Below are 138,722 nucleotides of genomic sequence, written 5' to 3' on the forward strand. Positions count from 1 at the left end.
GACGTGCAGAGAAATGAAGTTCCTTAAAAGTTGTGCTGCTTTTTAAAACATGACGTGTAAATGAGGACGTCACTAAAGCCTCATGGGTAGGAGGATGAAATTAACTTAAAAACTCACACAGTCCCAAATGTGTTGTGGTCAAAGCTATATCTTTAATCTCACACATCTTTAAGTCGTTTGGCCTCAATGAAACTAAATGTTTGCATTTCCAACTTGGTAAAGTTATTTTTTAGAAACAATAAAAACACAAAATTTTTTTATACTGAAATCTCTCTGATTAAAAAGATTAGTTGTTTAAAATATATAAACTGAGCAATAAATCTGGATTAAGAAGATAATGACATGGATTCAGTTAACTTTCCTGTGATAATTAACATAAGCAAAAAACAGTAAAAAGAAGATGCAAATGTGTGCATTTTTTTGGTTTTAAGTCATAAATCGATTTATAATGTGGAACAGTCCAACTCAACAGCTCTACGTATGACTTTCAGAAGCTGAGAGAAGATTTCACTCAGTTCATTCATCTGCTATGTTGATGACATACATGGTTCCTACGTACTGTACCTTTAAGAGACAGAACACACCTGTAAATACAATGCAGCACCATCCAAAAGCAGCCAAACCACCAAAAACTACAAAAAAACAAACAATGTCAACTCTAAAGTCACCACAAAGTAAACTGAATACCTCTTTGATCCAGTTTCAGTAGTAATTTAACAATATAGTCCCAAAGAGGAGGTGTGTTTTGTAAAAGTTGGGTATTTTGACATTAATTTGTGTATCTGCTCATTTTACTCTGCTCACCTTAAAAAATATTTAAAGGATATTATATAGTTTACAAACGCCCGTAACTCTTATATCACTAATCACACCTTTGACTCAATATAAGAACAACAAAGACTCATGATGTTATTTGTTGGTCATTAAGATCAGTGGAAGTTGAGTCATCTTGAAGTTTGAGCAATGACGTCATACTCTGGAGATATGTCTCTGTGGTCCAATGAAATGTAGGTTTGGTCCACTTCTTCTGGCTTCACATTCCTTCTGGATCTCCTTGGAGCGCAACAGAGAAAAAGACCCAAATGTAAATACTGAATGTTTTCCACCAACAGAGCTTTCATTACAGAAAGTAGAATCCAGTGGAATAACGTACCAAAGGAACACGATGCAGACTGAGAAAAGCAGGTTCACACCGAGAGAAACACCAGCAACAGCCAAGAGAAGATCAGATGATCCACAAACCACACCTGTCATCAGAAATGAAACAATACTCCACATAATCCCTCTTCAAGTATTATCTTCACGCTACAGTGGCTGCGTATTAGCCTCAAATCCTCATTAATAGCAGTGTGCAGGTTTAAATACTTCTGTCAGTACACTTGTCAAAGTGTTAAATCCCCATTTGTTTGGATAGAAAGAAACCACCATTTCTATTATTGCAGTCATTTTATCTGTTGGGTGCATGATACAAACCATGAACATCTATGTGTGTGATGTTGGATCGTCCAACTCCAACATCATTATGAGCCTTGCAGAGCAAAGGACTGACTTCTCTAGAGGCTTTAATGGTGAGAACATGTCCGGTACCAATAAGAGTCTCATTTGCTCCATCATCTCTGTACCAGGTGTAGTTCTTCACTGCTGGGTTAGCAGTACTACTGCATGTCAGAGTCACATTACTGCCCTCAGGTACTGGACCAGAGGGACGCACTGACACTGTGGTGACTTTGGGCGAATCTGAAAATCCAGTAATGAAACACAACCAATTAATACCTAAAATATACCTATTTAATCAGTGCTTTAGGGTCCAGAGGATCTACTATATGATTTAAACGTGATCCTCACATTGAACTTATATGTTTTGTTGGATCGTCCAACTCCAACATTATTTTCTGTTTTGCCGAATCGAAAACTGTTCAATCAAGACGCTTTAATGGTGAGAAAATGTCCACTTGCAATAAAAGGCATTGAGGTGTCATGCTCAGATCTATTAGTTTTTTTTCATCATGGTTTATCTTTCATAATCCCCTCAATAATGATTTACTAAAATCCAGACTAAATGTTCTTAGGGTGGAAGAGGCGTCTTTAAACAGCCTCGACAGGCTGTGGGTTTGTGTTATTTTGTAGTTTCCTGCCTCTTGTGTCCCTGGGTCAGCTTCACTTCCTGCCATCCCCTGTGATGGTCTGCTGTGTCCTTGATGGTTTCCACCTGTGTCCAATCACCTGCACCTGCCCTGTGTATTTAAGCCATGTGTCTCTTGTCCTTGCTCCAGTCATTAGGTTGAATGTGTTCTGTTTGCTCCTTTCCTGATCCCCGGTTTGCCCACAGGCTTTTTGGTTTGTGGAAATAATGTCATTAATATTTGAATTAATTTGATTAATGAACTGATTATTTTAGCCCTGACTTTGACGCAAGTTGAGAAAGCTCATCACTGCGATCATTTAAAATGAAATATCTATAAATACATTGATTGACGATAAACAAACTCACATGAAACATCAGCCTTTAAACTAACAGCTGACTCAGCGCTTCCATTCTGTTTGTGGTAGGAGGCCTTACAGGAGATCGTCTCTCCATGATGCTTGTGAGAGGCAGTGAAGGTCACTACAGAGGTCAGGACTTTGGTTCTGTCCCTATTCTCCTGCAGTGTCTCCACAATGTCCCCCAGGCCTTTGGTCCATGTCACATTTGGAGGATGAGACAGACATGGAGCTGGAGCAGAGCACCTCAAACTCACTGAGGCTCCCTCCTCCACCTTCAGAGCTGACGGAGTCAGAGTCGGTCTGGGAGGATCATCTGGTGAGAAGGTCCATTTGAACCGGTCACTAAAGCATCATTTCTACATTTTGTTCACTATTTGACAAAGTAAATGAATGTTAAACAAGTTAAAGGCATTTGTGTAAGATAAATGAATGAGTGAAATGTTAATAAACAGACTTTAATACCTTTGACTGAAAGAAGTGTTGTTTGTGCATCAAAAATATATTTTAGATCGTTGTTACATTCCAGCTTGAAGAAGTATCTATTGCTGCCAGCAGGTTGAATGTTGTTCAGGGTTGTGGTGCATTCTTTTTTTGTCAAGTTTCCTGTCAGTTCTCCATTATTTGAAGGTGTTTGTGGATCTTTGCTGTTAAACACAAGAGTCTTATCTCTGAACCATTTTGCTCCACATGTGTCATCTAGATCTGATTCATATTTATCTTCTATCTCAAAGGAGCAGGGGATGGTCACACAGGATCCTGTAAGAACCTCTATAGTCTGCGGCATAAATACCGCAAACTCTTTACTCTGAGAACCTGAAACACAAGAAACAAATGGTTAATAACAACAGTTGAATAAAACTGTAAAGGTATGAGCATTGTTTACTGCTTGGTTGCCTTACTAAAATCTTACCAATATATGTCATTCTTAAAATCGCCCAAAATGACAACTCTAGAAATTTGTTGTTAATTTTTAAATATTTATTTAAAGAATATCAATTAAAAGGCAGAAGAACACGTTAGTAGCTGACTATACACTTCCTTCTATTGCTGCAGCATATATTACACACACTGTTGTACTGTGGTGTGAATTCTTAACTCACATTGTGTACATGATGCTTTTTGATCACTTTTATTACTCAATGATCCAGATGTGAATGCAGTGCAGCTCACCTTGCAGCAGAGAACCAATGAGAAGAAGAGTCAGAGCTGCAGCCATCTTTGTGAGTCAGGAGAGGCAGAAACTCTGGAGGTTACACATGAAACAAGTCAGATGTTTAGAGTATTTACAGGTTATTTAAGATATTTAAAGTACGGTTTATTCATGAGGCTCTAATCAATGCAACAGATGCACAGGCTGTTGGAGATATGTTTAGCTGTAGCTATATTTATTAATAATGTAGGAGCCATATTCATTTGGTATTATTTAATTTAATTTTTCTCTGTGCCACTAGGGGGCTGTATGTGCTTTGTGGCTCAGCTGACCTCGGATCAGCCCAGGTAGGGCATTTAACCTGCAGGAATCCCAGACACAGGTGTTGCTAATTTGGGAAGCAAACAGTTTTTGACTGTGCCAATGTGCGTGTGTGCCTTTGTGGTGAGCAATGCGGTTTGTTATTTTGGGGGTAAATGTATTATGAACAAAAGTTTGCCGCTGTATGATATTTGCATGTAAAATAAACATGCAAAATAATTGTAACCATCAAAGAACTCTCCGTTTTTGCTGTGTTCGAGCGCACCGGGCGCACGTCTAAACCTATCGGCCGTATTAGCAACCAGTACTAGACTACGTATAGGACTTCGTCAGTACAAATAATATTATCAAAATAAAGGTTCAGCAAAGTGTTTCTAGGGTTCTGACCCACTGAATGTCATTACATTACTTTACATTACATGTCATGTAGCTTTTGCTTTTATCCGAACCGATATAATGAATAATTTACCGAATAAGTAAATTTCAACAATACAACTCAGTTGTTAGATTATTTTAGGTGGGTCTGTATCTCACACAACTGAACAATTAAGTTAAACATTATGGATAAACATTTATGTATGATTCATTTAAATGTTTTTGAAATTTGAAATAAGGAAACGTAAATGATTCAGTGGTTACATTTATTATTATCATGCTTCTTAATATTCAATGTGTCACTCAAACCACACGCTGCTTTTTTAACACGCCCTGGAAAGTGAAATGACGAAATGGTGAAATGCTAAAAGCCCCACAGTGTCCTTAATTTGTCTTCCAAAAAATTGAACATGATATTGTTTTAGGCAAATCTACTCAAGAGGAACGATCAAATAACGGCTTAAAGGTTCCAAAGTTTCACCCATTTACACAACGTTCATTGTTTTGAAGTTGATTAAAGTTCTAGCTATATTGTATTTAAAATCAGTTTGAATGATTTTAAAATCGTTATGATAAGATCGGATGACTTACATTTGTTTTGGTCCTTTGAGCAGATCGATGGAAGAAGTGCAGAAAAAATGAAGTTCCTTAAAAGTTGTGCTGCTTTTTAAAACAATGAAATGACGTGTAAATGAGGAAGTCACTAAAGCCTCATGGGTGGGAGGGTTAGAATGAACTTCATGAAATTAATTTATTTGAAGAAAGAAAATTCAGTCTCACATGTGTCTTTATTGTAAAGCAATATGCAAAGTTGTCACGTATGATGGACAAACAGTCATAAATCATTTCATAATGTGGAACAGTTCAACTCAACAGCTCTACGTATTAACTTCAGAAGGTGAGAGAAGAGTTCACCCAGTTCATTCATCTGCTGTGTGGATGACATACATGGTTCCTACGTACTGTACCTTTAAGAGACAGAATACACCTCTGAATACAACGCAGCACCACACAAAAGCAGCCAAACCACCAAGAACTACAAAAAACACAAAGTAAACTGAATACTTCTTTGATCGAGTTTCAGTGTTAATTCAACGATAACGTCCCACAGAGGAGGTGTGTTTAGTTTATTATTCTGCTATTTTTTTCTTTGCCCACTTAAAAGAAATCTTCAAATGACATTGTATAGTTTACAAACGCTTGTAGAATACTGATTTAATGAACACTCATTTTTCACATTTGTTTCAGGGTAAGAACACATTTTAATAAACTTTGTGATGGAGATATTCAATGAAACACAAATGAGGAGCTGCTGGCCCCCCCCGTACTCCGGTCTTCACCTCTCAGGCCGCCAGTAGAGTCCCATGTCCCATGTCTAAGTGTCCCTGAACATAACCCCTTACTGCTACCCAGGCGTCTTTACTGCAGCCCACTGCCCCCACTGTGTGGGATTGGTTAAAGGCAGGCAACAGTTTTCCTCTATGTGCAATATACACTGCCTGCCCAAAAAAAAGAGGTCACACACTCTAATATTTTGTCGGACGGCCTTAAGCTTTGATCAAGGCGCGCATTCGCTGTGGCATTGTTTCCACAAGCTTCTACAATGTCACAAGATTCATTTCCATCCCGTGTTGACATGTTCTAACCAAGATCTTGTGTTGATGATGGAGACAAAATGATGTCTCATGCTCCCTGAACCACTCTTTCACATTTTGAGCCCTATGAATCCTGGCATCATCATTTTGGAATATGCATGTGCCATCCGGGAAGAAAAAATCCATTGATGGAATAACCTGGTCATTCAGTATATTCAGTTAGTCAGCTGACCTCATTCTTTGAGCACATGCTGTTGCTGAACCTCGACCTGCAGCCACTGCAGCAAGCCCAGATAACAGCACAGCCCCCACAGGCTTGTACAGTAGGCACTAGGCGTGATGGGTGCATCACTTCTCGATGGGTCCCCACTATCCTTCTAGTTTTTGATAATGCTTTTAACAGTCCTTAACCGGATTTTTGTAGTTTCTGCAATCTCCTTAGATAGGAGGCTCGTACCTATTGGCTTCGTTAAATCCAGTTGTCAACTTTGTTTTTGGCCAGGCAGTGTAATACTTGGCAATAAAAATGGGCTTTTGGGTGCGTTTGAATGTCATTCTCTTGTCCTTCAGTGTCTCCTCCTGGTTCATCCTCTTCACATCCAGGTGTGAATCTGCTGCAGTAACCTGAAACCTCTCTGTCTCATCTCTCCCTCACATTCCAATGCACTCTATGTAGAAACATTTGGCTTTATGCCTCAATGAGTGAATATAACATAGTATACATAGTTTGTCTTCATCTTATAACTAGTACACTTCAAATACAACACAACATATAATAAGTATATAATATATATAAGACAGTTCTTTATGGTTTATCACAGTTTATGTGGTGCAATACTCTTTCTCACTCGGCTGTCTTGCATCCAGTTGCTCATCTTAATACCTGACAGGAGAAAAAACTCACAAAAAACCCTCTTTGTGGAGAAAGTTGGGAGAAATCCATAAAGGACGACAATTAGCTTCCGTCCCCGGGTATTAACATCGTGACAGGATGTTAATGTGTACAGTATTTATATGATTTACATGACTATAAATTGTTATTTATATTGTTATTGATTATAATGCTATCTAACATCACACAAAATACAATTCTACACTAAACATTACTACATGTAACATACTTTCCACCGCTAGGTGTGCACTTCTACTTATACCCCTAACAGATCCCACTGAGCAAAGCTGTTCCCACTGAGTCCACCATTAAGTCTCCAGTAGAGACCTGGCTAAATGCACCGGCTCCCCGTCCCTCCTTTTTACCACATAATGTGAGGTTGTTGCCCAACAAAGCTGATTGAGGAATAAATAACAATCAACTATCACCAGGGGGCAGCGTGTTCATTTGCTGTGACGTGGAGCAGGAGACAACTAAACTGTTGTTTCAGTTTAATAACTGCATGGATTCCTTCAGTGAAATTCATCCCAGTAACTGACCTTTAGGGGTAGTATTTAACAGACAAAAAAATCAAGGAAAAGTTTAAATGGAATCACACAACTATGTGACCAATATATTAAAGTATAGTAAAAGTAAGTAAGTAAATTCAACATTTCACCGTAATGAGCATCAGCACAGTAGAAAATGTGAAAACGGTTCATCATTGACTTTAACTTGATCTACTTATCTCTTTTCTTTGAATTTAACCTGAGCATATTCACTTTGCTCCTCTCTCTTTACCTTCCTGGGCTCCACGTTGCCATAGAGACCTTCCATCTCCAGCGCGTTGCTCACAAAGCCTCTGAGCATTCCTCCCGCCACGCACATCTCCTCCTCCAGATACGATCCACCGGGTTGGGGACTCTCCTCCAAGGCCTCGGCCCTCTTCTTCCTGCTGCTGGTTCTCCAGTTCACAGTTGAGTAAAGCACATCTTTGCCCTCCTCACTGGTTTCCTCTGGGCCTCCGCTGGCTCCTTCTGCTGTGTTTGGTAACTATACAATTACAGAGAAAACATCAGTGCCAAACGTCCTCTGCTAATCCGGTGTGACTGAAGTAGAACAGCGTACTCTGAGGGTACCTCCTGTCCCTCTCCATGGTCATGGTGGGTCTTCTGAGCCCTGCAAAGTACAGTCCAACGTTTAACTATCACATGTGTGTATGAGAGTCATCTCTGTTTTCCTGTTCCTTAATCAACTGTTCTGTTTATTACAGAGAAAGCTGCAATAAAATAGTCTCACAGAAGTGAATGTTAACTTTAGTTTTAACTTTGATCCGAACAAACGCTCCTTAGAGTGTTAGTTAAACAATGTTAGTTAAACAGTAACTGTTATGTGTTACATTTTGTTGTCACCTTACCTGATCACAAACAGCAGAGCACATACTAGTAGAAGTAGAGCGACAACCACGCTGATGGAAACTGTCAACGTCACTTTGTCTGAAACGTGAGGACAATGAAACATCATCATTTGTTCTGGTGAAACCTCAGAGATGTCGTCAAGAAATTGAGAATAAACACCCTTCTAAAATAAAACAAATAATGTACAGATTTGTAGATATTATCTGGAAAAAATGCTTAATTTTAAAAGTTTTCTAAAGATTGTTTTAACATCTCAACAGTCGTTGACCTCACAAATGTAAAATGTGGAAAAGTTGTTATATAACAACCACCTGCACCTTCCCAGTGTATTTTAACCATGTGTCACTTGTCTCTTGTCTGTTACTTGAGTTTTCCATGTCGATGTTGGAGAGTTGTGTTGAGAGTCTGGTACACGTGTTTCTGCATAAAGTTTACTTTTGTTACTAAGAATTGCGTTTGAGTCCTACTTCCACCTCAAACTGACAGTCTCTCTCTCTCTCTCTTTGTGGTCCAGGCCCATTTTTAATAAATAGGGCCTTTATTACGTGTTTCTCTGTCCCACTAGCTGCTGTGTTTTGTCATCACATATCTATCCAAGCTTCCAACTGTCACAGGGTGAGGTCAAGTTGGGTTTTTGTCGGCATGTTTTGGTCTTGTCATTTCCGTTTTATTTTGAAAGTAGTAACCTTCCTCTCGTTTCAGGTCACTTGCCCTTCCTCATGTCACCAGTCCAATCGTCTCCCCTGATTCCTGGTTGTGTCCACCTGTTTCCCATTACCCTCATGTGTCTTATAGTCTGCGTCTCCCTTTGTCTTGTGCCTGAGTGTACCACCGTGCGTTCACCCAAGCCTCGCCACAGCCACAGGATTTGTTTATACCATTGCCTTGTCTCGGAATGATTACCCCTTTTGTTTTTTCCTCTGAGTAAGAGTGACCTTTTGTTTGAGCTTCTTAGATTTAGTTTTAGCGCGCTTTCGAAGCCGTTCGTTTTCCTCGTTTAAGAGAGATTTTAGTTTGTTAACTTTCGTCGGAAACGCTGATAGCTCATAGCCGTTTGTTTGTTTTTTCACGACGCGAATAAAGACGCCAAACCCTCTGCATCTGAGTCCTCATTTTAATCTGGTCCTGACAGAACACTCAGGCCAGTATGGACTCAGCAGAGGCAGAACAGATGGCGGCAGCCCTGGGTGCCCAAGATGCCCGTCTTTCCCGTCAGGAGGAATTCCAGACGTCACTGGCTTCCCACATAAGCCTACTCTCATCCCAAATTCAGGGTCTGCGTGACCTTTTCGTCCAGGACACCACAGCCCCCAGGGCCTTGACAGTAGACGCTGCTCCTCCCCCAACAGCGGTTGTCCATGGGTCTGGAGGAAGGTTAGCCCCCCCTGAGAAATTTGCGGGGGAGCAGGGACTATGCAAAACCTTTCTCATTGACTGTTCCATTCATTTTGAACTGACTCCTCATGCTTTCCCCACCGAAAGATCCAAGGTAGCATTTATGATGACACACCTGACCGGCAGGGCCAAAGCATGGGCCTCGGCAGAGTGGGCTCGTGACTCCCCACTCTGCTTTTCCCTCACCGACTTTAAAGCAGCCTTACAGAGGGTTTTTGACCCAGTGTCGACCGACCGCGAAAAGGCTCAGGAGCTGAGCAGGTTGAGGCAAGGCGACAGCTCTGTTTGTGACTACGTCATAAACTTCCGCACCTTGGCTGCAGAGAGCGGGTGGAACTCCACCGCCTTGTACGATGTGTTCCTGAAGGGGCTGGCTGCCCCTGTTCAAGACCTCCTGGTGCCTTTGGATCTACCCCCAGATTTAGACTCTCTAATCGCACTTGCCATCCGGACGGATAACCGGCTCCGCCAACTCAGACGAGAGCGGAGCAACAGCTCTGCTACGGCTGAGGGATACCCACGCACCCGTGCACCAGGCGGGCCAGACCCCCAACGCGCTCCGCCCGACCAACCGGGGCCTTTCACCACAGAAGAAGGGGGGGAACCTATGCAGCTGGGGAGGGCCCGGCTGACCACGGGAGAGCGACTGCGACGACAGCAAGAAGGGCGGTGCTTTTATTGCGGGGATTTGGGCCATCTTGTTGCGGGCTGTCCAGCCAGGAGACCCACAGTGGTGAGACAACTCGCTGCTCCAGGCTCTGCTTCCCGAACCCTCACAGCAGTCAAGGTAATGCACCACACCACCACAGAACTTGAGGCGCTATTAGACTCGGGAGCTGACGCGAGCTTGTTGGACTGGGGACTAGCGGAGAGACTCGGTATCAAGTCCGAACTCTTGGTAAAGCCTATCCAAGCCAAGGCCCTCAACGGAGCAGAACTGTTCACCATCACCCACACCTCCGAACCTCTCGAAATGCACATAAAGAACCATAAAGAGATCATTCGTTTTTATTTATTTCAATCCCCTTCTCAGGCACTGGTCTTGGGACAGCCATGGCTGTTTCGCCACAACCCCCATGTGAACTGGAGAACGGGAGAAATTATAGGGTGGGGGGAGGACTGTGTTGGGAACTGCCTCGACGTTTTTAGTCCGGCAGAGGATATTCCAGTGCTTAACCTTGCTTCCGTTAAATCTACCACAGACTCAGAGTACCCGGACCTGAACACTGTGCCCTCCTGCTATCGCCACCTTCGTGAGGTTTTTAACAAGACTAAAGCCATGTCTCTTCCCCCACATCGGACATATGACTGCGCTATAGATCTGCTTCCGGGCTCTGTCGTTCCCAAGGGCCGCCTGTACTCTGTTTCGGGGCCGGAGAAGGAGGCCATGCGGGAGTACATCCAGACTTCACTCAAAGCGGGGTTGATCCGCCCCTCGTCATCCCCAGCAGGCGCCGGCTTCTTCTTTGTGGCAAAGAAGGACGGGTCCCTGAGGCCCTGTATAGACTACAGCCCTCTAAACGACATCACAATAAAGAACCGTTACCCTCTACCCCTCATGTCCTCTGTGTTCGATCAGCTTCAGCAGGCTAAAGTCTTTACTAAGCTAGACCTTCGCAGTGCCTACCATCTAATCAGAATAAGAGAGGGTGACGAGTGGAAGACAGGGTTTAATACCCCAAGGGGACATTACGAATACCTGGTCATGCCGTTTGGGCTAACAAACGCGCCCGCAGTGTTCCAAGCCATGATTAATGATGTCCTAAGGGACTTTATAGACCATTTCGTGTATGTGTACCTGGATGATATCCTCATTTACTCACCTGACCTTGACACCCATAGAGAGCACGTAACCAGAGTACTTCAAAGACTGTTGGAGAACAGACTCTACGTCAAAGCAGAAAAAAGTGTATTTCATGCCGACACCATCTCCTTCCTGGGCTTCATTGTAGCCCCTGGAAGGGTGCAGATGGATCCGGCAAAAATTAGCGCTGTGGCAGAATGGCCCACACCTGATAGCCGTAAAAGGGTTCAGCAATTCCTCGGCTTTGCTAACTTTTACAGACGGTTCATCAGAGGCTTTAGCGCAATAGCTGCCCCTCTCCATGCTCTTACCTCCTCAAAGGTGCAGTTCCAATGGTCTCCACAGGCGGAGACAGCCTTCCAGAACCTCAAGCGTCTTTTCACCTCGGCCCCCATTCTCACCATGCCAGACCCCCGGCGACAGTTTGTGGTCGAGGTAGACGCCTCCAATGAAGGGATCGGGGCAGTCCTCTCACAGCGGTCGGAGCAGGATGGTAAAATGCATCCCTGCGCCTTCCTGTCACAGCGGCTGTCCAAAGCAGAACGCAATTATGATGTTGGTAACCGGGAACTGCTGGCGGTCAAGGTGGCCCTGGAGGAGTGGCGACACTGGCTTGAGGGGGCTAACCACCCATTCATTGTCTGGACTGATCACAAGAACCTTGAATACATTAAAAAAGCCAAAAGACTGAATTCTCGCCAGGCCAGGTGGGCGCTTTTCTTTAACCGGTTTTCTTTTTCCCTTTCCTACAGGCCGGGGTCCCGCAACGTCAAGCCCGACGCCTTGTCTCGACTCTTCGACCCCGAGCCTGTTGCCAAAGAACCAGAAACCATCCTTCCACTAACCTGTGTGGTTGGAGCAGTGACTTGGCAGATAGAAAATGAGGTAAAGCAGGCTAATGGTGAGACCCCACCACCTAGTGGGTGCCCCGCAACTCGGTTGTTTGTTCCGGTTGAGTTACGCCCACAGGTGATCCACTGGGCCCACACCTCACTGCTTTCTTGCCATCCGGGAGTTCGGAGGACGATGTTCGTCATCTCCCGGAGATTCTGGTGGCCAGCCATGGAGCCGGAGGTCCGGGAGTACGTTGAGGCATGTTCGGTCTGCGCCCGAAACAAGACTTCTTCTACGTCACGCATGGGACTCTTACAGCCACTACCCATCCCCTCCAGACCGTGGTCAGACATCTCTATGGACTTTGTCACGGGGCTCCCGGTTTCACAAGGTAACACCACTGTCCTCACAGTTGTGGATAGATTTTCTAAGATGGCTAGATTCATTGCTCTGCCAAAACTACCCTCCGCCAAGAAAACGGCGGAGGTAATGATGAACAATGTTTTTAAGATCCACGGCTTCCCCAAGGACATAGTTTCGGACCGGGGGCCCCAATTTGTTTCCCGGTTCTGGAGGGCCTTTTGTCGGCTCATCGGAGCGAAGGCCAGCCTGACCTCGGGATATCACCCAGAGGCCAACGGCCAGACCGAACGCCTCAACCAGCAACTGGAAACCAGCCTCCGGTGTCTGGTGGCCCAGGATCCCTCAACATGGAGCAAGAACCTGGTCTGGGCCGAGTATGCCCACAATTCATTGCCTACCTCAGCCACTAATTTCCCACCATTTCAATGTGTGTTTGGTTACCTGCCCCCCGTGTTTGCAGACAATGAACCGGAGGTGTCTGTGCCCTCCGCCCTTGCAATGATTCGTCGCTGCCGTCGCATCTGGGCAGCCGCCCGGCAGGTGCTGATTCGCCAAAGGGACAGAGTAAAGAAGGCTGCAGACCGCAAGAGACGACCCGCCCCTGCCTACCAGCAAGGTCAGAAAGTGTGGTTGTCAGCTAAGAACCTCAACCTCAAGGTGCCTTCAAGGAAGCTGGCGCCACGGTTCGTGGGCCCGTTCCCCATCACTAAGACCATTGGACCTGTGGCGGTCCGTCTTCGCCTGCCTCAATCCCTTCGTGCTCACCCCACCTTCCACGTCAGCCAGGTCAAGCCTGCGAAAGAGAGCCCGATGGTCCCTGCTGCTGCACCCCCGCCACAACCAGAAGTTATAGACGGCGGTCCGGTGTATAAGGTCAAGCAGTTGTTGGCGGTACGCACTCGGGGCCGGGGTAGACAGTACCTAGTAGACTGGGAAGGATATGGACCGGAGGCGAGACAGTGGATCCCATCGCGTTTCATTATAGACCCTAACCTCATAAAGGATTTTCATAGGGACCACCCTGAACAGCCTGGGCCGTCAGGAGTCGGCCCTAGAAGGGGGGGTACTGTCACAGGGTGAGGTCAAGTTGGGTTTTTGTCGGCATGTTTTGGTCTTGTCATTTCCGTTTTATTTTGAAAGTAGTAACCTTCCTCTCGTTTCAGGTCACTTGCCCTTCCTCATGTCACCAGTCCAATCGTCTCCCCTGATTCCTGATTGTGTCCACCTGTTTCCCATTACCCTCATGTGTCTTATAGTCTGCGTCTCCCTTTGTCTTGTGCCTGAGTGTACCACCGTGCGTTCACCCAAGCCTCGCCACAGCCACAGGATTTGTTTATACCATTGCCTTGTCTCGGAATGATTACCCCTTTTGTTTTTTCCTCTGAGTAAGAGTGACCTTTTGTTTGAGCTTCTTAGATTTAGTTTTAGCGCGCTTTCGAAGCCGTTCGTTTTGCTCGTTTAAGAGAGATTTTAGTTTGTTAACTTTCGTCGGAAACGCTGATAGCTCATAGCCGTTTGTTTGTTTTTTCACGACGCGAATAAAGACGCCAAACCCTCTGCATCTGAGTCCTCATTTTAATCTGGTCCTGACACCAACACTGATAATAAAGGGAAGAAACTGATGTTTAGGGAAGTCTACATGGGCCACTGATGGTGAAGTTAAGCAGAAAAGAGAAGTATGACCAGCATTAATGTTTTTCTATAACACATTGACGGCCTCACCTCCTAACCGAAGCCCTAAAGTGTTAAGACCTGTACATAATATACCTAATAAGCTCCCAGTCAGTGCACATGATACACACCTGGACTCTTGCTGTTGACACTAAACTGCTGAGTAGCAGATCCCACAGAGTTCATGCTGCAGCAGAGCAGGGAGGAAAGACCCGCCTCCTGCTGTTTATTCAGTGTGATGATGCTCCACCTGGTTGTGTCATTTAGACGCTCGCTGCTTATCAAAAGCTCGTCGGAGTGATTGACAGGTGACTCGTTCACATGCCAGCGTACAGTGGGAGGAGGATTTCCCAGAGTGACACAGGAGCAGTTGAGCTGGTCTCCAGCTCTGATGCAGTCGGATGAGGGAAGGATCTGTGGTGCATCTGTACAATATATAGAATACAATTAGACTAAATAAGTAGATAAATGAACTACGTCCTGTGGATTTACCTAACGTTGATTTCAATTAATATACTGAAATATAACTTTACATCATGTAGAATAAATAAAATGTCATTTCATGTGTGTTTAAAATCCATATGATGTTAGCAAATATTTAAATTCTAAGGTAACATTTAACATGATTGCTGCATTAAGGGGTGATATTCAAAAATATTTCTCCCAGAATGTTTTCACAATCTAGTTTTGATTCTGGAAATCATTTAAATCGAGGGGACTGTTTTGTAAAATGACAAGTTTCCCCTTAAACTGGCAGCTTCATCTAAGAAAAAATTGCATAAATATTTTATTTACTTTCATAGTCAACTTATTAATGGTTTACTAAAATCCAGCAATGCCGAAAAATGCCAAACAGAATGTTTTTAGAAGCGGAAGAGGCGTCTTCTGCCTGCTGTCCTCCCAACAGATGAAATACTAAAGACATTCAATTCATAGTTGTGAAAAAAAGAGACAAAAGCAGGAAATCCCTAAGTGTGAGACGAACCCATTTTATTACCATTAATCCCATTTAATTATTAATACTTTCAAAAAATAGTTTACTACTATTCTTTCACATAACTAATGGATTAATAATCTAATTATTTCAGCCCTGACTTTGAATCAAGTTAAGAAAGCTAATCAACGCGATAATTTCAATTAAAATATCTATAAATTCAATGAATGAGGTTAAATGAACTCACATGAAACATCAGCCTTTAAACTAACAGCTGACTCAGCGCTTCCATTCTGTTTGTGGTAGGAGGCCTTACAGAAGATGGTCTCTCCATGATGCTTGTGAGAGGCAGTGAAGGTCACTACAGAGGTCAGGACTTTGTTTTTGTCACTATTATTCTGCAGTGTCTCCACAATGTCCCCCAGGCCTTTGGTCCATGTCACATTTGGAGGATGAGACAGACATGGAGCTGGAGCAGAGCACCTCAAACTCACTGAGGCTCCCTCCTCCACCTTCAGAGCTGACGGAGTCAGAGTCGGTCTGGGAGGATCATCTGGTGAGAAGGTCCATTTGAACCGGTCACTAAAGCATAATTTCTACATTTTGTTCACTATTTGACAAAGTAAATGAATGCAAAACAAGTTAAAGGCATCTGTGTAAGATAAATGAATGAGTGAAATGTTAATAAACAGACTTTAATACCTTTGACTGAAAGAAGTGCTGCTTGTACAGCAAAACTCCATTTTAGACCGTTGTTACATTCCACTCTGAAGATAAATGTATAGTTGCCAGCAGGTTGAATGTTGTTCAGGGTTGTGGTGCAGTCTTTTTTTCTCAAGTTTCCTGTCAGTTCTCCATTATTTGAAGGTGTTTGTGGATCTTTGCTGTTAAACACAAGATTATTATCTTTTGTCCATTTTGCTCCACATGTGTCATCTAAATCTGATTCATATTCATCTTTTATCTCAAAGGAGCAGGGGATGGTCACACAGGATCCTGTAAGAACCTCTATAGTCTGCGGCATAAATGCCTGAAACTCTTTACTCTGAGAACCTGAAACACAAGAAACAAATTGTTAACAAGAACAGTTGAATAAGTTTAAAGTCATGAGAATTTTTACTACTTGGTTGGCTTACTAAAATCGTATATACCATTGTACCTCATTCTTAAAATAACAATCCAAAACGACAACTCTAAATATTCTGTCTTAATCTCTAATGTTTAAAGATTTATTTAAAGCAGGGGGTCTTAAAATAGCAGGCCAATTGTGGCCCTCGGGACGATATTTTTTGGCCACCACCTTAACATGAAATTTCAATGTTAGTGCGGCCCGCGAGTTTTACATATATTGCAACTTGGCTGTTAGCTACTGTTTGGGACAATGTTATTATGTTCTGGTTTCCTAAGGTGCGCCTGTCCAGTGAATGCGGCATGCATGTGAGTGTCATGGGGGGCGGGGTCGTATGTGTGTGTGTGAGAGTGATTGAGAGAGAGAGAGAGCCGGTGTTACACCCCTACTGGTTTTTACACCTACTGGTTTCCCTACTACTGGTTTCCCTGGGAGTGCGTGTTTGTATTTACCCGACAGCAGCAGATGTGTCTGCGTCTGTTCCCTGATTCGCCACACATTCACAAACATATTGCTGAAAATCTACTCATTAATCAATCCATCAATCCATTGCAGCGTTTACGATTGTATAAGTGAGCACTACATCACGACCACATATGAAAACATTTATTTTTTTAAAAGATCGGAACAACCAGGATTCGAACCCCGTGGGTCAAAACATCAAACAACTGGTTACATTTGGCGTGTCGCAGAACACTTACAAACATTTATAACGCTACTTCTTCACGAGGCTGCAGCCTTGCGCCGTCACGTTTGGATAAAAACGGATATTGCTTTCTTATGGCCAAAGCGTGACGTACACCACAAAATCTAGTTTTAAAATATTAAAAGATTGAACCGACCAGGATTCGAATCGATGGAGAAAAATCTTGCTCACACTATCAGCATACGCTGGAAGCATTGTGCCACGAGGGAACATGTCTAATGCATAGAAGTTGGTGTTATTTATTTAATAATGTGATACATTAGTATGGAGGAAACATTTTGGTGTGTGGCAACAACAGGTAACTAAAAAAAAAGTTAATTTGAGTTTGAGACCCCTGATTTAAAGAACATCTAATGAAAAGCAGCAGAACATTTTAGCAGCTCACTGCGTCCTTCGATTGCTGAAGGATATATTACACATACTGTTAGCAGTAGAGCACACCTAGTGGTGGAAAGTAGTAATGTTTAGTGATAGAATTATAGGTTGTGTGATGTTAGATATGTTAGGAACTTGGTGTCTCAGAATCTGCTCCCTTCTCTCGTCTTACCTTGATGGCCGCATGTACCTGGTAACTTGGAGAGGATCTGTATTGGAACCTTCCACTTTTACTACTGGAGTTCGTCAGGGTTCCATCCTGGGTCCCCTCCTCTTCTCTATCTACACCAACTCTCTCGGCTGTATCATTCGCTCACATGGTTTCTCCTACAAGAGCTACGCCAATAACACAACTAATTCTCTCCTTCCCTCATTCAGACACTCAGGTGGCGGCAAGGATCTCTGCATGTCTGAACGACACCTCTCAGTGGATGTCGGCTGACCACCTGAAGATCAACACGGACAAGAATGAACGACTTCTCTTTACGGGAAAAGACTCTCCCACCCAGGACCTGATTGTCAACTCCGTGGTAACGCCAACTCTGACTGCTAGGAACATCAGTGTGACACTTGACAACCAACTCTCCCTGACTCCCAACATCACAGCGACAACACGATCCTGTAGGTAAAACATCAGGAGAATACGACGCCTTCTCACTCAGATGGCTCCTGGCAGGTCTCCCTGCTGCCGCCATTCGACCTCTGCAGCTCATCCAGAATGCAGCAGCTCGACTGGTCTTCAACCTTCCGAAATTCTCCCACACACCTCCACTCCTCCACTCTCTTCACTGGTTACCAGTGGCTGCCCGCATACAGTTCAAAACATTGGTGCTCACGTCCCATGCTGTGAATGGATCGGGTCCAGTCTACATCCAGAACATGGTGAAATCCTACATCCCAACCCGCACATTCTGCTCTGCATCTGCCAAGCTGCTTGTTCCTCCCTCTCTGAGAGAAAAACACTCAACAAGATCTCAACTCTTTGCTGTCCTTGCTCCCAAATGGTGGAACGAGCTCTCTGATGACATCAGGACCGCAGAGAGCCTTCACATCTTCAAATTAAAGACACATCTCTTCAGACTACACCTTGTAAATTGTACTTACAATGACACGTATCTATAACAAGTTGTGAAGCGGCTTATTTGACGAAATTGCACTTTCTTGTTTGTTATTCTTCTGAGTTTGTATCTCTACGGTTGAAATGCAGTCGCTTTGGAAAAAAGTGTCAGCTAGAGGACATTTGATGTAGTGTAATATTAGTTATTACATTAATATGTTAGATAAAATATTTGCGATATGAATCAGAACTCCACACCAACATTGTGTACTTAATGCTTTTTGATCACTTTTAATACTTAATGATCCAGATGTGAATGCAGAGCAGCTCACCTGGCAGCAGAGAAGCAATGAGAAGGAGAGTCAGAGCTGCAGCCATCTTTGTGAGTCAGGAGATGCAGAAACTCTGGAGGTTACACATGAAACAAGTCACATGTTTAGAGCATTGTTGGAAAAACTGCAATCATGTTCTACCTTAGTACGACAGAGAGTCTGTGCTTGGTTTTCTGGGTCATCTGAAAATCAAGATGTTTTGTGCGTCGATGTTCATCATTTTGAGGTGCCAAAGATGATTGTCTACATCCGAGGTCGACTACCAGCACTTCGGTTTTTCCCAGAGCCCCCACTGTTTTAGCATGTTTATCTTCCAACTGTTGCAGAAATGTTTTGCTGAGTCTTTATTTATTCATGATATTATCAATATAAAGCTTCAGAAGGAGTGTTTTTAGGGTGAAAAACAAACAATTAAATTATTGAATAAATCAACATCTCACACAAATCAACTATTAACAATTACGTTTAAAAAAACTTTATATATATATATTTTTTACTTTTATGAAACTTTGTGATAAAGATTTTCAATAAAACATAAATGATTCAGTTGCTATATTTTTTGTCTGAATTGTTTGTCATGTTTCATAATATTCAGTTTGTCACTGAAACCACACGCTGCTTTTTTAACACGCCACGAAAGCTGAAATGATGAAATGGTGAAACAGGAAGATAAATGCTGAAAGCCACACAGACAAAGACACAGTGTCCTTTTATTTTTCTTCAAATATATTTAACATGATATTGTTTTAGGCAAATCTACTTAAGAGTAACAATGTCCAAAACCACAATCAAATAACGGCTTAAAGCTTTCAAAGTTTTACCTGTTTACACAATTTTATTTGTATTCCTTTTAAATTGTTCATTGTTCTAAAGTTGATTAAAGTCTGAGTTATAGTTATTATAGTTGTATTGCATTTTAGATAAGTTGTGATGATTTTATTGTTATAAAAAGATTAGATGACTTACATTTGTTTTGGTCCTTTGAGCAGATCGATGGAAGAAGTGCAGATAAATGAAGTTCCTTAAAAGTTGTGCTGCTTGTTAAAACAACGACATGACGTGTAACTGAGGAAGTCACTAAAGCCTCATGGGTTGGAGGAGGAAATTACCTTATTTTAAAAAACAATATTCACACAGTCCCACATGTGTCTTGTTTGAAGCTGTTGCTTTAACGTCACACATCTTTAACCCAAATATTCAGTCGTTTGGCCTCAAAGAAACTAAATGTTTGTGTAGCGCCCTGAAAATGTCTTTTTTAAGTGCGCGTTATACTTTCAGATTAAGTCTGTAAGTTCCTACCCTCTACCGAGTCTTTGAACGTTTCGTGACCGATTGCTCGCACAGGTGTTGACACCGAGCGAGCGAATCAGGACAGAGGAAGCGCTCTTTTTAAAGCACCGGGGGCTGCGGGGACCACGAGGTGGATTCAGCGGATACCGACGCGGCTGATAGACGGTCCTCCTCGGGCTACCAGCAAAGGGACCATCGCGACAAGGGACTGGACATGGTTGGAAACAAACGTATGGACACCCCGAACAACTGAGTACTAAACTCCTCTTTCCTGGGAGGTGCAGTGCCCGGAGCTCCGACAAGCGCGCCGACGTACACCATCTGACAGACAACCAAATCCCGCGCATTGGGGTGTCCGTTTACTCCGAGTATGTAGTGTGCGTGTGATCATGAATGTTCACGATTTTTGGTATCTGGGATGTTTCTATCCACTGACCGTATAGCAACAAATAGAAGAAGACCCTGTTCGATACCTCGCCCATGTAACAGAGGGGTGGTATAAGGCATACTGGCCAACCTTGAGACCTCAGAATTAGGGAGGTACTAGCGGTTTTCTTTGCAGCGCCAGTCTCATCTTTTTCGTCATTTGTCATGAGACAAATGATAGACACAATGAAAACTTTTAAGTAGCCTTTATTGATTAAGCAATATACAGAATTACTATAGAACATTGGCACATTTAAGATGTCTCACTAATTAAAAAGATTAGACAATGTTTGAATCATACAGAATTAACAATATATTTGCATTGAGAAGACTCACATGGATTCAGTTAACTTTCCTTTAATAATTAACACAACCATAAACGGTAAAAAATATCATGCAACTATGTAAATTGTTAAATGGTTTAAAAAAAGATCAAAGCTCATTCTTTCTCATTCAAATCAATTCATCACTGAAGTCTCATTGTTTTCATGCAACACGTATCAGATGCATGTAAAGGAAGTAAAGCTTCATCCATGTAAACATCAGTGGCACAAAATGAAAAATAATACAGCACTGTTGGTTATTGTGACGTATGATGGACTAACAGTCATAAATCATTTCATAATGTGGAACAGTCCAACTCAACAGCTCTACTGCTGTGTTGATGACATAAATGGTTCTTACGTACTGTACCTTTAAGAGACAGAATACACCTGTAAATACAACGCAGCACCCTAAAAAAACAGCCAAACCACCAAAAACTACAAAAAATAAACAGAAACACTGCCGACTCTAAAGTGACCACAAAGAAAACTTAATACCTCTTTGATCCAGTTTCAGTAGTAATTTAACAATTTAGTCCCAAAGAGGAGGTGTGTTTAGTAACAGTTGGGTATTTTCACATTAATTTGTGTATCTGCTCATTTTACTCTGCTCACTTTTAAAAATATTTAAAGGATATTATATAGTTTACAAACTCCCGTAACTCTTATATCACTAATCACACCTTTGACTCAATATAAGAACAACAAAGACTCATGATGTTATTTGTTGATCATCAAGATCAGTGGAAGTTGAGTCATCTTGAAGTTTGAGCAATGACGTCATACTCTGGAGATATTTCTCTGTGATCCAATGACATGTAGGTTTGGTCCACTTGTTCTGGCTTCACATTCCTTCTGGATCTCCTTTGAGCACAACAGAGAAAAAGACCCAAATGTAAATACTCATATATGTATACTGGATGTTTTCCACCAACAGAGCTTTCATTACAGAAAGTAGAATCCAGTGGAATAACGTACCAAAGGAACACGATGCAGACTGAGAAAAGGAGGTTCACACCGAGAGAAACACCAGCAACAGCCAAGAGAAGATCAGATGATCCACAAACCACACCTGTCATTAGAAATGAAACAATACTCCACATAATCCCACTTCAAGTGTTATCTTCACGCTACAGTGGTCCAGTGGCTGCGTATCAGCCTCAAAATCACCAGCAATAGTGTAAAGTGTTGAATTTAGAGAGCCTAAACCAGTAAAGCATTTTTAATGCCGTCAGATGAGAAAAGGATCTGTGGTGCATCTGTACATAAAATACATTTAGACTCAAGTAATTCAGTTTAGTTTTTACTTGACTTTCTTAAATAATTAATGAGCAAATTATGAGGTCCTACAGATTTATCAAAAATTGATTTCTATCATTATTAAAGCAATACGGTACGAGAGGCTGTACATTCGTCCAATAATGTAACAGTTCGAGGGTGTAGTTGAACCCTCGAGGCCACCCTCGAACAGTTAGATTCTTGAAGACAAGAAGAAGTACTGCCTCGTGTACCTTATTGCTTTTATAACAGGGTTACCAGCGAAATGATAAATGTTAAGTAAATAGCTGACTTTCAGCACAACATAGATGTAGCCACCAAACGGTTTGTATGACATTTCATCATTCTAGAGGAAAAATAGTCCCCGTACGTACATGTAAACAGCATTGGGTCCCGCACCATCTCATTCATTCGCATCGCTCATGACGTCCACCTTAATTGTCCGGTTAGGAAAGCTCGCATTGCCTCGAAAGATCATTTGTGGGGTTTCCGGGGGGGTTTCCGGCGATCGCCACCGAGCTAAAAGCTAAAATGTCAGCTAACGGTCGCGCAAAATCTAACGTGTTACTTTGAGTAAATCATGTGTGACTCACTCTCAACCAATCAGAACGCTCGATTTCATCTACATGTTATATACTGAAATAATAGCTTTACAGCATGTAAAACTTTGACGTGTGAACCTCACATTGAACGTCTATGCTCAGAAATATTAGTTCACCACACTTTAGTAGGAATTATTGGGTGAATTTTTCGGAATCCAGTTTTGATTCTGGAAATCATTTAAAACAAGGAAACTGTTTCCTCAAATAAAAATGTTAAACTTTTAACCTTCAGCTTCAACCAAAAACTATTTTCATCATGGTTTATCTTTCATAATCCCCTCAATAATGATTTAGTAAATCCAGACTAAATGTTCTTAAGGTGGAGGAGGCGTCTTTAAACAGCCTCGACAGGCTGTGGGTTTGTGTTTTATTTTGTAGTTTCCTGCCTCTTGTGTCCCTGGGTCAGCTTCACTTCCTGCCATCCCCTGTGATGGTCTGCTGTGTCCCTGATGGTTTCCACCTGTGTCCAATCACCTGCACCTGCCCTGTGTATTTAAGCCATGTGTCTCTTGTCCTTGCTCCAGTCATTAGGTTGAATGTGTTCTGTTTGCTCCTTTCCTGATCCCCGGTTTGCCCACAAGCTTTTTGGTTTGTGGTAAAAATGTCATTAATATTTGAATTAATTTGATTAATGAACTGATTATTTTAGCCCTGACTTTGACTCAAGTTAAGAGAGCTAATCAATGAAATCATTCAAAATGAAAAATCTATGAACTATAAATGAGGATAAACAAACTCACATGAAACATCAGCCTTTAAACTAACAGCTGACTCAGCGCTTCCATTCTGTTTGTGGTAGGAGGCCTTACAGGAGATCGTCTCTCCATGATGCTTGTGAGAGGCAGTGAAGGTCACATTAGAGGTCAGGACTTTGGTTCTGTCCTCATTCTCCTGCAGTGTCTCCACAATGTCCCCCAGGCCTTTGGTCCATGTCACATTTGGAGGATGAGACAGACATGGAGCTGGAGCAGAGCACCTCAAACTCACTGAGGCTCCCTCCTCCACCTTCAGAGCTGACGGAGTCAGAGTCGGTCTGGGAGGATCATCTGGTGAGAAGGTCCATTTGAACCGGTCACTAAAGCATCATTTCTACATTTTGTTCACTATTTGACAAGTTAAATGAATGCAAAACAAGTTAAAGGCATCTGTGTAAGATAAATGAATGAGTGAAATGTTAATAAACAGACTTTAATACCTTTGACTGAAAGAAGTGCTGTTTTTGCATCAAAACTATATTTTAGAATGTTGTTACATTCCAGCCTGAAAAAGTATCTATTTCTGCCAGCAGGTTGAATGTTGTTCAGGGTTGTGGTGCAGTCTTTTTTTCTCAAGTTTCCTGTCAGTTCTCCATTATTTGAAGGTGTTTGTGGATCTTTGCTGTTAAACACAAGAGTCCTATCTCTGAACCATTTTGCTCCACATGTGTCATCTAGATCTGATTCATATTTATCTTCTATCTCAAAGGAGCAGGGGATGGTCACACAGGATCCTGTAAGAACCTCTATAGTCTGCGGCAAAAATGCCTGAAACTCTTTACTCTGACCACCTGAAACACAAGAAACAAATTGTTAATAAGAACAGTTGAATAAAACTGTAAAGTCAAGAGCATTTTTACTGCTTGGTTGCCTTACTAAAATCTTACCAATGTACATCATTCTTTAAAAAAATGTGTTCATTTCTAAAGAATATCTATTGAAAAGCAGAACACTATGGTAGCCCACTGCGTCCTTCTATTGCTGCAGCATATTACACATACTGTTGTACTGTGGTGTGAATACTTTACTAACTTGCAGTGCAGCTCACCTTGCAGCAGAGAACCAATGAGAAGGAGAGTCAGAGCTGCAGCCATCTTTGTGAGTCAGGAGAGGCAGAAACTCTGGAGGTTACACATGAAACAAGTCACATGTTTAGAGGATTTAAAGGTTATTAAAGATATTTAAAATAGGGTTTGATCACGAGGCTCTAATGAATGCATCAGATACACAAACTGTTTTGCTAAGTATATTTTTTTACATTATCAAAATAAAGGTTAAATGTGTTTCTAGGGTTCTAAATCACTCAAACTCATTACTTCACATTACATGTCATTTAGCTGTCACTTTTATCCAAACCGACTTGCAATAAGTGCATTTGAACAATCCAATTCAGTTTTTAGCTTATTTTATGTGGGTCTGTATCTCATACAATTGAACAATTAAGTTAAACAATAATGATCAAAAACATATTAAGTTTGAATGTTTTCGAAATTTGAATTAATCAATAAAACGTAAATGATTCGGTAGTTATATTTATTGTTGTCATGATTTGTCACATTCAGTTTGTCACTGAAACCACACGCTGCTTTTTTAACCCGCCCTGGAAGGTGAAATGATGAAATGGTGAAACAGGAAGATAAATGCTGAAAGCCACTCAGACAAAGACAAAGTGTCCTCAATTTGTCTTCAAATATATTTAACATTATATTGGTTTAGGCAAATCTACTCAAGAATAACAATGTCCAAAACCACAATCAAATAACGGCTTAAAGGTTTCAAAGTTTTACCAATTTACACAATTCTCTTTTTACTCCTTTTAAATTGTTCATTGTTTTAAAGTTGATTAAAGTCTAAATTCTAGCTATATTGTATTGTATTTAAAATCAGTTTGAATGATTTTAGAATCGTTATGAAAAGATCTGATGACTTACATTTGTTTTGGTCCTTTGAGCAGATCGATGGAAGAAGATCAGAGAAATGAAGTTCCTTAAAAATTGTGCTGCTTTTGAAAACATGACGTGTAAATGAGGAAGTCACTAAAGCCTCATGGGTTGGAGGGTTAGAATAAACTTCATGAAATGAACTTATTTGAAAAACAATATTCATATAGCCCCACATGTGTCTTTATTTACCTATTATTAAAAAGCAATATGCAAATTTATCACGTATGGTAGACAAACAGTCATGAATAATTTTTATGATGTGGAACAGTCCAACTCAACAGCTCTTCTGCTGTGTTGATGACATACATGGTTCTTACCTACTGTACCTTTAAGAGACAGAACACACCTGTAAATACAACGCAGCACCATCCAAAAGCAGCCAAACCACCAAAAATTACCAAAAAACAAACAATGTCGACTCTAAAGTCACCACAACGTAAACTGAATACCTCTTTGATCCAGTTTCAGTAGTAATTTGACAATATAGTCCCAAAGAGGAGGTGTGTTTATTAACATTTGGGTATTTGCTCATTTTACTCTGATCTGCTCATTTTACTCTGCTCACTTTAAAATAAAATTCAAATGACATTGTGTAGTTTACAAATGCTCGTAGAATACTGCTTTAACAACACTCACATCACTAATCACACCTTTGACTCAATTTAAGAATCATCATGACGTTATTTGGTGATCATTAAGATCAGTGGAAGTTGAGTCATCTTGAAGTTTGAGCAATGACGTCATACTCTGGAGATATGTCTCTGTGATCCAATGAAATGTAGGTTTGGTCCACTTCTTCTGGCTTCACATTCCTTCTGGATCTCCTTTGAGCACAACAGAGAAAAAGACCCAAATGTAAATACTCATATATGTATACTGAATGTTTTCCACCAACAGAGCTTTCATTACAGAAAGTAGAATCCAGTGGAATAACGTACCAAAGGAACACGATGCAGACTGAGAAAAGGAGGTTCACACCGAGGGAAACACCACCAACAGCCAAGAGAAGATCAGATGATCCACAAACCACACCTGTCATCAGAAATGAAACAATACTCCACATAATCCCTCTTCAAGTGTTATCTTCACGCTACAGTGGCTGCGTATCAGCCTCAAATCCTCATTAATAGCAGTGTGCAGGTTTAAATACTTCTGTCAGGACACTTGTCAAAGTGTTAAATCCCCATTTGTTTGGATAGAAAGAAACCACCATTTCTATTATTGCAGTCATTTTATCTGTTGGGTGCATGATACAAACCATGAACATCTATGTGTGTGATGTTGGATCGTCCAACTCCAACATCATTATGAGCCTTGCAGAGCAAAGGACTGACTTCTCTAGAGGCTTTAATGGTGAGAACATGTCCGGTCCCAATAAAAGTCTCATTTGCTCCATCATCTCTGTACCAGGTGTAGTTCTTCACTGCTGGGTTAGCAGTACTACTGCATGTCAGACTCACATTACTGCCCTCAGGTACTGGACCAGAGGAGCAGACTAACAAGGTGGTGACTTTGGGGGAATCTGAAAATCCAGTAATGAAACACAACCAATCAATATCTAAAAAAATACCTATTCAATCAGTGTTTAGGGTCCAGAGGATCAACTATACGACTCAAACGTGATCCTCAAATTGAACGTCTATGTTGTGTTGGATTGTCCAACTCCCACATTATTTTCTGTTTTACCGAATCGAAAACTGTTCAATCAAGACGCTTTAATGGTGAGAAAATGTCCAGTTGCAATTAAAGGCATTAAGGTGTCATGCTCAGATCTATTAGTTCACTACACTTTAGTAGGTATTATTGGGTGAATTATTCAAAATCTAGTTTTGATTCGGTAAATCATTTAAAACCAGGGAACTGTTTCCAAAATTTTAAATCTGACCTTTGACCTGCAGCTTCAACCAAGAAGTATTTTCATCATGGTTTATCTTTCATAATCCCCTCAATAATGGTTTACTAAAATCCAGACTAAATGTTCTTGAGGTGGAGGAGGCGTCTTTAAACAGCCTCGACAGGCTGTGGGTTTGTGTTTTATTTTGTAGTTTCCTGCCTCTTGTGTCCCTGGGTCAGCTTCACTTCCTGCCATCCCCTGTGATGGTCTGCTGTGTCCTTGATGGTTTCCACCTGTGTCCAATCACCTGCACCTGCCCTGTGTATTTAAGCCATGTGTCTCTTGTCCTTGCTCCAGTCATTAGGTTGAATGTGTTCTGTTTGCTCCTTTCCTGATCCCCGGTTTGCCCACAGGCTTTTTGGTTTGTGGTAAAAATGTCATTAATATTTGAATTAATTTGATTAATGAACTGATTATTTTAGCCCTGACTTTGACGCAAGTTGAGAAAGCTCATCACTGCGATCATTTAAAATGAAATATCTATAAATACATTGATTGACGATAAACAAACTCACATGAAACATCAGCTGTTAAACTAACAGCTGACTCAGCGCTTCCATTCTGTTTGTGGTAGGAGGCCTTACAGGAGATCGTCTCTCCATGATGCTTGTGAGAGGCAGTGAAGGTCACATTAGAGGTCAGGACTTTGCTTCTGTCCTCATTCTCCTGCAGTGTCTCCACAATGTCCCCCAGGCCTTTGGTCCATGTCACATTTGGAGGATGAGACAGACATGGAGCTGGAGCAGAGCACCTCAAACTCACTGAGGCTCCCTCCTCCACCTTCAGAGCTGACGGAGTCAGAGTCGGTCTGGGAGGATCATCTGGTGAGAAGGTCCATTTGAACTGGTCACTAAAGCATCATTTCTACATTTTGTTCACTATTTGACAAATTAAATGAATGCAAAACAAGTTAAAGGCATCTGTGTAAGATAAATGAATGAGTGAAATGTTAATAAACAGACTTTAATACCTTTGACTGAAAGAAGGGTTGTTTGTGCAGCAAAATTATACTTTAGCAGGTTGAATGTTGTTCAGGGTTGTGGTGCAGTCTTTTTTTCTCAAGTTTCCTGTCAGTTCTCCATTATTTGAAGGTGTTTGTGGATCTTTGCTGTTAAACACAAGAGTCCCATCTCTGAACCATTTTGCTCCACATGTGTCATCTAGATTGGATTTATGTTTATCTTCTATTTTAAAGGAGCAGGGGATGGTCACACAGGATCCTGTAGGAACCTCTATAGTCTGCGGCAAAACTGCCTTAAAATCTTTACTCTGAGAACCTGAAACACAAGAAACAAATTATTAATAAGAACAATTGAATAAAACTGTAAAGTCATAATTATTTTTTACTTCCTGGTTACCTCACTAAAATCTTACCAATTAATTTCATTCTTAGAAAAACGACAACTCTAAAAATTATATGTTATAGATTGGTTCAAAGAATATTTATTTAAAAGACATCAGAACATTTTAGTAGCTCACTGTGTCCTTGTATTGCTTCAGCATATATTACACATACTGTTGTACTGTGGTGTGAATTCTTAACTCACATTGTGTACATGATGCTTTTTGATCACTTTTATTACTCAATGATCCAGATGTGAATGCAGAGCAGCTCACCTTGTAGCAGAGAACCAATGAGAAGAAGAGTCAGAGCTGCAGCCATCTTTGTGAGTCAGGAGAGGCAGAAACTCTGGAGGTTACACATGAAACAAGTCACATGTTTAGAGGATTTACAGGTTATTAAAGATATTTAAAGTACGGTTTATTCATGAGGCTCTAATGAATGCAACAGATGCACAGGCTGTTGGAGAAATGTTTAGCTGTAGCTATATTTATTAATAATATTATCAAAATAAAGGTTCAGAAAAGTGTTTCTACGGTTCTGAACCACTGAATGTCATCACATTACTTTACATTACATGTTTTTTAGCTGTCACTTTTATCCAAAGTGACTTACAATAACCATTTCAAATTTGACGATAACTAAGTTGATTCTCCCAAAAGGTTCGATTATTTTAGGTGGGTCTGTATCTCAAGTGAACATTTAAGTTAACCATTACTGATAAAAAAAAATATTTGTATAAATAATTTAAACTTGAAACCTAATGATTGAAATATTCAATGAAAAATAACTATTCAGTAGTTATATTTATTGTTTGAGAAAAACAATTAACTGTCTTTCATGCTTTGTCATATTCAGTCTGTCACTTGAACCACACGCTGCTTTTTTAACACGCCCTGGAAGGGGAAATGATGAAATGGTAAAACAGGAAGATAAATGCTGAAAGCCATACAGACACAGTGTCCTTAATTATTCTTCAAATATATTTAACATGATATTGTTTTACGCAAATCTACTCAAGAATAACACTGTCCAAAACCACAATCAAATAACGGCCTAAAGGTTTTAAAGTTTTACCCATCTACACATTTTTCTTTTTATTCATTTTAAATTGTTAATTAAGGCATTTGTTGTAGTTTTTTGTATTGTATTTTAATTCAGTTTTGATTAATTTTAATTGTCATAAAAAGATCTGATGACTTACATTTGTTTTGGTCCTTTGAGCAGATCGATGGACGATGTGCAGAGAAATGGAGTTCCTTAAAAGTTGTGCTGCTTTTTAAAATAATTGTGAGAAAATGAGGAAGTCACTAAAGCTACATGCGTGGGAGGATGAAATGAACTTATTTTAAAGAACAATATGCGCACAGTTGCACATGCGTGTTGGTCAAAGCTACATCTTCACCCTCACACATCTTTGTTTCAAATATTTAGCCGTTTGGCCTCAGTGGAACTAAATGTTTGCATTTCCAATAAGACAAATGACCCCTAACTGCTACCCAGGCGTCTTTACGGCAGCCCACTGCTCCCACTGTGTGGGATAGGTTAAAGGCAGACAAGTTTTTCTCTATGTGCAATATAAAAATGGCTTTTTCTTCTTTTTCTTCCAGCACAGACTGTGTGGTCCGTCTGATCCCACTGAGCAAATACGTTACCCCTGAGTCCACCATTGAGTCTCCAGTAGAGACCTGGCTAAATGTTCACCGGCTCCCCGTCCCTCCTTTTAACCACACAATGTGAGGTTGTCGCCCAACTAAGCTGATGGAGGAACATATAACCATCAACTAACACCAGGGGGCAGTGTGTTCATTTGTTGTGGTTTTATTTGTACAATGCTGCCTGTGTCCTGTGTTCCTCTCTCTGGTGGCAATGAGGCCTTAAAGGAGTCTCAGGGGCGGTCACTTGAGTTCCTAAACTGTTGTTTCAGTTTAATAACTGCGTGGATTCCTTCAGTGAAATTCATCCCAGTAACAGACCTTTAGGCGTAGTATTTAACAGGCAAAACAATAAAGAAAAGGTTGAATAGAATCACACATCTCTGTCAAGTGTGATAAGAACAAATGGACACGATCAGACATTTAATACCTGTTATTAGACTACCTAAAAAAATATACGTCATATAACTATGAATAAAATAAAATATCTAAGATTTATTAATTAATTAATCTTTAATCCCCATTTAGACAAGAGTTAGACATTTGTCTTAATACTTTAAATGAATGTCTTTTAAACTGGCAAAGAGATCTGTATGAAAGAGATAATAAATTTGCATGAGTTATGCTGCCTCAAAAAAAAAAACCAACCCCTGACTCCACCCCCCCTTCAAGGACCGACATGTAGTGACACCACACAACACAAGAGACGCAGAGGGCTTAAATACACAAGGGAGGTGCAGGTGATTGGACACAGCTGGAAACAATCAGGCACGGCAGACAATCACAGGGGATGACAGGACAAGGCAGGAAGTGAAGTTACCCAGGAACACAAGAGACATGATATTAAAAAATTAAACAAGACCCCAAATTGTGACACTCTATTGGTTATACTGAAAATAAATGAGGACATCTGATGGAGAAACGTACAAAATTGCAAAAAACTGCCGGGAAAAGCATGGAAACTGAATAAGTGTGATAAGACGTTACATTTTATTATGTCATGGGATTATTTTAGAGGTGCAGTCGATAACTGAAATGATAATGATGGCCTGGGACAAGTTAGTTGTTAGTGTAACAGAGTTAGAAATACACTTTTCTTATTTTTACATCTTATCTTATTATTATTCAATGATCCTGATGAGTGTGTGTGGATTATATTTTGATGAGTTAAATCTGTTTCCTGCGTTTTCTTCACAGAACTTTTAGACCGTTGAATAAAGCTGATGTGCAAAGAGATATCAGAAGGCAACGTCTATGTTTTATACTGCAGAAACAAATAAATGCTGAAAAGATCATTATCTGTGTCAACGTCTTCCATGCCCTAAACACATCTGTTACAATAGCAAGCTAATGTTAGCAAGCTCCTGTAGTTAGTTAAGGCACTTGCAAACTGCAAAGCTTTCGGGTGTATAAACATTCCACTAAAACAAAGCGTTGGCGCAACTTACACAAATACAGTTTGTCTAAAATTGACTTTTGATTAATTTGCTAAAAATGTTTCAGGATCCAGTTTTCTCTTTTTCATTGTTGTTTTTGTTGTTGTAAAACATTGTTATGGGTTCTGTAATTTAGACATTATGGGTTCTGTAATTTAGACATTTAAAATAACAATGGGTTGTTGGAGGAAGGTCTCAAATTTGCAAAGTAACTTATTTTACATACATCATAAACACGTAAGGGACAAAACACTGACGATACAACGTGATCTTATTCATAATCCTTAACAAAAATACTGGAATTTTTAGCAAAAATGTTGTTGCATAATATTTGTCCCTCTACAAATGAACCTGAGCATATTCGGTGTTGATTTTCTTCGTGTCAACTTTCCCAATCCCGATTGTGTCATATAGGCCCGTCAATTCCCACGCGTTGACCACGTAATCTGTGGCCGTGCCTCCCTCCCTGCACCGCTCCTCCTCCAGATAGGAGCAGGAAGACGGATTCTGGCCCCCAGAGCTCTCGCCCTTCTCCATCTTGCTGTGGCTCTTGAAAGTGACGCTCGAGTAGAGCACATCGCTGCCGTCCTCATTCGGCTTCTCCTCTGGGCTTCTACACGCAACCTGTTGATGTCCAGCACCAGTATTTGGCACGTGTGGCGTCATGTTGGTGTTGGCATAGATAGCCTCCTCCGCTGTTACAGATGTAACCTGTTGTATATATATATATATATATTAAACTGTCAGTAATACAGGTATTCTCTTTGATTATTATCATCCCAAATAAAGAAACAGTTCGTACCTCAATGAGCTTTTCACCTGCGAGGCCTTGGCTCGTCACAGCTGTGCTGGTGTCACCTGTGTACTCACTCCTTCCAGAGTTGGGGCACCTGGTCCTGTGAGCTCTAGAAAATAGTATAAAAAATATTCATTTTGACTACGGTTGACCTGCTCGTTTATTAGTTGATGGAGATCAGTCAGACAAACTCAGGCCCATCTGGAATCTCTTAAATGATTACATTTGCTAAACGGGTGGTTGAATAAGGAGAAAATGTAGCAGTGACCACATACAGCTGCTGATTATGATCTACGAAGACTTTTCCGAAACACGAGACTGCAATGTATGTAGTCTGAAACATCTTTCTAACAACCTCTTAAAACAGACAATGTGCATCAGTAAAGAGCCATACTAGACATGCTTATACATCCTCAATACACCATTATGAGATTAAAATATTAAATTAAATTAAAACAGGTAGACACTAAACAGTCAATATGAATGACCAAAGTTTGATGGCGTCCCCAAGCTGCTACTGACCTGATAGCAAACAGTAGAGCACATAAGAGCGCTGCCGTTAGGGCCACAACTGTGGCGATGAATGGCAGCGTGAATCGACCTGTACAATCCGCTTGAGAGAAAAGCGAAGAGCTCAAAGGTTAAAATATCACCTTCGATGAGGTAACATTTGGATTCTCATGAAGATGAATGTGCTGTTTTCGGGGGTGTGTGAAATGCAAAATGTCAGTTATAATGACTCTGTTCAGATGAATCACATCATGTATGATGACAAGGACAGACCTTGACTTTCCGCGTTAGTTGGAGCCTTAGGCCTGCTGACACAAAACCGCTGAGTAGCAGATCCCACAGAGTTCATGCTGCGGCAGAGCAAGGAGGAAAGACCCGCCTCCTGCTGTTTATTCAGTGTGATGATGCTCCGCCTGGTGGTGCTGCTGATCAAAAGCTCTTTGGAGTGATTGACAGGTGACTCGTTCACATACCAGAGTACAGTGGGAGGAGGATTTCCCAGAGTGACACAGGAGCAGTTGAGCTGGTCTCCAGCTCTGATGCAGTCGGATGAGGGAAGGATCTGTGGTGCATCTGTAATGAATGAAGACGTAAGTTAAGTAGAAGTCAAGTAAGGATTTGTTTTAAGTAATAAGTGAATATGTTTTTGCTAACAATTGTATGTGAAAAATGTCATCCATTTTTTTTAAATGTCTTAAATTTTTAAAGCAATAGTTGGCGAGAAGGTGGTTTGATCTTAAAAAGTGACATGTTTGCATTTTTTTTTTAGTGTCTAAATTTTACCGATGAAAAATAAAAAACCTGCGTTTCCGGCTTTCAGTCCTGAATTAGAAAGCTAAGCGACCATATTGTATTGAAACAGAGGCAGATTATGTAGAGAGAGAAAAAAAGAGAACACACTTTTCTTCACATTCTTTTAAAAAACCTCAGTTTAAAGCTAGTTGGCTGATTCTGGAGAATGTTTAAAAGGAGGTGGCTGTTTACCACAGTGAGAAATGTGACCTTTGACCCGGAGCTGCTATCAATGAATGTTTTACTTTAATTTGCCTGTCCATCACTTTTACGATAAATCAATAAATGGTTTAGTAAAATGGGGGATCACTGATAAATGACCATCAGAACAGGCTTAATATAAAATAATTTAAAATAATGTAAAAGAGACCAAAGCAGCAAATCCTTAACTATGAGACCAAGGAACACTTTTACCACCAATAGCATTAAAACCATTAATACCTTCTAAAAGTAGTTTACATCTATTATTCTTTCACATGGCTAATATATTAATAAACTAATTATTACTTTGACTTTGACTAAAGTCAAGAAATCTAAGCGATGAGATGATTTTAAATTAAATATTTTTAAATGTATGAGGTTAAATGAACTCACATGAAACATCAGCCTTTAAACTAACAGTTGACTCAGCGCTTCCATTCTGTTTGTGGTAGGAGGCCTTACAGGAGATCGTCTCTCCATGATGCTTGTGAGAGGCAGTGAAGGTCACTACAGAGGTCAGGACTTTGGTTCTGTCCTCATTCTCCTGCAGTGTCTCCACAATGTCCCCCAGGCCTTTGGTCCATGTCACATTTGGAGGATGAGACAGACATGGAGCTGGAGCAGAGCACCTCAAACTCACTGAGGCTCCCTCCTCCACCTTCAGAGCTGACGGAGTCAGAGTCGGTCTGGGAGGATCATCTGGTGAGAAGGTCCATTTGAACCGGTCACTAAAGCATAATTTCTACACTTTGTTTACTATTTGACAAATTAAATGAATGCAAAACAAGTTAAAGGCATCTGTGTAAGATAAATGAATGAGTGAAATGTTAATAAACAGACTTTAATACCTTTGATTGAAAGAAGTGCTGCTTGTACAGCAAAACTCCATTTTAGACCGTTGTTACATTCCAACCTGAAGTTAAATCTATAGTTGCCAGCAGGTTGGATGTTGTTCAGGGTTGTGGTGCAGTCTTTTTTTGTCAAGTTTCCTGTCAGTTCTCCATTATTTAAAAGTGTTTGTGGATATTTGCTGTTAAACACAAGAGTCTTATCGTTGAACCATTGCGCTCCACATGTGTCATCTAGATTTGATTTATGTTTATCTTCTATCTCAAAGGAGCAGGGGATGGTCACACAGGATCCTGTAGGAACCTCTATAGTCTTCGGCATAAATGCCTTAAACTCTTTACTCTGAGCACCTGAAACACAAGAAACAAATGGTTAATAAGAACAATTGTGTAAAAGTTTACAGTTTTTACTCTTTCGTTACCTCGCTGTAATCTAATCAAAATGAATTTTCTTCTTTGTTCGCACAATGTTAACGTGCCTCAACTTTGAGATAAAAAAATGATTCAGCCATTAGATTATATTTTTGAGAAAAAGGCAGCATGCAGAGCAGCTCACCTTGCAGCAGAGAAGCAATGAGAAGGAGAGTCAGAGCTGCAGCCATCTTTGTGAGTCAGGAGAGGCAGAAACTCTGGAGGTTACACATGAAACAAGTGACATGTTCACTACATTTCATTCCTAATTAATTATTCAAGATCTTCAGAGTAGGGTGCATTAAAAAGGCCACCACACCGAATTTTTACATGAATAAAGAATAATTTGTTTTCATTTTGAACCCTAGTTGCAGATTGCATAAACAAGTTCAATGCAGTTCCCCAAAGGAAATGATTGAGTGTAACAAGACACACTTGGAGCATTTGGATGAGGTATCCATTCATGGACAAAAAAACTATTTCAGGAGATCTTCACATTCTACTCTAAATAAATGTAAAGTAATAATGCTGATTTATCAAAATAAAGAGAATAAGTGATGGATTACTACTTTAAAAGCTATGATTAGTAAAACCCCCCAAAACTTTTTTTGTTTTGGAAATGGTGAAGAAATGCTAAATTACAAAACATGCATTTCACAACATGGTAAGGGAAAGGCATGACAATCATCCAAAAGAAAAAGGGAAGTTAGATGCCTAAAACATGAAGTGATATATATTTAAATTGTATTTAAATATATATTTTTTATTTACTAGTAGGCACCTTCAAACAATATAAAAAAGGTTGATCAAATTCCCTAAAAGTGTCAATTATCATCCCTGAATATTATTTTATTCTCTTTTTAAAAATAAGCAAATTCATGATCTTGGAATTAAAGCAGAATGAACCAAACTTACACCCATCAAAAATCCTGCTATCTTGTGCTCATGCTTTGACTGTTACGTCTTTTTCTTACTGAAGTTATGAGTACTCACGTTTTTTCCAGACCGGCTTTACAGGCAGATGAGAGATGTCACGTTGAGGTCGAGTCCTCTAGAAGTGATGTTGCTATTCAGAGAGTTGGAAGTCTTTTTAAAATGAGGAAGTTGCAACTGTACTACTGCAGCAACATTAGTGTGCTTAAGTAATCAAGAAAACTTTGAGTTCAAAAGTCTTCATTTCATTGCTAATGAAAAATTAGGGTCATGTTTAATACACGGTTTGTACACTGCTTGTACTGTTTGTACAACACATTTCAAATTCAACATTTTCTATTTCCTTCAAAATATATGTTTTTATTTTTATCCGACCTATTACATTAAAAAAGCCTTTGGAAGAGGTGACCCTTCACAAACTGGGTTTGCACATTTGATAAGGTTGAAAACACAAATGATCAAAATAATCTTTATTACAGTAATTAGGGAACTATTTCACATGAAACATATTGACCTTTGCGTGAACTAAACCCCAAACTGGTTCTTTCTTCCTTAATGGCCTCTAAAGGAACAAACTTTGAAAGATCTGGGAGATGAATGATGATACGGATTCACAAACACACGTTTTTATCTTCAGTCCTTAGCAGTCCTCAGCTACAAAAAACGCGTTTGACAAGAATCATCAGTCACGATAAGCTATTAATTGTGACTCCGAGACCACAAAAAATTAAAATTCTGAAAAATGTCATTGGTTCCAAATCATTATTTGTAAGCAACTCTCAGAAAAGTTATGAAAACACAAGCAGATAATTTTATCGTTTTATATGACTCATGATGGAGGATATGAAAGCTTCTGCCCCTCCACCCTGACCCTCAATCTGCTACTTGACCCGTCCTCCTTTAATCACATTCCCGGAAGACCTCAGCAACGCTTCAATATTTGCCCGGAGCTCCTTTGCTTTCTCCGCGTTCTGCCTGTTCTCCACGTCTTCTCCCGCCACCTGGAGCCCCTTCAGTACTGACTGCAGGGCATCTGCGTTCTTCACCGAGTCCATCTGGTCGCTGTCGGCCCTGATCTCCTCCACCCAGTCCAGGTACGCCTGAAGCAACCCCAGGTCGTCCACAAAGTTTGCAATGATTCGTAGGCCCGGTCGTCGTTGCTCCAGCTCCCTCAGCCTCCTCCTCCCCACCTCGCCGATGTCATTACCGACGACTCTGAATTAAGAAGAACCAAGAAGGTAAGGATTTCTGTCGTTGTGTAGTAATGCGTGTTCCTGCACTGAGAACTACACTTTGGCCTTACGTCAGGATCTTCAGAGAGGTGTTCCCGCCGAGGCAGGTGACGATGTTTTCCGTTCCCCGCTCTGTGATGCCGGTGATGTCCAGATAGAGTTCCTCCACGGTGGAGTTGTGCACCAGAGCGTTCCACAACTCCAAGACGCCCTCTGGACCCAGGCTGTTTCCGCACATACTGCACACACGGGAGAGAAACATTGTGTTGCCCGTTAAATGCGTACGTAGTAAAGTGTGTCAGGTCCTGGGAGGCATGTATCAACGGTCTTGAGTTTCATCTCCTGCTAACAGGAACATCAGTGAAAACCTTTTCTCATGTGAGCAGACATGAAACATCTCTGGATGGTTGATTAAATAACTTAAATAAGTTATAGTTAGATGCAGTTGAAATACTGACTAAATACTAATTAACTAATACTTATTAACATAATTATAATATTTATTGTTCTCACTGGTTTTCCATACATTTTTTTAAAGATAATTACTGCATTATTTAAACGTTCCCAAATCATGTTTTTCTTTGTCAAAGTGGTATTATGACAGTTATAACTTACAACAGCTTCTTAACTTGGCACTCGCTCGACTTCAGAATCGCTGCTTCTAAAATAGCCGCTCGCTTGTCCAGGCAGTTATATCTCAAACTGAAAGAGAACAGAAACACACGCATTCAGCACTGCTCTAGGCAGTCCATTCATCCCTTTTCCACCAGCATGTTATGGGGTCACGCATGCTGCTCTAGCACAGGATTCCACACACAAAGGACCCGGTCAGCCAGAAGATTTATGCTCAGACCACTTCAGTTTGATTCGTATTTCTCATCTATTTGACATGTTGGTAAAAGTCAGGTGAGCTACTCACTAGAGAGATTCACATCGGTGTAGGATCGGCCCCAGTCTGTTTAGTCCCCTGTTACCGATGTTGGAGTAGCCCAAGTTGAGCTCCCGCAGCTTGTGGGGCGAGAACTGCAGCACGTAGTGCACGGCGGCGCAGTCCACAGCACTCAGCTTCATTTTAAACAGGTTGATGTTCCTGATCTCCGGCGCCGCCAAGCTGGTGGCTTCCTTCGTCTGGAACTCCATCAGGCAGTGGAAGAGGTTGAGGGCTGCCCGGTTCGTGAGCTCTCCTCCCTTAAACTGGTCTCGGAACCACAAACCCAACCCGGCGGGGATGTGACTCTCTCGCTCCATGGGGCGATCCACCAGGCCGTCCAACTGACCGGCCAGCCGAGCTCGGATCAGGCCCATGAAGAAGCGCGTGAACATCTGGAGGCTCTGCAGCTTGTCCTTGTGGAGTTCTGTGTTTTGAAGCGGTGCGGCCGTGGAGGAGGGCGCCGGTAGCCCAAAGCACCAGAGGTCCAGAGCTTGGATTATGTCCTCCTGGCTGAAGAGATTAACAGCGCAGTAGAGCGCAGCCAGATGTTCTTGAACTGTCAGGTGGAAGAAAGAAAACATGTCCACCGACTCCTCTCTGAGAGGCAGGAGGATGTGGCAGAGGAAGGTGCTCTGGAGATCAGCAGCCGTAACACCGAAACTCTCCAGATCTGCTCTGCTGAACATGATCTTCTTCTGGAGAAGGTTTTCGTAAGCCAGTTTCCCCAGGGCAGTCAGACGCTGCTTCGCCAGTGAGAGAACCCCAGATCTCGGGGTGCACCTCTCCGCAGATCCTCTCAGCGCGTGGTGCTTCACCGCCGTGAACAGGTAGCAGAAATACACCTCGCTGACGGTTTTGGGCGGGTTTAATTCCAGGGACTTTGCGTCCCCGACATCTCGATGCCCCGGAGAGAAGTACTCAGCCATGGCGGTACAGATGATGTAGCAATAAAGGGGGATGAAGGACAGCACAAAAAGGTTGTCATTGTTCAAGATGTAATTGTAGACTTTTTCGGCAACTCCTCCGTCTTTGTAGAACTTGAGGGTGTATTCCTTCACCTGGTCCTCCTCGAAGCCCAGCACCACACAACACCTCTGGAAGAAACGCTTGGGAGCTTCAGTGGTCGGTCTCGTGGTCAGAATGACCGATGCCTCTGGCAGGAGGCTTCCTTTGATCAAAGCCACCATCAACTCGGACACCTGCGCCTTCGAACCGACGTCGATGTCTCTGTCGGGACCGCCCCAGTCCAAAGGGGATTTGAACTCATCCAATCCATCTAAGATGAAGAGCAAAGAGCTCGGCGTCGTGAAAAGGTCCGGCAGGACTGCTTTTAGGTACCGGAACCGTTCTCCCAGCAGCTCCAATAAGCTCAGCGGTGCTTCGATCAGATTGAGCTCTCTGAAGCGCAGGTCAAATACGCAGGTGAATTCTCGCATATTCTTCCCGACTGCCCACTCGTAGACGAGTCTCTGCACCGCCGCGCTCTTTCCGATGCCGGCGATGCCCTTCACTTTTACCCGTTTGGGGGGGCGACCCGATGTCCCTCGGGGGCTCAGCAGATGGCACGGCCGGATGCGCTGGCAAGCCTGGTGGACATAGATGCGGGCTCGCCTGCTCGCCAGGTCGAAGTACTCGTGCTGGCTGCTGTCGACCGACTCGTCATCTTCCGTCACGAAGAGGTCAGTGTAGCGGATCTCGATGTGAGAAGCCGAGTTTGAAGCCACGGCGTCGCCCTCCGAGTAGCACTTTAACTGCTCTGTGCGCGTCAAGAGGGTTTTTTTATGGGCAGCAATGGGAACTGCAGGGACGAACGGGGAGAAGAGATATGTTGTCGACAAAACATTGGTTTTGTTTTAGGTAAATATTTTTCTTCATCGCGTTGGGTTTGCCCAACATATTGACGTACCTCGGATGCTGGTCAGCTTCACACTCCTCCGAGGTTTTGGTTCTTCTTCAGCTGCACAATGAAGCACATTTAACTTCAATGCATCTGTTTTACTTTTACCACTAGAAAGACAATATGTTAATATGTATAATGTTCTAATATCCTGTTTTTGGCAAGATAATAAATCCATACCTTGAACCTCAGTAGTCACGTTGAATCCCTTCCTCTTGCTTTTGAACAGTTTAGCAATGGGGCCTTTAGACTTCTTCACTGTGGATATCACAGGATTCATGTGGTAAACAGTGCATTCCATATTTATGATACTACAAAGTCAAGAGTCTAGTTCATCCTCTGGGGTCAGGGTATGTTTATTCATCCACAGTTGTTGAGATATTGAATTCTGAACCCTCGCGGGAGACAAACCATGCTCAGTAATTATAACTGAGTTAAATATTTACAATAACCCTGATTTCTGGCCAAAAGTCAATGGAAATAAGTTGGCATCACAGGTGATTGTCCCCTCATATCTCTGTTTCAAAGTCCATGGGCTTTCCTTCAAATCGGTGTACAGCAAAACATTGCAAATAGTACTATTCACACTTGCTTTAACTTTTAACCCCACATTTTAATATAAATTCAAGCAGACTTAGAAGAATATTAGAGCAACCTCACCTTCGGCTTCCGCAGGTGCGAGTGGCTTGCTCGTGTGATTGTCCGTGCAGTGTCTCTCCACCCAGACCTGCAGATCGCTGCAGTAATAATCCTGCACCTCCCTCAGCACCTGCAGAAACTTAAGGCAGCTCTCCTCGGCGGCACACACCATCTCCAGAGCCATGGCCACGGCGTTGGAAGGCGTCCTCTCCAGCAGGGACAGGTAGTCGGCCGAGGACAGCACCTCGGCATCACGCAGCCAACGCAGCAAGGGCGCCGGGTGGTCCACAGTCCACTTCAGCAGCAAGTCCCTCTGCGACCGGAGCAACTGCTGAGCCGAGTCCATGGCTTCGGCAAATACGTCTCAAACACACTTCAAGTAGGCAAAGTAAAGTTCAGACAAGAAGTCTATGCCAATACTCCCATGGGCAGCGTAGAAAGCGAGAAATATTTCATTTATATCTCACGTTCACTATGCCTCTTGTGTGGTTTTACCATTACGGGCGGGAATGTTAGCATGAGAGCTTTTGTGCTCCTTTACAAGGTGCAAGGAGGCGGAGTGGTACGACTCGCTGGAGGCAGAGATACAGCCTTTCAAAGGGTCCATAGTTCAAAGCGTCCTGATTAGTCGCTCTTGTTTGATCTCGCAGGAACGTGCCAATCCCCTTCGAGAGGTAGCACACGAGGTGGAGAAAACGATCAAACTGCATGCCTTTTCATTACATGGTGTGACTTCAAAATCTGAAATGTGGAGAAATAACTGACTATGGCTTAATAATATATAAATAATATATCAGATTTTGCTTATAGGCATGGACCAGCAGTCTAAATAGTCTCTTGCTGAAGTACAAAAAGTTGTAGCTTGACACTTTTCACCTTGGATTCCATCCTCTTATGTAACTGCAATGACTTACTCTCCACTAGCATTTATTGTCAAACGAACAGCGATACATAAGTGTCATACAGACAAGTTCATCATTAACCATCTGTTTTCGACTCGCAATTGAACTTTTATGGCTTTCCATTCTATCACACTGTCAGTATGAAGGGAATTAGAAACGAAGGCGTTATGTTGTTGGAGACTTTGAGGAAATGGCCCACAGCGTGAGGGTGACTCAGCCGCCGTCATGTGCCGCCCCAAAGACACTTGCTGAGGTCTTTGTTTCCGAACTGTTCTTCCAGGAGCACGTAAAGGGCTAGTTTGAGCGATAATCATTCAATACATTTATAAAAGTATGTTTAGGTAATCATGAAAACATTATTTTACATGCATTTCAGTGTTTTTCACCAATTACCAAGCCAAATTCCTTGAGTGTTTAATGATGTTCATGGTGAGCTCAGAGCTGTCTAATGAATGGATGCAAACAAGATAGAAGAGAATGGGCTTTTTGGTAGAATTGAAGAGGTAAATGGAGGCATCCAAATGAAGTCATAGGGCCAGCAGCACATGATGCAACACTTCCAACTTCCCCTCTCCGCTCCCTCGTCCATCCTGTCCTCTATCTGTGCTGAAAGAGCTCGGCTGCAATCATGCATGTGGACACTGTCTTTTTAGTGTGGACTCTGATATTTGGTAAGTAATTTAATACATGTAACCACTTTTTTTGTAGATGTCTTCAGATTTATGTGAAGATATTGTTCATTATTTCAGTAAAGTGTTCTGTTGTCTCTGTTATTACCATAAGTATTAATGTAAAATATGTATGTCTCCTGCAGAAAATTCTGAAGTGGATGGTTGCATTATATTATATATTTTTTTCTCCCCAAAGTTGATGAAAAACGTTTGCATATGTTTCCTAAAATAATCAACTTAATGTATTTTTTTAAAGAATGAACTGCATGGTAGACTGCCTCGAGCCAGACGTGCAGTTGCCCTCTTCCCTTTTCTAATTATAAATCTGTTACAGAACAGATTGTGGGTCATTTTATGCATTGTCAGTGCAGGAGAAAACAGCACAACCTCACGTTAGCTCAAATGTATCATTTGTGCCGAGCTTTCCATAAGATATCAAGGGAATTTATTCAGTGAGACCTGTGAGAGCTTCGTAGCTTCGAACGCACATGTTTTGATCAACCATGCACTCTTTGGTGGCCAAGCTGAAACTGAAAAAGACGTAAACATCAAGCTCACGGGGCATAATTGGAGAGCTGGATTTCTCGCTAACAAACCAAGCGGTCTCTGATAATTTATGGCATGGGTTACTTTAGATCCTGCGCATTGATCATTCCCGTCCTTTCTCTACCGCAGCAGCACGCCTGTGGAGGACGGCTCACGGCGTCTCTCCTGTGCCCTCAGTCCCCGACCGTGTCCAAGCCCTGGTGGGCTCCTGCGTGGTGATTCCCTGCTCGTTCCCTCCTCCGGCACCCGTCAGGGGGAGGGCGGAGAGGGTGGACGTCCGGTTGAGGTTCCGAGGCGGTGGTCCCTTCTTCCCTCTCCGCAGCACCGCCTTCAACAGCGAAGACAGAGATCAAGTGAGTCGGGATTTCCAAGGCCGGACGTCCCTCTTTGGGAGAATCCAGGATGGAGACTGCTCAGTGAAGGTGGAGAGGATCAGCCAGGATGACTCGCGGGTCTTTGAGATCGCTCTAAAGAAAGGGGATGACTTACTCTGGGGGAGGCCAAAGAGCTTCAAGCTGGATGTTTTGGGTGAGTGGGGGGGGGAGACTCACTGTGCTGCCCTCTGGTACACCCAGTTGTTCTTTATCAGATAGAACGTGGATGGATGTAAAATACAGTATTTGGATATTTACATTGGAGAACACGTGACTAACTGCACACAAACTCCCCAAATGTTCTTGTCAAACATTTGTATTGAGCACAGAAGTGTGTGTCAGTGGATATTTTGTTTAGGTGAGGTCACAGCAATACAAATGTTCAAAAATTACAAAGGAATTAGATGGATTGGATGGATAAGGATGGTGGAAATAGCAATTGGCTGATTGAGTAGTATTCCCTATACATCCTGCACAAAGCCTATCTAGACACCCCGGTGAATGACAGAGATTTCCCCCCCCCCCTGTCAGACACCCCCGAGGCGCCCGTCATCAGCGGCGTGTCGTCGGCCACGGAGGGCCAGCTGGTCAGCCTGAACTGCTCCGTCAGCTACCACTGCCCCCCGACACCACCTGTGCTGCAGTGGAGCTGGGAGAGAGGAGCCCGGACGAACAGCACCGAGCCCGGGGAGGCGCGGACCCTCTACCCGGAGCCCTACAGGCCCGTGCTGCTGGCCCCTCTGTCCTTCACCGTGTCCCACCAGGTGAAACCCAGGCTCAGGTGCGAAGTCCGCTTCCCGGGAGCAAACGCCGTGTCCGTTTCCAGGGACCTGCATGTGACATGTGAGCAGCTGGGACAAGGACATTTGTTTTGTTTTTCGCTGGGTATACAATTTTTTCTTTAAGCGTCTTCCTTTTCCCTGTAGTTCCACCGAGAGACGTGGTGGTCCGAGTCGAGTCCTTGATGGTGAGGGAGGGGGCGAGCGCCCTGTTGGTCTGCTCCTGTAAAGCTGACCCCCCGGCGACTGAGTACCGCTGGTCCTACAGCCAACAGGGCCACACCGTGCACCTCCACCAGCGCACGCACACGGTCCGCCTGTTCAACGTGACCCGGGACACGAGGGTCCGCTGCGCTGCCCAGAACGCGATCGGCCGAGCAGAGTCTCGGCCCACTGCGCTGAACGTACAATGTAATCCTTCCTCTGTTAGGCCCCGCCTCCGATGACCATGCACATATGCGTTATTCGCCCGCACTGAGAAGCAGGCTAGAAATGAACCATTGTCCTTTTGTTGTCCCTCTGTTTTGTTCTTTTGTTTGTTTCACCTCTGGCTGGTCGCGTGTGGTCAGTCTGTTGCGCCTGTACAGTAATGTCACATGACCACACCGAATACTTTTTCTTAGGTGTTGCATTTTCCAGGTTGCCTTTTCATCTACAGTGTGGCCCAAACGCAGACAGAGAAGGACTTTTAAGGGCAAAATGTTGACATTTGGGGAATGACAGTTATTAGATTTTCTAAATGACAAATCGATACTGGTGGCCTGTCTGTATGGTAAATGGGAAGTTAACATCAACTTCAAAGGGGGGTTCCGGGCCAAGAAGTTGTCTTGTACATAACTTCCAAATGGTTTTTGACAATCTCCATTATGTACAGACCAAACAAACAGGGTGTACCATGTGACCTTGTGAGCTTCAGAGGGGCATTTTTTGGTCAAGCGCTTGGCTTCAGATTCAACTTGTAGACACAGAACACGTATTTGTTCTAATCAAACGTACTTCCTGAAATGTTCGCAACCTCAGATGAATACAAAAAGCACACACATGAAAGAACATTAAGCTTAAAAGAGTTTGAACGGGCTCTTTCTCTTTGCACAGATGAACCAGCCATCCTCCGGCTCTCCGCCTGCGTGCTGGAGGATCTGGAGGTGCTTTGTCGCTGCTCAGTCGAATCCAACCCCGAAGCGGCGGTGACCTGGAGCGTGAACGGCACTGTTCCCCCTCGCGGCTACAACGTGTCGGTGACGTCTGAACCCGGCGCGCTGACCGCCACTCTGAGAGGCCGCATGGACCGACCTGAGGTCGTTGTCTGCTACGCGTTCAACGCCCTAGGGAACGACTCCATGGTGCTGCTGCGGGGAGGAGGAGGTGTGTTCGAAGCCCAGCTTCCCCCGTGCTGACACAACGACGGCAGCTCTGACTCTTGTTTACTCGCTCCGACAAAGTGACGGTTCGACGCGCCTGCAGCTTGCATGCACACGTAACAAGATGAAGACAAGGCCTAGTTTGTTACGTTAAAGTTTTTAAAGTAAATCCATTGCGTCACGTTTCAATGACCATGTCTGAAAAGGCATGCCATGGTCCGTGTGGTTTCACACAGGGCGGGAAGGGAAAATAATGCTGTATCGTTCGTTCCCGTCATCCATCGCTGCTCTCTTTGTCCAATAACAGAGATGTCGCCATTGGTGTGGTCGGTGATACCCGCTGTGGCCATTTGCCTGGTCATTTTCCTTCTGTCTCTTCTTTTCTACTGCGGCCGAAAGAGGGCGGTAAAGTACGTGAGAAACATCAGCCCTTTGAAGGCTCACATGTGTTGGTCGCAATTGCTTGTTGTGAGGCTCTAAGTACTTGTTGTGCTACTCTCAGACATGGCCTGAGCAGACGTCCAGCCGTGTACCCTGAGGGAATGGGGATTTATCAGGACCAGATGCCGCTCTACATTAACTGCACAGAAGTGACTCATATCTACACCAACGGCAGCTACCAACTCGTATACCAGAACTGCACACCTCATTTTGTCCACACTAAGCAGGTGGGTGGCATGGCATTTGCATAAATCACTAAATGTACTTAAATTGTAATGTCACAAATTCTGGATTAGCAACATCTGTGCATTTCTTCCTCAGATCCGTCCAATGGGCAGAAGAGGTGGGGAAAGGCGGAGAGGAGGAGAGGACAGAGGAATAGACGGACGGGTGGGGTCAGGAGACAGGGGCACGAGGGAGGTGCAGAGTACCTCTGGGGCCGAAGCAGAGACCGCAATCTACCTGGAAGTCCTCTAAGCTCACTGTGAAGAAGACCCACGATTCAATAGATACATTAAACTCCCATTGGACCTCAGATTAATGCTCACACTGGTGGTAATGCATCACCCATCTATCTAGTGGCAGTCTTTCCCTCTCTTAATCTCCATATTGAACAATGTATGCCTCTTTGAATGTTTTCTTGCCTATGTGCTCTTTTTATAAAAGATTAAAAGGTTGTTTCTTTTTGTGTCCATATTCTTCAATCCACTTAGGCGCTATGATTTGGTCTCACTATTCTATTGCTGGAGTCAATCCAATTAATTATTGGGAGTAGTTAAAATAGTTCGTTTTTTTGGGTCACTGTGACTTTTGACCTCCAAATTCCGATGCAGTTTTCGATTCTAGTTTTGTTCCTGCCAAATCGACAGAAACTGGGTCGTGAACTCACAGTGACATTTGACCTTTGACCTGGAGTCAGAGTGATGTTCATGGGATTTACCTCCTAAATAAAGCATACCCTGCTTTATGGCTTTATGGTTATGGTATCTGTCAATCAGGGTGTAGTCTTGCCCCAAACAATTCACTGTTTTATGGTCTGTTTGACTCTAAATTGACCATAGTTTGCTAAATTAACATCCTGATGTATTCATAAAGACTTGAAACTTGGGATTAAGAAAATAAATAAATAAATAAAATAAACTCAAAGAATCAAGAGAGAGAAGAGTCGCCCTCTAGTGGTCAGTAGAGAGAATGCAGAACAACTTTAAATGTGAGTAATTCGTTCTCTCTTTCGCCTCCATCGTCTGCAGAAAAAGATATAACTCCTCGTCACCCACCATAGGTCCATTTAAACAAGCATTCAATTAATCTATCTAGTGTTGTGTTTACTGACTCGTTGTAAGCCGCTTTGGAAAAAGCAGCCTTCTCCTGAAATAACCCAGCACAGGTGAAGCTTTTGAGCGTATGGAGCATCGTTGGGTCCATTGTGCATTTCGTACACAAGGTGGAGGAGAAGGAGAACAGCTGCATTTGGATCATTGGCTGGGATTTTATCCACTACCGGCTTGAGGTTAACAGTTAACTTTGGCATCTCTATGTTTACGCCCACTTTGACTACTAGGAGCCTTGGTGTGACACTTGACAGCCAACTCTCCCTGAATCCCAACATTGAAGCGACAACACAATCCTGTAGGTACACGCTCCACAACATCAGGAGAATACGACCCCTTCTCACTCAGAAGGCAGCGCAGGTACTGATTCAGGCTCTTGTCATCTCCCGCCTTGACTCTCTCCTGGCAGGTCTCCCTGCTACTGCCATTCGACCTCTGCAGCTCATCCAGAATGCAGCAGCTCGACTGGTCTCCAACCTTCCTAAATTCTCCCAGACTATTCCACTCCTCCGCTGTCTTGACTGGTTACCAGTGGCTGCCTGCATCCAGTTGAATACATTGGAGCTCACGTACCATGAAGGAGTGGGAGCTGACCCCATGAAATGCACTTATTGTAAGTCGCTGTGGATAGAAGCATCGCTAAATGACATGTAATGTAATGGCAGGGGTGAGGATGTGCTATTTCTGGTGTGGAGATTTAGTAAAAAATCTTCTTTTACATTGTTCATTCTGTACACATTCCAGGAAAGGGATCCTCGTCTCTTTCTTTCCAACAAATATTTTATTATTTTTTGGGGGAGTTTGGCTGGTACTATATTTATGTATTTATATATAGACATTTAAGAGTGATATACGCACTCTGAACCTTTGGTGGCGATATAACTGTGACTCCGCTGCAATGAAACTGCAGAAGAAGAGCGAAAAGCTTTCTCATTGGTTGGAAACAAGAAATGCGTCATAGCACGACACAGGCTTTTGGTGGGAATATGAGTTCGCTTCCATTCACGTTTGACTTAAAATTAAAACCATTAATATATGTCTTTCTATATTAAACGTAATGCCAAAGTAAGTGTCTTTTCTTCATACACGTAATAATTACACCAGTTTGCGCGTAACAGCTGTTGAGGTGTGTTAAAATCCTCAAGCCATTCAGGGAAAGTTCACTCTGCCTATTGTTTGCTAGCATGCTAACACGTTATCCGACGTGGTAGTAAAGTCAATTTACGTTAGTTTTGTCAGACTACCTTTACAGCCACTAAAGGACACTTTATGTGTAATATGTTTAATTAGTTGCCGACTAAATCGGTTAGTGTTACGACAGACTCCCGATTCAGCCGGCTAGTTGATCTGCAAGCTGCTCAGGAGCAACAACAACATGCCAGAAATCCGACTCAAACACGTCGTGTCTTGCAGCACTGAGGACACTGTAAGTTCTCTTCTCACTTGCATTGGCTTCTGTAAAAAAAAAGCCCACCCATGTCTTGATAGCAAGCTTTGTAGATGCATGATGTGAGCTTACCTCCACTCACTTCTTGTCGTAATGCACAACAGACCCACAAAGCGGACAACCTGCTGAGCTCTGACACCTACAGAAAGTGGAAAGCAGCGAGACCCGGGGAGAAGCAGATATCGGTCATCCTGCAGGTAACCTCAGGTCTTTTTACCCAAATCAAACACTAGTGCTTCAATCTATTTTACTGGGAACCAAAGAATTCTCCGTGTGCATCCAATCTTCCCCACGTTGTTTTTGTCATGCTATGAAGTCGAGTGTGTAAAGTGTGAGTACATTTGCAATAATTGAAAATGTTGACTTCTCCTTTTGTTGACGTATTTCAGTCCTTTTGGGGATACTGCATGTCCTTCAAGTTAAAATCTTCTGCAACTTGCCATGAACATTCCCATACAAATCCATCCAGTTTATTTTTAATCACAGAATATCTCCATAATGTCTTCATTATTATTTCAGGATTAGGCAGAAGTAGATTGCGTCTTTATTGAATCTTATTAAAAATGCTGCAACTACAAAGCTTTTAACCAAGGCTGATGGACAGTGTCCTAACACATTCCGCCTGGCTTTGTCTCTTTCTCCTCCTGCCTGAGGCTTTAAGCATCAATCATTCAGTTACACACAATATGCTAAAAGCAAATTATTGGATCAGTAAGGAGCAGTGGGTCTATTCCAACATCTGGATGGGTGTATTTCCTTGACATGATCGTGTTATAAAGCAGGGACTGGATGCTTTAAGTCTTTTGTTTACTCTCATAGCCGCGTTGTTAACTTGCTTCGTTCGTCCCACAGTTGGAGAAGGAGGAGCAGGTGCACAGCATCGATATTGGAAATGAAGGGTCAGCTTTCATCGAGGTGCTGGTGGGGAATTCTTCAGCTGTCAGAGACCAGGACTATGAGGTACGTTCTTGCAAACTAAACCAAGTTCAACGTGTATCAGCTTCTGACTATTGTCATTTCTCTGCTCCTGTGTTTCGATCTTTTCACTTTGATGCCGCTGTGGCGCAGGTTCTGTTGGTCACGTCTTCCTTCATGTCCCCCACGGAGAGCCGCAACGGCACCAACATGAACCGGGTGCGTTTCTTCGGGCCGACGCAGCTGCAGAAGAGCTCCGCACAGGAAAAGTGGGACCGAGTGAAAATTGTGTGTAGCCAGCCGTACACCAAGGTGAGGCCGCGCCACTGGAATTACAAATACAGGGCAAACTGACACATCCATCTAGCTTCTAGAGTTATCAAACCTTTCAGTTATACTCCCACAGCACCTCTTTCATACAGAGGTACGGCTGAATGGTACTGACAGGTGCCACCACATCTAGATTTAGATGTTGCATTTAGTACTTAAGATGAGAACCAAAATAAAGCTTATTTCCCGACGAGACAGGTAATCAGAGCCGATGTGTGTCTTTGAGATTAAGTAAACTCGTCTTTCCAACCTCCCCATATGAACTAAAGGGGGAGTAACTGACGTGTATTAGGCAAAAGGTAGAAACTAGCTTCTCTTCAATCAGGAATTTGTCTTACTGGGACCCTTTTTTGTGATATTTTGAAACAAATAGTATCAAAATTGTATTAGTTCTAAATAATAATACATTTATTTTGTTTAAAGATGGATGTCCTTCCTATTATTCAGTTTTCGTCTGCTAATGAGCATTGTTTATTGAGAGATTAGGACTGGGATGAATGTGTCTGTGTCCTTTACAGAACATAGCATACGGACTGGCCTTTGTCAAGTTCCATTCACCGCCTGACAAAAACGATCCTCCTACAACAGCCTCCCCGGTGAGTCCTGCAAAACTCCAGGTTTTTTGCTCTTTGTCAATCGAGACGATGATGATATTATAAACACCGTAAAACAACAACATTCTAATGAAATTACAAAATACTTCACAAAACATTATTTTAAGGCGTTGCTTCTATGATGAATCATGGGAAAACCTTTTATTTGTGCATGTTTTTGTAAGATCAACTGCACTGCTTTACTTCCACTTGGACACGTAATATTTATATTTACACCATAGAACAGTGTGTGCAGCACCTTTATAACATATGAAATAATTGGTCAGATCAAAGTTTTTTACCGTATTAGAGATCAAGGGGAAAATTGACCCAAATGAGTCCCTGCGCCCACTCGTTGGTATTAACGGCCTCCTCCTCCCTTTGTGGCAGAAACTCACCAAGTTGGGACAGTTCCGGGTGAAGGAGGAGTCTCCCTCAGTCAGTCCCAGCCTTCAGCCGGGCAGTCTCTTCTTCAGTCGCGACAGTGCAACAAAGTCCAGTACTCCACCCAAAGGTAAATCCATCCATTCGAACTTAACTGCTGCTGAAGACCAATAAAACACTTTGATGGCCTCGTAACAATTAATTGCTAATCACAATGATTAGAAAGAAGAGAGCACTCCTTTAGTTCATTTAAAGCTTTTTGAGTGTGCCAGGAGCGGTGTGTGAGGAGTTCCTTCTTGTCGAGCTACTTCGTTCCTTCAGCAGCACCTTTCTGCCTTCAGTGTCTCCACAGAGCGAGAAGCTGAGCTACGCTGCTGCCGCGCTGCAGGCGGGGGGCAGCTCCCACTCCTCGGCCCAAGCTCCCTCCTCCAGCTCCTCCAGCTCCGCCTCGCCCCAGGTATGGACAACACCGTCGTCATTCTCTGAAAGACTTAGACGACACAAAACTTTTTTGACTAGAGGTTTTAAATAATAGCCTTTCTGTAAAGAAAGTTTCAGGATGAAGAAAAATTCAGCTCAGCATTTTGACCTTCAATAAGAATTAATGGGAGGTTTCAGAAACCCAAGGAGGTGTATGAAAAATGTATTTCCACATTACAGTGTAAAAATCGACTCTGTTCTTGATTTTTACAGCAGGTGTCTCGCCTAATGTGTTTTTCAAAAGCTTACTTTGTAAAATCCAATTGATAGAGCGAAATGTGTTCTTCAACAAAGAAAAGCGCTCTGAAATTGCCTGGTTTGGATATAAATGCATGAGTATAATTCTGCCTAAGCCCACTCACTCCTGCCAAATAAATCCATATCAACTTCAACGTCACTCTGACCTTGGAACAGGGAAAAAAAAAGACTGAGAGCAAACGTTCTTTTTGCATCCGCAAGTAGCATAAAAAATACCCCAGTAATTGCATTTCTGTTTCCAGTTTTCATAAAAACGTTTTAAAAATGTAATAAAATGTTCAGATCTGTAGGATCATTGTTTTCGCACGGCTGAAGGGACTTTTAGTGTCAGATGGCTCACCAGCGGTTGACCTTTAAATGGTCTCCATTCAGTCTCTTTTGAAGCCCCTTTCAGACACACAGGTGCTTTTCTTCCTCTGTGAAAAGACTCATGATTGTTTCCTCGTAGCCACCAGCGAAAAGGAAATTTGAGTTTGGCAAAGAGCGGCAGTCCGCCTCCGGCCTCCCGCCCCCGAAGAAAACGAGTCCGGCCGGGTCGCCCGAGGTCAAAGCCGCGACCCCCAAACACAAGCCGAGCCCCGGCGCCGCCAAAGGTGACACACCCGCGCCCAGATCTCATCAGGCTGCAATTTCCTCCTCCTCCTCCTTTTTGACTTTTGTGCTTTCTCCCCCACAGCTTCGCCGGCACCGAAGTCTGCCGACAAGAAGCGGGAGAGCCGAGCCAAACCCGAACCGCAGAAAGCCAGCGGGCCGCAGGTCCCGTTCAAGAGGATAATGGAGGGTGTGGTGTTTGTCCTCAGCGGCTTCCAGAACCCCTTCCGGGGGGAGCTGAGGGAAAAGGCTCTGGACATGGGGGGTAAATATCGACCCGACTGGACCCCCGACGCCACGCACCTCATGTGAGTGTCCTCGCCTCCCCGTCTACGAATCCACGACTCAGCTGTTCTCCTCCGGCCAGCGCTTGGTATTGTGACACTTTGCACCGCGCCGTTCATACAGAGAATCCACAAGCCCCCTGTCGTTGTCGTTTACAAATAGTTCAAAGAAAATGGCAGCAGTACAGTACGCTGTCATCACAAAGATGGTGCAATTAAACGTCTCTGCCAGTTATCGGATGAAAATATGTCACAAAATGAGATTCCTATATTACCAAGACATCAAAAAAAGTTGTTGCTGCAGGCAACACAAAACTGGGAAGGACTGAGCCTCCTGGGAGGCGAAGTATAGACAAAAAATGAGGAGCTACAGCCACAGTGCACGCTGTGAAACTGCGTGATGTTGGCAAATGGTAAGCGCATAATGAAAAGAATAAATTCTTCAGTACATTCAGTGAGATGTTTCTTTGCAGAATATCTGAGGAAACCGGATCGCCAACAACCACATTTTCTTTATTGACATTATTTATTGTGAGGTTCAATAATAATTGGTCGCTTAATAGCTGCAGAGATGTTCTCTCAGGAGGTTTTTTATCAGCAGTTGGTTATTTATCGTTGCACAGATTGCCTGATAAAAAGCCCTGTTAGTGCTCTGAGTAATTCACTTTGATTGCTCCTTGTATGTCTGCTGTCAGATTCTCTCCAGTGCCGTAACCGTGTTTGTTTATTTGTGTGTGTTTGTGTTTTGGCCCACTAATCTGCAGCTGTGCCTTCGCTAACACCCCCAAGTACAGCCAGGTGAAATCCGCCGGGGGCACCATCGTACGGAAGGAATGGGTAATGGACTGCCATAAGAGGAGACAGAAGCTCCCCTGCAAACAGTAAGCGGGGAGGATTTTATTTGGTGATTTATTTTAATAAAGCCGCTGAACGAGCGCACTGGAGCCCGTATCGGACCACCAAACAGCCGGAAACAGCTGGCTGGGATTCCCGTTCTTCTCCACGCGGTGACAGTTTGTCCACAGCAACTCGCGCTGATTTGAGCAGCCCAAACCGCCCCTGCGGCGAGGAGCGGCGTGACCTTGAGCAGCTGACGCCCGCTGCGAGCGCGGATCCCAGCAGGCCGCGTCCAGCAGCTCGCTAATTAGGGGCCTCGTTACACGGGGAGCTGCAGCAGCACATTCCGTGCTGAATAATGTAGACCCGAGTACTCATCTCGCGCTGGTCTGGATGTGTCGGAGTCGCCGCGCTGCATGCAACCACGCGCCGAGCTGCAGCTTTTCTCTCAGTCTCGTACGGCGATTAATTGAATGCTTTTGCATTGTGGGTTTTCTGTTTTGTTTCATTCACAAAACAAATCAAATAAGTAATTGACTGATGAATCACTGACAAATTCGTCGTCCCTCGCCTTTCTCAGTCAATTCATGACGGTGTTGAACATCCACCCCCCCCCCCTCCATGGTCGTTGCTGGAATAATCCATTCCCCTGCCCAGCAGCGCTATTGTGCAGCGTGTGTGTGGAGTGTGCAGCTTTGATGATGTATCCTTTATTTAAAGGCTGCATCTGCTATGGGTAATTAAAGGGACCACTTACTTTGATGAAGACGAGTGGCCAAACAAATGCGAGCACTCTCAAACTGTCGCTCCATCATGCACGGAAGGGGGGGGGGGGGGGGGGGGGGGGAATACGGCTCACTGAGGGCAAATGCACTTCAGCTCCAGCCACACACACACAATTATATATTTATTAAAAGAAACTATTGAATCAGCCAAGAACCCCGTGGATCCTTCTCTATTATCCAATCAGTGAGAATCCAGATAAAGAGAAAGAAGAGCAGAAAGCACTCGAGTAGCTTTACAACATCCCGTGACAATTGGGCTGAATAATTCAACCCATTTCTCATTAAAACTTGGGCTTTGTTGGAACATGCCAAGTGGAATTGGGGAAAATAGATAGCTTGTGTGATCACTCTGCATTAGATCTAGGTGAATAAAAACCTAATTGCCCTCTAAAAAAACATGTATTGTGTGAAAGTGTCGGGCTGCAACTAACAAGGCTTTCCCGTCATCGATCGGATAGTGTCTCATCATTTTTGGGTTTTAGGACTTTTTGCTGAGCCCAGTGTGGCGCCTTCAGAGGTCTTCTTTAAACATAAATATATTCAACTTACAGCACTTTAAAACAAAGAATGTTTGCCGCTTGAACCGGTTCCACTGATTCCCCGCCGCTCCCACAGTGTCCCTCTTCATTTTCCAATTTGCTGGCTCTTGAGTGTTATGAAGCGAGTGAGCCGCGGGTCAGTCTAATGTCAGCTGCGTGGGTTGATTTAATTCCACTCCTACGGTGGTGTTTGGACTCTCTGCTCTTAACACTTAGGAACTGATGATGCAGGAGAACTCATTGTGGATCAAGATCATTGAACCAGATCTTTAGAGACGCCTCCATCATCTGCTAACAGCAGACCCCCTTCATCTTTCTGTGACATTGTTCCATTTTACCGCGTTTTACTTGATCTCTCACTTATGTTTTTGGTTCTCGACCCAATAAATGTGTCCATTGCAAATAGAAACACAGGCACATGATTCCATGGTTTTCTGCCTCCAAAAAACAACAACAAAGCCTTTTTAGATTGTCTTCATCACACCCCCAGTGCTAATGCACATCTACTTAACAATATATGCAAATGAAAAACAATTAGCTCTGATGAAATCTGTCTCATAACCAAAATCATTCATCGCCCGCAATTTATTCAAAACATTTTCATTGTTTTTCCGTTGCCACATTCTTACAAGTTTGTGTGCAAGACATTAAAAAAATGCACGTGTGCTACCGACTAATTTATACACAGATTGATTTAGCTGATTTTTGAAATGCTCAAAAATCTACATATTTCCATTGCTGCATAAGAATGTTAAAGTCGATGTGGTGCAATGATCACGGAAGTTCACTGGATCACGTTTTCAACAGCAGAAAAGGAAAAGTAGTTTCTTCTAACTGAGAGGGACTGAGAAAAGGGGCTTTGGGGGGTCACTGGGGGGCTAATTTATCACTGCTTCCCCCCCCCCCCCCCCCCCCCCTCTTCTTGCTGCAGTAGATTAGAGTTGTGTCCCGAGAAAGTGTTTGGAATACAAACATTGTTGCTGTTAAAATTGCTTTCCCTTTGAAGCTTTTGGTTCCTCTCGCCTCCGGCTTTTTATCGTCCTGACACGTTTTTTCCGCCTCGCTCCTTGTCTTCCTTCAAGGTATCTGATGGACGGAGCCGAGTCGAGCTCCGAGAGCGAAATGGAAGTGGACGAGCAGAGTGACGAGGAAGTCAACACAAAGGTGGAATTCCTTTTTTTTTTCTTACTTTTAACTGAGCCTAAACGAGATGATCTAACGAGTAATCTTTGTTCCAGTCCGCTTGTCTAACGCTGTGCCCGGGATGTTCTTGCAGATGCCGCAGAGACAGGTGACCCCCAAGAAGGCCCCGGAGAAGAGGAGCGAAGACGACGAGTACGCCGGCTCCACGGATGTGGAGGAAACAGGTTTGAGTCCAAAGTATTTTAAAAGAAACTTTCACTCTACAGTCTTTTTGCGTATTGCAGAAACTATTTGGATGAAAAGGGAAGCTCAATAGTGGAGACGTGTCTTCATGCCTTACAAAGACCTTTCGATTGATTTGTAGCTGAATTTAATCTGCAGAGGCAGACAGATGGGTGTAAGGACAGGGGAGGAAGGTCTATTGTGAAGCTGAAGTGGAGGAAAATGAAAAATGACAGGCAAGATCAAAGAGGGCACTTAGAGTCTAGATGGAGTTTGAGAATAAATTAACTAAAAAGAACAAGTTCAGATTGGCTTCATCTGATACCAAAAACAAAGACTGACTGTACCTTCTTTTGTTTGATTAATTCCCATTCATTCATTCGCATTTTTAAATCGCTGTCCGCGTATATATGAAAATGTGTATATATTTATAAAGTGGTTTCGCTTTAAGCCATAAAAATGTAATTGATGATCAAAAGTCTAAAACTAGCAATAGTCCTAGTTTGAGAAGGGAAGTGAAATAGTTTCCTGAAGATCCAAGAGGTGAATGTTTTGCGGCTGTGACTCGCGGGAAGTGTTTCTAACTAAAGAGGCGGAGACCGGGGGGGGGACGACATCACGGTCCCTTTGCGTTGAACAGAACCAGAGCTTCGCTGTGAAGCAACCAAGGAGGGATGAGTTTACACCGAGCCCCGTCTAAAAAGTGGGGGGGGGGGGGTGGAGGGGGGCAGGGCAGGCAGGAATGAAGGCGACATGCAATCACCGTGAAGGGACTTGTACATGATTCTCATTTCTATGTTAATGCAGACCCCCCCAAGTGCCGGTGTGCATCAATGTGGCTACGAACACATAACGGGCAGACGGTGTCTTAATTAGAGCCCGCCCCCACACACCCCCCCTCCTCCCGTCCCAGCAGCACGTCGTCTTTTTTATCTGCTAATGAGTGTGGGTGTGGGTCAGAGATATGTGGATTCATCCGGCATTTTAACACTGAACATTTTTCAGTTGTAATATCAGCGACACTGAGCTGCTTCAAAAACATTGCAGAGGAATAAATGAAGCGCGTTTAATGATTTGCGTCGTAGTTCATTTGATTTAAGTTTAGGGCCAGCTGTCGGTAGTTTACCATACAAGGACACGTGTTTGGCAGGGAGCCGATGAGGTCACCGATAAGCATCTTAAACTCCATCTTAAACTACCCACTTCTCAACCACATTGACCCATAACTGCTCTCTGTCCCAGGAGCCGGTGATGACGAGTCGGCCGTGGACACGGAGGACGAGCTGCAGAGGTAAACGAGACAAACCGCTTTACTTCCCACGATATATTCTTTTACCCGGTCTGTTCCTCCTCTGCTCTCTTGTTGCCACGCTGCAAAAAAAAAAAAACTAGATGACCCACCAAACCGGACAATCTGGAGTTCCACGTTCCCTCGAGTGAACTTGTGATTCATAATGACACAAGTGTTCGGATCAAAGAGGCGAGTTCAAAGCTCGGGGGGGGGGCTCAGGGGTCACAGCGGCCTGTCCTTCAATCAGATCCTGTCTGCGTCTCGAAGGGTCCCGGACCCCCCCCCCCCCCCCCCCCCCCCCCGGCTTGCTCACTGCAGGCCGGCTGGCACCCTGCATGGCGCGTGTGTGTGTGTGTCTAGACGTAAAAACACAGCGAGGTCGCTTCTTGTGTGAGGCAAACATTGAACGATGGACCCCCCCCCCCCCACCCCCCCCTGCGACAGGGTGGAGAACAAGAGCAGGCAGAAGAAAGCAGCAGCGGGGAAGCAGGACGACCCGTACGGGGGGTCGACGGATGAAAACACCGACGCGGAGGCTGAGGAGGATCATCCCATCCCCGAGCTACCAGGTCCGTCTCCCCCTTTGCCCTCCTGTCCTTTGTCTGCCCCCCCCCCCCCCCCCCCCCCGGGCGGAAGGCCTCCTGCCTCTCAGTGTTGGGCTGTTTTCTTTGGCGCTTTGCGGCCCCTGTTTTTAACCTGTGATTACTCTTTTTGTTTTGGTCGCCTCTTGCATTCCAGACTTCCTGAGCGGAAAGCACTTCTTCCTCTACGGCAAATTCCCCAACAACGAGCGGCGGCTGCTGCTGCGATACATCGTCGCCTTTAACGGGTGAGGAAGCAACGCGCGTCACGTCTTTGGTTGGTGCGGAGACGTCTGGGTTCTGACGTCTTTGTCTTTTCCGCAGGCTGATCGAGGACTACATGACGGAGAAGGTGCAGTTCGTGGTGACCAGCGAAGGGTGGCACGACTCCTTCGAAGACGTCAGTTGGGTCTTTGCTTCTTTTTCTGCGTAGCGGCAAAGTGAAAATCTCTTTTTAGGAAGCCACAACATTGCGGGGGAGCAGGGGGTGAATTCTTAGCAGATTTAGGCAGTTGGTTATGCGAGGTACAATAATTTATTGCATAGAAGCAAATTAAAGTTTTGTTTTTTTCTGCCTTCCAGGTGAAAATATTCTTTTTGTAAAAAGTCTTTGATATTGTGGGTCAGATAAGGACTAAAACAAGATAACCCTTTGTAGTCCCACAAAACCTTTATACGCTTTCCTATCGTTGCATTTGTAATTCAACGAGATAACTTCGTGGCCTCTCTGCTCCCTCCCCCCCCCGCCCCCCTCCCCTCAGGCGCTGATGGAGAACGGCAATCTGAACTTCGTTAAGCCAGCATGGATTTATTCAATCAACGAACGGCAAAAGATTCTGCCGTATCAACCCTACTCGGTGGTGCCCTGAACTCGGCGCTTCGTGTCCCGACCAATCAGGGGACGTCGTGGAGATTTGTTTTTTCCCGGATTCTCCGCTTCACACTTAACAAAAAGCAATAAAATGTTCTCTAATGCCTTTCGGGCGGACTTTAAAACCGGCCATTCGAAAAATGTTTTCAGTGCTCAGGGCTTTTTCAAACACACGGGGAAAACGTCTTTTTTAAACAGCGTCTGCTGAGTTTAAATGTTAGCATGTGGTTAGCGTTAATTATTATTGTTAGCTCTAGTGATAAAGCCCACTCTCCCTGGTTTCCTGTGCTGCAGTTTGCTCCCTCGGCGTCCTCGGGCTGCGGGTGAGATGAGATATCAGCTGCCGCCGGCTGATAAGACTCTGACTGCTGTGAGCAGGCAGACCATTAGGAGGCCAGGGGGAAAGGGACATTTTCATTTTTATAAGCCGGGATAGCTGAGTCCTCCCAATGAAAATGAATGGATTCTGTTCTGTTTTTCTCATTTTACTTTTTTTTTATTATATTTCACTAGTTGGGAAAGCAATGGCTTTCTGTGCGTTCGAAATTTCCGTGAGTCTGAGTTTGGCTTTTATTCATGTTTGACTAATTAATAATAAAAGAAATGGACTGGCTGGACAGATGTCAGCGTTTTGTGCCACGCGGCCTCTGAAGACGGCTCATTCATCTTCAACGTCTTTTTGTTCTTGTGCGACTTAATTATTTTGTCTGGGGGGGAAAGAAAAGAAAAAAGCCTACATTTTTCAATTAAAGGTTGTCATTTTTATCCATCAAACTGTTTCATCCTCTTCCTCTGTTTACAGCGGGGAGACAGGGGCTCTCTTGCCTTTCATTCCGGCTCCCAGTCCTTCTCTCCAGTTTACTTCTCGTCTCGTCGGGAGCCACCGGGGCTTCTGCTCTTCAGTCAAGGGGGGATTAGAAAACTGGGATGTGGACACGAGGAGAGATGGAAAGGGTTGGAATCAGGGCCGTTAGCCCAAAGGGGAGCCGCATGTTTGCATATATATATATCTATATATATATATATAGATATATATATATATACACACATGTAGCATGTTCATTATAAATAACTTCCATATGCAGTATAGTTTATTTTCATATCATAAAAATGATATTTCAAAGCCATTAATGCCAAATGATTTGGGTGGGGATGAAGAACATTTAAAATAGGCCTGATGATGTTTTTAAAGGAGCGTAGCGTCACTTCACACAGATTCCACCAAGTGTAAAGCGCGTTGGTGCCGCTTCCCTGCGATCCCAGACCTGCCGCTGATTGGCGTGTGGCAGGAAGGGGAGTGCGAGGTCAAAGCCCTCTGGGTGTGGAAGCGGCAGGATTTACGGCAGCTTGAGGCCGTCGTCCCGATGCCGAAGCGTATTTCATCTAAATGCACATCTGTCGCCATGGCGGCGGAGAGGCTGCTGCTGTGCCGCTTTCAAATCGTCCCATTTGACAAGTCGACTTTGTGCAAACTGCAGACTTTTCAGTCTAATTCGTGTCACCGTGATCTCTACTCAGATTTATCCTTTCCTCTTTGCATTTTTATGGCCCCCATGAATGGTGGCGATGACCTTGGGTATGACTGCCGAGCCAAACATTGCTTGACTCCCGATGTTGGAATCCTCGGGGTCTCTGGCTCCCGGCGTGTTCAACGCTGTTTTTCTTTTAGAAAGGTACAAAGTGCAGCATGGGACAGCAACAGTCTTTATTCACGTAGTAGCTGCTAACCCTCCGTCTCTGCTGCGCATGCAGAGGCTCACCTTCTCTCCGTGATGTTAGAGCTGGAGACAGGGAAGAGACGGAACCATTTCTTTTTCTGACTTGAAAAGGGATGAATAATGCAAGAAAAGGTCCCTTTTCTTCCTCCGGGCCGGTGGGTTTGTCCTCCTCAACGATGAGCCGATTAAATGGTGATGGTCCAAGGACGCGGTGACCTCGCTGAACAGGCACTCGTGCACCAACATCTGGAGTAGAAGAAGTGATGCGAGGACCTTAGAGACATCAATGTACACCAAAAGATGTGGAAATATATATTTCTTTTTACTGTAAATGCAGTTTCTCAGTTGGTCATTTAATCTACTGCTATATTTCTACGCTTCTGCTTCGAAAGTGAAAGGTCATTTGCTTTCAATATTGTAGCACTGATGAACAGACTGATCTCGAGCCTAACTGGGATTGTTGCTTTTGTCCTAATGAGAAGATTAGTGGCCCCTGGAGCTGTGACATTTTCCACTTGTTCAGATGCTCCTACAAATTTAAGCGAGAGACCCGTGATCTGCTAACAGGGCGTGCAAGGTCAAATTCTGAAAACCGGGTTGGGTGAGTCTGCCGCTTAAGTTAAGATGAGTTAGTCTGATTCAAATGAGCCAAAGTGGAGAATCAACTGTTTATGTTGATGGGTTTGGAAAATATACCCAACTTGAAACAAAATCGTGCACATGAAATATCTTTTATATACCATGTGAGACGCGTGTTTATTTTAGGGTAGTTTTCCTCCTGATGGTCATTTGTTGGAGGTCAGAGACTGGGCTTTATTTACCAGAGTAGCCGTGGATTGAAAAAGTACACAAGCATTGGCATCAAAGGTCACACGACTCCTTACGTGTATTTATATTAACTATTGAGGCAATAATATTTGTAGCTCTCAAGTGTTGCAGCAGGTAAAGGGGGACGTTCACTTTCAGTTATCTAATAGGGGGCATCGCAGCTCAAAGGACGGAGCCTCTGCCTGAGATTCCTTATCATGATTTATTGTGCGTTTCGAGCGGTGTGTCGGTTTTCCTTTGAGGTTTCTTGAAATCAGCTTTGCTGTATCGACGGATTTACTCGCGATGAATTCCAAATGGCCAAAAAACATCTGTGGAGATTCTTTCTGTCTGATTTAGTTATTAAAGGTAATCCATCAATCAGAGTACACCTAAATCTGACATCACGTGTGCCAAAATTGCATCAGAGCTTTCAGCAACGGGCTGAGGATGTTCTGCTTATTGTTTCACATTAAAGTCAACATGATGAAGTGCAATCATTTTCATTTGAATGAAACCGAAGGAAGTTACCATGGCGATTCATCTTCTCCCCAAAAGGATTTTTTTTTTCAGTTTTTTGTTTTATGAAGTAGCTTTATTCTGGTAGATTTAATGAAGAGAAGATTGTTCCCAGAGGTTGACTGGTGGAATCCCAGTATGATTCAATGCAACAAAAAAACATGCATTGTTAATTTGCAGTAAAAATATTTAACATTTATTCCAACAGCCATATAATAAGGACATCTTATTTGTACTATTCAGTTTGTTACTATACATGTATATAACATTATACATAAACTTTCCCTAACAGGGCGAGCTTGACAGAGTTACCCGCCGCGTGTGTCCTGATCTCTTCCCGTTGATTTGAAAAGTGAGCATGGGAAGCTAAACACGCCGTTCGCACGTAGCTCAGCATCCCGCTGCCTCCACAGGAGCTTCGTATGTGCGGCTTTACCTTTCACGCCAGCCCCTTGTCTGATTGCGAGGTCGGGCTGGTCTGGGTCCACTCGTTTTACCTCTGGTTTTGAGAGTGCTGCCTGGGGCCAGCCCTACTACGGCCCAAGGCTCAATCTAGGACAGCCACTCGTTTGTCATTGATCTGTAATTGGCTCTACTGTAATTGGCTTTAATGCTTCTTAGACCCGCCTCTTTTGGGCCTGGCCCGATCCCAGCTGAGACAGGCAGAGAATGACCCCCCGGACCTCTATGGGCCAGCCGCCATTGTTATGTTCACAGCCATCGTGTTAAAAGCAGTTTACGCCGTTGTACCTTTCATCTTCTCTCTGGTCAGATAAAATTAAGTCTTAATATAATAATACAGTATTTGTGTGTGGTGTTTTGTTTGTTTGTTTGTTTGTTTTTGCAGCAGCACAACCGCATATATACAGGAGCAGCTGTGCATCTTCTAGTTACTTCTTCTAGAGGGCTTAAAAAGAGCCGAAACTGTGCGTGAAACCTCCTTCCCTCCCTCCCTCCCGACATCCTCCCCCTCGTTCCTGCGCGGCTCCGGACCCCCCGCGGTGGGAGAGCGGGGAGCTGCGTGACTGAAGAGCGTGGACTTCCCGCGCGCGTCTGTGTGCGCGTGTATGTGTACGTGTGTGTGTGTGTGTGTGTGTGTGTGTGTGTGCGTGCGTGCGTGCGTGCGCGTGTGCGCGCACTGCCTCCCTGCCTGACTCGGGTGACGGTGGGAGGTTCGGCCGTGGAGGGTCGCACGGGACGCTGCAGCCCGACGGAGCCTCTTGGTCAGCCGCTCCGCCCGGAGACGGTAAGCGAATCGAGCGCTCTTTACGGGGTGGGGAAAAAACGATGCGGGGTGTTTTATTGCAACGTGGGGGTCTGATTGTTCTGAGGCGGAAGCCGCGGCGCATTTATTGGCACAAAGTGTCGCTGTGACTTTTGTACGCGTTTGTTTGGGCTTTTTATATTTCTCTGTGGGGGGGACTAACAAGTTTCTGCAGGAGTGGCATTTTGTGTGTTTAAATGATATATTGGTGATTATGATATCGCCTGGTTTGACTAAATGCGACAACAGTTGTGTATCGTTTTGCAGAGACTGAGCAGAGGAATGTAGAGCGACAACAGACAATGTCACTGACACATTGTAAAGAACATAAAATACGTGACATAGACAGACTATAGTCAAGGTTACAACCAACACGAATTGGACTTTAAAATGAAACCATAAATAAACCTAATAAAACTGTTCAAAGGGATTGGTACTTAATAGAGAAATACAATTAAAATGTTGTCATTGACCTGATACAGAGTTATAGTGATCACGTGGTTATGTATCTTATTTTTTTTAATCTTAAATCAGTGCAGATGTGTACAGCTGAGTGAAAATGGTCAAATAGACCCATTAAAGCAAACTTCTATGGATCATTTATTTAATCTTCCTCCATTAAATTCCTTGAATGTTTAATGTCATTAGTCGCCCTTACTGGACAATGTCCCCCTAGAGATGCAGCAGTCGTTTCAGGCTGGCTCTCTTTTTTACAGAAACATCTCTAATTTTCCACATTATGTTTTTATTCCAAGCATAGTCTACCAAGTTATCCACTGAGGCTGGCTATGGGCGATATATAAATATAGTACGGACACGGAAGAATAGTCATAGGGTTTTGGATATGCCGATATTTCAAAAGTGTTGTCTTTTACTGGTTTTAAAGGTTGCATTAAAGTGTAGTGATTAACTTTTTTTTAACTTACCAAACTGTTTTAGCTGTTAAATTATTTGCATTTAACCATTTAGTCTTTGCATCCACATGTCTGATGATTATTTATCAGAATTGTTGAAGGCATCAATAGCCCTACGATGTTGTTTCAAATTCACAGTATCACTAGTGAAGTGTGTCGCCAAAATGTGTTTTTATCTATGCCTCTATTTAATTTGCAGAAACTGATAATGAAATTGAAATTTTCCCCATGATGATCTCATTTGTGTAACCCTCTGGTGGTCAAAAAGCTGCTCACAGTCTGTTGTTTCAAGAGAGAGAGAGAGAGAGAGAGATAATGAAGCCCAGTTAATAGAAAGCTATAATGTGAAGTCCCCTCGCCAGATGCAATGTGGGATTTAAAGCGGCAGGACAAACGTATTTGGCTGTGTGACAAGTACGTAAATGGTCAACCCTAACGACACAGACGTCTCCTTTGAAACGTCGCCACCATCTGTGTCTGTGGGACAAATGGTGACACCGAAGCACTTTTTTCCTCGCCAGTCGGTGTGTGTTTGATTGCGTGGTGCTTTTGCATTGAACTCCGTGCACATTGGGGCGGATCACTTGGAATTGACTTCCAAAAGCTGCGGCCTCTCGTGCAAAATATAAGATGGAAACGATGCAAAAAAAAACACGAATAAAATATGTGTGTGGTGGGTTGGCAGCGTTGCCCCCCTGGTGGAGGTCTTCCTCCCGTGACTCTGCGTTGAAAGGAATCCTTCTTTTATTCTGTTCATCCAGAAACATTTGATCATCTCAGCGGTATGCGCTCCAACCCCATCCCTCTGATCATTCCTCTGGTAGATCACTTTTTTACTGCAGCTCGGATGGAGATGATTTAATATTGATTATCGTCGGTCTCCGTATCTCGACGGAATGCAATAAGCAGGAGGTACCACAGGTCGTTTCATCCTAAACGGTGCGCCGTCTGTGTGCAGGCTGCTGATTGGCTGTGTGTGTGTGTGTGTGTCACACCATATGTGCGCTCCAGATATCGTCGCATTGGGGGAAAGAAAACCACCCAATTAAGCAGCTGTGCACCTGCCCTTCAATCCAAACCTGTCTCGAAAAAGAAAAAGAAAAAATGGATCCACCGAGGAGACGTTCCTGTCCTTGGACGCCCGATTGATTGCTCCAAACCCAACGGTGAAAACAAAACAAAACACGTTCCAGTAGGAAAAGGGGGGGGGGGGGGGGGGTTGAGATGTGTTGGCCAAGAGTGAATAATTCCAAGCCCCAAACCCAGCAGAGAGCTGATTATACTGTACAGCCCAACAACAAACCCGCTCCCAGCCGCAGCCACTCACGAAAGAGATGAAAGATTTACGGCCGGGCAGCTCGTCGTCGTCTCATCCCTTTTCACAGTGGTGTTTCGGGCGGGCGAGGCCCGAGGATGTAATAGACCTGTCAAATGTCTCCAGGGAGGATCAACAAGAGGAAGAGGAGGAGATAAGAGGGAAAGCAACGCTGGACGTTATTGAGGCGGAGAGGTTTAGTGGAGGACAGGGCGCACGGGAGTGAGGGAATGTGGAGCCGGTTGTTAATAATAAAGTAATGAGCTGTGGGTCTAATTGAAAAGCGAGTTGTTGAATAATATCCCACTCATGACATCATTGGTGGAGCGGCTGCTTCACGCCTTCCCCCCCTCCCCTTGTTTCATTCTGAAGATACAAGTCTCTTCCCTCCCCTCCATCCACACCGTCTCCCTCCTGAGTGACTCCGTGGCGCTTTGTCGGGGGGGAGAAGGAGTAGTTGGGGGAGTTTCTGGCTCTGCCGCCATCTTCTGACTCTCCCCCGTGTGACCTCCCTGGCAAGGTTTCTACTCTTCTACTTTTGCGTTTTGCTCATCCCACAGAAATGTGCACCGCTCGGGAGCATCTCATTTCTCCAGAAAAATGTTCCTCTGCTTTATTGTGCGTGTACGCAAACAAGTGATATTCATGATCATTTGTAGTAAGAAAAGCAATCAAATAAACAACTACACTGCACAGAAAAAAAAATCTCAGCTTTTCAAAGGAGAACATTGAGAACTTTGAGACACCAAAAGGCATCGTATCCCAAAAACATCGGTAACTCCTGGCGCTCTCAGGCCGAGCGTGTCTCCTCAGGGGGGCGTGATCCTGTGAAGCATGAGTCCCATCCGGAAATAAAACCCCCCCCACTGAATCGCTTGGAAGCCCCTGCGCTCAGGGACAGTTTAGGACGTGTGCACTTTGGTGGCCACGTGTGAAATTAAATGGACACCTCGAAGCAGGGATCATTGCTTTCGGGTCTGTGAAAGGAGACGATGGCGTCGACGTTAGCGGCGGCCTTCTCCTCTTACAATCTATGGCAACGCCTGTGATGTCACTGTTTGTCGTGTAGCAACGCAGCGACTCAAACTCAAACCCCTTTGTGGTTTTACTCTCCATTCTGACGGCATATTGCTCTTCGGTTGCTTTCATCCGGGGGCAAAGAGAAGTGTTGTGATTCTTGAAGTGAGCCTTCAGTGATCATTGTGATCCTTTAAGAAGTGTAGAAAGCCGTTGTTTTGTTTCCGGTGAAGGATGCTTTTATTGAGCCTAATAGAAGGAAGACAACCATAGAGTCTTTATTCACTTACTTCAAAATAGGTCTTTCTATAAAAGGACCGTGTATCTTCCTATAGAAACAGTTCATGGTTAGCATCGTTACGTTCAGTAAACTCAAGGTTTCCTCCATGTTTGAAGACTACGGAATATTTTAGCCGTTGAATGTGGTGTCCAATTTCTGTGCACATGCATCCTTCTGCAGAGCCAAGGCCGAACATCCAGGTAAAACTAAGATAGAGTTGCATGAGTGAAGGGGAGTTAGAAAAGGTGTCATTTAAAAGCACTTTAGAAAATTCCGTATGAGATATGAGATGCTGATTGTCCTTCAGTTTACAGATGTGATCTGATTTTAACCAAATCCAATTGATAGGAGAATGTCACTGCACTTGATCCTCGACAATAAGCTTTGTCCTTTAGCTGAGGTTATGCATTTTAGAGGACTTCTGCCACGGACATCTGAACAGGTTTCCACAATCGCTGCTTTCTCACATGCGAGAAAAGATGAAGGGAATGAGCTCCCCCAGGGCGTATTAGAGGGATTCATAGGGAGAGGTCATTGAATGATGCATATCACACACCTGAAAGACCATTTGGAGTTCCTCACTTTGGAAGACCTGACCTTTGTTCAAAGGTTCTGGAGTCAGGAGTTTAACATTGAGTTATTATTCGTTACTGCATATCATTGAACCCTTTTACAAAACAATCCCTTCATGCAAAGTAACATTTGTCTTTCTACTCTAAAAGCACAAAAGGAAAGAGTCCTTTTCTCAGCCACCTGACTAACTAATCAAGTGATTTCTGCAGATCATTCAGAACTTCTGAGGAACTTTTATTTTAAAATCGATTCATGTTCAATGGGGAATATAATTGATGCTCTGGGCAAAGCATGGCCTGTTAGAAGACTTCATCTTCTACGTCTTCTCTGCTGATTACTTTGACCCTGAGCTTACGTGAAGCACAACGCTGCAGTCTGTTATTGGCAGACAGCTTTTTCCTGGTCTGGAGTTCTGCCTTCGGGGCACGACTTTCTTTAACTGCAACAGTGGGGGATTAAGTTTTATTTTTCTTCTCTGTTGGAAAACGTTGTGCATACATTGTGTGACGCATTGAAGTCTTTAGTTTAGATTCATGCGTTCATTTTCTTTAAATGTTATTTAGCCAATAAAATGATCATCCAAAATGATTCCCTTTGTCTAATGTACAGTACATCACCCAAAGTTACGTTAACTATCATGTGACACAAGAAACCAGCTATAAATTGGACTAAAAGATCAAATAATTGTGAAATTGGAGCAGATTTATACTTATGCGGATCGATCGACCAACAGTTTCAGCTCTAATTCAGAATTCTTGTCCAGTATCTTGAACATTGCAACCTTTAGGTTATTTACTCATAAACTACCGTCTTGTTGATGCAAGTTCCGCTAACGGCGCTAACTATGTATCTTGTAATTGTTTGCAGTTTTATGCCGATCCAGATCCAAGTAATGTCATTAGTAGTTGTTATTTAAAAATGTCTTCAAGCAGCTTACATTATAAGCACTCACCTGGCAACAAGCTTCTCCAGAGTAAAGGTTGGCCTCGGACTGACCTCTGAATAATAATAATAATAATATCTGTAAGCTCTTCTTCTGAACCAAACCAAAATCTCTTAAAATTGGGAGAGACAGGAGAGATACAGCAGGCCAGTGGTCCGAATCAACCTCCTGCTGCTGATGAATATTAATGCGTTAAAAAATTATTATGCGGCAGAGAAGAAGGATGGAGAGATACGGGGGGAGAAAAGTTCCTCATCATGTCTCCTCTCTGCCGGAGCACATTCAGTAGCGGGGTACCAACGGTGAGTGTGAAGCAGAGGTTTTCTGTTTAAATAAATTAGACTCTTGGATGAAGCCGTTTCTCTGTGTGTGTCCTCCGTGTCCTACAATTACGAAACGACACCAGGAAGTTGGGACGAGAGAGAGTTGTGCGACTGATGCTGTCGTCATGGAGATTTAGTTTTATGTTTTATATGCCTCTGTACCAGCTGCATACTTCTGTATCTGAATAAATATTTCATAATACTTTTAGGGCACCATGATTCAGGGGGGTTTATTAGGAGCGATGAATTAGAGTATTCATAACTTTAGAGAACAACAACAACCCTTTCTTCCGCCTTCCTGCCGCACTCAGCAGCCGAGGGTTGTTGGGTCCATCGTGGGATCCATTGTGGGAATGAAGGCACCCGGGGGCCTCATTTCTCTCCCCCTCTGTTTGTGTCGTCCATCTCCAGCCTGACCGTGTCCACCTGGAGCGAGATCATGACTCCGCTCAACGAGTCAGGCGAGACCTCCCCTCCCTCCTTCCCCTTCTCCTCCGTCGAGCACAACTCCTCCCTCTTCATCACGCGCGACCCTTCGTCCTTCATCTCCTCCCCCTCCCCCTCCACCTGGCTGACGTCCTCTAACTGCACCGGCTCTCCGTCGGCCTCCTCTCCCCCGTACAACTTCTACGCGGTGCTGCTGGTGCTGCTGATCTTCTGCGTGGTGTTCGGGAACGTGCTGGTGTGCGTGGCGGTGTCGCGGGAGCGCGCTCTGCAGACCACCACCAACTACCTCATCGTCTCGCTGGCCGTGTCCGACCTGCTGCTGGCGACGCTGGTCATGCCCTGGGGCGTCTACCTGGAGGTGTGTGTGTGTGTGTGTGTGTGTGTGTGTGTGTGTGCTCAATTGACATTCAACATTTTTCAGCTTGATGCACAGGGAACTAAATGTGGTTTAAAAATGTTGTGGATGGTGGACTTGTTTCTCAAAAAGTTTAGTTTCCAATGCAACACTTGCAGAACATTTGCTCAGCGGATTGTAGTGCAGAAATATTCATTTTTATATATGGCAATTTAATGATGTATTCATGCAACCAAATAGGGCTGCCGTATGTAATTATTTTCATTTAGCAATTATTTCCTTCATTATAGATAGTCTAAAAAAAAATTCTTAAGAATTGATTAATCCTTTTAGAGAAAAAATGCACACTGTCTGGTTGCAGCTTTTATTTATTTTATATGAAACTGGATACTAAGCAAACTGAAACAAATTACTTCTATTTCAGAACATTACCAATCAATAACGGAGAAAATAATCAGCGGATTCATTGATAATAAGAGGTATTTACTAGTTGTAGGTAAAGAGTCTGTAAAACCTAAGATAATTCCTTTCATATCACATTCAAGGGTCAAAAGGCCAAAGGTAATAATCATTCTGTCTGCAGATGAGTTTGCTGCTGATTGACTCGCGGCTCTGTAACAAACATCCGAATGCAGAGAGCAGAAGGGAGACATTTGACACCATATTTGAAGGCATCTGGCTACAGGAAGAAAACACATTTACATGCAACCGTGAAGTCGATTGGATAGCGGCAGTCACATTTTCATACGCTTTCTGGCGGCATTATTCATGAGTCTTCCCCGTGCCGGCAACATTTATGTCAAGTCATTCATTAATCCAATCCGCTTTCAATCTCTACATTTTTAACCCTGCCGCATTTTCCCAGAGCCCGAGGGGACATGTTCAGTTTGCTCATTTCCACGACAAACAGACCGAAACCAAAACTAAATTGAAAAGTAGTTTGTAAGTCAATCATCTGTTTTTAGAACATGGATCAGCAAACGAATGGTGTGATTGCACAAGAAATGAATGAACAGGTTAATCAGTTTCCTATAATGTTGCAGGTTTATTTCTTGTTGATTAACTTATTATAAAGTGCACTTTCAACAAGTAATTACAACTATAAATGATCTCATTTCCAGGCTGTTCTTGGCCAATAATCACTAAAGCAGTTTCAGCTAACTTACTTCATATAATAAAAAAAGAGTATTCAGATGATTTGAAACAATGTCTCAAGGGGTATATACTTAAGATCAGAGTATCCATTATATTTAGCGTAACCCTTTTATTGGAATTGAACTAAAAACATTTGAGCGTTGAGATGATGGAAGTTACAGAAAATAGTGTCTCCGAGTGATCCAGCCAGGTCCATGTTGACGTTTTGAAGGTGGTGGGGGAGTGGCGCTTCAGTCTCATCCACTGCGACATCCTGCTCACGCTGGACGTCATGATGTGCACCGCCAGCATCCTCAACCTCTGCGCCATCAGCATCGACAGGTGGGTCCTCCCTCGGCTCTACTTTCCATCACCCATCCGTCTCTCAGCAGGAAAACCACCGTGGCTCTGCCGTTGTCATGTGTGCTTTATTCCTCGTGGATGCAACACTCTGTTTGGTGCCTTGGCGTTGCACCTGATGCCCTCGCCATCGGTCTCGGACACCAGTCGCCCCGTGGGGCACGGCCGTCAGCAGCTGCACCCTAATGAATAAGAATAACGATCTACAGTCTAATGGCTTTGTCAGGGATACGCACATCACTTAGAAAGTTGTCCTGGCTTCACGGCCCCTCGTCCTTTCACATGAAACCGTGAGGACGAGGTTAGAGTGCTGACCACTCTATGAATAGTGTGACATTCGGAGCTATTTTTATTCTGCGCGGTTGATGGATATTAAATGAATGAACAGGTCACCACATGAAGTGTTTTCATATAGCCGGGTAGATTGAGTCCTTATTATCATGACTATTTAAGTGTTATTTTTTTCTCAAAGTGAGAAGTGAGTGATTTGATGATCACTTCAGTTCCACATTATGGGATGAAGCTAGTTGGATTTTTTTTTTCGTTTTGAAAAAAAAAGCAGCAGCATCTCAGTTTTCCATCGGGACCATTTGCCAACCAAAGCACCGCTTTGTTGTCCTCACAGAGCCCATCAGCCTGATGTAATATTATGACATAAAATGCCATAGAATCCTTTTGTCCTGTAGCTGTGTGCAGCTACAAAACAGAATAGAATTGCACACCTTTTTCTTCTTAGTCCTAGATCACCGCCATTGTTCTGCAGCAGAACTGGAACGGATACAGGACTCCTTCACGGCTCATAGAATCCTGAGCTTTAAAAATGATAATGCTTCCTGTCTAACAAAAGACTGCATGTTGCAGATTGTGAGTGCTGCAGAGTCTCTGCGTTTGGGTCCATGGCCCCTTCAGCCGTTAGCTTCCCCACCTGCCTATCCAACTTGTTTTGACATTCTGACAGGTGTGTGTATGTGTGTGTGTGGCAGCGAACGTTCATGCCTGAGTTTGGCTTGGCTTGATAGATGAGTCGGAAGACGCATTAATATTTGTGTTTACTCCGTATTGACCACTGCGTTCTAATGCGGGCGCCGCAGGTCAGTGTGTGTGACGCATGCTAAAGTGTTTTCTTTATGCCTTGTGCATTAATATGTGCGTGTGTGTGTGTCTGTGTACTATTGCAGATACACAGCGGTGGCCATGCCGATGCTCTACAACACCAGATACAGCTCCAGGAGGAGGGTGGCAGTGATGATTTCTGTGGTGTGGTTTCTCTCTTTCGCAATCTCCTGCCCTTTGCTGTTTGGACTCAACAACACCGGTGAGACCCGCCTCCCCCAATAACTGCCACGACAGAACTAGGGCTTCCATTTCACTCCTGCTAAAGGCGCCTTGTTGCAGGTTTAGCATCTACTATAAGCCACCTTCGGCGTCAGGATGTTTCCGTCCTGGTTATTGCTTGAATGTGGAATTTGTTCCATTTCACACAAGTGCAATTTCAAATGAAAGTTTCCTCTTTATGTTAATGGTAATTTGAAAGATTGGGTCATTCATGGTTAGTTTAATCCACACCTGTTAAGGAATGTTTTCTCATTTCAGCTCATTTTGAGGTGTAATTTAAACCAGAACAGCGTTCACGTTTTTGTTCATCTGCACAAATGTTCCCCATATCGTCACCCAGCTGTCGCTGAATTAGCTTATCAGTCCTTGATCACACATCGTGAACACGTCCTCCCGTACGGCTGCAGCGAGTCAGCAGACGTCACGCCGCGACATTCATTCGCACAGATCAACCCCTCCATTCAGGGACCCTCCCACACGGGGCTTTCATCAAGCGGACGACAGGTGACATTGGCCTTTGCGAACAAGCGGGTCCACATCACCCTCCATTTGTTCGTTGGCTCACAAAAGGAGCAGCAGCGGAGCGGCTGGGCTGCTCACCTCCGCCTTTAATGGAGGCGGCTACGAGGAAGGACTGTGAATCGGCTCCCCTTGAGCTGAAAGGCCTCTTGAGAACACGCGGTAAACAAGTTGTTCTGTGGGAGACGAGAGCTTCGGGCCGTGGGTCCAAACACAGAGAGATAGCAGGATGATTCCACCCACAGTAACAGGCACAGATAATAGCATGCGGTCAGAAGGGTACTTCTAGTGTCAATTTCTATTCACTTCCTGTTTGCATTTAAAGAGTTACTAAACTCCAGAGTCTTTGTTGAAAAGACCTTAACCAGGCTAGTTGTTATCAATGTGCTTTCCTCTCCTGTAATATGAGCCTATGGATGAAGCATTAAGTTGTTGAGTTTATATCCAGTCAGTATGAAGCCACAGCCATGCTACTGTCAGCTTAGCCTATTAGGGTGTAGACTGAAGCACCTGGACTGGCTCTGTTGAGAGTTTAAATCCGACCCCTCTATGCTCACTAATCACATGATGGATTAAATCCGTACCACAACCGAAGTGTAAAAAACAGCACTCGAGTGCCGAGATATTTCTTGTCTGATCTCTGATTTATTTAATGCTAAGCTCAGCTCACCCTCCCCTGGCTCAATATATAGCGGACGGACATGAGAGTGATCTTCATCTAACACTCGGTCCAAGAGAGAATGAGTTCATTCCACAGAAACTGGAAGAAAAGCATACGTTGGCAAAACCGAGCAATAACGTCTCTTGTTTGTGAGCAATCGTTTTCCTGACGTTTTCCTCTTCTTCATTTTTTTTTTTTTCCTGCGTCGCAGCCAGCCGCGACGGCACCACGTGCAGCTTCGCCGATCCGGCCTTCGTGGTGTACTCGTCTGTGGCGTCCTTCTACGTCCCCTTCATCGTCACTTTGCTAGTGTACGCGCAGATCTGCGTGGTGCTGCGCAAGCGGGGCAGGCGCACCGCCCCCCCGCGAGGACACGGCCTGCACGCGCAGGGCGCCGCCGAGGCGCCAGAAGGTCACCGGCACAGGAAGGTAGAGAAGGGGGGGGGGGGTCACCCGCTCAGCGGTGGACTACACCAACATTGATCATGACACCAGAAAAGATGAGATACCACTTAAAAGTTTTTCCAAATAGGCTTTTTAGTGGAGTGTTTTCTATCCCCGTCATCCATATTTGAAAACCTCTGAGACATGAAAGGTTCGCTATCAGCTTACTCCAAGTCTTTGTTTCATGCAAGATGTGCACGATGTCGAGGCTCAGCTATAATCAATCTTGACTTGTGTATAATGTGTCTGTGTTTCTCCAAAATCCAGTTTGACATAATTGGTCATTTTAAAAACAACGGTGCCTCCACTGGAATTGATAATAGAGTGCTGTTGTTGAACCATTTCAGCGCAAAACTTGTTTATAATGATTGGTGCAGCAAAAGTAGGGTGATTCTCCAGAGACCTTGATTAATAAAACAGCTTGTACACACCACCAAGGCTACACAGCCATTTGATATAATAGCAAAATATGCATTTTGATTTGACTGTGGCTTGTAACCTAAACATATTTAAGGGACCCTTATCTGCAATATTTGTTTACATGTTTATTCCTTTAAAAAAAAGAACATTTGCAAATGCGTTTTCTTCACTTTTTCCATTTCGCTTTTTCCCAAGAATCCTTTTCATGTGCCACTTCCCACTTCTCTTTCAGAGCAAGTGTACGCAGCCAGAGGATGTGAAGTTGTGCACCCTCTACCTGAGGCCCACCACCGCTGGCCCGCAGCGCAAGAAAGTGGTGAGTGTCTCAGCGCCATTAAGCTGTCCTCCTCATACCACCTGCAGGGCGCTTCCCGTTGCCTTTGTTTCATCGCTCCCCCCCGTTGGTCCCCCAACACTCACCTCCTCCCCCCACCCTCCATTCCTCTCTCTTGGTGTGTCAGACCCTGGTGAAGGAGGCGGTGGTCCACCCCCTCGAAGTGGAGCCGGGCCGCTTCCTGCCGCGGTCCGAGCAGAGCCTGGCTCCTCCCCCTGCCCCCCAGGCCGCCTCCCACTCGGGGCTGGCCCGGATCTCCCTGGCCATCTCGGTTGGACCCGCCCCGGTTCATCCAGCCACCGTGACGCGATCTGCCCTCATGCCCCGGCCCCCGACCCTGGAGGACGGCATGAGGGGCCGCGAGGGGTGGAGGGAGCGCAGCGGCGGGAGAGACAAATGGGGGGTCAGCAAGGAGAGGGTCAGAGGGAGGCTGTCGCAGCAGAAGGAGCGGAAGGCGACACAGATGCTCGCTATTGTGCTCGGTGAGTGGAGGACGGCCAAGACTAATGTTGAGGCCTTCATCTTTAGACGTGTGTGTGTGTGTGTGTTATTTATTGCATATAATAAGACACGAGTTGTCAAATATAACAAATCATCTCTAACGCCAATTTCCATGTCCTCCATTATTTACGGCTTTTCACTCAAATTGCAGTTTGGTTCTCGAAAGCCCTCCTTTGTTTTTGTGATTGATGTGACAGCGCCCCATCGTGACTGATGGACAATGTCATTGTTTGTATCCATGCAGAACGTGTGGCACATGCATGTAGTGCATTAACCCATCTCCTCATCCGCTTCCTGTCTCCGGTTCCAAGGCGTGTTCATCATCTGCTGGCTGCCGTTCTTCCTCACCCACGTGCTGAAGGCCCACTGCAGCAGCTGCTGCATCACGCCCTCACTGTACAGCGCTGTCACCTGGCTGGGGTACCTCAACAGCGCCGTCAACCCCGTCATCTACACCACCTTCAACATCGAGTTTCGCAAAGCCTTCATCAAGATCCTGCACTGCTGAGGGGGCGCCGGGGGGCGGGACTTTGAGAGGAGCGTGACGTTTGATTCGAGATCAGAGGTGAGAGTAAAAACAAGTAGTCTTTAGTTTTGACATGCAGGAGGAGGGGGGGGGGGGGTACATTGGCAAATAATATTTAGTGGTACAAACTTCATGGAAAATAAAAGACGAGGGGGGGGATGTTACCAGGAGCTCAGAGAACAGACAGAACATGGACTTCAGACGGAAGGGAAAACCAGACAATAAACAATGCTAAAAATAGCGTGAGGAGTAAAGGACAGAAAGACATCTACAAGGACACCAACAAGGCTGGAAGTGTTTCACGGAGAAGAAGATGTGCACCGTGATGTGTAAATACGGGCTGTGAGTGGAACATGTGAGGGGGGGTGGAGGGGGGGGCTCCTGTCTCCACAGCATCCAGACTCCTTAAAATCATCGGTGTCAGACTTCAGCTGTTGTATTTTCTTTTAACCCCGAACGAAACGAAACGGCGTCTCGTTATGTGTTCGCATGCGCTCCTCGTTCTCAGGGGGGCTGAAGCAACCACGAGTAAACTTCTCTGTTTTTATAACTCTCTCAATCACTATTCGCACTCTTTGAGAACCTACTGAAGAATATCAATGTGGTGACCGAGACGGTGAAGAAAATAAATAAATGTGTATTTAAAAATGTAAAAATGTGTGTTGTAAATTAAATGTTTTTTTTTTTCGTTTAGAAAGGCATGCATTGTACAAACCATTTTAATAAACATCTTCTTTCATTGCTTAGTTTTTGATATTTATTTGTAAGAACTATGCTGGGATATTTCTTGGTGTATCTTCCTTTCAGAGCGGTAGCGAGCCCCATTCAGTGATTGGGAGAAGATATCCAGATAAGGATTGGTATTCAGATAGAGCTCTCAGGCACACTGAGGATTTTGGATGATTCTTGTTTTATTCAAAGCCTCCATCCCTGCTATCAATATTATGAACAATCCTGCCATCAGCTTTCCCCCCGGATCTGGAAAAGCATCTCCATCTTGATTGATTCAAAACTAATACCTGTAAAGGAATAGTTTTACAGTTGGGAAAATAAGAGTAAAAACAAGAGTGAAATGAGAAAATTGTTACCACGGTTACAATATATGTGAAGCTGCGGCCAAATACCAATTTAAAAAAGAGCAAACTCCTTCATTTAGAGAATCAAACACTCATTTTACTTTAATTAAGTTTATGCTGCTGATGAACAGAGCCAATGGCAATAACACTTTGTGTCTTGTGAAACTACACACTTTCAATGTGGTTTTGTGTAAACGCGTCTTTTCGAGGTGAACTCAGCAGCGTAACCTGGAATATGCTGAGTAACAGCGTGACTGCTGCTAATTTGATAGGACCAACAAAATACCGCCACACACACACACACACACACACACAGCATGCCTATACAAACATGCCTCTACACATTCATAGTTGCAGTGTGATTATTGGATCGTTTTCTTTCAGCCTGGAGAAACTCGACTCTGTGTGAATGTGTGTGTCTGTCCGAGCTGCCGTTGTGTTTCTCCGTGCTCGTGTGTGGGAGCGACTCATCGGTTCGGTGTACATTACCCTCTGTTGTTAAACTCTGACCCGAGCTCAAAATAATCCCCATGCATATTTCACAGAGTGCACGTATCCGTTACCGACCGGAGGAGAAACGTTAGGTCATAGAGGGAGGACAATGAGGAAGGGTGGAGGGTGGAGGGAGGAGGGAGGAGGAGGAAGAGGAAGAGGAGGAGGAGGAGGGGGAGAGTGGTAGAAGAGGTGGCAAGCAGCAGACACCTGTGCCAGGTGAGGACGACGGATCCCCCGGTTACAGATGACCCGCCTCTGGATTAACGAGGCTCCACAGAGGGCCAGCGCCTTCGTCGCGTAGTCACTGACCGGCGCGGCTGTGATGCATTTACTCCCCCCGGCGTGCTACACAGGTGCTTCGATGAAGAGGGTGGAGGAGAGGCGCGCTCCGATGAACAAGCCCACGCGTACAGACAAAGCGGAAATACCTACGGCTGACATTCAGGTGAGAGCTTTCGGAGTTTAGAGGCCACTGGTTTAATGGGACAGAGCAGCGTAGTGAACAAACAATGTAAGCCAACAAAGACGTCCGTCCACGCAGCAAAACCATCAATGGAGGACATGCTTTAATGTCATAACTCTTTATTCTTTCCAGTGTACATTTTTTGGCCTTTGCCAAAAAAAAAGCGAAATGTTCATTTGGATCTAAAAGCAATGTGATAAAAGCAACATTTTGAAAGTAATTTCCATCTTTAAAATTTTGAAAACAATAGTTAATACATATATCTATATATATATATATATAGGTGAAACTCAAAAAATTAGAATATCGTGCAAAAGCTCATTACTTTCAGTAATTCAACTTAAAAGGTGAAACTAACGCTATGTTTTGTTGTGCTCTTATTATCATTTATTTTGCAGGACTTGGCTGAGGTTTCAGGGTGTCCCTCCACACAGCCATGTCTCACATATGCTGCTAGCTGGACCTCAGGAGCCATAAACTATCAAACCAAAGAACATGAACCCTAACGTTGAACAGTTTTCACACGTCATGGCAGCTACCGCTGAGGATTCTCAGGTCCAGGCCGGCAGCACCAGGGCCTCCGTTGTTGCTAGTTCCGTCCGTCCGTCCCTTGAGTTCTGGACAACGTCAACATCTTTTCAGACTCTGGCCAGTCACCAAGTATTGAGTGTCTCGTCTCTGGTCCCTTCCACGGTCATCACACTCATTCCTCAATACAAACACTCAGGAAATGGACACGTGCATCCACAGCCTCCATCTTTGGAGCCTCGACTTTCAGAAACGTCCTCTCCTCCCTGTGGTACCGGAGAGGGAGAAGATCAAGACGCGCTGCCTGCGCCACTTCGCCGGGACGACCATCCCCAGGAAGTTCAGCAGAAGGAAACGTCAGATGGAGGCGCCGTGGAGGAGGGATCGGTCGTCTGCATCGTACCCAAAACGGATGAAGAGCAAGGTAGTGATTCGGGTTGTGGATCCAATTTCTAGATGTTAGATGTTGAAACCCCGGCTGATTTGAAATGATGTGCACATTTCTCCACATGCTTTTGGTTGGGTCCCTTAAGGCACACTGATTAAACAGGACAAAGCATCAAAGAGGTGGCGGAACTTTGACCTTTAGTCTTATCATTTTTACATCGAAAAAATGATCCTATACATCGCCGCAATTTACTGGAGGAACCTTTGATACAGGTTCGCATAATTCAAGGGACTTCACATAAAAGAAAAAAAGATCAAAATAACACAAGTCTTGGTCACAGAAACAAAAGTTTCCTCCTCTTATCCGGGGTCCAGTCACAGGGGCAGAAGGCCCAACGGGCTGATCTGCCACGTCTTGCATCTGAACATCTGATGAGGGCACGTGGGTACTTGATCCCTGTGGATGAATGATTTAATGTGTCTTAATCTTTAAACAAAAATACACAGCCAAGAGCCTAAATAATAAAAAGATCCGAACTTAGAAGCGGTAATAACCGCACTCTGAGGTTCTCCATCGGCAAAGACTAGTCTGAATACTCTTTCTACAAGTGATCACACAGGAGGTGCAAAATCTTTCAAATTCACAATATTGAACAGCAAAGACTTGGCTCAAGGTTTCATCATCTTCTGAGCCTTGTCGGCCCTTCAAATGTGTTGCAGACACTGCTGCTTCATCTCCGCTCAAGATGCCATTGATACAGCATCCAAGCACCTCGCCTGTATATTTGTCCTCAAAGATGAATCATGGCAGATGTCTCTATGGGGTTGTTTCCATTGTGTACTGTCTTCTCACGTCTGGAATTGCCTCTATGATTTTCTTGATGTAAGCCATTTTTCAGCCGCCCCTTTAGAAAGCAGCTTTGGCCCATTGTTGTCACAGAACAACAGAGCCATCCACATGCTCCTGACGGCTCTGCCTCTCCCTCCCCCGTGTGGTTTCTTATCAGCTCTTGGACAAGACGGATGCAACATCAGTTCACGCAGAGTGCCGAGGAAGTTGTTTTATAGCCCCGGTAATAACCTCAGCAATGTGACAGAGGGCCGGTGTGCATCCTCTTTTATCCAATGACCTCTGAGATTATTGAACGGTATTTCTTTAAAGGACTCACGGCAGTGGATTTCTGGCGCCACGCTCCATCGGCTTAAATTACAAGATGATCATCTCCCACAGGTTTCTCCTTCAGCCCACGATATTGCATGTCTCCCTCAGGTGTGTCATAAGTCTTATTAAATGGTTTCAACCAAGGCCGTGTCCACCATGTTGACAGTTAGGGCTACCTAATGATAAGTAATGATCAACGCGGGTAGCTTATGGCAAGGCTGTGGACGGATGGCACAACATCATCTTGCAATTTTACTTTTTAAATGCAAATTAGCACCACTTAGCAGACTAAAGCAGGCTGCCATGCAGCATGCTAAGCAGTTCTTAGTGCCCTTTTCCCCCTTCAAACTCTGCCCTAATCCAATTTGTTAATCTATTGACAATTTGGAGAGAGAATTATAATAAAAAAATGGTCTCATTGTCATTCGTTTTAGCCATTGCACTGTTTCTGCCTCAGGGGCAAGTGGAGGATGAACCCGTCTGTCACACTTCTTATTCTTTCTGCTTGGTGTAGGTTGTTTTATATTCAAAGTGTATAATATGTCACAGCACGGAGTATCAAATACAATTTACACGGGGAAAAGAGCTCTCGGGCGAAAAAAAGCATCAATGGCATCCCAGGGGTTCAGGATTGACTCACCTTCACATTTAAGGTTACATCACTGTCGCCGCAGAATGCCGCCACGGGGCTCTTGTCAGAGGAATAGTCAGAGGTTGCACATTTCACCACTTAGTCCGCCTCGGGCGGCTATCAGTCAAGCATGAAGCCAATTGCAACATTTTTTATTTTCTCATACCTACGAGGCACCGAATGCAGTTCATGCTTTACCTCAAATTATGGATGTGCTGTGTCCTCCGTTCCTTCAGAAGAGCAACAGCAGCTCGCCTCTCGGCGCTGGAGCCCAGCCTCTCGTTTTGAGGAATAACTTCCATTGCGCCTTTGTGTTAAGAATACATCCTGGATCTCTGTGTATACATATGTATATATATATATATATCTGATGCTATTTTCCAGTGCCATTGTGGAGGCGTCTTCATGACAAATAGAGTTTACACCAGGGGATTCCCTGTTGGCGTGAACAATTCTGAGTTATAAATAGTGAAATAGGGGGTTTCCCTTCATTGTTTAGCTGTCTGGTCCAGTGAAATAACTTTAAACCCTGGTGCACTCATCTTGCCTCAAATCTGCTCAACTGACACTTGATGTTGTTTAATAATCAAATACATGTACACTTTATTCATTAAAATAACACAACTCAAAGTATTAAATGATATGCTTTTGACGGATATATAACCAAATGAGTTACTGCCTTGATACTATTGGGTTAACTGTGAAACACTGTGGGCCGTGTACACACAGTACGTCCACACATAGATATCCACACAATACTCACTTTTATCCTGTAAACTCCTGTTGTGTTCCAGCTTGTGATGTTTAACTAATATCTCTAACAATGCAGGACTTTTTTGTACCGACACGAGTTAAAGAAGGTTTTATTCATTTGTAGACTCGGGGCCTCGGGCCTGTTCATCCCGTGAGCTGCTGCTGACTGTGAGCTTCATCGTCATCATCACGCTGCTCATCACCTCTGCTCTCCTCGGTAACCCGCTGTGACTCACACACACACACACACACACACTCTGGCTCAATGGGCTTTCTTTAAAGCATTCAAATGATTAATCAGCAAAACCGAGAAGCTATAATACATATTTATGTGTATTACGCTTGGCGTTAGTTTTGAACAGGGAATCTGTCACCGGGGGTTTTCTGCAGCTCAATTATTCACTATTCAAAATGAACTGTGTTCGTTGTGACGCCTTTTCCCCTTGTCTCTTGGAATCAGTGAAGTTCCTGGTATTCCCCTTTAAGTCTGGAGGTCCGTCTCCTCTCTGTGGAGCAAAGGGGAACTGCAGTGCAGCGACCCAGTCCATTCTGTCCAAGAATCCAGTGAACCAGACGGACCTCGGCACTGCAGGTAATCACGCTGATAGAGGTCTGCGGATTCTCTGCTTCTCTGTCTCCAGTAGAACATCATTACTTAATACATCCATCTGCCCAATGGCAGCTATGTCAAGAGGCCTTATACTGAAAAGGGTATTAGTCCAATGTCACAGTATACTACATTAAACACTTTTAATGAATTCAACTGTGTTGACCAGTGGGTATTGTATGTGTCAGATTCTTTGCACACATCCCTTTTTCTATTCATCTCACACTCCCAGACTGCCCAGTCCTGCTCAGTGATGGCCGACGTATCGTCGGGGGCACGTTGGCGGTCAGGGACAAGTGGGCCTGGCAGGTCAGCATGCAGTGGAGAGGGAAACACTTGTGTGGAGGCGCCATCGCCTCCGCTCGCTGGGTCATCACTGCGGCTCACTGCTTTGCTCAGTAAGAGGTGGACACTAAATGCATCTTGTTCAAGATGCTGAAGGAAAAAATAGACGCTTGTTGACTCCTCTTAGTGAAGTTTACGTTTTCCAATGTAATGCACTTTTGAAGCAGGTGTACACCAGTGTGTAAACTACGTTTGGACTCAACACCTGCACAACAGAAGTGTGTGCGTGTGCATCGTTTGTGTTTGTTTGGTGTCGTGTCATGTGATAATAACCCCTCGATGCAAGAAGACGAGCTCTGCCCCCCCCCCCAGGAACAACATGCTGGTGGCGGCCGACTGGCTGGCGGTGGTGGACACGGTGAGCATCGCTGACAGCTCCCAGGGGAAACACTACAGAGCGCTGCAGATCCTCCACCACCCTCTCTACGACAGCTACAACAACGACTACGACGTGGGCCTGCTGCGCACCGTCACCGCCATGGACCTGAGCGGTGAGAGGAGCATTTAATAATGAATAATAGCAGGAACACTTGGTGGATATTCTTATTCTTATTGCTTCATTTTTGCAGTGTTTTTGTATGTATTGTTTATGTTCTTTCTTTAATTGAGCGTCTTGGTGAAAGGTTTTGAAGGCTTTATTTGCATAACGAGTCCATAAACAGAGTGGTCACAGATGGGGTTCTCACCAGTGTCATGGGATAATCTTCATCTGCTGGATTGCTGTGCTTCTAAATCAAAGATAACGTAGCGATCTGTTGTCTTTGTGCTGCTGTCAGGAGGCGGTGCGCGACCCGTCTGTCTGCCCGGTCCGAGCGAGTCCTTTCCTCCTGGAGCGGCCTGTTGGATCACTGGCTGGGGATACACTCATGAAGGAGGTGTGTTACACTGACTCAAACCCTTTTCTCTGTGATAATATCATCCCATCATCACGTCGGCCCATGAGAATAATTGGACTCATTACCCTTAAAATGAAAGCCGTAGCTCATAGCATTACCCCCGCTGACCTCCTGAGTTATTGTCATTGCTTCTCCTCCGCTAAACGATAAACAATAACTGTACAGCTAAATTGGTGAGCTGATTCACTTTTGATATCCACCATGCCTGAAGCAGCTGCTCGTGCCGTTCGGGTCGTTGGCTGCAGTCCGAATGTAACACAAAGTCAAATTAATTTTCAGAACCTCTTTATTGTCTTTACTCTGTCTTTACTGTCAGGCTTCGTGCAAGACGAGCTGAGGCAGGCTCAGGTCAAGGTAATAGCTCAGACCGCCTGCACCGACCCGAGCGTGTACGGCATGTACCTGACCCCTCGGATGATTTGTGCCGGCACCTTGGACGGAGGCGTGGACACCTGCCAGGTACACACACAAATACAAAACGGCCCGACAGCTCGGAGGACGCACGTGTACTTTTTATTCGTGGGTCACACTGTCGCAAACCCTGTTCACAACTGGGTGTGACGTGTTTCATTGGCGAGTCTGTCTTGTTTCAAGGGAGACAGCGGTGGACCCCTGGTGTGTGAGACAGCCGGGGGGGACTGGAGGCTCGCCGGGGTGGTGAGCTGGGGAGAGGGCTGCGGAAGGCCCAGCAAACCGGGCGTCTACAGCAGACTGACCCAACTCATCCCCTGGGTTAGAGGACAGATGGAGGTGATGCACAAAAGGCATCCCCCTCTCTGTGTGTCACTGTGTGAGCGTGTGATGATCACATTGAGTGAAGCTTGTTCAATGATTTTGCAGTTTAGTGTGTCATATATTTTTTCATTCATTCATGTTTTTCGTGGATGTGGATTACAGTGCATACATGTAATAACTACTTACTAAACATTATATTATAGCAATGTTATATAATATTATATTTACCGCACCTCCTTTATGATATCCAATGTTCAACTCAAATTAGGAATGTTGAATCACTGAACAGAAGGGGAAGTTAAGAGCAGTGGCTCTGTGAATGTTGTGTGCCTTGCAGCATTTTTTTTGCATTGGCAGATAGAGTATATACAGATTCATTAACACATTTCCGTTTTGGATAAACACCATTATATTTTTCAAGTTAGGGTGTCATTTTGACTTTTTCTATTCCTGCTGCAGGACAAACCGGGAGGATTGGAGATCACAACGGCCATTAGCAACACCTCACAAGCACATGACGCTTATAACTGAAGACAATTAACAATAAAGAATCGGGAATCAACTGTATCTGCTTGTGTTTTATGCAACCATAATAAATAAATAATATCATTATGACAATAGTAACAAGTAATATCTTCGTCAAAAAAGGATCCTTCAAAAAATGTAATTTAAGATAAAAATAACAAATATGTCTCTAATACCTTTCAGTAATATTGAGGCTAACAAACAAACAAAAAGTCTAGTATTGACTCAACAAAAAAGTAAATATTTTGTTTTTTGTTGGGCTAAAAGTTACACCAACATGCTCACACATTTAATATCATTAAATATAAATTATTTGTCATGTTTGAAAAACTGTTAATTAAATTGTGGCCAAATGAGCACAAACGCATCAAATAAAAATGTTAATCAAATGTCATCAGTCTGCTGCTGCTGCAGTGGTGCGCGCTACGTGCGACGTGAACGTGCACGTCTGAGCGCGTACCGGTGGTCTGCGCGCCTTCGGTCCATGACCAAAGTCACCGTGACTCAGTGCAGCTGTCAACTCGGAAAAGCAACCAGTGTTTTTAAAACACCACTTCCGGTGTCAACCATTCAGCTATTGACAATATCGCGAGTGATACGAACGGGAGTAGCGCCGCACTCTTATTGTCTCATATCAGCAGTCGTACGGATTCCGCAGACTCAACCCGGAATGTGCTCTGTGATTCGCCCGGTGAAGCCTGTCCAACGGGCTCTGTCTCTAACGCTCCGCCTGCGAGCCGCCGCCGGGGGCTCGGCCCAGGACAGACGCCTCCGTCCCGCCGTGAGAGCTGACGTTGGCCCGCTGCGAGCGAGCTGCCGGTCGTACTGCTCCGCGATGTCGCGCACCGACGGACTGCTCTTCAGACAGGTGCGTCCGCCTCGCGGTGGCTTCGTTCTCTCCGGTCGACTTGTGTGTTTTTTTTACACTAGCGTCTGGCGGTTGATGACGTCAGAGAGGGAGCTAAGTGGAGCTAGCTACGTGTTAGCACAACTCTGCTAGTCAAGTTCTTGTGAAGATGACCGCTTTTTCTGAGTTGTTTTTAAGTAGACTTTTTGCTGAAGCAGTGGACAAATGTACCTCAGATCAGGTTCACTTGCTCGTTTGTAATACAGATCGAACCTAATCCACATATATATATGGCAAACTAGCATGTTTTTATTTACAGACGCTCCAGTAAGAGGACCTTGAGTTACGTCTGCGCTGACAAATATAACGTTAGTTACCGGTACCCTTTAACTGGGTCATGAAACATGTATCCTCTGGCTATCAAACGAAATATGTTTTGTAGCATTAACACTGCAAGCTTTCCAACCAGAAAACAAACACACCTGGCTTTGACAACAAGTAGTTCCCCCCCCTCGTAAAACGTCATCTGTAATCTCTCTCTCTCACGCACACTATCAGAACGACAGGTAGTACGTGCACCATCACCCGCCCAAACCTTTTCTAAGTTATTGCTGTGTCATACCTGACTTGTCTTTTTTTTTCTTCTTCCCCCAGCTCTTTGAGTTGGAGAGCAGCACGTACACCTACCTGCTGGCAGACACTGAGTCCAAGGAGGCCATCCTCATCGATCCGGTCCTGGAGACCATTGACCGGGACCTGAAACTTATACGTGAACTGGGGCTCAATTTGAAAGTAGCAGGTATATTGATTAACCTCCTGTGGTTGGAGTTAAGGCTATTATATCATCCAATAATGTCCACTATTTAAATCCGTAAAATAGTATCCCACTGTTTATTTACAACACATGACATACGCACAATACGTTATCCTATGAGACATAATGTCTAAGTTGAACCGAGAATCACTTGGCCCCCATATTCCAATATAACATTACATGACATGTAATATCGGAACAGCTAGATTTAGGGAAAATTACTTTTTGTTGCTAATATTGTATGGTGTGACTTTGCTCAAGAGAGAGGTTATTATAGCACTGGAATAAAGACACCTGTGGGTGCTTTTTATAAAATCTCACTTTCCCCAATAGTATGAGCTCAGTCATTAAGTCAGGATCATGGACAATTGTACAATGTAGATTGTGGTTAACTCATGTAAATAACCTTTTAGTGCTGGCCAATATGGGTGAAACCATTATCACAATATTAGTGACAACGGTTTCCTTTCATTGAAATGTATGTAAGATTTGATGCATTCTTTTTATAAAAACATCCTACAAATTCAGCATTTGATAGCATAGATTTATTGCCAAGTCATTCGGCAAAACGTTATCTGTTATTTTTCTGATAGTGAACACCCACTGCCATGCTGACCACATCACGAGCACCGGGCTGATGAAGAAGAGATTGGCTGGTCTGAGGAGTGCCATCTCCAAATTCAGCGGCGCCTCTGCAGACATCCTCCTGTCGGAGGGAGACAAGATCTCCTTCGGAAAACATGTAACAAAGATATAATTCCATGCAATGATCAATGGTCAATGGCTTGATGAAATCGTTGTCACATTCCGTGAGTTGATCTCCATCTCTTCTCCTCCCCTGTAGCATGTGACGGTGAGAGAGACACCGGGACACACTGACGGGTGTGTGTCGCTGGTGTCGGGGGATCAGAGCATGGCGTTCACTGGAGACGCTCTGCTCATCAGAGGCTGTGGCAGGACAGACTTCCAGCAGGGTACGCGTGCCCTTTAACATTTAACATTTTTGAATGCAGGAGGAACACAAGAGGGCAGTGTTGTGTCTGTCTTCTTTTGGAATTGGTGTTTAAATAAATCCTGTCTCTGTAACTCAGGCTCTCCCCAGAAGCTCTATAAGTCCGTCCATGAGAAGATCTTTACTCTGCCCGACCAGTGCCTCATCTACCCAGCACATGACTACTTAGGTTGGTGCGACCAAAAACACACACATCAGAACGTTTGCGTAACATCTAATGGAGTCACCACTTGTAAAAACTAAGTAGGCCGATTCTAAGCGCCAGCACGGGGCTGAGAAGCTGTTGCCCGTATTTTTGCACCCGTAGATACTAAAGCTGATGTGATAAACGTGTTGTGACAGGTGTCGTTGTGCAGATGAACAAAGTGCAAACTAAGTTCTCAGATGTACTCTGCCTCTCGCAATACAAGCAATAGAGTGTACAAATAGTGAGCAGAAAAGTGCCAAAGGTAAAACTACTTATTTGCTGAAGGGCCCATTGCAATATAATGTATACTATTTGGATCTGGATCTGTCAAACACTAAGAGCCCAGGTGACCTGTTTGTCTTGTCTCTGTGTGTCAGGTCAGACCGTGTCAACGGTCGGTGAGGAGCGCACCTTTAACCCCCGCCTGACCAAGAGCCTGGACGAGTTTGTGATCATAATGAACAACTTGAATCTCCCCAAGCCTCACAAAATAGGTATCAAAAGTTTTTTGTTTTGTTGGATAACATCACTAATTCTTTGGTCAAATTAATTTACATTTTCAAGGATGTCCAAACTCCAATTTGCACAGAAATAATGACTTAAATATTGTTTGTTTCTTTTCTTACTGTTTTTTAGATGCTTCAGTGCCTGCTAATTTGGTTTGTGGAATACACGAAGTCTGAATGTCCTGCCGAAAAGGGGGGTTTTATTGTTATTCTTAAAAGTCCTTAACATGTCTGTGTTTGTATACCAGCAAAATTACTCTAAAATGGCTTTCCATTTAGTGCTTTTCTGAATTATTCATGTATATTTAAAGACATGTATGTATGTATGTGTGTGTCACTGGCATCGTTGGGATAATGCTTCACATTAAAACACAATCAGCAGTCTTTAAACTATTGGAAATTAAATCGAAACTTTGATCACATTGAAGTGTGCCTTATTGGGTATTACCATTGAGGTGGTGGGAGGGGAGGGTTTTTTGAAAAGGAAAAGCTCAAATAGGAATGTTCCATTCAATGTATGGTTTGATGTTTAACTGGGACTAAAACATGGTTGTATACAGTTCAGTAGAACTTCTACCTCCTTTATGTAGCTTGCATAACAAGTCTGCAAGATTTCTATTTTTATATTATATCTATATTATCTATTCAGCTACTCTTGCTTTTGTTATTTTGGTGTGTCAATGCTTAAATATCTGGTGTTATTGTGCTGAAATTCTTGCAAGGTTGTAATCAAATTTGGAAGAAATAAAAGACGACTTGTTCATTATTGAAAGAAGGTTGTGGGTGTTGGCTGGTCGCAGGTTAATACTGTCAACAAACACACACCATCTACCAGCTGTCTCTGTCAGCACTTGGGACAAACAACATGATTTAGACCTCCTCTGTCTCACCTAGTGTCCTCAGCAACAGACACCTGCATTGTCTTCAAATTCAGAGCTGTAAGCGTCCCTGTTGTCGCCGGTCCAGCTGAAGAAATATCGCTTTAGAGCGACGGTTTCCATTAAAACTGTTGCTTTTCTCCTAGTCCTGTTTGCCTGCTGCCAGCTGTCCTTTCACCCAGTCCGTCTCACCCCATCTGCCGGCCCTCTTTCAGCCCGTCCCTCGTCCCACTTCCACTGTGCCACGTGAAATCTGCTGCCTGTTCTCACGCTGTCGACGTGTCACTGTAGAGAAGTTATTACGCCATCGGCCCATTCAGGGAGAGCCGTAAAGAGGCCAGTCGGGCCCATCAAGCCCTCAAGAGTGAAGAGCAGGTTCCGCCCAGCGGACCATGAATACTCCTGTGGGGACTTCCTGTTGGGAAGTGAACCCTGGTTGCTTAGTGTTGACTGAAAAATGGGGTTTATTACTTACAGTGTCAACAAGTGTAGAATGTCTGGTTTTCTTAAGTATTTTAAAAGTCTTACAATTGCAACGTATATTCACGTTTCCTTGGTACTCCGTGGTAAGTTTACAGCGACTGTGTAATACTTTATGGTATTTTAATCTCCACAGGGATCAATATAAGACTGCTGGAAGGCTTTGTGACTCATTATGTGAACATACCCTCACTCATCCAGGTCACGAGATGTCGAACAGTAGTAAGTCGCCGTGGTTTTGTGGGAGAACAGGTTCAACCCCTAAAGCCCGACCTTGCCTGGTGTGAACAAAAAAGTCATGAAAAAAGAAAATGTGATGGAAAAAAAGTTGGCGTAAAAATGTCAAAAAATAACTTATCGGACAATGTCCTGTAAATAAAATAAAAAAGACATTTGGTGGAAAACTGCTTGGGAAAAAAAATTATATTAGGTAATAATACATAATGTAAAATATCCCAAATATATATATATATATATTAATGTCATTCCAAAAATATTTGGCTAAGATGTGTCTTCAAAAAAAAAATCGAAAATATATTTGGTCAAAAATGTCATCAAGTAGAACTATCTTAGATAAAAAATAGGAAGGAAAAGTCTAAATATATTATCCGAAAAGGTTTCCGAAAAAAATATATTATTTAAAAAATGCCAATCAATATTGATGTGAAAGTGGTGCACTGTTGTATTAGATACCGAAAACAAATTGCTTTCGTTCTCTTGAAACTTGTATAAATATTGGAAACATTACAAGTGACCTAAGCAGCCCTCATTCTTGATAAGAGCCTTTTTATTATTAAAACATTCCAGTGGCAGCTTGTCATGAAAACTATTTAAGTGGCCTTTCACTTGACGGCGCACTGGCGAAGTGCCGGAATGACTCCGCAGTGAGAAAAGCCTCCGTCAGTTCCCGGAATAGAAATCCCATGTGGGTGGAGGGACGTGAACGCAACTCCCCTCTCCGTCAGCCTCGTGCGCACCGAGAACCGGCGCGGAGGATCCGTTCGGTCCGAGAGGAACTTTGGTACTTTTTTTTTCTTTTTTCATTTAATGTTACGCCCACAAACACTGATATTAGTCGGCCTCCGCCTCCGTCGTGACACCCCTCTTCCTCCTCCCCCTCCTCCTCCTCCTCCTCCGCCTGCTCTTTCCAGGTCAACCAATCACCTGTTGGGCGCGCGCCGCTCTGTCAGATTTCCCTCAGAGTGGATTTAATTGAGTCAAGTGAAGATAAAGAAACCGGCAGGAAATATCAACACCTCGCGGTAGAAATAAAACGGAAAACGGTCGGGCGAGCTCGAGGTGAACTTAACGCGGCTGTGACGTCGGGGACTTCAAAGGGAAAGCGCTCTAAAAAGTTCGCTTTGCCGCGTCGCTTCTCTTTCGTGTCGCCCGGGGGGGGGGGGGGGCGTTACAATGTTTTGAACTGGAGGACCCAGAGACCCGCCACGTTCCCCAGGTAAGGCTTTCATTCTTGTGGTTTTGACGTTGGATACCGAGTCAGCAGAGTCCCGCCCCCGCACACACACTCCAGACAACCAACGCGAAGTTCGCTCAGTTTCTGTTGTAAATACGACTCGGACGCACCGCGTCATTTGTACTACTGTTATGGACCTCTACTCCAATCCTTCTTTACCCAAAACAAAGGAGGAACGACAACAGCTTCCTGGTCGTTTGTCGTGCCGTGAGTGTAAAGCAGCTCATTGATTCACAGGTTTTATGTCAAACGTTGTCCCACTCTGACGTCTGAGGGACATCCGTGACGAGACATGAAGGGTTCCAGCTTGTAGAAGACATGTCTTGAAGAGCAGCTTCACCTGCTGCAGGGGTGCCCATGACAATAATTCTAGTTTTAGAAGGGGGGGGGGTGCTGTCTAGGGAGTTCTGCCCCTCTTTCACTTGTTGTCAGTCACACACTGGCATCTTCTTTTGACTGTCTTGTGGACAAATCTGTGTCTGAGCCCTGTGTCCTGGTCTGTCATTAAGAGATCAAATTCCCAAAGATTTTCCTCCCGCCATAATGAATATCTGTCAATCCAGCCACAAGATGGGAATTCATTTAAAGGGTTGTTCTCAGAGGGGGCTTTAAACTCTGTATTTATTATTTCCATCTGTGAAACCAGGAACGTTACGGCCTCCTAAAGCCCAACTTTATGTAAGACTTAAAGGAAGATATGTCATGCTTTTCAGTTGGGCGGCATCTATCCATGACCTTTTTATTTATTCATTTTTTTCATCGCAGCTATTTGCCCTTGTGATCCCAGGTGTTACTTCTAACATTGACAATGGACTCGCTGTGTTAAAGTCTCCCACTGAAACCACCACAGGAAGCCAGCATGAACATCACAAGGATCCTGACACGTCAAGTCTTAATGCGAAATGAGCAAATCCTCACACTGACACCTTTTCTTCCCTCCTATTAATTGGGATGATTTTCTACATCCAAATAATGTTTATTTTAGCTCTAAATTGCAGTTGAGTTGCTTTTTTGATGAAGCAATAACATTTCATTTCCAAGGAAAATACATAAAACAAGTTTAGCTACTTGCACCTGCTGAACTGCATATAGGTTTATGTGACGAAACTTATGCTGACAGTTGAAGCGGCAAGATCTGGATTTTTCTAATATCAGTGTTTCATATAAAGAGTATCAAAAACTTGATCATTTTATTTGATAATGTGGCTACCTGGCTGGAATCCTGACTTTCTACGGCAACATACACTCACCGGCCACTTTATTAGGTACCCCATGCTAGTAACGGGTTGGACCCCCTTTTGCCTTCAGAACTGCCTCAATTCTTCGTGGCATAGATTCAACAAGGTTCTGGAAGCATTCCTCAGGGAGTTTGGTCCATATTGACATGATGGCATCACACAGTTGCCGCAGATTTGTCGGCTGCACATCCATGATGCGAATCTCCCGTTCCACCACATCCCAAAGATGCTCTATTGGATTGAGATCTGGTGATTGTGGAGGCCATTTGAGTACAGCGAACTCATTGTCATGTTCAAGAAACCAGTCTGAGATGATTCCAGCTTTATGACATGGCGCATTATCCTGCTGAAAGTAGCCATCAGAAGTTGGGTACATTGTGGTCATAAAGGGATGGACATGGTCAGCAACAATACTCAGGTAGGCTGTGGCGTTGCAACGATGCTCAATTGGTACCAAGGGGCCCAAAGAGTGCCAAGAAAATATTCCCGCCACCATGACACCACCACCACCAGCCTGAACCGTTGATACAAGGCAGGATGGATCCATGCTTTCATGTTGTAGACGCCAAATTCTGACCCTACCATCCGAATGTCACAGCAGAAATCGAGACTCATCAGACCAGGCAACGTTTTTCCAATCTTCTATTGTCCAATTTCGATGAGCTTGTGCAAATTGTAGCCTCAGTTTCCTGTTCTTAGCTGAAAGGAGTGGCACCCGGTGTGGTCTTCTGCTGCTGTAGCCCATCTGCCTCAAAGTTGGACGTACTGTGCGTTCAGAGATGCTCTTATGCCCACCTTGGTTGTAACGGGTGGTTATTTGAGTCACTGTTGCCCTTCTATCAGCTCGAACCAGTCTGGCCATTCTCCTCTGACCTCTGGCATCAACAAGGCATTTCCGCCCACAGAACTGCCGCTCACTGGATGTTTTTTCTTTTTCGGACCATTCTCTGTAAACCCTAGAGATGGTTGTGCGTGAAAATCCCAGTAGATTAGCAGTTTCTGAAATACTCAGACCAGCCCTTCTGGCACCAACAATCATGCCACGTTCAAAGTCACTCAAATCACCTTTCTTCCCCATACTGATGCTCGGTTTGAACTGCAGGAGATTGTCTTGACAATGTCTACATGCCTAAATGCACTGAGTTGCCGCCATGTGATTGGCTGCTTAGAAATTAAGTGTTAACGAGCAGTTGGACAGGTGTACCTAATAAAGTGGCCGGTGAGTGTATGTTTGACAGCATTTCATAAATATAGAGAGTTTTGCTCTTTTCATGATTAACGTTTGCGAAGGACATTGATGAAAGTATCGGCATTTAGACTCTGGTTTGGCATTGTCAGCACTTTAGACGTGTACAGCTTAATATTATTGCTGCTGGAGGGAATGTCTACCACTGATGATTGCATAAAGCTGCCATTGTAGTCTACAGGAATGTATTTTGTTGCCATATTCCCTGCATGTGACACTTGTTTTTTTGTGTTGTGCGTTGCCACCCAGGTGTCGGGGGGTTGGGGGGTGTAATTCTCCTCTCATTGACAGCTAGAGGAGTGACAGCCCCAACCGGTTCCCCTCACCTGCTTTTCCTGCTCACGATCTTGGAATGTGACGAGAGCTTCTCGGGCCGAGCGGGTCCACACTCCTCAGCATTTAATCCCTCCAAATAGGCCCAGAAATATATCTGTTTTCATCTGTTTGAAGGAAGCAAATCTGGTTCAACAGCTAAACATATACACATCTGGGTTAATATAATTTAGCCCTGCACGTCCTTTCATACAATGCAGCAGAAACCAAATAGTTCAGAGCGGGACTTTATGTTTTGTTAATGCAAGTAAGTGCATTTTTAATTTTATTTTGTGAGTGCAAGTAAGTGGCAAAAGGAGGGACTTGTCTCAATTATGACAATTGGAAATAGGAGCATTTCTCATCCTGGCTGGAAACCTTGTGTGCATAAGATACTAATGGATGATGTCAGGCCTGCTACTGAAAGCAAAGTTTAAAAGACGGGAGGATTTGGTCGGTTTGCTTTTAATTGTGGCGACTAAAAAGAATATGTGGCTTGTTAAGAACTTCTGCAGATGTGAACTAAAGAAGCACTTTGACATCTGGATGTAGATGCCCCTTTGGTCTGAGTCATGCCACTGTGGTGAATGGGACCGATTTCCCAACTTGTTAATCCCGGGGGAAATATTTGAGAGTGTAAACCCCGTGTAACAACGATCAGGCTTTTCTAAGCTCTTCAATTACTAGTTCTCATTTTCAAAGTTTCTCCTCAGACCTTCTTGGGGTAAGATGTATGCGTCAATTTTAACCTGATACCCGTACTCCAACCTTTTTAGCTAATCGGCGTCCAGAGCTCGGGCTCCGTGGATTAATCCGCCGTTGTGCTCCGCGTGTGACGCGTTGTTGTTTTTTGCTGCGCTCGGCCTTCACCCCCCCCGCGGAGCGGACCGCCCTCGCGGCCCTTTTGTCTCCGCTGTGTGGCTGACGTAATGTAGCTGTTGTCAGTGTTGACTTTATGGTTTCGTGTACACAATGCTTAGCCTCACTTTTCCTTTCAGCCACTCGCCAACGGGGGGGCGGGAGTGTGGGTGGGGGGTCCTAACAGGGACAAGGTCGTTTCAGAGTGCTGCTGTGTGTTGTTTTCATCTTTTGGGAAGTAAATCATATGCTTTTTGTTTTTGTGTGTGTCAGCAAACTTTTTTTTATTTTACCTGTTTCTATTGGTTTCAAACCAAAATCCCCAGTAACAGTCAGTTACCTGAATCATTTCAGGCTGAGGAAGCGACTCGAGAACATCGTGTTGGTTTTGAAGAAATATCACACACAGTTATTTTTTTTGCACGACAGCAAATCTCATCCCCGGTGTAGCGCGTAGTTTAGTTAGTTTTGCACTCCTCCCTCAGGAGCTCTCTCACCTACAGTGCTGTTTGTTAGAACGAGGCGTTATGCACTGGCCTCACCTCTTTGATGAGGAAAAAATGACCCCATGACATCATCAGGCAAGTGCGACTACATTGGCTTCCAGCAGCATGACACACCTGGAATATCTCACCAGACTGTTGTTGGTGGGGTTGCATTGTGGGTAATTTAGGCTGCATGTTTTCACAAGGAAGAATGTGTAATAAAAGGAATGGGATCTCTGGTTCTGCTGTGTAAAGTTTCTTACATATATATTAAAAAAAAAAAAAATCAATAAATTTGTGATTGTTATTGGGTAATTTTGTTAACATCTCGGCTCTTCCCAACATGGCAGATAATAGAATGTTCAAATCCATTGGTCCATTGGCAGCAGCATTGAGGAAAGGTTCCTTCGTTGCGTTTGTTGACTGGCTTTTTTTATCTGGATTATTTTAAAGCAAATCGCACACAGCTGATAAGAGCCGAGGTTTGCAGTGAAAAGCAAGAGGGACCAGACTTTGAGCTCAAGGAGAGAGAAGACAAGCTTCCGGGACTCCCTTTTGCACGGACTGTGACTTCTTGTTATCCCAAGTCAGCTGTTTCTGCTGATTGATGATCTGTGGATGATAATCAGCTGCTTAACTCCCGGGTTTCTGTTTGAAAGTTCTCTTATGTGTCACCTCTGGGTAGTCATTGCTTCATTCACATACATAAACACGCGCACAATCACATGCACGCTCTGTTCACTCCCTGCCCGCTATCTATTCTCTATTATCTATTCTTGGGAGGCGCTTCCCTCCCCGCAATAATGTCCAATTATTTTGAGCACAAAACCGAGTTTTGTTCTTTTGATCCAACTCGACATGTGCTTTTTTCATTTTTTAATCGTCTCCAACTCACTGACACAGTGTTTTTTCTGTTTGTTTAGCCTGTAGCTTGTTGACAAAATACTGTTTGTCCTCTCTCTCTTTCTCGATAGTGTATGTGAGTGGACTTTAGCTGGAGGTCAGATAGTGAGATCCCGCACTGAATAATGGAACTTGTGTGGCGGTGTCTCGGTGCCTTGTTGCCCCCTGAAATTGTCAGCTTTTAATTGGAAAACTCCCCTTTAAATAAAAAGAAAAAGAAAATTTGTATGTGTGTAAATAAGCGTTTCACATCAATATTATCGTGAATAGTTAGACCATATATTTTTGAACAGATTTTCATTTTACAAATAACTTTTGGATTTTTTATTTTACTCATCAGGACGGACCTGTGCTAGAATTTCCATACAATGACAAATATTATTTTAATTATTATTCATTACATATATATATATATATATATATATATATATATATATACAGTATATACTTATTATTATTCCTTCTCATTCCATGTCCTTGGATGCCCACCAGAGAAAGAAGTCTTCGACATTTTAGACTCCACTTCCTGTCCCCTTCTGCCTCCAACCTCTCTCTCTCTCTCTCTCTCTCTGTCTCCATGTCGTTGTTTGGAAGCCCTCACTCACATCTCAGCTGTATATTTATCCCGCTGCTTCCACTCCGCCTGCATTCCCTGCAGCCTAATAAGGTCTGGATGCATGGAGGGTGAGCGGGAGGATGGTGGGAAAAGGTTGGACAACACCGTTCTAAAGAATTTCCCCACAAAATAGGTTTTGTATTTTTGTGTAGAGAGGACCGAAGGTCAGAATAGAAGGAAGATCCGTGTGATCTGGGCTTTTTAGGTAAAGCACTTTGATGTCGAACGCTATACAATTATAACATCTATACAACAGATGAATGTGACCTCAAAGTCAGTCCTTATGTGCTCCACAGTCCTCGTGGGCAATGTCTCCTGGTAGTATTTCATTGATTGTTGTCTGCAGATCAAAAGCCTTGAACGCAAAAGTCTTTTGTTTGTGACTCTTTGTGTTCACCCCCCCCCACACACACACACACACACACACCAGAGAGCTTAAAACCCAACGCCCTGACCTCTGCCTTCTCTTTCACTATTGTTTCCTCTCTACTGTAAAGGGTTTTCTCCACCACAGGCTCCTTTCACAAACCCAGGGGATTTCTGTTTTTTCTTTTTTTTTTTTTTTTACAGTGCCACTACTCAGCGGTGAAATCCCGCTGTGTGAACAGTCGCCCCAATCTCTGATACGCCTTCAGACGCGCAGCAGATTAGATTACTGCTGTATTCCATGAAGAAAGCAGCTCTCAGTAGCTGACTCCCATGTCTTTGCCTTTTTTTTTTTTTTTTTTTTTTTTAGATATGCCCCAACATAACATGGAGAGCACCAGGAGCCCGTGGCAGCAGGGCCTTCGGCCGCCGTGGATGACCCGAGTGGCCGGAGGTCAGAGCCCCGCCTCCTCGGGGGCGGAGTCGGACACGGAGAGCAGCAGCACGGAGAGTGAGAGGGTGAGTGAGGGAGATGAAGCTCTGTCATGTCACACAAGGGGGGGGGTGATACATGAAATCCTCCCCGGGAGCTGCTAGTTGGAGCAGCTGAACCAGCGAGTCTGTTCCCCATTACAAGTTATTACTATTTACTGTTTTTACATTTTTCTATCTGTCAGTCCTGCATTAAAAAGCTGGAGGGGGGCTCACTGCGGTACCTGCCATCGCCCTCAATACTCCAACGCCGAATCACTGAGATTGACCAACAGAAGGAGGAACTAAAGATTGAAGTGAGCATGCTGACCAGTCACAGACGGCTCAAAAAACATCTTTTTGTCCCGTTTAAGCAAAGACCTGATGTGGTTCAGTGTGTTGCAAACTGTGTAGCAGGCTACTGAGATAAAGCTGGAATTAGGGTTAGGGTTAGAATTGTTGTCCAAGGAAACAGCGAAAATACTTGGATTGTTTTTTTCTGCTGAGGTTGCACATATCGGCCTGCGAGCCGTCTCTAAACATGGACCCGGTCAGGTCACCTTTGATCTGCTGAGGCGTCTGGTCAATCAGCCCGTCGGCGTGTGCTGTCCTTTCAGCTGCAGCTGGAGATCGCGCTGCTGCAGGGAGAGCTGCAGACGGAGCAGAGCCAGCTGCGCAGACACACGCAGAAGCTGCACGCTCTACAGCAGGAGGCCAGACAGAAGGAGAGCCACAGACCCACGGACAGACACAAGGTATCCGCGGGATGATTATTCATGAGTAACAAGGGATGCTGCATTTCTGGACCGATAGCCATAACTGTTACATTTCTCTATACATGTGGATACCTTATATAGGTGTCTGCATATATTAACATATACAGTGTGTTCATGCAGACACCCATCTATCTATAGATAGATATACTGATGTGTATGCATATATACACACTCATCAAAATATATATATATATATATATATATATATATATATATATATATATATATATATTTAGATAGATGCGTTGTTGCGCATCAGCCACACTGGAAAAGTCTGCTGTAAGAATTTGACGCGTAGAAATGTGTGCGCTCAGTGACAGACATCAACACAAGATCACATTGAGTATAAGTTAGTTTCCATGAAATGACTGTTGGAGCTGTTTTGAGGTCAGTCGTCTGCAGTGATTCAGAACAAAGTGTTATTTATTATTGAAAAAGCATTAGCATTGCTTCAGGTAAATGACTGTACTGATGCTTCACTGTCTGTCCCTGCAGGAGCGTGAGAGACTGGAGGAGGAAAGACGGAGGCTCGAGGGGCTGAAGGGGAGGTATGACGAGAAGGAGAAACTGATCTCCAGTCAGCCAGAAGGCCAGAGAGAGCAGCTAACGCTGCAGCTGCAGCAGGTGAGAGTGAATGTTAAGTTATAAAGAACTTCATTTATCCTTGGGTTAAAAAGAACAAACCTTTTAACAAATTGGAGGAACTGAGGTTGCATAGAGTGTGATTGTTCAGAACCTGTTCCATCGGGTGTGTCAACGTATCAGTTGAACACACACAGACACACACGGGTTGTTTATTTCTTTTTTGAGAATGTGAGAGAACAGGATGGGAGACCGGGTGCAGTCCAGACGGTTGATAGCTTGAGACAGGACGGATTTATTGGAAAGGTTCTTTTCAGAAACTGGTTTGTCTATAATTGCGCCACAGCGGAAAGACTCATGACAGACAGGTATTTTGGTAATGATAGTACATGTGTTTTCTTTCTTTTGAAAATGTTCTTCAGCTTCCTTTTCGCATTACAGTATTACAGCAATAAATGACGGATTTACAGAAGTTTTATTCTTAAGTAAATTTCTAAGATAGTTTCCACCATGGAGCAACATCTCTTGATTTTCTATCATAATAATTTCTTACATTTTATTAGCTATATAAAAAACCCTAACTCTAACAAAAAACACCAGTGATGAAACATGTTTACAGACTACTTTGGGGAAAGGTTAAAAGAACTAAAAAGTGTTACGCATAAGATGAAGTTGGTTTCACAAAATGAAGAGCGGCTGTCACAAAAGGATCCTGTTAGACCATCTGCTCCCTTGTGAATGCAGGAAAGGGAGGCGATGGAAGCGGCAATGCGAGCCTTTGAAGACTGGGAGTTTCGAGTTCTGGAACAAGAGAGCGCCCTCGATGAGGAGGACGCGAGCGCGGCGGACAAAAACAAGGAGGGGGGGGAGAGCGGCGCGGACGTGGCGAAGGAAATGTTACGTCAGCAGCACGCGATCAACACCGCGCAGGTAAACGGCAACATCCAGAGAACCATCTGACGAGGTCAGCTGATCTGGCGGATGTTGGATTAACCCTCCAACAAACCTCCCTCCGACACGGACGTGTGAAGGTGGACAAAATAACAGGAAGTCCAAAACAGCAGCCCTGCAAACTATGACTAAGAGTTGTAAGAATTTTCATTCACAACGTGTGGTGCCTTTTAATTAGGTGTTCCTGTTATTTTGCCCACCCATTTCAGATGTAGAATAATGAATGATGTGTAAATGTTCAACTAATGTAAAAAGCTCACTTGTGTTCATCAAGGTTTTTATTTATCTATAAAATAACACCTGTATTCCCACCATACTGAAGGATTCCACCACCCACCTCCCTATAATCTGCGTCTATTAATTGGTAGAAAAAGTATGTATATTCATGGACTGGAAGAGAGAGACAACCCTCCACAGAGATCCAACAGTAACACATTTGACACATGGCGGGCTCTGTTCTTTATTTGGGCAATGATTTATTGACCTGAACAAATGTCTGCAATGCTTTATTAAATATCTGAGATTTAGAAATGTGGAGGGAACCTGCATTTTCCACCTTGTCGTCTTACTCCTATTTAAAATCACTGAGGCTGTACCTAAAGAAGCTGGTGCAGTTAGCTAAATGCTAACATCAGCATGCAAAAATGCACATGCTGAGAAAGCTAAAATGCTAATGTTTATCAGGCACAATATTTGTATGCAAACATTTGCTAATTATACAAATGTGAATGGCAATAGTTCACATTTAAGAACATGCTAAGAGTAGCTTTATTGACAATCTCTCTCTGGTCATTCTCTCGTATCATGAGTTCAAGAGTCAGAAAAACATGTCTGCAACCTCCTGTTTCCAAATCATTACATGTCATTTAGCTGATGCTTTTATCCAAAGCGACTTGCATTGAATTGTAACCCATAGCTTACATTTTGCCTGGGGAGCAATTTGGGGTTGGGTGTCTTGCTCAGGGACACTTCGACATGGCACATGGAACAGCCGAGATTTGAACCGCCAACCTTGTGGTTCCCAGCACATCCCACTACTTCATGTGCCACCATCACCCAAATCATTTCTGAAGCCTCCACCAAAAAACACGAACAACTGGGTGCTGCAATTTTGTTTACACTCTGGAAGGAAGTTGACGATTCTTTTTCCATTCACATGTTCTTTCCTTAAGAACACGTGGAAATCGACAACGGATTACATGGAGAAATAATAGCCAATTGTTCCTCAATTAGCTGGCGTATGTGAGAGGAGGAGGAGGAGGAGGAGAAGAAGAAGAGGGGGATTGTGTGTGGAATGGTAGTTGACTCAGCTGCAGTGAGGCAAACTCATCTCTATGCCCCCCCCCCCCCTTCCAATCTTTTGGTCTGTGTGTCATATTTCCTGAAGTACTGCTTTATCAGTTGGTCATTACTTCTGACTTCCACTCTCAGCCCTGCCTTGCCCCTCATTTACTTGCAAATTGGACGCTGGTTTTGCATGGCGTCCCCGGGCCTCTGGCTCGACGCTCACACGCACCGGGGGGACATTTTCCCAAACGTTGCACCACAGCGCGATGAAAAGATTAAAGCGAACCCGGGGCCAGCCCAGATGAATCCGATACAGCGCGTGCCGTTTCTGACGGGGATCGTGGTGTGTGAGTTTTCAGGAGCGAGTGCTGCAGTTCCAGAGTCAGCTGAAGGAGATGGAGAGGGAGAAGGAGAGGGACCTGAACGCCTTGAGGAAGGAGAGGAGAGATCTCGTCCACACCAACCAAACAGTAAGATGATGTTGCTGCTACTTAACAACAACAAAGTAATTAATTCAGTTCCTTTCTTTTTTTACGGGACAAAGATGGCGACTGCAGACACTGGAACACACGTTTATTTGATTGTCCAGATTTGCAGCATATACTAGTGAAACAAATGTAGTGTTGGTTTATCAAAGATGCAGCAGATGCATAGATGGCTTCTTGCACAACTTCTATGCTTGTGGATGCATGTTTATAAAGTAGGATTATTAGGTTACCTAATTTAATACTTGCTTCTCTTGTTTTTGATTTGTGTTTCCATCAGTCACTAATTAGACTGAGAAGGGACTTTATCACACAGCCAGTGGTTTGCTTTTTTCATCCGATTTTCGTGACACCAGTTGAAATGAGGAGGAGACTAGACCTGGGTGTGGAAAATGCAAATTACACTTGACGGGGAGAGAGAGAGAGAGGGAGAGGGGGAGAGAGAGTGTGGGAGGGTGGGACGGAAGGAAAAGGGATAGAGGGAGGAGTAAGCAATGTAAGGGAGGGTGCTGCCTTTGTGAGTGATTGTGTGTGTGTGTGTGAGAGGTAGAGAAGGCAAGCTGGGAGAAGTTCCACATCCTTTTTGACGAGCGGTAAGCCCCCCCTCCTCCCCAAAGACACACTTGCATCGATCCGACCGCTACGGTTGTGTTTATGGGAAAAATATTGTTTGCTTTATCCGGTTGAGTAATAGAGAGGGCAGGGGATTGTGTGAAGGGAGAGGCAGAACGGAGGAGGAGAGGAAGAACTAGACTGTGTCAGACAAGTGTGCATGACTACGGCGTGACCTCGTGCAGGACGCGGCTCACCTCCTCTGACACACACTGAGCTTTTAATACACTACTCTGTAGTGTCGGATTGTAAAATGACTTGTGTAGTAGATAGTTCCGTCAGGATGAATCTGATTTGGATTTCCTCGTGGTAGGAGACAATAACGGGATCATCAGGAGCCCGTTGCATCAGGCTTCACGGTGCACACATTGCCTGAAGGAGACGGATAAGGGTTAAATTGCTCATGTGTTAGTGAGTCAAGCAGAGAGGGGGTGAGTCACGGGGAAAGATAGAGAGACAATGATACTTCATGATTCTTCTTGGGAAGGGAAACTTTAATTCTCAGCCAGATGTGGTATGTCGGACGCGGCTGCTTTCATCAGCCATCTTTTTACTAATTCAATTAAACTGTTTGTAGCATTTGAGCCTTGCAGCCGGTGCAGCAATTCAAATGCAATTTCAATCTGGTCCTACAGGTTCTCAAAGAGAAGAAGCCGCTCGCTGATTGGTCCAACATCACCGGCTCGGCCCCCTGCATGATGTCACTTTCCCCTTTGACTGTTCACAAGCCTCCTCAGGTGTTTACTACTCATTCATTTTCATTATCAATTTATTATTATTGTATATATATATTTTTGTCCTCAACAAAGCTATCAATTCTTTAGTTTGAAATGTTGAAACTCCTTGAAAAGCTCTGGTTGTGATATAGAAAAGAAAAGCAGCATTTATTCACCCGTTTCAGAGGCTGCCGTAGACCAATCGTTTTATCGTTTTGCAGGAACCGTGCAGAGCATCGGGCAGTTTGCCAAGAAGACGGAGCTCGCATCGCAGCAGCAAAGCCAGCGACAGGCCGGTGTCAGCGCATGGTGAGCTACTCTCGGGATTGCTCTGTGCTGTAGAACAATAAACGCTCTCTCTCTTTTTTGTCTGACTGTTTGTTCAGTTCCCGCCCTATTAGTCAAAATCCAAGGTGTGTCAGGGGAGGACGGCAGGCTGTTATTACCGTTTGGTACAAAGCAGGATTTTCCTGTACAGGTTCCAGATGAGCCATGAAAGCTTAATCTCTTCAGCGGTATCGCTTTTTCACACCCACCCACGCTCACACGCGCGCACACACACACACACACACACACACACCTATTTCTCACCATAAAATCCTGGTAGCCAGATCTACGGGGTCAAGTCTCGTCTTGCCAGGTGCGCTTCCCCTTAGTCACGTCCCCCCGAAAGCCGTGACTGAAATGTTCTTAATCCAATTCATCGCGCAGCCTCTTCTTCTTCTCCTCCTCCCACAGCTCACATGCAGTTACTCCTGTTGACTGGAGCACGTCTTCCCCTTGTTTCCTTCCCCTCTCAGGGTCGGCGAGGACGCTCCCAGACACCCAGAGCCCAGAGGCCTTCTCCTCCCCCCCCATCGCCACCCACAGGCTCAGCAACGGCCACGGCGTCGCCCACAGACACGTGAACGGCTTCCTGACTCCGTGCAACAGCACGACGAGCTCCCGCGCCGCCAGGTCAGCTGCTGCTGCCACGCTCGCTCGACCAGCTCTGGGGGGGGGGAATTAAGCGCTTACTTGGGGCATTTGCACGCAGTTTGGGCCAGTGTTGTTGGTCATGTACTCGACAACGATCTGAGTCCAAATCGTCCAATCCTTAAATTACCTTACGAATAGTTGAATGTTCCGGCCCAGTACTACTTATTTGCAGATAAAACAAAAAGTGACGACACTGTCTTCAATCAGTTGTAGTAAGTTATGGTTTGGCTGCTTTTTTTCCCCCAGATCTGAAATAGAAGAAGCAAAGTAACCCAAAATCTGACAAGTAGCCAGTTTTAATGAAAGCTGAAATAATCAGTTCGTAGCATCGCTGTCGTGCTACTTGTTGTGTCATGCACACATGGTCCTATAAAACCTATTTTTCAGATGTGACATACATTCTTACATTGCAATGCAGACTAATAACTCTTATGTAACTTTGTAATCATTTATAATACTGTAGACACGTACTTTGACTTTTATATTCCCCTAGATTGCAAGCAGACGATCGAACGTCTGAAATGATAATCAAAGTATGAATGAACATTCACTGAGAATGCAGTTCTCCGCATCCTTCTCCGCACACCATCTTCAGCCTGAATAGGTTTAGCCGAAGCCGTCGTTTCGACTGATTTTAAAGAATCCTGTCTCTTCCCCTCGCAGCCCGTCTCTGTTGGATCTCGTGGAGATCGAGAAGAAGCTGAGGGAAGCCAAGGCAGAGAGAGAGCGGCTGCTCAGAGAGAGGGTGAGTCACCTCCTCGCCGACACCTCGTAATCGCCAGCGACACGCGGCATCGGACACGGCCGTCCGATCAATGACACCCACTCGGCCTCGACGATACAGACCTGCGAAGAGCCGACACTGAACGAATGATTAGCCAGACGGCTGTGTGAAGTTCGTACTGGGGGGATTGTTTGCGTTTCTCTTTTGGATGCACATATACATCATGTCTTCAAGGTATTCAGAGGGAATAAGCTAATAATTTTCAATGTGTTCACTCAGGAAGAGCAGCGCTGGTTGCTGTTGGAGGAGAGAAAGCAGAAAGAGCAAAACTCAACCATCATCAAACCAGAGGAGCAGGTGACCCATCAACGGCTTGAGCTGGATCCAGAGCCAAAGGAGCAACCGAAGGCCAGTTCTCCACCGAACTCCCCAGCGGTACGATGGCCTTTCCACACATATGATGATGATGATGATGATGATATTTTCTATCAGCCAAGTCACAAAAAGGATAAAGATGGAAGCAATAGATCCACAGATAAAAACGTGTTTATTCCCCTTACTGTTCTTCCTTGTCAGAATCTGACTTCCCATAGCTATTCTCATACTGGCTAACTCATAGCGCCATCTAGTGGGCTGTCGGGGTGTTACCAAATGATTGGATTACATTTTCCTTCATAGTAGTTACACAAAGGTAGTTACTTTCATATTTGAAAATCCCATAATTTCATTGGCCAGTTAAATATAAATCGCACCAACCTCGACCAATCATTGGTTAATAAAGACTGTATTTTGAAACTGTTGGTGAGCCAAAGTTTGCTCAGAAGCAGCAGCAGCAGTGAGAGTAAACAGAATATTTGTTGTCAGTCATTACAGCCGATGGTGGCATGAGAAAAATGCAGCCTTGAGTTACGCAAGGTAACGCAAGTCCTGACCTAAACTACCCAGAATTCCACTTGGCCTGGTTCGAGGTTCAGGTGTGTTGTTAGTATCAGTGGATGTAGCCGTTAGCCTGACTCAAAGATACTTTGAATTTTCACACTTGCAGTCTTCAACTCCTCGGAGGGCTTCATGGAACCTTTCTAAACAGACGCAGCACCCACAACCTGTTGACACACGTTTATTTATTACATTTGTGGAATACCCCTTTTAAGAGTGAAACATAGTTTTTAGCGGACTTTAAATTCCACTGTTTCAAACATTGATTTGATATTTACCTAAAATAGCACTCGGATTTGGCCATCCTGTCATTGAATGTAACGATTGATGTCAAAAGTTAAATAAATACAGTTAAGTTCAATTTTAGAATAAAGAAATATTAATGATGCATTCGTGTAAGTACACTACTAAAAAAATTAATCATGTTTTCAGGCAATACTCTAGTTCAGGGTCATGGTTAAAATACATTGTCAGACAAACAGATAGTAGGCCGGATAAATGAGATGAAGAACACTGCTGATCACACGCAGCGCTTAAAGTGGGGCCTGATGTCGAGCTGTTGTGGAGCCACCCGTCAGGGTTCGTACGCTCATCCTTTGTGTGATCTGGTTGCAGAAAGCCCTGCAGCCGCACGGCCTGCCGCTCTTCCTCTCCCCCAACTTTGACCTCCGCGCCCACGTGGTGTCTCTGGGTCACGGGGTGTCCGGCTGCGTGGACCTGCGGCTGACGCCCCGGCGCTGCGCCGGCTTTCTGACCAAGCGAGGGGGTCGGGTCAAGACCTGGAAAAAGAGATGGTTCCTGTTTGACATGGACCACAAACGACTGGCCTACTACACAGGTCAGACCCGTTGCGAGAGCGCTGTGCACGTCACTGTTGGTTTGCATGCATTTGCACACCGCTAGCTCACCCAAAGAAAGTCAAACGAGCTGTGGAATGGGCTGTAAAAACCACCAAGATGTTTTGCATCTTCATCTTCCTACTTTTTTCTTGTGTATTCTGTTGCATTTCCACTTTGTCCTAACGAGTGTGTGTGGTCGCCACTTGTTTCCACTTTTCGATGCAGATTGCGACGAGAGGAAGCTGAAGGGAGTCATCTACTTCCAGGCCATAGAAGAGGTTTACCTCGACCACCTACGAACGGCCACTTCTGTGAGAAGACACGTGATGTTATTCTGCATATTAAACAAGTTTATACACTGCTTAGCTGTTAAGTCCATTGGTTCTCAACTTGGGCATCTGGCCCCTTCAAAGGGTCAGAGGATGAATCTGAGTGGTTACGAGATGATTAATGAGGCTGCAAAGAAGGGAAAAACATTCTGGTAAACTTGTGTTCATATCATTTGCTGTTTTTCAATATCTATGAGTATTTTTTGTTATTCGAGGCAAATTATTGCATTGAACAATAAAAAAAACAGCACTATTTAAAACTAAAGCAGCTTATTATGCATCAATGCCGCTCACCCAGTTCTATGAGAGCAGCATTGATACAACAGTTAACTTGAAGCTCTTTTTATCAGATTTAAATTAAGTTAAGGAAATGTTTAATCTCTGGTGAGATTAGTGACATCTTGAGGGTGGTCTTCAGTCAGAAGGCTTGGTCTCCCTCATGTGTGGATGGTTATTGTCTCATTATTACTGTCTGTCTCCTCTCCTCAGTCCCCGCGGCCCAGTCTGACGTTCTGCGTGAAGACATACGACCGTCTTTTCTTTCTGGTGGCCACCAATCCAGTGGCCATGCGGATCTGGATGGACGTCGTTGTCACGGCAACAGACGAGCACAGCCGCTACTGACCTCTTGCAAGAGTCACTTAAATGGAACAAAAACGAAGCCACTGAGCGGAAAGTACCAGTGAGCCCTTTAACCGGGTTCCAGGGGCCGGGTTGAGCCGAGGTTTGGAGGGGATTCTGCAACCCGGACTGATGAATCCTGGGAAATGTGTGAGGCGCCGTGGTTCGAGATGCCGGACAGAGGGGGAACGGGGGCTTGATGCCTGAGTGGCCGAGTAGCTGCACACTGGGAGTCTGTTACTGGGAGGTTTCGCCCTTTGAGCCCCATAGCTCTCGCTGCTGGTCACAGGGCTGGTGTAGCATGACACGCTGCAACAGGGGGGTGGACACAATAATCGCAACTTTGTGATATAATGCAATTGGAAATAGAACCACCCTGCAATTCAAATGCAATACTCGACTACCACAGAGGTCTGGCATTGTTCTGTGACTGTTTGTGCTTCTTTTGGTACTTTGTGTTGGATTGTTTTTATATTGTCGGGTGTTTCCACTGATATGTGTATCTGTGTTTTCATAAATTACATTTTTACTATTAAGTTATTATATAGAAGTTTATATGGGTTTGATATGCAAATAAATGAAGACATACACCATTATGAATGCACTACTAAATCTTTATTCATAAAAAGGTTTGCTTTCAATGTAAATATTTAGATGTTATAGAGATCAAATAGGAAAAGATTTTTCTTTCATGCATTCTTGCTGGATTCATATTTCTCACCATTGCAATCTCTGCGTTTTCATACTTTCTATTCTTCCCATTTTCTTCCTGTAGTGCTTCTTGATAACATTTCAACATTTACTAGTTATTGGTTCAGTGTCAAGTGCCCTGTTTTTATCCAATGGTGTTTTAACCAAATATGTTATTGCACATTCTTCTGAGAAATTAGGGATGGAGGAACATTTATGGTTTTTAGTTTAAAAATAATGTTTCTTATTCAAAAATATGAATGCTCGATCCAACACACTTCTTTTGTTCTTATTTGAGGTTTCGTAAAACTACCAACTGTTTCCTCGATGTCTGCAGGCTGCAGTAAGTCTGTGGAAAGTTTTAATTTTTTTGTTCAAGCACTTTCTACCTAACTGAAAAGTTTGCACTTTGCTTGATTTCAAACACATTCATTTAATTATAAAAATCCACAAGGTTCATGTGGCATTTTTCATAATATTTATCTCCCTGTGTGTTGACTTACGTCACAGCTCATGTTTCATGGCTCAGTCACATAAACATCTTGGAACTCTGGGCAGTGTTTTATGCACTAAAACATTTTCTTACATTTCTCCGGGGGACGCCACGTCCTGGTGAAAACAGACAAATCCACCGTGGTGGCGTGCGTAAAGCGCCAAGGCGCCACTCGCTCACTGCGGTTACACAGGTAAGAGAACAGGGTTTGACTCTAATCAAGAGTAGCTCTTGACGGAGGCCAGGCCTGCCTGAACGGGTCATTGACACCATTCAGAGTGCAAGAGCTGCCTCCACTCGCTTTCTTTACAGTGGTAAATTGCGGGTTTTTAAGGAATGGTTCCTTTCCAGTGTTCAGTAGTTCACCTACTGTGTTTCCTACAAGATCTAGTAGACGGGGGCAAAGCTTTTTCCACTATTAAAGTGTATTTGGCGGCTATCTCAGCCTGTCATTTAGGCTTTGGAGCGAAGCCGGTGGGGCTTTTAGTAAGTCGTTTCATGATAGGCTCCCTGTTTCCAAGCCCTCTGTGGGATCTATTGGTGGTGTTTGAGACCCTCCCTCAACACCCTGATTTTGTGCCTTTTACGTGCCGTGTTTTGTTTTGCTGTGTGGTGTGTGTGTGTGTGTGTGTGTGAGAGAGAGTGTGAGATTCTCCTCAGGTGTGATGGTGATGTCACGCCTGCAGCTGCAGCTGATCAGCTGATCAGCAAAGGATAAATGGCGGTGCCAAGCCAGGGTTTAGGGTGGTTGTGGCAGTGGAGGCCAGAGTAAGCAGAAAGGTGGTGGAGTCGTCAGTTGCAGACCAGTTGCAGACCAAAGAAGCCAAGCTCGTCTTCCTTCTGAAGATTGTTTTCAGTTGCTTTTTGTTGAGTCTTGTCCATTAAATACTTGTCTGTTAAGACCTCCCGGGTTTATTATTTTAGGGACGTAACAGTGCCTAAGGTGGTGGAGGCAGCGTACAATGTCCCACGGTGGAGCTCTCAGCTTTTCACCCACCTCCTGTTTCCTCCTCAGAGGAGCAGATCAGCAGGTTTCAGCAAAGCGGATCAGCTGTTCGTGTCCTGGAACCATTGTCCCGTCAGAGCCTGTCCCACTGGATTGTAGATGCCCACATCTTCCGCCCACATCTCTAGCAAATAGTTGTATACAAAATATCATATTCATCTAAAAGCATACTATGCTACAAAAATAATATATTATATTACTATATTATTAAATTGGCATTATATAGTATGTCATGCAATGAAAATGTAACAAGTATTCTTTCAGTGTATATACAGCACATCAAAAGTACATTCAAAAATAAAATCTATTAGTTATTGTGCAATAAAAAGTCACAGTATATTATGTCAAATTGAATATCATACAGAACACCATAAAAACATTTACTCAACCCTGGAGTTTTAATCATAGCAAAGAATAAAAACATAATGTAACATGCTGTAAATAACTTGACGGGATGTTGTCATAGAAACAGGACTATACCGTATCACCAGAGGTGATGCAACGTGAGTAATGCTGGATTTGGCCCCTTGGCCTTGACTTTGACCCATGTGTTCAACACTTGTTAAAATTTCACTGGTCTTGTCTTAGAGCTTGATTCAATTATAAAAGACCCAGTTTTTTGTAAGTTGTGCTTGTTTATTAAATATAAAAGCTGTTGTGTTGGCAGATATACAGTATGTAGCATATTGTTTCCACAGTATTTTTATAAATAAGTTTCAGTAACATTTATAGCCATGTTATCTTGTGCTGTTCACAAATTTGGGTATGTAAATAAATATTTAAAATATGAACAGTAACCCATGCTTTCTTTCTTTCATAATCTAGGATTCAGATAAGTTTCATTTTCATATTTAAGTTGTCACTGCTTTTAATGTAGTTCATAACATTAATCACTTTCCTTCCCACTGTTTTATACTTTAGATAGCAACCTCTGCAAAGTCATAAAAAGTCATATAGTGTGAAAAAAAATATTCATAGTAAAGTATGTTTCATAAGTCCGACAATTGTATGTCAAAAAGTACAGCATAACGATAAAGTATATAGTATGTTATAACAGCGTATTAAAAAAGCCACTGTGTGGCATGTTGAACAGAGTCATAGTTGTTGTATTTTGTGTTTTTAATGTATTAAAGAAGTTTGGCTAGTGTGTCGACAAATGGTCCCGAAAAGTAAAGGTCATGGTTATATGGTTTATTAAAACCATGAAAGGTACAGTATGGCACAGTATATACAAAGGGATAATGGAGAAGTGATACGATAGTATGTACAAAAATAATATTAAAGCCATTTTGACGAAAAGTAAAACAAATGTTCGTTGAAATATTTTGGAAAAAGTGTAACTTCTTTTTTAATAATAAAAAATAAAAAAAAATAAAAAGAAGAGGACATTCTCTCTGTTGATAAGTTGGCGGTTATAAAGAGCGGAATTCAAAACTTGTTTTGAAATGGGACACAATGCATTATGCATTATTTATATTCATTATTATTTCTTTGTTTACAATAAAAATATATATTTTTTAAACTAGAAGAAGTGTTCCTTTAAGCAATTTTAATTGTAAGATAGAATTTATTCAATTAAAACTTAATGGACACAGTGATGTGATGCACAACACATATTTCTTCTTTTGTGATGACACACAATAAAGATCAGTTATACTAATACAATTTGTCATGCACTATTAATTTAAATTGTGTTTTAAGTAAATATTTTATTTTCTCTTAACTTATGCTCTTACTTTGTTGTTAGTAGTTATTCATGGTTCTGACATCAAGCTTGTTAAAAAAACGTCCCAAAATACACACTGGCAACTTTTCCGGTGAAGCCTTTATACTTTACAAACAATGCATGTTGAGTTCTGTTTTTTTCTCTTCCTCTTCCTCTAGATTTAGATATAGCAATAAAAAGTTTTAAAAAACAAGAGGGTTTGTTTATGGAAGTCATTTGTGTTTCTGTGCTGGTTGTCACTCCTCATGCAAATCTTTCAAGAGATCATCCAGACACACCACAGTCTGTTTGTCACTGACCCTTCACTGCTGATCAGACCTGGATTTAGTTGCATAGAAGCAGTAGTCGTATACGTTGCATTTTCCCGAAAATAAAGGCATCGTATGCTGATCACTGTTGAATCCGGCATCAAGGTAAGAACAACATGAAAGCTGAAAAATAGTTTGTTCTTTCTTGTTTGTTCATCCATTTGATCTATATAAGAACTCAAGGACGTCAAATCAAGTCAACTCAAAGTATTTTAAAGACATTATTATGCATTCATTTAACCTGCTAAACATCATTTATTCATTTTATGTCTTCTCTCTGCTAATTCATTTTCACATCATGCTATGTTTTAATCATGTATTTATACAAATGAAAGACAGAAAATTAAAATACAAATAGAGGTCATGAACAAGAGGAAGTTGGTTGGTTAGTTTAGTGGTGTCATATTGTTGTAAATATCTCCCTGTTTGCATCCTCATTTCATCAATTATCAGTTGAGAGAAGCTATAAAAGTTCTTTACGGATGTTAAAAATGATATATAATACAAACACCTGGAATCACAAAACAAAAGTCAGGGATCAGGGATTGTTTGAAAATCTCTTTTTCTTTGTGTTAACATCAAAAATATTTAATTTCCTGCTAAAAACAGTGTTTATTGTGCATCACTCTGGCTGATATTGTGGTGGTGAAGCAGAATTAGAGATGAATAGATCTCCTTTGTGTGCAGCACAGCATCTCTCTGTAGGCTCATCCACCTGAAAGCAGGAAAGCATGGCAGGTGCTGCCCAGCTTTTCCTGCTGTGCTGCCTGCTTCAAGGTACGGTTTCACACATTTAAATGCTATTAATGTTGTTTTATGTAAGTTCTCACGAATTATATAAAATGAGCTTGTTGTTGGTGATTTCATTTTTCCTTTTAATCACATTTTTGGGCTTTTACTCTACTACTTCTTTTTTTTTAAACATGGCAGATATGTATAAAAATACTTGTTTTATCAGGTAGTTTATGCCAAAACTGGGCGAGCTTCATGCCTCAGAGTCTACAGGGACTCAGTGGGTCCTGTGTGAGGATCAACTGCACTTTCAGCATTCTCCCAACATCTGATAAAGACCTGGATGATACCTGTGTAGCCAAATGGACAATAGGCAATCCGTTTGGGCAAACTGTGTTTAACTCTGGGCTCACTGGACAAAGTGCAAACATTCTGCAAGGAAACCTAACAGGAAACCTGCGTACAAAGAACTGCACCACCGTCTTCCACAACATGTCACCAAAAGATAATAACAAATATTACTTCAGACTGGAGTGTACCAACGCTTTGAGGTTCAGCTTTCCATCAAACGTCCAGATCACCATAACAGGTCTGTGTAACACCTGTTACTCTCACATATGTACAACTAACATCCTCAGGTTTCTCTCTTGACATTTCCCTGTTGTTTTTTCACTCCTCAGACTCACTGCCTAAACCGGTCATAACTCCACCCTCGGGGGAGGTGGAAGAAGGAGCTCCAGTGAGGGTGGAGTGCTCGGCTGTAGCTCCCTGCCCCCTTCTTCCCCCGGCTCTCACTTGGACCCCTGCTATAGGTGACGTTAAGAAGAACCAACAAGCTGCATCTGTAACCTCCGTTATGACCTTCACTGCTTCCCGCCTCCACAACGGACAGAGGTTACAGTGCTCTGCTCTCTACAGCCGACAGGCTGGAAACACTGACCTTCAGTATGAAAATAATCTGACCCTCCGCGTTCTCTGTGAGTACGATTCTGCTGCTTAAAATGGTTTATTTATGTCTTAATTGTATAATATGACATGTAAAAAGCACATCTTCATGTTCAGCTTATTACTGTTTAAACATGCAGACTCAATGAAATGATCTGTTCCAAAGGATTCTTTTCATAATCTGCCTCCCAAACATGGCGCTAGATGATACTATTCATACCTCTGTCATATCTGTCATGAATAAGAAGCTTCAGCCAGCAGCTGGTTATCGTTGTCCCAAGGAAACAGAATCCATCCACCAGCACGTCTTGAGCTCAGTAGATTTGCCAAAATCCTCTTCCAGATCCTCCAAACAACACATGGGTCAGCCACTCCAGTCCCGTGATAGAGGGCACCTCGGTGAACTTGACCTGCAACACCGACGCAAATCCGTCCGCGGACAAGTTCACCTGGTACAAAGTGGATGGAGATCAGGTGGAGGCAGTGGGTTTCCACGCTTTGCTTTCCACTAATGTCTCAGAGGCGGACAGCAGCTTCTTCTGCCAAGTCGGTAACAGATATGGAAGCCAGAACTCGTCCACCACTCAGATAGACGTACAGTGTGAGTCAGAGTGCGACAGAAACACAGATGACAAATATCCACCGTCCACATGGACTGAACCCGTACGTGTGAATGCTTTTTTTACAGTTCCTCCCAAGGGAACCACAGTCATTGTCCAACCCGACGGTCCCATACTGGAGGGGGTCTCCGTGTCTCTGCTCTGTAAGAGCCGTGCCAACCCCCCCGTGACCAACTACACCTGGTACAAAGATGATGAGAAGAAGGTGTCTGGGTCGAGCTTGAATATAAGCAACGTCGACCCGAGCCACAGAGGTCACTACCGCTGTGAGGCCAGAAACGAGCTGGGGGAGGGTCAGTCAGCAGCGACACAGCTGGACATTCAGTGTGAGTTGATTTTCCACAGTAAAGAGTTTCCAGTGGGTTCATATGCTGAAGATGGCTCTGCTGTTTGCACACATTCTGAAGACAAGACTCAGTCAGTGTCACATCTTCAAGTTGCGTGACCAAACCTCAAAGTCTTTTCTATGTCAGCGGTCCGTCACTGATTCCTGTTCCTCGCGTCTGCTGCTTTGGAATTGGACATTTTACGGTTTTGTATTGAGATTTCCAGACAAAAAAAAAGATTTTTGTCGCTTTTTGTTTGTCTACAAACTAAACATTCTGCTTATGCTTCTTATTGCACTGTGCTATCCTTTAATAGTTCTCCCCTAGTTTATTTGATCATGGTGCACAATCATTAGCAGAAATGGTTTGCATAGTTCTTCTGGGATTGCAGATCTTTAAAGTTCCATTTTTTTGGCCCTTCACGGTCTTCTTTTCTATTTTGGCATGAAAGCTAAATGAACTCAGAAATTAAAGTTTAAGTTTTCTTGAACTCTGACTGTGGCAATACAGGAGAGATGTGAATCTTTGCAATCGTATCCCTTCTTATTTCTTATATTGTAATTCTCCACCAGCATAACCGGTCAAAGAATGTATTTTCCACTCCAAAGTCGACCATGTATTTCCATTTGAATTAGCAAAAACCTCCGATGACTGACACAGATCCTTTCCTTTCAGACCCCCCTCAGAACACCTCGGTGTCAGTCGACCCCTCTGGTCCTGTGCCGGATGGCAGCTCCGTCACTCTGACCTGCACCAGCAGTGCCAACCCAGCAGCAGTTAACTTCAGCTGGTTCAGAGTTGCTGGAGGAGAGAAGAAGCTGATAAGCTCGGAGCGAGACTTCACCTTCAAAGTGACCAAACTCTCACACGACCAGTATTTCTGTAAAGCTGTGAATGTCCACGGAGACGACGACTCAGAGCTCCACAGTATCAACGTCACATGTGAGGATTTATTTGTCAGATTAGAGGTCAAGTGTCAGCGCTGCGTTTGCAAAGGCAGCAGTGTTTCTGTCGGCCCGCAGGCCGGAAGAACAACTCACTAACATCAGGAAGAACATTACGTTTTGTATTTTTTGTTAGACATAAAAGAAAAGATTGCTATTGGCCCGAAACTGGCGTTGAGCAGGAGCAGGTCCTCTCGCCGCAACACAAGATCCAATCCCATAAAAAGTCTGCTCTCCTAACATTAATGTAACATAACAAACAAAGCGTGAGTGTTGTATGGTGCTTGGTGTGTCTCTCTCATCCTTATCAGACCTGTCTGCCTGCTGTGCACGTTCTGCTTTTTCCTCTGACCTTGAACTCTAAAAAACATTTACTCCCTATTTGAGCACTATAAATAGTTTTTGATTATCACTTTCCTTTCAGACCCCCCTCAGAACACCTCGGTGTCCGTCGACCCCTCTGGTCCGGTACCGGATGGCAGCTCCGTCACTCTGACCTGCACCAGCAGTGCCAACCCAGCAGCAGTTAACTTCAGCTGGTTCAGAGTTGCTGGAGGAGAGAAGAAGCTGATAAGCTCAGAGCGAGACTTCACCTTCAAAGTGACCAAACTCTCAACAGACCAGTATTTCTGTAAAGCTGTGAATGTCCACGGAGACGACGACTCAGAGCTCCACAGTATCGATGTCACATGTGAGGATCATTTATTTGTCAGATTAGAGGTCAAGTATCAGCGCTGCGTTTGCAAAGGCAGGAGCGTTTCTGTCGGCCCGCAGGCCGGAAGAACAACTGACTAACATCAGGAAGAACATTACGTTTTGTATTTCTTGTTAGATATAAAAGAAAAGATTGCTATTGGCCCTAAACTGGCGTTGAGCAGGAGCAGGTCCTCTCGCCGCAAAACAAGATCTAATCACATCCAATGTGTGGTCTCCTAACATTAATGTAACATAACAAACAAAGCGTGAGTGTTGTATGGTGCTTGGTGTGTCTCTCTTATCCTTATCAGACCTGCGTCTGCCTGCTGTGCACATTCTGCTTTTTCCTCTGACCTTGAACTCTAAAAAACTATTTGAGCACTATGAATAGTTTTTGATTATCACTTTCCTTTCAGACCCCCCTCAGAACACCTCGGTGTCAGTCGACCCCTCTGGTCCGGTGCCGGATGGCAGCTCCGTCACTCTGACCTGCACCAGCAGTGCCAACCCAGCAGCAGTTAACTTCAGCTGGTTCAGAGTTGCTGGAGGAGAGAAGAAGCTGATAAGCTCGGAGCGAGACTTCACCTTCAAAGTGACCAAACTCTCACACGACCAGTATTTCTGTAAAGCTGTGAATGTCCACGGAGACGACGACTCAGAGCTCCACAGTATCGACGTCACATGTGAGGATCATTTATTTGTTGTTAAATTGGAGCATTTTACCAACAAGTTTGACCAGACATGCACTAAAAAAATACCAATTGTCTTCTTTGTCTCAGTTGCTCCACAGATTCTTCCTTCTTCAAGTTGTGTCAGGAACAGTTCCCTGATCCGATGTGATTGCATCAGCCAGGGGAACCCTCTTCCCTCCCTTTTTTGGGAATTGGCTGGAGAGGCTGTCGATCACTCTGTCATCCCAACCACAGAAGTTCCCCTTGGGAGTTTAGTTAAGTGGAGCCAAATCACCCTGAACTATTTGGACAAAGACGTGTCCTCTCTGGTCTGCCTTAGTAACAACTCTGTGGGCTCCGATCGCTTCGTATTCAACGCCAAAACTAATCTAGGTACAAGGATATGAGGATGTTTTATTTTGTATGATCCATCTCTCTCTGGTTTCACTGACTCATACGGTTTGTGCAGACTCTTTAGGCCTCCATCCTTTGTCTCTATTCTTCGGCTCTTTGGTGGGAGCCATAGGGATGATGCTGGTTTGTGGGCTGATGTTACTAATCTTTGTCAGGTGAGAAACAGGAACAGACAGCAGCTGATACCCTTAATGCTAAACTCTCCTTCATGTGACTTGCAGGCTGACGTGAATGGCTTTTAAAAAAAATTGGTTTGAATTGCTTAGAAGCTTGCATTCAACGTGCTTCATTTAATAAAAATGTACCATTCAAAATGATACAGTATTTACAGTATGCCATATCATATCACGATATTTAAACATGAGAATAATTGCCAGTATAGCTTGAACTTTATTTAAGATATGCATTGGCTATACGTTCCCTCCACGAGACAGTGAGCACCAGTGTGGGGGTTTAACAATTCCTCTTTCCATCTATAACATTAAACATGGTGTTAACTATGGTAACAGGCTGCTAAGGTTTGTTGGTAACATTGATAAACACTCCGAAGAGGTGTTCTTTCAAATAGTAACTTATAAGCAGTATTAGTTCTCTCTAGCATGATGCTAGTAGTGACTAGCAGTGACTTGCTAAACGTGTTCACTCACTGGAGTTACGTCACTTGATTCTCTCAACTGGATGTCTAGTTGTAAAATTGTCTTATTAGATATGATTAGATGTAAACTGTGTTCATATTTTGAAAGCCAAGTGCCCCCTCTGTAGGTGATAACATGTACTACTCCTGATATTAGTAGCCCTATTTTCATGAGGGTTACATAAACTATTGCTTTTATGTTTTTGTTGTAGAAAAGGAAAAATAGAGCTTTCAACAAAGAAGGGATCAGAGGACACTTCTAAAGTTGTAGTTGCTGATGGGGTAAGTTTACGTCCTACGAACACGCAGATGCATCAAATCAGGAACCTTCACACATCCACCATCAAGGAAACTCATTTAATGTACCAGTCAAACACTTGAGGAAGTACAGCTGCAGTTGAAAGGTTTTCATTAACAAGTCAGAGTAAAGTATACAACATCTCATTTTCATCTTAAAGCACACTATGCCACAAAAAAGTAATATAGTACAATGTTATTGAAATTACATTACATAGTATGTCATTAAATGCATGCATTAAAAATGTAATGAAAAATATGGCATTAATCTGTTTGTGTATATAATGTCATAGTACAGCACATCATAAATACGTGAATATCTATTACTTAAGTGTGCAATACAAATTATTAAAAACCTTAGTATAGTATGACAAATAGAATTTCATTAAATAGGATACCATAAAAAATGTATTCAATCCTAACTCAATCTTGGTAAAGAATGCAATATAGACATCATAGTGTAACATGCTGTAAATAACTTAATAAATAACACTATTATTGCATATTAGCTTGATGCCTGTCTTTCCTCTCTCATGGGGAACTGGTAGCCAGAACTAAACCAAGAAGTGTAATATAAAAAGGAAACGTTGTTTTAAATGGAGGTTATGTAACCCAGCTGGGCCTCAGTGTGTAGACTATCCCCTCTTCTCCATTACTGAAGTAGCCCTCTTGTTTTCTTCTAGACCAGATCATCAAACGTCAACGTGATTTATGACAATAAAGCCATTCTGGAAGAGAATGAGGAAGAATCTCTTCACTATGCCAGTGTGAACTTTGCTAAACTCAAGGATAATTCAAGGGGTAAGCTCGGGAAAGAGGAGGTCAGAGGCCTGGCCTCTAATACGTCTGAGTATGCTGAGGTCCGTTTGTCCTCCAGAGGAAGCAATTGAGGACACACAAGGGAGGAAGAGACGGAGGCCGACGTCTATCAGGGGGAAGGGATGTTGTCATAGGAACAGGACTTTACTGTATCAGCAGGGCTGTGGAGATAGAAACCACACTGCAGGCCACCTTATGCAACCTGAGTAATGTCTCACACTCACACCTTTATTTCATTTTCTAAAAGCCACTGTATGGCATTTTGAAAAAAGTCTATTACTCTATGTCTAGTATTTATTTTGGTTTAAAAAAGCCATAGTATAGTATGTTCACATAAAGTGCTTCAATTAAAAAAATAAAAAAAAACGCAGATAAGCTTCAATTTCCCCTTCTTTGTTTCACATTTGGACTTGACAGTCTCAGCAAATTATAAATAATAAATCTTAACACATAACACATTTGAACATTTGAACAGCTTAATAGAATTTTTGGTAAGCGGGAGGATTAAGATCCATTTTTTCCTGCTAGGACTTTAAACCTGTACCTGAATGCATCAGGGCTGTTCTCCTCAGGTGGAGGAGATCATTGCGCCTCATGATGACGTTTCAACGGGTTCTGAGCATATGAGAAACGGGTTTAGTGCTGCAGTGGGAAGTATGAACAGAAACCAAACTGTCCATTATTGTTACGTCCCCAGAGTTCTGGGTTTGTATAATGATTCTGATTCGGGGATTGCTTGTAGTTGTGTGGGTGTGTGTGTGTGTGTGTTGGTTTTCCAGGTAGGATTGGGACCCGGAGCTCCACCCACTCGTCAGTGGTCGCAGCTGGCTGGGCTCTTTAAAAAGCCCAGTTTTGGACCAGTTCTCTCTCGCTGCTAATGCTGTTACTTGGTCTTTGGTTTGTACCCTGTGTGGGGAGATTTCAGTGTGTATCGTTTGTGTCAAATAACCTAACTTCTGTTCCTGGAGGGAACAATTGTTTGTTTGTATCCTTTTGACTAATTATTTGTTTCCTCTTTTGTTCACAGGGAGTGGGGAGTAGATTTAGAGCTACCCCGGGGTATATATCACCTGTAGGTTTACTTCTCTGTCTAGAAACCTTAGTTTAGACCTGGGCGGACCACCACCTGTACGTTTGGTTAGGGCGCCTTGACCGTGTGCCAGGAAGAGATTGTATTTTCTATTAGGGGTTAGTATAGGTTAGGGGTGGGGACCTTTTTGTTTATTTCTTTGTTTTGGTCCGTCCAGCCCTCCCCTTTTCCCAGAAAGTTATTGTTTATTCATGTAAATGTTAGGGCCGGGACTTTAGTGCGTTAATTATGATTAATTAATAATGTGAATTAAGATTAATTAATTACACAAAAAATAACACATTAAACATTTTTTACGCATTTTTACTTATTTTTGGCACCGCGGAACATTTCTCACTGGATGAGTTTCGGAGGACCGATTATACTGGAGCACCAACCAGCGTTCATGACTTCAGACCACAACAAACCACAGTGAACATGAATGAAGAAGCTGACGAGACCGTGTCGGGTGGCCCCGTGAATGGGAAATCTTATTATAATAAACACACGGATGGAAGCGTCGATAAGAGCGTGGTTGTGTGCAAGCTGTGCAACAAGGAATTCACATCGAGCCTCAAGTATCACCTCAACAAAACAAACAATTAGCAGCTAGCGTGGACGTTACAAGGACCCACACCCAACCCACACTGCACCAGATGACTGGTTTAAGGACCAGGGTAACTAAGTCCACGTCTGAAAAAATAACCAATGTTCTGAATGTACTTGAAAGTATTGGTCTACTTAAAAAAAAACTAGTTTACAGAAGGTCTACTTACCTATAGGCTACCTGAACTTCTGAAAGTACTATATTTCTAAATATGCTATTGCTACACTTGTCTGCTGGAATTGGTTGAGCAAAAATAAAAATCCATGTGAAAAAAATTACTTCTCACTGTCCTCAGGTCAAATATTTATGCAATTAAAATGCGAAATTTTGATTAATTAATTACAAAGCCTCTAATTAATTAGATTAATATTTTTAATTGAGTCCGGCCCTAGTACATATTTTTTTCGTGCTTAATAAAAGCATTTGTACAGTATTTGGTGTTCGTGTCCTTTTCTCGCACCGCGACTCCATACCCCTTTTTCTGGCATCGGTGGGCCCCAGCAGTGGGTTGTCATGTTCCCCTCCCTTTTGGGAGCTGGAACGTAACAATTATGAATTAAATACTCTAATTTTCCTGTCCATTTCTTCCTCATTTTTCTCAATCGTCCCTTTCTCTCACTTTCTCAGTCTCATTCGTCTTTTTCTCAAACATCGCTATCTTTCTTTTCTTCCTACTGTCGTTTTGTCTGTAATTTGCTGCTATCTCTATCGTCTGTCCACAGAAAGGAGACGATATCATCGTCCTGCCTAGAATGCAAAGGCTCGATTAGTCGAGTAGTCACGTGGGATGGTTTTACTCGAATGCAATTGCTTTAAGTCGATACCGTAAAGGCGAGTAAAGCTGCGCTGTCACGTTTAAATCACAAGTCTTTTTTTTTTTAAACTTTTGGTCCGGGTCCAGATGGGATGGCTTCTTGCTGATCCGGACCGTGGCCCGCCAGTTAGTGACCTCTGCTCTATGGTATTGTTCATTATTTTAGATGTGACTGTCTGCCGAGGAAACTCTGGCTACGTATACGATGGTATGTCTGAGCTTAGTCAATAAAAGAAGAGGCCATTCTCTCTGCTAAGTTGGAGATTTTGCAAGATCAGAATTTAAAAAATGTTATGAGGTGGCACATAATGCATTCTTTTTAGAATAAAAATTCATTTTTTCGTAACCGTAAGATGTGTTCTATGTAATGTTGATATTATTGCAAAAAAAATTGAATTAAAACTCTATGGACACAGCAATGTGATGCACAACACATACTTCTTCTTTTGTGATGACACACAATAAATATCTGTTTGTAGGATTCTGACCTTTTCAGGTGACTTTTGTTTGGACAATTAAGTTCCTCATCTTCTTCCGCGAGATAGACAGTTTTAAAGAACAAGAGGGTTTGAATGTGGAAGTGTATTGTGTTACTGTGCTGGTTGCCACTCCTCATGCAAATCTTTAAAGAGATCATCCAAACACACCACCAGTCTGTTTGTCACTGACCCTTCAGGGTTGTATAAAACATTCATTGAGCTGCACAGAATCAAGTATCAGTATTGCATTTACTGATCAAATGAACAGTGGAGAGAAATATAAAGGTGCTTCTCTGCTGTTAAAAACAACAATACAAACAATGGGAATCACAAAACAAAAAGTTTTTTCACAAAAGTTTTTTTCCAATTTCCAGCCTAAAATAAGTGTTTTTTTACATTACCCTGACTGATATTGTGATAGTAAAGCAGACATGAGAGATGAATGGATAATCATTTGTGTGCACTTTGTTTCCATCTTTCATGCTTTCTTCATGGATTAATATTTCTGAACTATTGCAATGTCTGCATTTTCATACTTTCTTTTCTTCCCATTTTCTTCCAGTAGTCCTTCCTGTTGTCTTGTGATATGTATAATATTCAACATTCAACTACACTAGTTATTGGTTCAGTGTCGAGTGCCATGTTGTCAAATGGTGTTTAACCAAATATCTTATTGCACATTCTTCTGAGAAATTAAGGATGAAGGAACATGGTTTTAAAAAATATATATTTTGCGGCCTTTTAAAGTAACACATTAGATTTTGCGCTAACGTTAGCTGACATTTTAGCTTTTAGCTCAGTGGAGATCGCCGAACAGTTTGGGGGTTGCCTAACTACACCCTCGAAACAGTAACATTATTGAATCTAAAGTACAGACTCTCGTACGTTATTGCTTTAATACAACACTATTCTTTTCCATTGATTTGGATTAAAAAATTAGAAATGCGTTATCTTTATCTGCAACTTGACTACCTTTAAAAACAATGCATGTTAAGTTTTGTTTTGATTCACTTCCTCTTTGTATAGACAGGAACAAACTTTTGAAGAACAAGTGGGTTTGTATGTGGAAGTATTTTGTGTATATAAATGATACAAACACCTGGAATCACAAAACATAGATTGTTTGATAACCTCTTTTTGTTTGTGTGATTATCAAATATATTTAATTTCCTGCTAAAAACAGTGTTTATTGTGCATCACCCTGGCTGATATTGTGATGGTGAAGCAGAATTAGAGATGAATAGATCTCCTTTGTGTGCAGCACAGCATCTCTCTGTAGGCTCATCCACCTGAAAGCAGGAAAGCATGGCAGGTGCTGCCCAGCTTTTCCTGCTGTGCTGCCTGCTTCAAGGTACGGTTTCACACATTTAAATGTTTTTATGTTGTCTTAGAACAGTGGTCACATATAGTGAAAATGTTAGATTGTTGTTGGTTGTTTAATTTTTCCTTTTAATCATTTATTGGGACACTTACTGTGCAATTTGTTGTTTTTGTTAAACATGGCAGATATTTATATTGCTGAAAATTGTTTTATCAGGTAGTTTATGCCAGGAATGGGCGAGCTTCATGCCTCAGAGTCTACAGGGACTCAGTGGGTCCTGTGTGAGGATCAACTGCATTTTCAGCATTCTCCCAACATTTGATCAATACCTGGATGATACCTGTGTAGCCAAATGGAATGACGGCTCTACGACAGTGTTCAACTCTGAGCTCACTGGACAAAGTGCAAACATTCTGCAAGGACACCTAACAGGAAACCTGCGTACAAAGAACTGCACCACCGTCTTCCACAACATGTCACCAAAAGATAATAACAAATATTACTTCAGACTGGATTGTAACAACGCTTTGAAGTTCAGCTTTCCAACAAACGGCACCACCATCACCATTACAGGTCTGTGTAACACCTGTTACTCTCACATATGTACAACTAACATCCTCAGGTTTCTCTCTTGACATTTCCCTGTTGTTTTTTCACTCCTCAGACTCACTGCCTAAACCGGTCATAACTCCACCCTCGGGGGAGGTGCAAGAAGGAGCTCCAGTGAGGGTGGAGTGCTCGGCTGTAGCTCCCTGCCCCCTTCTTCCCCCGGCTCTCACTTGGACCCCTGCTATAGGTGACGTTAAGAAGAACCAACAAGCTGCATCTGTGACCTCCGTTATGACCTTCAATGCTTCCCGCCTCCACAACGGACAGAGGTTACAGTGCTCTGCTCTCTACAGCCGACAGGCTGGAAACACTGACCTTCAGTATGAAAATAATCTGACCCTCCGCGTTCTCTGTGAGTACGATTCTGCTGCTTAAAATGGTTTATTTATGTCTTAATTGTATAATATGACATGTAAAAAGCCTGTCATCTTTGCCCATCTTCATGTTCAGTTTGTTACTGTTTAAACATGCAGACTCAATGAAATTATTTGTTTCAAAGGATTCTTTTCATAATCTGCCTCCCAAATTTGGAGTAAGGCGTATTTTGCTTAAGAAAGCTAAAATATGTTTTGTTGTTGTTGTTTGATTCAAAATTCATGTGTCTTAAAGTGATATTTTTACATCATGAAAAAAATGAATTTGGTGTTAAGAGTTAGATGATACGATGCATACCTTTGTCATATCTGTCATGAATAAGAAGCTTCAGCCAGCAGCTGGTTATCGTTGTCGCAAGGAAACAGAATCCATCCACCAGCACGTCTTGAGCTCAGTAGATTTGCCAAAATCCTCTTCCAGATCCTCCAAACAACACATGGGTCAGCCACTCCAGTCCCGTGATAGAGGGCACCTCGGTGAACTTGACCTGCAACACCGACGCAAATCCGTCCGTGGACAAGTTCACCTGGTACAAAGTGGATGGAGATCAGGTGGAGGCAGTGGGTTTCCACGCTTTGCTTTCCACTAATGTCTCAGAGGCGGACAGCAGCTTCTTCTGCCAAGTCGGTAACAGATATGGAAGCCAGAACTCGTCCACCACTCAGATAGACGTACAGTGTGAGTCAGAGTGCGACAGAAACACAGATGACAAATATCCACCGTCCACATGGACTGAACCCGTGCGCGTGAATGCTTTTTTTACAGTTCCTCCCAAGGGAACCACAGTCATTGTCCAACCCGACGGTCCCATACTGGAGGGGGTCTCCGTGTCTCTGCTCTGTAAGAGCCGTGCCAACCCCCCCGTGACCAACTACACCTGGTACAAAGATGAGGAGAAGAAGGTGTCTGGGTCGAGCTTGAATATAAGCAACGTCGACCCGAGCCACAGAGGTCACTACCGCTGTGAGGCCAGAAACGAGCTGGGGGAGGGTCAGTCAGCAGCGACTCAGCTGGACATTCAGTGTGAGTTGATTTTCCACAGTAGAGAGTTTCCAGTGGGTTCATATGCTGAAGATGGCTCTGCTGTTTGCACACATTCTGAAGACAAGACTCAGTCAGTGTCACATCTTCAAGTTGCGTGACCAAACCTCAAAGTCTTTTCTATGTCAGCGATTCCTGTTCCTTGCGTCTGCTGCTTTGGAATTGGACATTTTACGGTTTTGTATTGAGATTTCCAAACAAAAAAAAGATTTTTGTCGCTTTTTGTTTGTCTACAAACTAAACATTCTGCTTATGCTTCTTATTGCACTCTGGTATCCTTTAATAGTTCTCCACTAGTTTATTTGATCATGGTGCAAGATCATTAGCAGACATGGTTTGCATAGATCTTCTGGGATTGCAGATCTTTAAAGTTCCATTTTTTTGGCCCTTCACGGGCTTCTTTTCTATTTTGGCATGAAAGCAAAATGAACTCAGAAATTGAAGATTAAGTTTTCTTGAATTCTGACTGTGGCAATACAGGAGAGATGTGAATCTTTGCCATCATATCCCCCAAGTTTGACCAGACATGCACCAAAAAAATACCAATTGTCTTCTTTGTCTCAGTTGCTCCACAGATTCTTCCTTCTTCAAGTTGTGTCAGGAACAGTTCCCTGATCCGATGTGTTTGCATCAGTCAGGGCAACCCTCTTCCCTCCCTTTTTTGGGAATTGGCTGGAGAGGCTGTCAATCACTCTGTCATCCCAACCACAGAAGTTCCCCATGGGAGTTTGGTTAAGTGGAGCCAAATCACCCTGAACTATTTGGACAAAGACGTGTCCTCTCTAGTCTGCCTTAGTAACAACTCTGTGGGCTCCGATCGCTTCGTATTCAACGTGTCCTTCACCAACACTGATCTAGGTACAGGGATATGAGGATGTTTTTTTGTATGATCGGTCTCTCTCTGGTTTCACTGACTTGTATGGTTTGTGCAGACTCTTTAGGCCTCCATCCTTTGTTTCTATTCATCGGCTTTTTGGTGGGAGCCATAGGGACGATGCTGGTTTGTGGGCTGATGTTACTAATCTTTGTCAGGTGAGAAACAGGAACAGACAGCAGCTGATACCCTTAATGCTAAACTCTCCAGAGGTCATTTATGAGGTTGTTGTCACTCATGTGACTTGGAAGGTAACCAGGATGGCTTTGAAATATCATTTGACAACTATAGCTGCCACAGGTTGAATACAATGATTTAATAAGACACTTGTAAATTACTGGACATGAACTATTGTTTTTTTGTTGTTGTAGAAAAGGAAAAATACAGCCTTCAACAAAGAAGGTATCGCAGGACACTTCTATCGTTGTAGTTGCTGATGGGGTAAGTTTACGTCCTACGAACATGGAGATGCATCAAAACAGGAACCTTCACACATCCACTATCAAGGAAACTCATTTAATGTACCAGTCAAACACTTGAGGAAGTACAAATGCATTTGAAAGATGACGAGTAAAGTATACAAAATGTAATTTTCATCTTAAAGCATACTATGCTACACAAGTGTCCTAATGTAGTACATCATGAAATGTAAAAAATGTATGCAATGAAAGACAAAGTATGCCATTAATCTGTCTTAGTGTATTACGTCATAGTACAGCACATAAAAAGTTTTTAGAAAAAATAATATCCATTACTTAGTTGTGCAATAAAATTTATAAAAAGTCTAGAATATCATGTAAATAAGAATATCCAAACATAGGATGCTATAAAAATGTATTCAATCCTAAATCCTCAATCTCGGTAAAGAATGCAATAAAAACATCATAGTGTAACATGAAGTGTAATATAAAAAGGAAACGTTGTTTTAAATGGAGGTTATGTAACCCAGCTGGGCCTCAGTGTGTAGACTATCCCATCTTCTCCATTACTGAAGTAGCCCTCTTTCTTCTAGACCAGATCATCAAACGTCAACGTGATTTATGACAATAAAGCCTTTCTGGAAGAGAATGAGGAAGAATCTCTTCATTATGCCAGTGTGGACTTTGCAAAGCTCAAGGATGATTCAAGGGGTAAGCTCGGGAAAGAGGAACCTGAGTAATGTCTCACACTCACACCTTCAAGTTTAGCTCTCAACTTTTTGCATCTTTATTTCATTATCTTGTGTCTCTTTACTGAAAAAAGAACCATAGAAATGAAAATCATTTAGTATACCACCATCCAACAGTAAATTCTGTCCCTAAAGTCATTGCTGATGTTCATTTCAATAGAGTCACACTCTAATATTACACTATTTCAGTTGTATCTTTTGTCTTTCAGCTCTGTTATCATTTTATTAATTAAAACCGTTGGAGTGTTTGTTACAACATTTACAAATGTTTTTTGTAAAACTGCTTGTTTGTTAAACATAGAAGCTGTTCTGTTGGCAGATGTACGGTATTTAGCAGATTGTGTACACAGTCCTTCAGGAAAAAGTCATGTCATCTTGTGCTGCTCACAAATTTGGGTATGTCAATAAATATTTAAAATATGATTAATTGCCCATTCTTTCTTTCATAATCCTGGATTTAGAACAAGTTTATTTTGATGTTCATATTTAAGTTGCTTTAAATGTAGCTCGTAATATTAATCACTTTCCTTCCTACTGTTATGTACTTAGATAGAAACCTCTGAAAAGTCATATCATAGTTTATATACAGGTGCTGGTCATATAATTAGAATACCATCAAAAAGTTGATTTATTTCACCAATTCCATTCAAAAAGTGAACTTCATTCAATATACACAGACTGATATATTTCAAATGTTTAGTTCTTTTAATTTTGATGATTATAACTGACAACTAAGGAAAATCACATTTTCACTATCTCAGAAAATTAGAATATTACTTAAGACCAATACAAAGAAGAACTCTGAGAAGTATGAACATGAAAAGTATGAGCATGTACAGCCCTCAGTACTTAGTTGGGGCTCCTTTTGCCTGAATTACTGCATTAATGCAGCGTGGCATGGAGTGGATCAGTCTGTGGCACAGCTCTGGTGTTGCCCAGGTTGCTCCGATAGTGGCCTTCAGCTCTTCTGCATTGTTGGGTCTGGCATATCGCATCATCCTCTTCACAATGCCCCATAGATTTTCTAGGGATTTTTCTATTGATTTTCTACTGGCTAATAAGAACAGGGATACCATTCTTGATCTTTCTGAATCCCCCCCACATTGTTGAATCCTCTCCAGGGTGCGGTCATCCATATTGCTTGTACACTTTTTTTCTACCACATTTTTTACTTCCCTTCACCTCTCTATTAATGTGCTTGGACACAGAGCTCTGTGAACATCCAGCCTCTTTTGCAATGACCTTAAGTGTCTTGCCCTGAAAGTATAGTAAAAATCACAATATAGTTTGTGAAGACATAAAGTCATAAAGGAGTGACAATATTTTATTTTTTTAAAGTCACAATATAGTGTGCTGAAGTGTGTAACTTCTTTTTTTAATGTAACACGCGTCCCATGTAGCTGTTTAGTAATACAATCATCTGCTAGGTGTAGTAGTACTGTGGACGGGGCCCTGGGTTCAGTTTTAAATCTAATGGTGCAATTACCTGTTTTTACACTAATACAATTTGTCTTACAATTGTGGTTTGCTCATTTTGCAAACAAAAGATTATTGCCTCTTATTAGGTCCCTTTATCTTACATTTTAATGGCATATTACTGTACCAGAATATTCTTGCACTGGACTTGGCAGATGATAGGATTCTGTAAACAGGACACACAAATGACACACAGCTCTTTCACGTCATCGCGCCTCGCTCCGCAGAATGAGGAAACTCCAACGTTGTGGTCGTAAATCGTTTCACTGCCGTAAAGCCTGTCTCAAGCAAAATAGAGCGCCACCCTGCCCTCTGCTGGCTACATGGTGGAATGTACATTCTATTCAACTTAAGGTATTTCTAGTTCCCTATACAACATTTCTATAAAATATACTGTTCACTTTAAACTATAAATGTAGCAAAACACAACAGTTATGACACTATACATTAGTATCTGTTCACTGACGGTGTTAACTGGCTTCTGCATTTCTCTGAATTCACTGAACCTGACGCCATGCGCCTAAGCCCCGCCCCTCTACCTGAGAGTGGAATTGGATTGGCTGTTAGTGTCAGGACAAACCAATTAACAAAGACAAAACAAAGATCGACATGTTTTACCGCGTCCAGGGGCCTGTTTCAATAAGGAGGTTCAACCAACTCTGAGTTAAAACTTGAACTCTGAGTTGACTTACCCTGAGATGGGAAACTCTGAGTTTTCGGTTACAGAACAGCTGAAATGAGTTAGTTCAATCAACTCTGAGTTGACCTACTCTGAGTTAAGCGCGTGCACCACAACTATAAAAAGCCATTATCAATGGAGCGCAGATATTACGAGTCACCATGGCAACAGCGCCAGACAAAAAGAGGTCTTCATATTTTTCACCAGCAGAACTGGATGTGCTTATGCAAGCATATGGAAAGTACGAACATATATTTTTTTTAAAAAGCAACACGGCTGCAGCGGCGAAGGACAGAGAGTTAGCTTGGGAGAAAATAGCTGCTCGAGTCAATGCGTAAGTTTACATTTGAATTACTGTTATACAGTGTTGTGTGTAATTAATTTCTATGTAATCTAAAAACTGTAATTTAATTCCGTAATTTAAAGTAAAATATGATTTAATTGCATTAAATGCTGCATAAACTATAAAGCAATTCTGTATAAAACAATAGTGGATTTAACATCAAATTTTAAAAGATATATTTTTTCAAGAATAATTCATGCAATTGTATAATGTTTATTTGAAAGCATTAAAAGTGCAGTTTCTTGTCTCTCCTTGTATTGTTCAAGTGGTTGAGGTTGATATGGGATTTAGAAAGTAATTAGTAATAAGTAGATCAATACTTTCTAGAGATAGTCATTATTACATTAATCTAATTACACTGTTGAAGAAGCCAGTTGTAGTTAGTAATATAAGTGACTTGCCCAACTGTTATAATATCAGAAGTGAAACTGGAAGAACAGTGTGTTATTCAACCTCATTTTAATTTTCATGTAGGTGCAATCCTGCAGGCATTAAAAGAACATGGCAGCAGCTGAAAATATAAATATATAATATAAAAACATAATTCAATCAGGTAAGGCTTGAACATATCATGGTTGTAGTCTACCTGACTTTACAAACATTTGACATATAAATAACTAAATAGCATCCAGTGTCTAGCAGTGCAGCAGCATTTTTGACATGGGTCTAAATGTTCATTCTCATTTGACTACTCAGCCAACAGAAAGAAGGCAGAGGCTCGCAAAACGGGGGGAGGACCTGCACCACCACCTCTGACAAATGCAGAGGAGATGGCCCTGAGCCTGAATGCTGGAAGGCCAATGGCTGAGGGAATTCCTGGAGGGACACTTTCCTTACAACTCTGCAAACAGTAGCCTTACTGATATGTTCTGCATCCCCAATGTTATACAGAAAACTACCATTTGCAAAGAAACGGAATGCAACGCAAAGCATCTGCTCGGATGTTAGAGCACGGCCGCGATGGCTGATGTTTCTGATGTAAGGATGGATGAGATTATGGATGTATCTTATTGACTGTAAAGAAAAACGGTACCGCTCAAATAAAAATGAATATGGATATGACAAAAAATCCACTCTGGGTCTCAAAATCCTCTCCCGACGTAAATGCAACTCCCTACGGATTAATGCAGCCTCTTCATCCACAGGATTGTCCATAAAAGGACATGCCATTTCATTCACTTGATTTGATGCGCTCTGCGTGACTGAAATGTGCGCAATGAATGAATACCGAAAGAATGAATGAGGTGATTAAATACCACTTCCTCTTTAAAAAAGGGGAGGAGACGAAATAAACTCTGGGTTTCCCGAAGAAAACCTGCTCCCGACCAGGTTAGGTTCACAGAGTAAGTTGCCATGGTAACTGACTCTGAGTATAAGTTACCTCTCTTTCTGAAACAGGCTTGACTTACTCTGCTTTCTCAGGTTTAACATACCTCCCATTCTGAAACAGAAAACTCAGAGTTTCCCTCATTTCAGGGTTAACATACTCAGAGTTTTCACTTAACCTCCTTTCTGAAACAGGCCCCAGTTTAGACAGTCAGGGATAACACACGTGCTGAAATAAATAAAACAAACTATGCCAATATGCCTTAACTGCATGGAATACCTTTTTATCCACCTGTTTTTTTTACAGTACTTTTACACTTGAACAAATGTTTTAGAAATCTATACCGGGATGTCTAGATGAATTTTGCGACCGGCATTATTTATTATTTAAATACATTATTATTGTATAAATGTATTTGTTTACAATAAAAATACATATTTCTAAGAACTGTGAGACGTGTTCCTTAAGTAATTTTGTATTTATGGACATAGCAATAGGATGCAACACATACTTCTTCTTTTGTGATGACACACAATAAAGATCTGTTTGTAGGATTCTGACCTTTTCAGGTGGCTTTTGTTTGGACAATTTAGTTCCTCATCTTCTTCCGCCTTTGCTTCTAGAAAAACAAATAGCATCATGTCTACAACATGCTGAGGTGGAAGTTCAACAGAACGCAACGTTTACATCAAGCAACTGCCCTGTAATCAGTACAGAGGGCATCCTGACCTGAGTTTCTATAACACAGAGACAGAATCAATACTGACCTGCACAGAGAGAGGTTTGTCAGTCTGTGACTTTCCAAGTCTAAGGTGGATTTTACTATTTAAATGCACAGTTCCTTTTTAAAATTTGTCATGAACTGTTGATTTAAATAGTCTTTTAAGCAAATATCTTATTTTGTCTAAACTTATTTTCTTATTTTGTTCGTAATAGGTAAACAGGGTTCTGACAACAAGCTTGTTCAAAAAACATTTCTCCAAATACTTTACAAACAATGCATGTTGAGTTCTGTTTTATTCTCTCTTTATTTTGAGAGATAGACAGTTTTAAAGAACAACAGGGTTTGAATGTGGAAGTGTATTGTGTTACTGTGCTGGTTGCCACTCCTCATGCGAATCTTTAAAGAGATCATCCAGACACAACACCAGTCTGTTTGTCACTGACCCTTCAAGGGTTGTATAAAACTTTCATTGAGCTGCACAGAATCAAGTATCAGTATTGCATTTACTGATCAAATGAACAGTGGAGAGAAATATAAAGGTGCTTCTCTGCTGTTAAAAACAAAGAACAATACAAACACTGGGAATCACAAAACAAAAAGTTTTTTCACAAAAGTTTTTTCCAATTTCCAGCCTAAAATAAGTGTTTTTGTACATTACCCTGACTGATATTGTTATAGTAAAGCAGACATGAGAGATGAATGGATAATCATTTGTGTGCACTTTGTTTCCATCTTTCATGCTTTCTTCATGGATTAATATTTCTGAACTATTGCAATGTCTGCATTTTCATACTTTCTTTTCTTCCCATTTTCTTCCAGTAGTGCTTCCTGTTGTCTTGTGATATGTATAATATTCAACATTCAACTACACTAGTTATTGGTTCAGTGTCGAGTGCCATGTTGTTGTCAAATGGCGTTTAACTAAATTACTATTGCACATTCTTCTGAGAAATTAAGGATGAAGGAACATGGTTATAAAAAAAATATATTTTTATAACACAGGTATATGAAATCCAGCGTTGTGATTGGTTGAGAGTGAGTCACGGGGGGTGCATTATTCAGCGATAATGTACAGTAGTTGTTCCCATTGACCCGAGCGTTCCATATCACTGCGCCCTTTTAAGTAAAACATTAGATTTTGCGCTAACGTTAGCTGACATTTTAGCTTTTAGCTCGGTGGAGATCGCCGAAAAAAAAACAGGTCGAGGGTTGCCTAACTACACCCTCGAAACAGTAACATTATTGAATCATAAACTACATCCTCTCATACCTTATTGCTTTAATACAACACTATTCTTTTCCATTGATTTGGATTAAAAAATTAGAAATGCGTTATCTTTATCTGCAACTTGACTACCTTTAAAAACAATGCATGTAAAGTTTTGTTTTGATTCACTTCCTCTTTGTATAGACAGGAACAAACTTTTGAAGAACAAGTGGGTTTGTATGTGGAAGTAAATTGTGTTAATGTGCTGGTTGCCACTCCCTCATTGAATCACCCCGCCCTTCAATGCTGATAAAACCTTTTCTTTGCTGCGTAGAATCAGTGTTCAAGTCAGGAGTTTTCTATTTAAATCTCGAAAACGTTTTATTTCATTTCATTGATTACATTACATGTCATGTTGGTGACGCATTTATCCAAAAGCGACTTACAAAAAGTGCATTTCAACCGTATAGCAAAAGTAAATACATCGTACTGATCACCGTTGTTGGCTTTAAGGTAAGAACAAAATATCAGAAAACTCAAATGATGCTGTTAAATGTTTCTTCTTTCTTGTTTCTTCATCTCTTGTTGTTTGTGTGATTATCAAATATATTTAATTTCCTGCTAAAAACAGTGTTTATTGTGCATCACCCTGGCTGATATTGTGGTGGTGAAGCAGAATTAGAGATGAATAGATCTCCTTTGTGTGCAGCACAGCATCTCTCTGTAGGCTCATCCACCTGAAAGCAGGAAAGCATGGCAGGTGCTGCCCAGCTTTTCCTGCTGTGCTGCCTGCTTCGAGGTAGGGTTTCACACATTTAAATGTTTTAATGTGGTCTTAGAACAGTGCTCACATATAGTGAAAACGTTTTTTTTCCTTTTAATCATTTATTGGGACACTTACTGTGCAATTTGTTGTTTTTGTTAACCATGGCAGATATTTATATTGCTGCAATTGTTTTATCAGGTAGTTTATGCCAGGAATGGGCGAGCTTCATGCCTCAGAGTCTACAGGGACTCAGTGGGTCCTGTGTGATGATCAACTGCACTTTCAGCATTCTCCCAACATATGATCAATACCTGGATGATACCTGTGTAGCCATATGGACAACAGGCACGCTGTTTGGGCCAACTGTGTTTAACTCTGGGCTCACTGGACAAAGTGCAAACATTCTGCAAGGAAACCTAACAGGAAACCTGCATACAAAGGACTGCACCACCGTCTTCCACAACATGTCACCAAAAGATAATAACACATATTACTTCAGACTGCAGTGTAACAACGCTTTGAGGTTCAGCTTTCTAACAAACGTCCAGATCACCATTACAGGTCTGTGTAAGACCTGTTACTCTCACATATGTACAACTAACATCCTCAGGTTTCTCTCTTGACATTTCCCTGTTGTTTTTTCACTCCTCAGACTCACTGCCTAAACCGGTCATAACTCCACCCTCGGTGGAGGTGCAAGAAGGAGCTCCAGTGAGGGTGGAGTGCTCGGCTGTAGCTCCCTGCCCCCTTCTTCCCCCGGCTCTCACTTGGACCCCTGCTATAGGTGACGTTAAGAAGAACCAACAAGCTGCATCTGTGACCTCCGTTATGACCTTCACTGCTTCCCGCCTCCACAACGGACAGAGGTTACAGTGCTCTGCTCTCTACAGCCGACAGGCTGGAAACACTGACCTTCAGTATGAAAATAATCTGACCCTCCGCATTCTCTGTGAGTACGATTCTGCTGCTTACAATGGTTTATTTATGTCTTAATTATTTAATGTGATGTTATGATGTAAAAAAGTCCATCATCTTCGCCCATTTTTCATTTAGCCGACGCTTTTATCCAAAGCCAAAGTCTTAATTTCAGTTTATTATTGTTTACGACTGCAGTCAATGAAATTATTTGTTCCAAAGGATTCTTTTCATAATTGTCAGGACGCGGGTGCGAGGGTAAGGAGGGAGGACTCAGTCGCGGAGTATTGGGAAATAAAAGGACTTTAACAATCAAAAAACTCAAACTCAAAATCACTCCAACCAAAAACAAAACAGACAAAAACAGGGACCGGGACTTGAAAACACGAATTGACTTACTTGACATGAACATTGACATGTAATGACGCCACACAAGACAAGAGACTCACAAGGCTTAAATACACAAGGGAGGTGCAGGTGATTGGACACAGGTGGAAACAATCAGACACGGCAGACAATTACAGGGGAAGACAGGACAAGGCAGGAAGTGAAGTTACCCAGGAACACAAGAGACATGAAACTACAAAATAAGACAAGAAGCAGACCCAAACCGTGACAATAATCTGCCTCCCAAACATTGAGTAAGGCGTATTTTGGTTAAGAAAGCTAAAAGCATTTTTCTTTGTTTGATTAAAAATTCATGTGTCTTAAATGATACTTTTACATCATGTAAAAAATTAAATTTGGTGTTTAGAGCTAGATGATAAGATTCATACCTCTATCATATCTGTCATGAATAAGAAGCTTCAGCCAGCAGCTGGTTATCGTTGTCGCAAGGAAACAGAATCCATCCACCAGCACGTCTTGAGCTCAGTAGATTTGCCAAAATCCTCTTCCAGATCCTCCAAACAACACATGGGTCAGCCACTCCAGTCCCGTGATAGAGGGCACCTCGGTGAACTTGACCTGCAACACCGACGCAAATCCGTCCGTGGACAAGTTCACCTGGTACAAAGTGGATGGAGATCAGGTGGAGGCAGTGGGTTTCCACGCTTTGCTTTCCACTAATGTCTCAGAGGCGGACAGCAGCTTCTTCTGCCAAGTCGGTAACAGATATGGAAGCCAGAACTCGTCCACCACTCAGATAGACGTACAGTGTGAGTCAGAGTGCGACAGAAACACAGATGACAAATATCCACCGTCCACATGGACTGAACCCGTACGTGTGAATGCTTTTTTTACAGTTCCTCCCAAGGGAACCACAGTCATTGTCCAACCCGACGGTCCCATACTGGAGGGGGTCTCCGTGTCTCTGCTCTGTAAGAGCCGTGCCAACCCCCCCGTGACCAACTACACCTGGTACAAAGATGATGAGAAGAAGGTGTCTGGGTCGAGCTTGAACATAAGCAACGTCAACCCGAGCCACAGAGGTCACTACCGCTGTGAGGCCAGAAACGAGCTGGGGGAGGGTCAGTCAGCAGCGACTCAGCTGGACATTCAGTGTGAGTTGATTTTCCACAGTAAAGAGTTTCCAGTGGGTTCATATGCTGAAGATGGCTCTGCTGTTTGCACACATTCGGAAGCCAAGACTCAGGTTTATGTATCAGTTGTTAAATTTAAGCATTTATTGTTCCCAGCAAGTTTGACCAGACATGCACTAAAAAAGGCCAATTGTCTTCTTTGTCTCAGTTGCTCCACAGATTCTTCCTTCTTCAAGCTGTGTCAGCTTTTATTCCCTGATCCGATGTGTTTGCATCAGCCAGGGGAACCCTCTTCCCTCCCTTTTATGGCAATTGGCTGGAGAGGCTGTCAATCACTCTGTCATCCCAACCACAGAAGTTCCCCTTGGGAGTTTGGTTAAGTGGAGCCAAATCACCCTGAACTATTTGGACAAAGACGTGTCCTCTCTGGTCTGCCTTAGTAACAACTCTGTGGGCTCCGATCGCTTCGTATTCAACGGCAAAACTAATCTAGGTACAAGGATATGAGGATGTTTTATTTTGTATAATCTGTCTCTCTCTGGTTTTACTGACTCATACGGTTTGTGCAGACTTTTCAGGCCTCCATTCTTTGTCTCTCTTGATCGGCTCTTTGGTAGCAGCCATAGGGACGACGCTGGTATAACTAATCTTTTCAGGTGAGTTAAATGCTACAGTCTCCAAAAGGCATTTGGGGACAAAGTTGTTTTAAATATCTTTGGATAACTATTGCTACCACAGGTCACATACAATTACTATTAAATAAGATACTTGTAAATTACTGCACATAAACTATTGCTTTTTTGTTTTGAAAATAACAATAATCCTTAAAGCCTTCAACCCTGGCATTTAATTTCAGCCAGAACTAAACCAAGCAGTTTTATGTGAAAATAAAAAGTTTTAAATGGAGGTTATGTAACCCAACTGGGCCTCAGTGTGTAGACTATCCCCACTTCTCCATTACTGAAGTAGCCCTCTTGTTTTCTTCTAGACCAGATCATCAAACGTCAACGTGAGTTATGTCAATAAAGCCTTTCTGAAAGAGTAATGTAAGCGATGGAGGACACACAAGGGAGGAAGAGACGGAGGCCAACGTCCATCTGGCGGAAGGGATGAAACCACACTGCAGGCCACCTTATGCAACCTGAGTAATGCCTCACACTCACGGCTTCAAGCTTAGCTCTCAGCTTTATGCCACTTTATTTTATTATCTTGTGTCTCTTTACTGAAAAATACACAGAAGAACCATAGAAATGAAAAAAATTTAGTACACCATCCAACAGTAAATGTTTTCTTTAAAGTCAATGCTGATGCTTTTCTACGTTATTCACTTCAATAAAGTCACATCTGTAATGCTTCTGTTTACATTTAATGTATCAATCATAGCTTTTGTCTCAGTGCTCTCTTGAGTTTTTATTTTAAACCTGTGAGTTTGTTACAACTTATGGGTACATTAAGTACAGTAAGGCCTGGTGTATAAAACATAATCATGGACCAGTGATTTATAAAAGAAAATAAGTATTTAGAAAAAAGGGGACAAAAAAAGTTTTTTTTGTCAAATAAATCACAAAACAGTGAGTAAAAGTCTTTATTAATAATTTTGATTGTTCTACATATACATGGATATGTCTGAGATAGATCATAAAAAATAGGAATATTTTCTCTGATGAGTTGGCGGTTACACAAGAGTAGAATTCAAAGTGTATTATTACCGTGACTTCATGCACATTACCTAATTTACATATTATATACACTCACCGGCCACTTTATTAGGTACCCCATGCTAGTAACGGGTTGGACCCCCTTTTGCCTTCAGAACTGCCTCAATTCTTCGTGGCATAGATTCAACAAGGTGCTGGAAGCATTCCTCAGGGAGTTTGGTCCATATTGACATGATGGCATCACACAGTTGCCGCAGATTTGTCGGCTGCACATCCATGATGCGAATCTCCCGTTCCACCACATCCCAAAGATGCTCTATTGGATTGAGATCTGGTGATTGTGGAGGCCATTTGAGTACAGCGAACTCATTGTCATGTTCAAGAAACCAGTCTGAGATGATTCCAGCTTTATGACATGGCGCATTATCCTGCTGAAAGTAGCCATCAGAAGTTGGGTACATTGTGGTCATAAAGGGATGGACATGGTCAGCAACAATACTCAGGTAGGCTGTGGCGTTGCAACGATGCTCAATTGGTACCAAGGGGCCCAAAGAGTGCCAAGAAAATATTCCCCACACCATGACACCACCACCACCAGCCTGAACCGTTGATACAAGGCAGGATGGATCCATGCTTTCATGTTGTAGACGCCAAATTCTGACCCTACCATCCGTATGTCGCAGCAGAAATCGAGACTCATCAGACCAGGCAACGTTTTTCCAATCTTCTATTGTCCAATTTCGATGAGCTTGTGCAAATTGTAGCCTCAGTTTCCTGTTCTTAGCTGAAAGGAGTGGCTCCCGGTGTGGTCTTCTGCTGCTGTAGCCCATCTGCCTCAAAGTTCGACGTACTGTGCGTTCAGAGATGCTCTTATGCCCACCTTGGTTGTAACGGGTGGTTATTTGAGTCACTGTTGCCCTTCTATCAGCTCGAACCAGTCTGGCCATTCTCCTCTGACCTCTGGCATCAACAAGGCATTTCCGCCCACAGAACTGCCGCTCACTGGATGTTTTTTCTTTTTCGGACCATTCTCTGTAAACCCTAGAGATGGTTGTGCGTGAAAATCCCAGTAGATTAGCAGTTTCTGAAATACTCAGACCAGCCCTTCTGGCACCAACAATCATGCAACGTTCAAAGTCAGTCAAATCACCTTTCTTCCCCATACTGATGCTCGGTTTGAACTGCAGGAGATTGTCTTGACAATGTCTACATGTCTAAATGCACTGAGTTGCCGCCATGTGATTGGCTGCTTAGAAATTAAGTGTTAACGAGCCGTTGGACAGGTGTACCTAATAAAGTGGCCGGTGAGTGTATGTATATATAGTCATAAACAAGTATCAGTAAAGGAACATTGCACAACATTAACACCATGTCATCCTGTACTGTTCACAAATGTCATAAACATATCAATAACCTTTAAAAGTGTGTTCATTAGCTCACACCTTCTTTCTTTTACAAAGCAGGAGTTTGATCAAAAAAGTATTTTCATTTGCTTACAAACATTTATAATGTAGGTGCCACATGTTTAGTTTAAGCTCAGGTTTCGCTCCCTCATTTAACAACTGGCTGCACCTGGAAAGTACCGCCGGAGCATCTCAGCCATCTCACACTTTGACCTCAGAGTACCGCGTCTCGTCCGGGCTTCACCGTGAAGTTCACCTGAGAATAGTGGACCTCCACCTCCTCCTCGCTGGTGTCCGTGTCGTAGCTCCATGGATCCGGA

At 43.2% G+C, this 138,722-nt stretch overlaps 13 protein-coding genes and 2 long non-coding RNA genes across 19 annotated transcripts; 11 read left to right on the forward strand and 4 right to left on the reverse strand.

Moving 5' to 3' along the window:
• Window positions 1-14,392: 14,392 nt before the first annotated feature.
• Window positions 14,393-25,453, reverse strand: LOC119198087 (myelin-associated glycoprotein-like). Its single transcript, XM_062565543.1, has 5 exons — window positions 25,420-25,453; window positions 24,537-24,609; window positions 15,918-16,268; window positions 15,463-15,768; window positions 14,393-14,706 (listed from the first exon to the last, which is right to left on the reverse strand). The coding sequence occupies exons 2-5, from the start codon at window positions 24,580-24,582 to the stop codon at window positions 14,393-14,395; spliced, it is 1,017 nt and encodes a 338-aa protein (XP_062421527.1). The 5' UTR covers window positions 24,583-24,609; window positions 25,420-25,453.
• Window positions 25,454-26,548: 1,095 nt separating this feature from the next.
• LOC134132876 (myelin-associated glycoprotein-like) lies at window positions 26,549-28,988 on the reverse strand. Its single transcript, XM_062565544.1, has 4 exons — window positions 28,943-28,988; window positions 28,337-28,602; window positions 27,841-28,168; window positions 26,549-26,953 (listed from the first exon to the last, which is right to left on the reverse strand). Exons 1-4 carry the CDS (start codon window positions 28,986-28,988, stop codon window positions 26,664-26,666), a joined length of 930 nt encoding a protein of 309 aa, XP_062421528.1. The 3' UTR covers window positions 26,549-26,663.
• A 2,283-nt stretch (window positions 28,989-31,271) lies between these two features.
• Window positions 31,272-36,363, reverse strand: LOC119197332 (sialic acid-binding Ig-like lectin 14). The gene is made up of 8 exons (XM_062565447.1): window positions 36,310-36,363; window positions 35,462-35,534; window positions 34,906-35,256; window positions 34,451-34,756; window positions 33,338-33,637; window positions 33,077-33,167; window positions 32,561-32,663; window positions 31,272-32,469 (listed from the first exon to the last, which is right to left on the reverse strand). Exons 2-8 carry the CDS (start codon window positions 35,505-35,507, stop codon window positions 32,098-32,100), a joined length of 1,569 nt encoding a protein of 522 aa, XP_062421431.1. The 5' UTR covers window positions 35,508-35,534; window positions 36,310-36,363; the 3' UTR covers window positions 31,272-32,097.
• A 469-nt stretch (window positions 36,364-36,832) lies between these two features.
• Window positions 36,833-41,437, reverse strand: LOC119198086 (protein NLRC3-like). Its single transcript, XM_037454942.2, has 7 exons — window positions 40,970-41,437; window positions 40,490-40,567; window positions 40,319-40,369; window positions 38,401-40,210; window positions 38,097-38,183; window positions 37,553-37,720; window positions 36,833-37,464 (listed from the first exon to the last, which is right to left on the reverse strand). Exons 1-7 carry the CDS (start codon window positions 41,292-41,294, stop codon window positions 37,131-37,133), a joined length of 2,853 nt encoding a protein of 950 aa, XP_037310839.2. The 5' UTR covers window positions 41,295-41,437; the 3' UTR covers window positions 36,833-37,130.
• An 828-nt stretch (window positions 41,438-42,265) lies between these two features.
• Window positions 42,266-46,683, forward strand: LOC119196940 (sialoadhesin). 3 transcript variants are annotated; one of them, XM_037452748.2, is made up of 8 exons: window positions 42,266-42,521; window positions 43,200-43,595; window positions 43,973-44,284; window positions 44,368-44,631; window positions 45,316-45,585; window positions 45,889-45,991; window positions 46,084-46,249; window positions 46,344-46,683. In XM_037452748.2, exons 1-8 carry the CDS (start codon window positions 42,479-42,481, stop codon window positions 46,497-46,499), a joined length of 1,710 nt encoding a protein of 569 aa, XP_037308645.2. In that variant the 5' UTR covers window positions 42,266-42,478; the 3' UTR covers window positions 46,500-46,683. The 3 variants fall into 3 exon arrangements, with proteins under 3 accessions (XP_037308645.2, XP_062421429.1, XP_037308644.2); XM_062565445.1 differs by having other exon boundaries at window positions 43,245-43,595; XM_037452747.2 differs by having other exon boundaries at window positions 43,197-43,595; window positions 46,344-46,682.
• A 1,620-nt stretch (window positions 46,684-48,303) lies between these two features.
• xrcc1 (X-ray repair complementing defective repair in Chinese hamster cells 1) lies at window positions 48,304-59,521 on the forward strand. Its single transcript, XM_037454947.2, has 17 exons — window positions 48,304-48,779; window positions 48,905-48,997; window positions 49,653-49,760; window positions 49,869-50,027; window positions 50,564-50,641; window positions 51,029-51,152; window positions 51,364-51,479; window positions 52,209-52,353; window positions 52,437-52,659; window positions 53,400-53,516; window positions 55,879-55,960; window positions 56,073-56,163; window positions 57,404-57,452; window positions 57,897-58,021; window positions 58,191-58,281; window positions 58,358-58,433; window positions 58,795-59,521. The coding sequence occupies exons 1-17, from the start codon at window positions 48,729-48,731 to the stop codon at window positions 58,900-58,902; spliced, it is 1,836 nt and encodes a 611-aa protein (XP_037310844.2). The 5' UTR covers window positions 48,304-48,728; the 3' UTR covers window positions 58,903-59,521.
• Window positions 59,522-62,900: 3,379 nt separating this feature from the next.
• On the forward strand, window positions 62,901-75,693 carry drd2l (dopamine receptor D2 like). Of its 2 annotated transcripts, none has more exons than XM_037452743.2 (8): window positions 62,901-63,194; window positions 68,989-69,382; window positions 70,746-70,855; window positions 72,052-72,188; window positions 73,600-73,817; window positions 74,485-74,568; window positions 74,714-75,068; window positions 75,332-75,693. In XM_037452743.2, exons 2-8 carry the CDS (start codon window positions 69,017-69,019, stop codon window positions 75,619-75,621), a joined length of 1,560 nt encoding a protein of 519 aa, XP_037308640.2. In that variant the 5' UTR covers window positions 62,901-63,194; window positions 68,989-69,016; the 3' UTR covers window positions 75,622-75,693. The 2 variants fall into 2 exon arrangements, with proteins under 2 accessions (XP_037308640.2, XP_037308641.2); XM_037452744.2 differs by having other exon boundaries at window positions 62,968-63,194; window positions 75,399-75,679.
• Window positions 75,694-81,038: 5,345 nt separating this feature from the next.
• Window positions 81,039-84,523, forward strand: LOC119197331 (transmembrane protease serine 9-like). The gene is made up of 7 exons (XM_062565450.1): window positions 81,039-81,700; window positions 81,948-82,113; window positions 82,373-82,551; window positions 82,837-82,935; window positions 83,273-83,415; window positions 83,551-83,706; window positions 84,151-84,523. The coding sequence occupies exons 1-7, from the start codon at window positions 81,520-81,522 to the stop codon at window positions 84,220-84,222; spliced, it is 996 nt and encodes a 331-aa protein (XP_062421434.1). The 5' UTR covers window positions 81,039-81,519; the 3' UTR covers window positions 84,223-84,523.
• A 140-nt stretch (window positions 84,524-84,663) lies between these two features.
• ethe1 (ETHE1 persulfide dioxygenase) lies at window positions 84,664-88,004 on the forward strand. The gene is made up of 7 exons (XM_037455009.2): window positions 84,664-85,084; window positions 85,718-85,862; window positions 86,471-86,619; window positions 86,722-86,851; window positions 86,969-87,058; window positions 87,454-87,570; window positions 87,713-88,004. The coding sequence occupies exons 1-7, from the start codon at window positions 84,701-84,703 to the stop codon at window positions 87,757-87,759; spliced, it is 1,062 nt and encodes a 353-aa protein (XP_037310906.2). The 5' UTR covers window positions 84,664-84,700; the 3' UTR covers window positions 87,760-88,004.
• Window positions 88,005-89,940: 1,936 nt separating this feature from the next.
• Window positions 89,941-108,413, forward strand: phldb3 (pleckstrin homology-like domain, family B, member 3). Of its 2 annotated transcripts, none has more exons than XM_037454867.2 (15): window positions 89,941-89,961; window positions 96,809-96,957; window positions 97,116-97,226; window positions 97,527-97,664; window positions 98,181-98,309; window positions 99,012-99,197; window positions 100,865-100,975; window positions 102,238-102,339; window positions 102,540-102,627; window positions 103,119-103,275; window positions 103,960-104,041; window positions 104,300-104,455; window positions 105,572-105,794; window positions 106,021-106,106; window positions 106,614-108,413. In XM_037454867.2, the coding sequence occupies exons 2-15, from the start codon at window positions 96,811-96,813 to the stop codon at window positions 106,746-106,748; spliced, it is 1,851 nt and encodes a 616-aa protein (XP_037310764.2). In that variant the 5' UTR covers window positions 89,941-89,961; window positions 96,809-96,810; the 3' UTR covers window positions 106,749-108,413. The 2 variants fall into 2 exon arrangements, with proteins under 2 accessions (XP_037310764.2, XP_037310763.2); XM_037454866.2 differs by lacking the exon at window positions 89,941-89,961 and adding an exon at window positions 90,069-90,396.
• Window positions 108,414-111,699: 3,286 nt separating this feature from the next.
• Window positions 111,700-118,335, forward strand: LOC119197330 (myelin-associated glycoprotein-like). Its single transcript, XM_062565545.1, has 10 exons — window positions 111,700-111,745; window positions 111,927-112,289; window positions 112,381-112,677; window positions 112,989-113,246; window positions 113,334-113,591; window positions 115,648-115,914; window positions 116,011-116,295; window positions 116,372-116,471; window positions 117,163-117,232; window positions 117,931-118,335. The coding sequence occupies exons 1-10, from the start codon at window positions 111,700-111,702 to the stop codon at window positions 118,135-118,137; spliced, it is 2,151 nt and encodes a 716-aa protein (XP_062421529.1). The 3' UTR covers window positions 118,138-118,335.
• A 3,888-nt stretch (window positions 118,336-122,223) lies between these two features.
• LOC134132877 (myelin-associated glycoprotein-like) lies at window positions 122,224-124,482 on the forward strand. Its single transcript, XM_062565546.1, has 5 exons — window positions 122,224-122,386; window positions 122,573-122,929; window positions 123,021-123,317; window positions 123,761-124,018; window positions 124,106-124,482. Exons 1-5 carry the CDS (start codon window positions 122,341-122,343, stop codon window positions 124,480-124,482), a joined length of 1,335 nt encoding a protein of 444 aa, XP_062421530.1. The 5' UTR covers window positions 122,224-122,340.
• Window positions 124,483-124,951: 469 nt separating this feature from the next.
• Window positions 124,952-126,524, forward strand: LOC134132857 (uncharacterized). Its single transcript, XR_009957054.1, has 4 exons — window positions 124,952-125,239; window positions 125,314-125,413; window positions 125,627-125,696; window positions 126,268-126,524. It is a non-coding gene; the product is annotated as an uncharacterized LOC134132857 (long non-coding RNA).
• Window positions 126,525-132,532: 6,008 nt separating this feature from the next.
• Window positions 132,533-133,451, forward strand: LOC134132859 (uncharacterized). Its single transcript, XR_009957056.1, has 3 exons — window positions 132,533-132,692; window positions 132,889-132,978; window positions 133,144-133,451. It is a non-coding gene; the product is annotated as an uncharacterized LOC134132859 (long non-coding RNA).
• Window positions 133,452-133,599: 148 nt separating this feature from the next.
• On the forward strand, window positions 133,600-136,608 carry LOC119196994 (B-cell receptor CD22-like; the record flags this gene model as incomplete). The annotated part of the gene is made up of 6 exons (XM_062565547.1): window positions 133,600-133,894; window positions 134,760-135,017; window positions 135,105-135,362; window positions 135,550-135,834; window positions 135,911-135,997; window positions 136,330-136,608. Coding segments are annotated over 5 exons (1,170 nt in total), but the record flags the coding sequence as incomplete, so codon positions are not given.
• Window positions 136,609-138,722: the final 2,114 nt, after the last annotated feature.

Source organism: Pungitius pungitius, chromosome 11, assembly GCF_949316345.1.
Source record: "Pungitius pungitius chromosome 11, fPunPun2.1, whole genome shotgun sequence".
In the NCBI taxonomy this organism is placed as follows: domain Eukaryota; kingdom Metazoa; phylum Chordata; class Actinopteri; order Perciformes; family Gasterosteidae; genus Pungitius; species Pungitius pungitius.

Excerpts from the sequence above, each read along its gene's own strand:
- LOC119198087 (XM_062565543.1), bottom strand. The coding sequence starts at position 24,582 with ATGGCTGCAGCTCTGACTCTCCTTCTCATTGGTTCTCTGCTGCAAG. Across the intron at positions 16,269-24,536 it reads CATTGGTTCTCTGCTGCAAG|GTTCTCAGAGTAAAGAGTTT; the intron begins GTGAGCTGCACT and ends CTTGTGTTTCAG. Across the intron at positions 14,707-15,462 it reads TTTAAAGGCTGATGTTTCAT|ATGCACCACAGATCCTTCCC; the intron begins GTGAGTTCATTT and ends TATATTGTACAG.
- LOC134132876 (XM_062565544.1), bottom strand. The coding sequence starts at position 28,988 with ATGGCTGCAGCTCTGACTCTTCTTCTCATTGGTTCTCTGCTACAAG. Across the intron at positions 28,169-28,336 it reads ACAACATTCAACCTGCTAAA|TTCAAATGGACCTTCTCACC; the intron begins GTATAATTTTGC and ends TTTAGTGACCAG. Across the intron at positions 26,954-27,840 it reads TTTAACAGCTGATGTTTCAT|ATTCCCCCAAAGTCACCACC; the intron begins GTGAGTTTGTTT and ends CTGGATTTTCAG.
- LOC119197332 (XM_062565447.1), bottom strand. The coding sequence starts at position 35,507 with ATGGCTGCAGCTCTGACTCTCCTTCTCATTGCTTCTCTGCTGCAAG. Across the intron at positions 33,638-34,450 it reads TTTAAAGGCTGATGTTTCAT|ATGCACCACAGATCCTTCCC; the intron begins GTGAGTTCATTT and ends CATTCATTACAG. Across the intron at positions 32,470-32,560 it reads CAGGTGAAAAGCTCATTGAG|GTTACATCTGTAACAGCGGA; the intron begins GTACGAACTGTT and ends TATATACAACAG.
- LOC119198086 (XM_037454942.2), bottom strand. The coding sequence starts at position 41,294 with ATGGACTCGGCTCAGCAGTTGCTCCGGTCGCAGAGGGACTTGCTGCTG. Across the intron at positions 40,370-40,489 it reads CGTGACTACTGAGGTTCAAG|CTGAAGAAGAACCAAAACCT; the intron begins GTATGGATTTAT and ends TTCATTGTGCAG. Across the intron at positions 37,465-37,552 it reads ACCTCTCTGAAGATCCTGAC|AGTCGTCGGTAATGACATCG; the intron begins GTAAGGCCAAAG and ends TTCTTAATTCAG.
- LOC119196940 (XM_037452747.2), top strand. The coding sequence starts at position 42,479 with ATGCATGTGGACACTGTCTTTTTAGTGTGGACTCTGATATTTG. Across the intron at positions 44,632-45,315 it reads CACTGCGCTGAACGTACAAT|ATGAACCAGCCATCCTCCGG; the intron begins GTAATCCTTCCT and ends CTCTTTGCACAG. Across the intron at positions 45,992-46,083 it reads GGCCGAAAGAGGGCGGTAAA|ACATGGCCTGAGCAGACGTC; the intron begins GTACGTGAGAAA and ends TGCTACTCTCAG.
- xrcc1 (XM_037454947.2), top strand. The coding sequence starts at position 48,729 with ATGCCAGAAATCCGACTCAAACACGTCGTGTCTTGCAGCACTGAGGAC. Across the intron at positions 52,354-52,436 it reads GAGCCCCGGCGCCGCCAAAG|CTTCGCCGGCACCGAAGTCT; the intron begins GTGACACACCCG and ends TCTCCCCCACAG. Across the intron at positions 57,453-57,896 it reads ACGGAGGACGAGCTGCAGAG|GGTGGAGAACAAGAGCAGGC; the intron begins GTAAACGAGACA and ends CCCCTGCGACAG.
- drd2l (XM_037452743.2), top strand. The coding sequence starts at position 69,017 with ATGACTCCGCTCAACGAGTCAGGCGAGACCTCCCCTCCCTCCTTCCCC. Across the intron at positions 69,383-70,745 it reads CCTGGGGCGTCTACCTGGAG|GTGGTGGGGGAGTGGCGCTT; the intron begins GTGTGTGTGTGT and ends GACGTTTTGAAG. Across the intron at positions 74,569-74,713 it reads GCCCGCAGCGCAAGAAAGTG|ACCCTGGTGAAGGAGGCGGT; the intron begins GTGAGTGTCTCA and ends TTGGTGTGTCAG.
- LOC119197331 (XM_062565450.1), top strand. The coding sequence starts at position 81,520 with ATGAACTGTGTTCGTTGTGACGCCTTTTCCCCTTGTCTCTTGGAATCA. Across the intron at positions 82,114-82,372 it reads GCGGCTCACTGCTTTGCTCA|GAACAACATGCTGGTGGCGG; the intron begins GTAAGAGGTGGA and ends CCCCCCCCCCAG. Across the intron at positions 82,552-82,836 it reads CACCGCCATGGACCTGAGCG|GAGGCGGTGCGCGACCCGTC; the intron begins GTGAGAGGAGCA and ends TGCTGCTGTCAG.
- ethe1 (XM_037455009.2), top strand. The coding sequence starts at position 84,701 with ATGACCAAAGTCACCGTGACTCAGTGCAGCTGTCAACTCGGAAAAGCA. Across the intron at positions 86,852-86,968 it reads CAGGACAGACTTCCAGCAGG|GCTCTCCCCAGAAGCTCTAT; the intron begins GTACGCGTGCCC and ends TCTGTAACTCAG. Across the intron at positions 87,571-87,712 it reads CCCCAAGCCTCACAAAATAG|ATGCTTCAGTGCCTGCTAAT; the intron begins GTATCAAAAGTT and ends ACTGTTTTTTAG.
- phldb3 (XM_037454867.2), top strand. The coding sequence starts at position 96,811 with ATGCCCCAACATAACATGGAGAGCACCAGGAGCCCGTGGCAGCAGGGC. Across the intron at positions 102,340-102,539 it reads CTGTTCACAAGCCTCCTCAG|GAACCGTGCAGAGCATCGGG; the intron begins GTGTTTACTACT and ends ATCGTTTTGCAG. Across the intron at positions 104,456-105,571 it reads CTCCACCGAACTCCCCAGCG|AAAGCCCTGCAGCCGCACGG; the intron begins GTACGATGGCCT and ends ATCTGGTTGCAG.
- LOC119197330 (XM_062565545.1), top strand. The coding sequence starts at position 111,700 with ATGGCAGGTGCTGCCCAGCTTTTCCTGCTGTGCTGCCTGCTTCAAG. Across the intron at positions 111,746-111,926 it reads GCTGTGCTGCCTGCTTCAAG|GTAGTTTATGCCAAAACTGG; the intron begins GTACGGTTTCAC and ends TTGTTTTATCAG. Across the intron at positions 113,247-113,333 it reads CACTCAGATAGACGTACAGT|TTCCTCCCAAGGGAACCACA; the intron begins GTGAGTCAGAGT and ends CTTTTTTTACAG.
- LOC134132877 (XM_062565546.1), top strand. The coding sequence starts at position 122,341 with ATGGCAGGTGCTGCCCAGCTTTTCCTGCTGTGCTGCCTGCTTCAAG. Across the intron at positions 122,930-123,020 it reads CACCACCATCACCATTACAG|ACTCACTGCCTAAACCGGTC; the intron begins GTCTGTGTAACA and ends TTCACTCCTCAG. Across the intron at positions 124,019-124,105 it reads CACTCAGATAGACGTACAGT|TTCCTCCCAAGGGAACCACA; the intron begins GTGAGTCAGAGT and ends CTTTTTTTACAG.